The sequence below is a fragment of the Hyperolius riggenbachi genome, chromosome 6, assembly GCF_040937935.1.
Source record: "Hyperolius riggenbachi isolate aHypRig1 chromosome 6, aHypRig1.pri, whole genome shotgun sequence".
Classification (NCBI taxonomy): Eukaryota; Metazoa; Chordata; class Amphibia; order Anura; family Hyperoliidae; genus Hyperolius; species Hyperolius riggenbachi.
Window position 1 is genome coordinate 321,660,839 of NC_090651.1, and position 144,179 is coordinate 321,805,017.

The following is a 144,179-nucleotide window of genomic DNA, read 5'->3' on the forward strand; positions in this document are numbered from 1 at the left end:
GGGGTCGCCACTACTTGCCGGAGAGTCGCAGAAGGACGGTGTGGGCATAGGATGACTGTGGGGGGCTGCAAGAAGCCCCAAGTAAGTAACTGGGTTTTTTTTTCTCTCTTCCTTATCTCAAAAAGATGAGAATAATTTCTATGTACCTATTCTTTGCTTTCAAAGATGTTATTGAGGCAATGAAAAAAAACCAATTCGGAACAGTGGAACAAAACTTGAAAATTACATCAAGGCATGAAACAGAATTTCTTGATAATTCCATATCTATCTATCTATCTATCTATCTATCTATCTATCTATCTATCTATCTATCTATCTATCTATCTATCTATCTATCTATCTATCTATCTATCTATCTATCTATCTATCTATCTATCTATCTATCTCTATCTATCTATCTATCTATCTATCCTCTAACATCTATTACTCTAGTCTGGAATTAGTCCCTCTGCACTGCACTTACCAGACCTGACTACACCACTGATTGGTCGGCCACATGGAGGCTTGAGGCGCAACAGTCTCCTCCCCTTTTTGACGACACACCGTCCGTCAGTCCCACTTTATGTTCCTTGTACAATGTCTGTACTCCGTTCAGAGGTGTAAAGAATAGAGAATGGCAGTGATTAGATATCAGTAAGCTGCGACGCACGGCGGGGTTATCAGAGGACTGCAGGAAAATACTAGAGAGAAAAGTGAACGCACCTCTCCCCCCCCCCCCCCCCCTTTGGTTGGGTACTTCCGGGTCAGCGCTGCGCATGCGTACGGTGACGCCTGCTGGCTCGGACTGTCATGGCGGCCAGTATGGTGGATCTGGAGGGGTTTGGGTTGCGGAATGTGTCCCGTGTACGGTGGTCTGTGTTATGCCGGTGGACGGGACAGTGCTGGGCGCTGCTCCTCATTCTGGCCTTGCTGTTACCCGCAGGGACTCGGGCAAATGTGTGCAGAGTAAAGGTGAGAGGCCAGCACCTCCCTACAGCCATTCAGAATGCCCATCTGTGTTGTTTCGGCCTCTGTCCTTCATCACATCTGTCCTTCAGCAATAACATTATTATTTTATTCTGAAATTTCAATGAAAAACAGACGGCAGGCTTTATATATTCCCTGCATCAAAAAGAACTGAGGCGCCAGGTTAATTTGCATGAATTAAAGAACGTGAATAACAGAGAAGGTGCCTGGTTTTCATCCATATAAAACATGATCTTCCCCTACAGAAAACGAAAAGCTCCCCCATCCCTATCCCACCCATTTGGGCAATCCCTTCTAAAAATATTGTCGCTAGGATGCGGTTTAGCTGAAGTCCCAAATTTCGCAGAGTTTATTCTGGTATGGAGAATAGGAAGTACTTTTAGTTGGTGATTTCCAGTCTGCCCAGAGTACCTTGTAGTTGAGCAGTACAGTACCAGCCGTATACTTGAAGTGCTCCATGAGTTTATTTTTTTTGGCTGTTGTGAAAGTAGCCAGAATGAAAGGTTTCCAGGTTTTAAAGAGATGTTTAGTTTGCTTTTCCTTATGAGCCAGGGCATCCAGTCTGTCCAAATTAAACAGGTGTGTTAATGCTTTAAAGCCAATGTGTACCGATTTAAAAAAAAGAAAAGTCAGATACTCACCTAAGGAGAGGGAAGGCTCAGTCCTAATGAGACTTCCCTCTCCTCTCCCGGTCCCGCTCTCGATCCCCCGTTGCAGTATTCGACCAGTTTGGTCAAATACTGCCGCTTCGGAAGTCTTCGGGAGCACTCGGGCTCCCGAAGATGGGCCACTCTATACTGCGCATGCGCGAATGCCCACTCTGACGCACTCGCGTGGGCCTATGACGCACTCGTGCGTGCGCAGTAAGGAGCGGCCCGTCTTCGGGAGCCCGAGTGCTCCCGAAGACTTCTGAAGTCCCCCGTGGCAGGGGAATTTGAACGGAGGATCCACCGGGCACCGGTAGAGGAGATGGAAGGCTCATTAGGACCGAGCCTTCCCTCTCTCCTTAGGTATCTGACTTTTCTTTTTTTTAATCGGTAACCATTCACTTTAACATCCCAAATGGTGGGGTGTGCTGCATGAATCCATTTGTTAAAGATTACTTTTCTGGAAGCAATAATGACAATATGTGAAAATGGACCCACACCCTTAAAAACCCTTAAAAGCATTGTTTTCTTCCCCATCGCGTACCTGAAGAGAACAATAACATTATTATACTAATTATTATATCCTCTGGTGCCTGTGCATAGCTCCCAACTGTCCCTCTTTCAGGACTTTGCATATATATATATATATATATATATATATATATATATATATATATATATATATATATATATATATATATATATATATATATACACACACATATATATATACAAAAAAAAATTCTCTACTAAAAGATGTTTGACTAAACTGTATTGCAATCCTTTAAATTGATATATTACTAATTTTAAAATGTTAATCTGAAGGAAAATGAAATATGAGAGAAAGGACCAGTGTGGTTTGGGTTCTAAAACACATTTTTCTTATGAAATCTTTATGGTATGTGTGACTAGGGATGTGATGGGGGTGTGGCATAAGTGTCCCTCTTTCTCACCTCAAAAAGTTGGGAGGTAGCCCTGTGGGTGTTCCATAATTTCAGCATACCCTTCCAAATAGCACACGGATGCTACGGAGCATGTGCAAAGTCATGCAGCATGTAAATTAACACCATAATACCGACCAGTAGCACAAAAGTCGTTTACGTATTTCCAACTGATGTCGCCTGTCAGGGATCAGTACGAGTGGTGCATGCATGATGTCACGCGAGGAGCAGCACAAACAATATGATCGGCGGGGGATCGTTGTCGCTGGGGTTGGGTAGATCCGTTTGGCGGATCGCTCATGGGTTGGGGGTTTCCAACTGCCGTACACGCGCTTGATTATCGGCTGAGGCAATAGTTACGGCTGACTTAAAGGAACACTATCGATCTACATATTTTTTTTTCAATTGAGATAGGAATTGTTTGTGCTGCTAAGTACTGGTGTATACATTTCACTGGCAACCTCTTTGTTTACTGTTATCACAATACTTTAAAACTTTACTGACGCCAAAACTGAAGGCAGAATGAGCCATGAGGAAAGGGGAAATTCCCCTCACACTTGATCAGTTAAAGGGAACCAGAGAGGAACGCTGGTTAAAAATAGAAAAAGGCTTTTATACATACCTGGGGCTTCTTCCAGCCCCATAAGCCTGGATCGCTCCCACGCCGCCATCCTCTGCTTCCTGGAACCGCCGGTACCGGGCCCATCACTTCCGGCGGCTGCGGCCAATTGTCCGCATCACAGGGGCTCCCTCCATACCTGTACGCATGCGGCTGCGCAGTAGGCAGCCTCATGCGTACTTGTATAGAGGGAGCGCCGTGTGATGCGGAGAATCGGCCGCGTCCGCTGGCCGACTCACGGCAATGACGGGACCCGGTACCGGCGGATCCAGGCAGCAGAGGACGGCAGCGTGGGAGCGATCTGTGCGTATGGGGCTGGAGGAAGCCCCAGGTATGTATAAAAGCTTTTTTTTAATCATCTCTGTTTCTCTTTAACTCTGTGTGTAACTGTATGTGTGAGAGAGAAAGCTCCCAACAGCTGCAGCTTCTGTGTGCAGTGTTTCTGACTGAAGTGTGTGAAGAGAGCAGAGGAAATGTAACTTGTTAACATTTGTAATTGTCACAGCTTTTGATACTGTCTTTGCTTTCAGAGAAAAATACTCTGTAGTCTGATGTGCAACACTGGCTGTGCATTCAAGCAGACACCCCTTCTGCAATTGATTTGTCCCAATATACAGTGGTGTGAAAAACTATTTGCCCCCTTCCTGATTTCTTATTATTTTGCATGTTTGTCACACTTAAATGTTTCTGCTCATCAAAAACCATTAACTATTAGTCAAAGATAACATAATTGAACACAAAATGCAGTTTTAAATTATGGTTTTTATTATTTAGTGAGAAAAAAACTCCAAATCTACATGGCCCTGTGTGAAAAAGTGATTGCCCCCCTTCTGTTTAAAAAAAATACCTTAACTGTGGTTTATCACACCTGAGTTCAATTTCTGTAGTCACCCCCAGGCCTGATTACTGCCACACCTGTTTCAATCAAGAAATCACTTAAATAGGAGCTATCTGACACAGAGAAGTAGACCAAAAGCACCTCAAAAGCTAGACATCATGCCAAGATCCAAAGAAATTCAGGAACAAATGAGAACAAAAGTACTGTAATTGAGATCTATCAGTCTGGTAAAGGTTATAAAGCCATTTCTTAAGCTTTGGGACTCCAGCGAACCACAGTGAGAGCCATTATCCACAAATGGCAAAAATATGGAACAGTGATGAACCTTCCCAGGAGTGGCCGGCCGACCAAAATTACCCCAAGAGCGCAGAGAAAACTCATCCGAGAGGTCACAAAAGACCCCAGGACAACATCTAAAGAACTGCAGGCCTCACTTGCCTCAATTAAGGTCAATGTTCACGACTCCACCATAAGAAAGAGACTGGGCAAAAGCGGCCTGCATGGCAGATATCCAAGGCGCAAACCACTTTTAAGCAAAAAGAACATTAAGGCTCGTCTCAATTTTGCTAAAAAAACATCTCAATGATTGCCAAGACTTTTGGGAAAATACCTTGTGGACCGACGAGACAAAAGTTGAACTTTTTGGAAGGTGCGTGTCCCGTTACATCTGGCGTAGAAGTAACACAGCATTTCAGCAAAAGAACATCATACCAACAGTAAAATATGGTGGTGGTAGTGTGATGGTCTAGGGTTGTTTTGCTGCTTCAGGACCTGGAAGGCTTGCTGTGATAGATGGAACCATGAATTCTACTGTCTACCAAAAAATCCTGAAGGAGAATGTCCGGTCATCTGTTCGTCAACTCAAGCTGAAGCGATCTTGGGTGCTGCAGCAGGACAATGACCCAAAACACACCAGCAAATCCACCTCTGAATGGCTGAAGAAAAACAAAATGAAGACTTTGGAGTGGCCTAGTCAAATTCCTGACCTGAATCCTATTGAGATGTTGTGGCATGACCTTAAAAAGGCGGTTCATGCTAGAAAACCCTTAAATAAGGCTGAATTACAACAATTCTGCAAAGATGAGGGCCAAAAATCCTCCAGAGCGCTGTAAAAGACTCGTTGCAAGTTATCGCAAACGCTTGATTGCTGCTAAGGATGGCCCAACCAGTTATTAGGTTCAGGGGGCAATTTCTTTTTCACACAGGGCCATGTAGGTTTTGAGGGGTTTTTTTCTCACTAAATAATAAAAACCATCATTTAAAACTGCATTTTGTGTTCAATTATGTTATGTTCAATTATGTTATCTTTGACTAATAGTTAACGGTTTTTGATGAACAGAAATATTTAAAGTGAATGTTTACCATTTAAAAAATCAAAAAGTCAGATACTCACCTAAGGAGAGGGAAGGCTCGGTCCTAATGAGCCTTCCCTCTCCTCTCCCAGTGCCCGGTCCCGCGCAGGATCCCCCGTGGCAGTATTCGACCAGTTCGGTCAAATACTGCCACTTCCGCAGCCGAAGGGAGCTTTCGGAAGCCTTCGGGAGCACTCGGGCTCCCGAAAACGGGCCGCTCCATACTACGCATGTGCGAGCGCCCTCTATGACGCATTCGCGCGTGCGTAGTATGGAGCGGCCCGTCTTCGGAAGCTCCCGAAGACCTCCGAAGTCCCTGCGGCGGCGGACGCGTACGGGGGAGCCAGCGCAGCACCGAGGGCACCGGGAGAGGAGAGGGAAGGCTCATTAGGACCGAGCCTTCCCTCTACTTAAGTGAGTATCTGACTTTTTGATTTTTAAACTGGTACTCACTGGCTTTAAGTGTGACAAACATGCAAAAGATCAAACACAGGGTCACTAATGACCAGCCCTTTGAGTATCAATATAGGAGTATTTGGCTCCACATTATTGGACCTAATGGTCAGTAAAAGAAACACAACTTTAATCGTGCCTAACAAGATTCACAAATTAATGTATAAAACCTCTAGTGTGGAGGTCTTGGCTTATCCCCCACAATAAGACATCTAATGTGGTGTAGCTATTCCACATAAAGGTTTAGAACCCTGCTGGTATAGGAGATGGTTGTAGCCACTAGCATTCAATCAGCTGTCATGTAGACTGCTAGCAGATGCTGCCTGTAGTCAGTACAGACCATCACCTACATATACATATCAGGAGGACATATAGAGGAGTGATAGTGCTATTTACACAGTGATTGTACAATGATCTTTAACATGTTTCACCCTACGGCTTTTTCAAAAAGTGCTATACATATATACAATGAGCATAGTGCACCCCCCACCAGCAAAATGTCCCCCAGCAAATAGCCCAAGTCAGAGCTGAGGCACTGTTTGCAGTGCAGGTTTAAATAGACTGAGAGAGAGTGTGCTTGTCCTCTCTGTTTATTTAAACCTGCACTGCAAACAGTGCCTCAGCTCTGACTTGGGCTATTTGCTGGGGGACATTTTGCTGGTGGGGGGTGCACTATGCTCATTGTATATATGTATAGCACTTTTTGAAAAAGCCGTAGGGTGAAACATGTTAAAGATCATTGTACAATCACTGTGTAAATAGCACTATCACTCCTCTATATGTCCTCCTGATATGCATATGTAGGTGATGGTCTGTACTGACTACAGGCAGCATCTGCTAGCAGTCTACATGACAGCTGATTGAATGCTAGTGGCTACAACCATCTCCTATACCAGCAGGGTTCTAAACCTTTATGTGGAATAGCTACACCACATTAGATGTCTTATTGTGGGGGATAAGCCAAGACCTCCACACTAGAGGTTTTATACATTAATTTGTGAATCTTGTTAGGCACGATTAAAGTTGTGTTTCTTTTACTGACCATTAGGTCCAATAATGTGGAGCCAAATACTCCTATATTGATACTCAAAGGGCTGGTCATTAGTGACCCTGTGTTTGATTATTTTTCCCTGGTATATTTTCTCGGTTGTGTGCATAAACATGCAAAAGAATAAGAAATCAGGAACGGGGCAAATGGTTTTTCACACCACTGTAGCTAAATCCTACTCTCAATAAATTAAACCTTTTGCCTCTATTTAACATGAAAAGTAGGAACATGTTTACACAGCTACTTAGACATTATTTGTACATTGTAATTTTAGAACACTTGGGCATTGATAGTAATAGGCATGTGTACAGGCTTTATTTTTGCGACCTGAGTTTACAGCCCAAAGCCCAGCGATTGTAGAGAGTCCTGGTGTGCAGTGTGCACTGTCCATGTGGGCTTGCCCCCTTTCATGCCTCCCATTACCCTTTGCTTTGAAAAGGCCTACATGTATCTTGGTCATGCCAATGAAGCTAGTTTTGATTTGATTGTTTTGGATAGAACAAAAAGTTGTCCGAGTGAACCAAGGCCGAGCCCCTAGCTCAGCGAGCAGGCAATGGAGGAATTGATTTCATTGATATCACTTTAAATGTATGCTATTTTGGCAGTGTATGGAAGTTTGTTGGAGCACACGCAAGGGGGGAAAAGTCAGGGAGTTTTTGCTGTTGTGGAAATCAGTGGTGTTGGAGCTGTGGGCACTGTGGTGATAATTTTGATAACGTTACTCTCAGATTTTGCAAATGTCAGTTAAAAGCTCCAATTAAATTTGCAACCTGGTTAATTAGGGGAGGTTGTGAAAACGTAAAGGCAGTAATTTATGTAAACTGCAGGGCTGTGGAGTTGAGGAATCAGAGCAATTTTGGGTACCTGGAGTCTGTGGTTTCATAAACTGAGGAGTCGGCGTTGGATGGTTTTTGTACTGACTCCACAGCCCTGTTGAATTGTCAGAATTTGCAACTCCGCTCTATAAACACTCTTTGGGTATATAAGTACAATAATTCGTGCAAAGAGCATTGCAAACATTATATATGATATACTGCCATTTATTTACATTTTTTTGAGTCTTTATATATGTGACAACTTTGTATGCCTTACCCCAGATCATGCACAGCCATGTAATTTGCTTTGTTTAAATTTTTTTAATCGTAGAGGCATGCACCAGTAATACAATTAACATTTTCCGTTACTTATGTTGTATTTGTGGTAGATCTTTAGCCACCGCGAACAGGTTGCTAAAAATTGCTACCTGGGTTTATAAAGGAAGCCGCCCATGTGCAGTACACAAAGTTGCAAAATCTTTATTCAATGCAGCCCCATTGCAAGTTTTACATTGGGCCCCCTCAAGCATTCTATGCAGAACAGTTGTGGTGCACCAAAACAAGAGAGGCGGGACCTTTAAAAACAGTCATTAGCTATTAATAAAGTTTCATTTTGTTCATGTTGTTTAGGCAGGAGATGGAAGAGAATCAGAAAACTGTGGAACAAACATTGATCTGGAGCATTCATTTGAGCTTGGTAAGTTGGTGAGCCTGATGAGTGTAGTACTGTATTTTATTTATGGAATATTGTACATTTGCTATCAAGTAACTGCCATGTTGAGCAGTAGACAATCTCATTATATAAACATTCATTGTTCTATGCATTGCTAAAACCTAGCACACACCAGTTAAGGTGCCCATTGACTACTCTTTGGGCCTGAAAAGTCAACCTTTAGATAGAGCCTTGTCTTCTCAAATCTGATCAGACAGGGATCTGTAGCTGCCAGTGTAGTGCTAACAGATTTTCTGAAATCTGTGCAGTTGCCTCCACCTGAAGGCCCCACCGGGTCTCCCCCATGTAATGTGTAATCCTCTTCCCCAGGCTTGTGGTTGGTGTTGAAGCAGTGCTTAGCTTACCTGTATGCTGATGTGACTCCTCTAGTGTCTTCTCTCCATCGCCCTCGTGCGCCTCTCTATGTGACCAGATGGCACATGCGAGACCTCGTACAGGTGCCTGGTCACATGGTACAGGTGCCTGGCGGTGATGTAGAGAAGGCTTGGGGCACATTACATTTGGGGAGGGACCGACCAGGGTCCACTGGAAAAGCAATTGCAGCTAATGCTTTGCATTTTAGGCTTGATTCACTAAACCATGATAACTCAAATATCACACCTTTTCAAAGATATCACACCTTATCAGAGTAGCATAGTGAGCGCTACGAACCCGCAGGGGCTCAGGGCAGGACAAGTGCCATTGCCAATTAGCAGACATAAGTTCGTAGCGCTAGCTATGCTACTCTGATAAGGTGTTAAATCTTTGATAAGGTGTGATATTTGAGTTATCACGGTTTAGTGAATCAAGCCCTTTGAGTGATATCTTTTCAGCATGTTGGATTGTTTCGATCGATTTTGCCTCGACATCAAACCAAATGATGAATGGGGACCCATGTTGCAGCATCAATCTGATGATCATAATGATCAGCTCTGCCGGGGCTATCAAGTGAAAATGGACTAATGTATGGACGCATTTGTTCCATTCCACACTATCACTGGTAGCACTGCAAGCTTTGTTCTGCTCATTGCTGATCAGAGCTGTGGAGCCTCTCGTGCCACTTCTGCCCACACTCCTAGCACATTCACCTCACATACAAAAGCCCTCCTGCACATTTCCTACTGGCTTTTTAAGTGGTTAGGCTTGCTACTGAATTCCATACTTTTTTCCAATCCTGGCATGCTCTCTACACAGCAATGATGGGATACATGTGATTCTAGCACTGGGGGGTTTGGCATTAGAATGTGATCATCAGAACACTGCAGTAATGCAGTCAATGATGCTCTATTTCCTGTTTGAAGTCCTTTTTTTCATGTGATTGCAGAGCTTCTTACCCATCAATGATCTAATCCTAACCAGTGGCAATAACAAAAAGCCCCTTTCCACCACCTAATCCTAACTGATCCACGTAAAGGATGACTGAAGTGAGAAGAATATGGAGGGTGCCATATTTATTTCATTTTAAACAATACTAGTTGCCTGACAGCCCCGCTGATCTATTTGGCTCCAGTAGTGTCTGAATAACACCAAAAACAAGCATGCAGCTAATATTATCAGACCTGACAATGTCACAAACCTCTGATCTGCTGCATGCTTGTTCAGGGTCTGTGGCTAGAAGTATTAGAGGCAGAAGATCAGCAGAATAGCCAGGTAACTGGTATTGCTTAAAAGGAAATGCACATGGCAGCTTCCATATCCCTCTCGCTTTAGTTGTCCTTTAATTTTGTTGCCAGAAATTCCACAATTGTACAACCAAAATGCCTCAAAAGGACAACTGAATGTTGGTCAGAGAGAGACCTGGCAAGGAAGAAGCGCGCGCCGGGGGGGGGGGGGGGGGGGTGTATTTGGAGGCTGCCATATGCCTTATAAGCAATACCAGTTGCCTCGCTACCCTGCTGGTCCTCTGGCTTGTTTCTGGCAGGGCTGCCAGGCAACTAGTATTGTTTAAAAGGAAATACATTTGGCCACCTCCATATTCTTCTCACTACATTTGTCCTTTAACCTTATGTGCCCAAGCAACAATTGTGTTAGTAATTTTGTCTATGTACTAGCCACTCATCATTTTCTTACCGATTTTCTGTATAACAGCATGGCTGAGCAGATAGGAAATGCCTTTTCCCTTCCAGCAATGCTTGCTTTACTTCATGTGATGCTCAATACTGCTCAATACCTCTTCATTGAAAACACTGGATATGTTTGAAAATGTGTATCATGTGTGGCATTGCTGCATTGATTTGCTTCTTGCGGGCTTGTGCCCACAGTTATGAATGACCAGTCCAGTATATAACCATAATCTTCCTGTTTTCCCACAGATAACAGTATCCACTTCAGGAAAAGAGGATCGATAATCTTAAGCCCCTCACTTGACCAGAGTGTCTCCATTTTACAGAAGCAGCTGACAGAAGATGAGAGGAACAAGCTAAGAGTAGGGATTCCAGTGACAGTGGGTTACATATGTGTGGTGTTTCCTCAAAGTAAAAATAGTACCGCCCTTGGCAAGCTGTCTGTACAGCTTAAAATGTTAGATACTCACCTTAGATGAGACAAGACTCTGGATAGTCCTCAGGCTTCCTCCCTCCTCCTTTAAATGACACTGAAGTGAAAATAAACTTAGGAGATAATGAAGTGTATGTGTAGTGCAGATAATTAATAAAACATAAGTAGCAAATAAGTGTTCCATATTTTTATTTTCAGTTATATAGCTTTATTTATAATCATTCTCATATTTTCCGTTTAGAAACCACACTCTGTATTTTAAGCAGTTGAGCAGAACCTTTCTGTAGTAAAACCTTATCTCAAGCTGTCTCTTGGCTGTTCAGAAAAAAGGACTGTTCGACCAAGTTGGTTGAATAGCTCAGAAAAAGCTCTTTTGCATAGATCACAACTGAAGGTTTTTAACTCTTCCTGTACTGGAAAACTACACAACTTTTTTTTTCATTGCTACTAATGTTCGATTTATTATCTGTAGTACACATACAATTTACTATCTCATAAGTTTATTTTCCCATTTAATGCATAAAAAACTAAATTGTTCTAGGGTAAAAAATGCTGCCCAATGAAAGTTTACAGTTTGAAAACAAGATGTACAGGTGGTGCCAGACTTACAAACTACCCGCAGATACGAAAAGCCTGATCCCATTGCAATGACGTCATTTCCGCGTGGGGGAAGTCTTGAAGAAGCTGCTTCAATCTTCCCCCGAGTGCCGGCACGTCCCCTGCAGGAGCTGCAGTGCTGAACTCGCCTCTGAACCGAGTCCAACGCTGTCCGTCCTCTCTCCACCACCTTATGGCTCTTGTGCTCAGCATTGCTTCCTGTATGTCACATGACATACACTAGAGGCTTCAGGAGGCGGAGTAGTTAGACAGACGACAGTGCTGGACTCGAGCAGAGGGACACATAGGGAAGGCTCAGAGGGAGGCAGAGAGGCACAGAGGGGGACACTGGAGGCAAAGGGGGGCACATAGGAGACAAAGGGGACAGAGATGGAACAGCAAACCCACATTCCCTATCTTGTTTGTTAACCGGGGACTACCTGTATTTCATTTAGGTGTCATAAGCAGGGATAAAGTTATTGCTGATTAAATAGGGACATAGCTAAAACATCAAAACTGCTCTGGTCCATAAGGGGGTAACAATGTCTAGATACGAAGTGGTTCAAATGCTACATTGTATGTAAAACAAGCAGACTCCTCCTGTTTGTTCTTCATAGCAGAATGTAGGCAGCTTGAATGCTGTTTCCTGTGTGGTTGCTCCGAGATTGACCTTTAGGGATTTGCAGCGAGTGCAAAAATAGTAACTATTCATTGCCTCTTCTGGTTTGTCATGCAATTCCTGCAGAGCCTTGGTTAATACATAGGAATGACACTTACTGTTTTGCAAGTTGTCATGCCAATAGTCGGGAGGTTGATGTGGTCAGCAGGGATGACCAAAAAGCGAGAAAGACCTGCAGAGTGCGGGAAGTGAGAGCGGAATATGCGGGGTTAACTCGCTTGGCTTCCACCTGCATTGCGGGGCGTTCCATCAGATGTACACACTGGAACTTCCAACTGAATGCAGACGTGTGCGCCGATGGAACTTACCGGAATGCTGGTGGTAGCCAGGTGAGTTAACCCCGCATATCCCACTCTCACCTCCTGCACTCTGCAGGTCGTTTTTGCTTTTTCACTCATTCCTGGTGGACAGAGCTGGCCAGGTCATCTCAGTCTATTTACAGCTGTAGTTATCACCATGTCATTCATCATTGGCTTCTTGTATTTCATAAGAAGCCACAAAACAACCCATGCATAGTGTTCATTCAAATTATTATTATGCATTACAAAGTACATCAATCTATTCTATTTACAAACTCTCAATCTAATCCCTACTACTGTAAAGTCCCAGTCATCTGGAACTCGGGCAACTGGAAGTCTCAAGTAACCGGCATGCCTGAGGAGATAACAGACTGTTTTTTGGGGTTTTTGCTGTGATTAAAATACTGAAGTACCCAGTGCTATCTTTTAACCTTCCTGTTGCTCCTAAGGCTAGAAGACAGGGCTGGACACTTGCTGAGTATTTTATTTAGCATTGGAGGGGGGGGGGGGGGGCTAGTGTTTTTTTTTTGGGACAGTTGGTCAAGCAACAGGCAAGGACATTTATCCAGCACCAAGCGATCTCCGCTGCTGCTGGATACCTGGGGACTTTGCTGTATATTCCTATGTCCCTTTGATGGTCTAAGGACAGTTTTTGGAGTGAACCAGTTAATTTACCAATGTATTTTGGTGGAAGCCACAGTGCCTGGAGGAAATCCATACGGATAGTATACTGCCCGAGGCCTAAACTTGCAATCCCAGTGCTTCGAAGGCAAGAATGCTATTTGCCCCCATATGAAATGTGTATTTGTCAAAGTAAAATGTGTCGCAGCTGAATTTTTGCCTTCTTTCCAGGATATTGCAAATCTGAATGGACTGTATAGAATACGGATCCCTCGTAAGGTGGGAATTGCTGAAGAATTCAATGAATACGTTACATCCTTTGTCCGTGCGGTAAGTGCACAGTCTCCTCTGTACACAATTCAAGGATCAAGTATTGCTTTATTTCATTCACTTTTACAAACCAACAGGCCAACATAGTGAACTGTGCTGTTCCACCCCCGAGGATCCTATAGGCTGATGGCAGTACTGCATACACCAATTTATCATGGATAGAAGAAAGTTGGGACAAAAAGATGTTGTTTTTACAAATTTAGGTGCGGGCTTACAAGTTCCATGCAGTTAGTTTATGAATGGCAAATCCACCAGAGAACTTTGTTCCATGTCTCATGTCTACCCAATCCTCATTCAGTAAAGAGTTTGTCCATGACGTTTTGAGTCCTTTTTTTTTTTAATATATTGAAATAACGTCCTCTAGCAATCTCTATTCAGGAATTGTAAGCAATGCATGTTTGATTTCACCTTTATTCAATACAGGATGTTAGTTTAACTGCACTCAAAGTGGAAGTTTCAGAACAAGAATTGTGCAAAGCAGGTATTTTTTAAAACTGTTTAAAGTAAACTGAGCACCTGGGTGCTCCAAAGTTCATCAAATGTATCAAACAAACCTAATATTTTTTTCCCCTCTGACATGAATAAATGTCTGAGAACCTTTAAAAAAAATCACACACAAGCTTTGCAATTGGGGTGCTCATATTTAATTTGTTTATGTGTGCTTGAGCAACTAAAAGTCTTGCCTAAATAATGTTCACCACATTCCTGAAAACATCAGTTGAGGAAATTGTTTTTGGGCTATAAAGGGAGAGGCTGCCACTGTTGCTTGGATTACATCATTCTAACACTGAAGACTGCAGGGGAAAGGCACAGTCTGAATCTCTTTATGAAGATTGCAGCCTGTAGTAGGCAAGTCAGGCAAGTAAAAACGAGCTCTGCTTCTGAGCGCCCCCACAGACCTAGGAAAGCATTTGTGGGGGGATATTTGCCCCCCACTTGTGAGAACTCATCAGTGAGATGTTCGCTAAAATTCAAGTATGAAAGAAGCATTATTTGATGCCGTCAGTCCATTTCATCTATTATACACTTCCATCACTGTGTTCATTTTTCCTTTCAGTGCTCCATGGTTGAATCTCACCTCTCCGATCAAATCACTGTTCATACGGACATTTCGGGGAATATTGTGGGCGTTTCCATAGTCACCCTTCCTGGCTCATGCAATGGAGCTGAAGTAGAGGACGTGGATCTGGAACAGTTTAACACAACTGTCTACATCCAGCAGCCTGTCCCAGCAGCAGTGTGAGTCCGCCAGATACATTATATATTTGTATACCGTATATCTCTTTAGCACTGCTAGGTAGATAGTTTTTTATTTGTTTGCTCATTGCAGACCGGAAACAGCTGCTTTCATAGAGCGACTGGAGATGGAACAGGCCCAAAAGGCAAAGAACCCGCAAGAACAGAAATCCTTTTTTGCCAAATATGTAAGTTAGTCTGCTTCAAAGCTTTCTTCATAGTCTATACATTAGTGTGCTATAACACAATGTCATGATCTGCTATAATGCACAGAATTCACCCTTCGCTGATCTACTACAGCAAACTGGAATCCCATTGGCTGTTTGTCATTTCCTGTTTTACCCACAGTGCAATAGGCTGTGGTTTCAGGAGGTGATGCGTAGTAAGACTCATGGAATAATATATCACAAAAGGAAATTTGTGATTTATCCATGCGACTGATGCCAAATCTTATTCTAACGATAATTTTTCAAGAGTTAAATTAGACGAAAGAAAAAAAGCTGGCGCTTTTACTCCGTGCAGCTATGTAACTCAATGCCAATAACGCGCAAAGTATAGATGCTGCAGGGATGCCGAAGGCTGGTTGCCATGGCAATGGTACACACATGCACACTGAGCTCTGTTGACAGTGCTGCTGTCCTGCACCTGTCGGCACCAATGTGCTGGGTCCTCTCTAAAAGAATCGTGGCACATCTAACTTGCGGCAGTTAGAAAATCATCAGTGGTAATGGACAATTTACAGTGTAGGGAAAACCATCCTGCAGAGGTAGGAAGAGGTTTTTCATGGGGATGGGAGGTTATTTCAGTCTCACCTATCCCTTTGGTCTAGCCAATCCTCCATGAGATGTCAATGTTACCATACATTTATTGACATGTTAATGGTATTTAATTCAAACTTTTTTCTAATTACAGATTCCTTTATAACTTTTAATTGTGGACTATTTTATCTGCATTTGATTTTTTAAATTGTGACTGATGTCCTTTAAAGGGAACCTGAGGTGAGAGGGACATGGAGGCCAACATATTTAGGGGGTGGAAGCCATGTAATGTTGACATATAGGGGAAAGTTGTGCCCAAAAGTTGGGGTAACAGTGCCGTGCCAAAAATGGGTGTGGACATGGACCAGGATGTGGGTGTGGTCACCTCCGACACGGGTGCCCCCAGTTTAGGTGGTGACAGGGACCCCCATGTTAAGTGACAGGTACACCCCCAGTTTTGGTAGTGACAGGAACACCCCATGTTTAGCGACAGAGACCTCCCCCCCCCACCCCCTCAGTTTAGGTAGTGACAGGTGCCTCCCAGTTTAGGTAGACAGGTGCCCCTTATGTTTAGTGATGGGGACCCCCACTCCCCATCGCCACAGCTGCCAGCCCAGAGTGAGAGCTCAGAATCAGTGTTGAGAGCAGGCGCACGGTACCCCCGTGGACACCGCGCTGCAAATGAAGATATGGCACTTCCGCATACCAGTGCGGTGTCCGAGGTCCTAGCGCCTGCACTCACTGGTCGCCGGCTGATACGAGGTCTGACGCTGGGCTGGCTGCTGGCACTTAAGACACTTGCTTCTTTAGAGAGGACTATAGTTTTCAAGAAAAATACTATAGCACAATCTTGCAGTACAAAATGTTGATAACATTTTATTGGCACAATACAAAATTCAAAAATAGTCATAAAAACTATTTTTCATTCATGTAAATAATGTTCATGAACAACATAGAGGGAAACGTTCATGAAACCCATACATATCATGGTCTGGCTTGACGTGATGAGCAATAAATATTTAGGTTAGGCAACGACACACGTTCGTTTCGGGCTTTTTTTATGCCCTTCATCAGGCCACCGTATAAGTATAGATAATCCTAGTGGGCCCAGTCTGTAGCATAAGCCAATAGTACACAAAATAACAGGGAGGCATCTGCACCAACCAGACGCACACCACACAATTCCACTGGCCAGCAAAAGGGAAACGGCCATGCAATAAGGGGAATGCTGGCGCTTTGGCAGCGGGGGGGGGGGGAGGCGGTTTTAGACGGCCAGCGAGTGGTGTCTGGCGGGGGGCTCCGCCACATTTTGCCCCTATGTGCAGACGCCCGTGCCTGCGAGATGGGGATGCCTCTGGATCCTAAAGAGGCATCCCCTGTCTGCCTCCAGGCCCGTTCCAGAATTGGTGCATGCACACTAGCACGGACCTACTTGTCTTTCTTCTTAAAATGTCGGTCCGGATTGTGCTACTGCGCATGTGCAAGCTGCTTTTGTAATAGCATGGACCTGATCGGGCTCAGCTTTTTCTGCCAGAGCGGGACGCTGTTACTGCGCAGGTGCAGGCAAGCCACTCTTCGGGGGTCCAAGCACTGCAGTGCCCTGGAACTAGGACAGGGGAAACCTCTTTAGGATGCAGAGACTTTCCTCTCTAGAGGTAAGTATCAAAAACACTACATTGCAAACCTCCCAAGTGTGACAAGCTCCTAGTCCTTCATCGATGTTCTTATCAATACCTAATCTAAAATGTCCCAGAAAGGTATGGTAGTCTTACAGGAGGTGATGGAAGCTGAGGCAGCATTACCATGGTTAGCTTGTAATCAATCTCCTAAGTGGTGAATGACAAAGTAATTTATACTCTCTGTATAATTGATTGAGGCCCCTGTAAATAGCTGTCTATAGCACAAGTTGGGGGGGGGGGGGGGGGGGAGGATACATTTATTAGAACATAGTTTTAAACGAAGCATGCTTTAAAAAAATGTATAAAACATTGCAACTTTCTAAAATGAATTGGGGAATGCATTGCCTGATGCATGAATTCTCAGCTTCTCAGAAATGTTCTCTGTCTGCAGATGCTGCTTCCCTCTCCATCCAATCCAGTTAGTGTGAAGCTGTGATAGGCTATAAACGTGGTTACTCCCAGAGTGCACCTCAAAAAATCTGGAGACAGAGCCTTCTGTCATGCTGCCCCTACTCTTTGGAACTCCCTGCCACGCCCAGTAAAGACAGCACCATCCCTGGAGCTATTCAAATCCAGACTGAAAAGCCACTTGTTTAGCCTGGCATTTCCGGACTTATAAAATTCTTTCTCTGTACCACGATGGTCTGAGCCATGCTTATGTGCTTTGAGTCCTACGGGAGGAAAGCGCTTTACAAATGTTATTTGTTGTTGTTCAGTATGAAGGCGTGGCTTCAGCTGGCAGAGCAGTTACATGCTCCCTTTTATGCCCATGTGACTTAAAGAGAGTCTGAAGCGAGAATAAATCTCGCTTCAGACCTCATAGCTAGCAGGGGCATGCGTGCCCCTGCTAAAACGCCGCTATAGCGCGGCTTAACGGCGGTCCCTGTCCCCCCAAACCCCCTCCGTGCAGCGGGGGAGCGCTTCCTGGTTGGGGCAGGGCTAACCGCCGCAGCCCTGCCCCATGCGCGTCTGTTAGACGCGTATCTCCGCCTCTCCCCCGCCCCTCTCAGTCTTCCTTCACTGAGAGGGGCGGGGGAGAGGCGGCGATGTGCGTCTGATAGACGGCGCTGGGAGGCAGGGCTGCAGCCGTTAGCCCTGCCTCCAGGAAGAGACAGCCAGCGACCATTTTACGACCAAGTATTGCGGGGGGTGGGTTGGGGGTGAAGGGACCCCCGTTAAGCCGCGGGATAGCGGCGTTTTAGCAGGGGCACACGTGCCCCTGCTATATATGAGAGCTGAAGCGAGATTAAGTCTCGCTTCAGTGTCTCTTTAAGAGGACGTGTTGCAGGCTGCTGTCAGTCCATACATGGGAATTGCTGAATTCGTCCAGCCAATCCCTTCCTTTTTTTAATATTACATAAACGGCAGTATTTTTATGCTAATTTTTAAAGAATGAGGGGGGTAAGGGCACACCTCTAGACAATTTTTTTAGTTAAAATACAAGTATATAAAAACTCTAAGGCCTGAGACATACTGAAGAGCGCTTTTTGATTTGTCAGCGCTGTGTTCACGTTTTTAAAAAAATTCTCCCATTAACTTGCAGCAAAATCATGGCAATTTAGATTTTTTTTTTCCGCACGATCGCAGCGATTTTACAGTGAATTTTATGAAAGTTCTTTTAAAAATGCAAACGCAGCACTCATGGTTCAAAAAGCGTTCTGCAGTGTGTCTCAGGCTTGGTGTCTTTCCTCTTGTGCCAGTATCCGTCACCGTGACGGACATCGGTGCTTGGTCTGATGTGAGTATGCCCCCATGGGGGTTCAAACGCCGTATGAAAAAAATGCAGCTGACCATCCATTTTCAACCCCAACCCTCGCGAATTCGGAGGCAGTCTATTGATTCCAGTAGGCTGCGATTTCCCTGTCCAAATTTGCGTGTGGGTAACCGCTCCAAACCGCCCCTTAGTGGAAACGAGCCCTAAAGAATGGAAATGGGAGGAATTTTGTGTAGCAGCCAATCAGAAGTCATTGTGTAGACTGTAGGTGTAGTGAGCAGAACAGACCATTTGCTCTCCCTCAGGCTGTAGCCATTTGCTGTGTACACACGTGGAGCACTCAGCATTCATGTTAGGAAAGGCAAGTGTTTCTGGGTACTCAGTGGTCTCCTGGTCAGAAGGCATCTCTATAGGGGAAGCCTTTGATCATGTGACCTGGTACTGCAGTGTAGTGACTTCCTACCATTCAGCCAGTTGGCTCAGTACCCCCACTGCCACCGAGTGCCTTAAGAATCCTCTCACATAGTAGTTTGTATGAGGCGTGTGATTGTTCCCTCCTGCACATATGTCCAGGGCTATTTGTGACTCCTGTCTTATTTCTCCCTCCTCACAGTGGCATGTAATTCTAGGAGGGGCAATGTTGCTAATGCTAACCAATTCGGCGAAAGGTCCGAGGGAGGCGGCACAACAGTCCTGAGGAATGGAAGTAATTCACGTCACCTAAACTTCCCTCTCTTTTTCTTTCTTCTGCTACTTCTTTACTTGCGCTTTTACTTTCTCTGAGCTCTGAGACCAAACTGATGCTAACATACTGACAGATTAATGTATAAAAGCAGCAATTGCTCAGATATAATGAAACCTGTTCCCTCAGCCTGTTATTGGCAGAAATTAGATTTATGTTACAACTGAAGCCGAATTGTATATGACGCATGAAGTTTCATAGAAAAATCACTTGACTTGGCTGTGCTTAGATGTTCAGTTGCACTGTGGCAGCCACAGATGTCGTGGAGCAGCGTGATAGCTACAGATGTGGTGGAGCAGTGTGGCAGCCACAGAGGTGGTGGAGAAGCGTGGTAGCTACAGATGTGTAGGAGCAGTGTGGCAGCCACAGAGGTAGTGGAGCAGCGTGATAGCTACAGGCGTGGTGGAGCAGTGTGGCAGCCACAGAGGTGGTGGAGCAGCGTGGTAGCTACAGACGTGGAGGAGCAGTGTGGCAGCCACAGAGGTAGTGGAGCAGCGTGATAGCTACAGACGTGGTGGAGGAGTGTGGCAGCCACAGAGGTGGTGGAGCAGCGTGGTAGCTACAGACGTGGTGGAGCACTGTGGCAGCCACAGAGGTGGTGGAGCAGCGTGATTGCTACAGACGTGGTGCAGTGTGGCAGCCACAGAGGTGGTGGAGCAGCGTGGTAGCTACAGACGTGGTGGAGCACTGTGGCAGCCACAGAGGTGGTGGAGCAGCGTGATTGCTACAGACGTGGTGCAGTGTGGCAGCCACAGAGGTGGTGGAGCAGCGTGGGAGCAACATCTTTGGGTGGGGTTTGAATTCGGGGTAGAATCTGGTAGTGAATCAGTAATAAATATTACATAAAACTAAAGTTAAAGCTTGGTACACCATGAGGTAGCTACCTCAAGAGTGTGGGAAGCCTCAGAATCCTATTAAGGTTTCCCTCAGAGATCTGCTGTACTCCCTCACTGAAAGCGCCCCCGCCCCCCCGGTAGATTGGCAACAAGGCATTGTCGTCAAATATCAGTGCCATGCACCTCCTATTCTATCAGCGGTGCCACACACGCGGGTGCAGTAAGCTGGTGGCGCTCCTACACGAGCGGCACCATGCTATTCTGCATACACAGCCATGCTCGTGTGGCTAGGCCGTGCTCGTATCAGGAGAGAAGTGTGGCCCCAATGTGGAGAAGGGCTGCACTGACTAAGGGAAGACATCGGAGCACAGAGAAAAGCATCAATAGAATCCTGAGGCTTGCCTCTGTTTAGATAAATATCTTTTTGAACCCGAGCTTAGCTCGGGCACACTTTTAAGTGAACCATGGGTCAAAAAAAACCCAGATCCTCAAGAAGAGGGAAGACTCTGGATCCTTTATAGGTTTCCCATGTTGCCCCTACCACTGCATGCTGGGACACACCAGAAGATCTAGACCTTGTTCCTCTTCATGCAAGAGAGTGGCCATTCTGCACCTGCTTGAGTACAGCCGTGCTTGAAGAGGAGAACGTTCGCGATTCGTTTAGGGGTCTGTGAGTGACAACCAAGGACTGGGAAGCCTCTACAGGATCCAGAGTCTTCCTTTATAGATAAGTATCTATTTTTTGGACCATGGCTCGTCTTGGGTTCATTTGAATGTAGGAGACTTATCAGCAAGCTCCTTGTGGGTTTGTTTAGTTAACCTCCTTCGTGGTAATCACGAGTTTAGCTCAGGGTGGAAAAAACAAGCCAGGAGCGGTAACCCCGAGCTGAACTCATGGTAGCCGCCGGGAGGTCTATGCAGAGCAATGCAGGCAGCGGGCGTTTTAACTCTCCTCCCGTTGGCTGCCATACTTCTTTCTCTCCTCTGAGACTCTGCTTCCCCCTGGTGAGATCGTTGTCTGTCATCATGACGACAGCCGGCACTCACTAAAGGGTTACAGCGCCACCCAGAGGACAGAGGGAAAACTGCAGAGCTGGATCCCAGGAAGGTGAGCGAGTGCTGGGGTGCTGCAAAACTCCCTAGCACCATGATTTTTTTTCCAGGTTTTAGGATCTAAAAGCATGCAAAAAAATGGCACCACTTTTAGACCCTAAAATCTGGAAAGAAACAACGCCAAGGGGGTTAAACAGTACTAAGATTGTTTTAGATATGCTTTAGCTGTGTGTAAAAAATAAATAAATAAAAAATAAAATAAAAGACTTAATGTGCCCCTGAGATGGGCGGGAGGGGAGGAATATACATACCTGGGGCTTCCTCCACTCCCCTCCAGGCTGATCGCTCCCTCAACGTCCTCCTTTGCCTCCTGGATCCTCCGGTTGATGCCCCATTATCTTTGCCAGTTGAAGCCAGTCTGCACAGGCGCAGTACAAACACACGCACTCTTCCGCCATGAGTCGGCAGGTGCAGAATGCTCTGAGTGACGGCTACGCATGCATAGTACACCCTGATTGGCGAAGGTAAGGGGACATCTACCAGAGGATCCAGGAGGCAAAGGAGGATGGCGAGGGAACGGTCGGCCTAAAGGAGACTGGAGGAAGCCACAGGTATGTATAAACTTTTCTTTCATCTCAGGTTTACTTCAAATGAAGTCCTAAATCACACTCCTTTTTATAATATACAGTATCTGCAAGAGGCTGCAGGTTTCCTGTGACTGCAGATTACCAGTAGGTGGCACTATCAACCTGATACTGAATGCTGTGCTCCAGCAGATGTCTATTGATCTTTCTTATCAATGATTGAACTTCTACTCAAACAGCTTCCTGGGAAAATCAAAGCTGAAAGTTTTTCTTCAGTAACTAAACTCCAGACTTTAAAAGAATTATCAGCAGAGCAGTAACAATCAAAACATTCAAACCTATTAGCAGCACTTGCAGAATGGTCAGCAAGCTTTTTTTTTTTTTTTAAACCATGAAATTATTACTTTCTACATTCTGCGCAGACTAGTGCAGCCTGCCCGGGAGCTTCCCTACCACTGTACGAATAAGCTGCACAGAGCAGGAAGCATTGCAATTGCTGTAATGAGCAGATTTGCCTATAGTGCAAGGTTGTATAAAAAGTTATGTACTGTATTTACCAAAGCAAAGGTAAACTTCTTGATAGAACTAGTCCATGACCACCACCCTTGTGCTACAGCACAGATGCAGTCATTGTTGCGCTTGCACAGTACAACCAGGCTCGTACACTGAGGGAAGCGTGGCCATGTGCAAGAATGAGTTCTTAGCCAGCAGCGGTGGGGGCGAGGAGGATGTGGGAAGCCTCTAGATCATCCAAAGTATCCCAACTTTTATTTTTCTTTTTGGCATGTTACAGGTTTGCTTTAAGTAGTTTGCCAAGCCAGTGAATTGTATGCTATTTAGCCTTGCTATAGTGTTCATAACATACATCCAAAGGACAAGAGGGATTTTATATTGTATAAGTACTGGCTTCCAACAGTATTTGTACCTTCGCCTGCCACCCTCAGCCCTGTTTAACTAAACAGTGCATATCTGCAAAATAATGTTGTCCAAGTGCCACTTTTATGCCCCCCCCCCAAAAAAAAAGTCATTCTGCTGAGTCCAGCAAGTTCCTGTAGTGGTCTGAGCTCCTGAATATTCACCTTCCCACCTGGCAACTGTCTGCACTCTTCATTGGAGCAAACACCGGGGTATGATGTGACCATGGGTTGGAAAAGGGCATGGTTTGTGCAGACCGAGTATTCATGAGCAGAAGGAGATGTGGCTAAAAGTGTAAAGCGGGAAGAGTAGCCAAATACTCAACAGATCTCCACTAATCACAGTAGACTGCTGTTGAGCTGGTGCGCCGTATACAGAGTCACCACCTCTTTTCAGTTATCCAATCCTCGACAGTGATGATTCTCAACCTTTTCAGGGAAAAACACACACACACACACACACACACACACACACACACACACACACACACACACACACACACACACACACACACACACACACACACACACACACACACACACACACACACACACACACACACACACACACACACACACACACACACACACACACACACACGTTTTTCATAAGCTGAAACATAATTAGACAGGTTGACCCAGAATTGCACATAATTGGTAGCATCTCCCTCACAAAGAAATACATCATTAGGTAGTGGTTGCCCCCCGACATGTATACATAATTGGCCATTTCTCCCATTAAAGAGACTGTATTTTAAAAAAAAAATGCCCCTGGGGATTACTCACCTCAGGAGGGGGAAGCCTCTGGATCCAATCGAGTCTTCCCACGGCGGTCTCGCTGCAGCCCACGGAATGCACAGCCGACAATTATGTCAGGCTGTGCAATATTTACCTTTCCCTGTTCCTGCAGGGGCGCTGTTGCAGCTTTCCGCTCGGAAATAGGCGGAAATAGCATATCTCAGTTGGGTCTTCTGTACTGCGCAGTTGCAGGAGACTTGCGCCTGCGCAGTAGAGTGGACCCGACTGGGATCGGCTATTTCCGCCTATTTCCCAGCCGAGTGCCGCTACTGCGCCTGCGCTGGAGCCAGGAAGGTAAATGTTTACATCCCCGCCGTTCGGGGAGCTTTATTGCTGCCGCCATGAGATGGAGGAGGATGGGGGAAGCCTTGATAAGATCCACAGGCTCCTCCCTCCCTCCCGAGGTGAGTACTCCCCAGGGGCATTTTTTTCCAATATACTGTAGATCCTCTTTAAAAAAAAACACATTAGGCAACGTTTCCCCATAAAATATATTGGGCAGCGTTCCTCTTTAAACTTTTGTTTCTCCTAATATGCCTTAGGGTCTCCTAACATGCCTAGCGTCAGTGGTGGCACCTAAAACTAAAACTAAAATACTCCCCTAGCAGGTGACTCGTGCTCCAACCCTACTCTCTGACCACCATTGCTGCAGCTCTGGCTGCAAATCTCCTGCTCTATGCTGATAGGCAGAGCAGGACTTCATGTCTCTAGAGACACAAATAGACTCCAGTGCTGGGCTTTGGACACCATTTTCCCATAGCCCTTCTGCCGGACTTCCGCCCAGAGTCATGAAGCCTTGCCGAACGCTGCACCTACAAACCTGGGGTTGAGAATCCACCATTTGGTCTGCAGCCCCTGGGGGATCCCCTGACAGGTTCCAATGTACCCACAGCGGTCTGCAGACCCTAGCTTGAAGAACAGTGATCTACAGGATTGCTTTAAGAAATTTGACCTACTGCTGGGGAGTGTCCATACTGCAGTTCCAGTTACTTGTGCTGCCAGCCGCCACATCTAGGTTTGGAGCTGTTCAGTGGTTCTCCAGCTCTACGTGGCATATATGGAGCCTGCCATGCTGACCTGCCTGGCTGTCATGCTGATCTTTTGATGTCAGTACTTTAAGCTACTGATGTAGAACAAGCATGCAGCCAGTGAAACTTGCACACGTGATCTGCATATTCATGAGATATTAGCCAAAGCCAGAAGATATGCCTGGCTGCCTCCACACTTGTCTTGTTAAAAAAGTTTTTATTTTTCTACCCAGACGTCCATTTTCATATGCTTTTTGGCAACTGCTGTCATTTCTTATCTGTTATAAAGTGGAAGTGAAGCCAAACTTGTTCACCCAGCTAGCTTTGAGGTAGAGCTATGCTGTATCAATGCCTCAACTCAGAGGACCCCATCTTCCTCAGAGCTATGTTATATCAATGCCTCAACTCAGAGGACTCCATCTTCCTCAGAGCTATGTTATATCAATGCCTCAACTCAGAGGACTCCATCTTCCCCAGAGCTATTTTATGTCAATGCCTCAGAGCTCCGAGGACTCCATCTTCCTCAGAGCTATGCTGTATCAATGCCTCAACTCAGAGGACTCCATCTTCCTCAGAGCTATGTTATATCAATGCCTCAACTCAGAGGACTCCATCTTCCCCAGAGCTATTTTATGTCAATGCCTCAGAGCTCCGAGGACTCCATCTTCCTCAGAGCTATTTTATGTCAATGCCTCAGAGCTCCGAGGACTCCATCTTCCTCAGAGCTATGCTGTATCAATGCCTCAACTCAGAGGACTCCATCTTCCTCAGAGCTATGCTATATCAATGCCACAACTCAGAGGACTCCATCTTCCTCAGAGCTATGCTGTATCAATGCCTCAACTCAGAGGACCTTCCTCAGAGCTATGTTATATCAATGCCTCAACTCAGAGGACTCCATCTTCCTCAGAGCTATGTTATGTCAATGCCTCAGAGCTCCGAGGACTCCATCTTTCTCAGGAGTCTATCTTCCTCAGAGCTATGCTGTATCAATGCCTCAGAACTCAGAGGACACCATCTTCCTCCAGTTTAATGATTCGCTTTCTTGCTTTATAGGACAGAGGCCAATTGGGTCTTAATGCTTCTGCTCTATTCACCTGTGCTTAGCTGAATCCCTCAGACCTTCGCATGCTCCCAGTTCCTGGCTATACATACAAGGTTTTTCTGACTCTCTGGCTTCTCTTGCATATTGGTGATAGGGTCTTTCCACACTTTCCTCTTTCCTGAGCACTGTGGTAGTTTAGTTGATAATAACCAAAGGTGATGGTGTTATTGAACTAACTTATCAAGGGCAAACGTACGGCCTTCATCTGAAGCTGTATCCCGGCATTAGAAAAGCATGTTGACAAATAAGAGTAAAGTTTTATTTTTACATGTAAGGCTTAGTGCACTCTGATGGATATGAGGGCTGCCCGTCCAAGACCAAGGGAAGCAAGTCCAGTTTTGGCCTGTAACTACTACTTAATGATGTTGTTAATTATGTCCCACATTTTTGGCACTACTTAAATTCATTAAATAGAACTAATTTCTCAGTCCATCATAAACTGGTATGGATACGGCACTTGAGGACTGGAGTTCAACAACTGTGACTTAAAGCAAACCTGAAGCAAGGAAACTTGCTTCAGTTTAGATACTCACCTATGCAGAGGGAAGAATCTGATCTCATAGAGCCTTCCTGGTCCTCTCTCTCTCTCTCCGTACTCTTGTTCTACAGCTGTGCCCCAGGCAGGCTTCGGAAGTGCTCGGGTTGCTTCAGAAGATGAGCGGCCCCGTATTGCGCACGCGTGAGCCCGCAGTCACGCATGCGCAGAATGGAGCCGCTCTTCTTCGGAACTGCTTCCGAAGCCTGACCTAGGAGGGCTGAAGATGTATTTGACCTGCAGGTCGAATAAATTTACCAGAGGTACAGTGATGGAATGAGAAGAAAGAGAGAGGACCGTGAAGGCTCTTTGGGAACCAGAGCTGACCCTCTCCATAGGTAAGTATCTATTTTTTTTAAACCATTGTAGAACATCAATATCAATCTCTCTACCCCTTCTTTGTGTGAACACCTGTGTCTTGTGCTGTGATAACACCTTTTGGTCTTGTCGTTGCAGTGGATGTACATAATCCCTGTTGTTCTGTTTTTGATGATGTCTGGAGCGTCGGATGCTGGCAACCAGGGAGGAAACGGAGGAGGAGGTGGCGGCGGTGGTGGAAGGTGATTGGCTCCTCTCTCAAACTAAACACAGGAAGTAGGAAACTGCTGCACAACACTGGTTCCTTACCGCACCACTGCTTACACAGGAGGACTGAGTTATCCTGGTGGAGCTCAGGATAACGCTAGATTTTTGTTTTTAAGCCTGCCTTTTTATTTTCTGTGAACAAATTTGATCAAATTGCAGATTATGTACTATAGAACCAATTTAATTTATTAAGTTGTGAACCTGTATGCAAACTGTTTGAAAAATATAATTGTAGATTCGGTAAGTGTTTGTCTTTCCTTACACAATAGTAGACTGTGATAGAGAAATGTTAACTTGAATATCATGTGGGTATTAGTATTTGCTTTTCCTGCCCTGAAAATCCACCAGGCCACTTGGCTGTTTTCTAGCAAGCTTTAAAGTACAATGCAAGAAGACACTGCTGCATCTAGAGGGGTTTTAGGCATGCCTTCCTTACTACAGGCTGCATTCAGAGGGATTCTAGGGATGCCTTTTTTCACAATAGACCATCTAGAACCCTTTGTGGCCCACAATTCAAAAAGTATGCTCACTCCTAGTGTAAAACAAAGTAAACCTGCCACCGGGGATCAAAATCAATTTTCTTTACCTGGGGCTTCTTCCAGCCTCCCAAAGTCTGACAACTCCATTGGTTCTCTTCCGGTACAGTCCGTTGATCAACTGTGACACCCCCCTCCTCTCCCAAAAGATTGCCTGGACAAAGGAAGCTGGGACCACGCACACAAACGGTAACCGACTGAGTTTCCATTTGGACGGGCTCAGGTGCTCAAAGGAGTGAGCTGTCAGGCTTTGGGGGGCTCAGAGAAGTCCCAAGTAAGAAAAATAGAACTTTCCCCCTGAGACAGATACACTTCAAGCACAACATAAAATTAATAGCTAAAACATTTCACTGGTTTCCAAGGACATGGAACAGTACATAGGAAGTGTTATGTTTATCTGTTTTACTTTCTCTTTGATAATGAACATGGGCAACCCGCTGATGTCAGCTTTCATTTGTTACAAGCACTTTGATCGGCTTTGGGAACAGTTGTTCCCATTCACGAATTGGTGGGATTGCAATGAATGTGAACGGGAACGTGATCAGGAAGATAAATAGGTATGCATATCTATGCCCATGGTTAAGTGAAGTTTTCAGGGGCATAGATAGGCGTAGCAGCAGTTGGGAACTGGTTAAAGGATACTCGAACTGACATGTGACATGAGATAGACATGTGTATGTACAGTGCCTAGCACACAAATAACTATGCTGTGCTCCTTTTTTCCCTTTCTCTGCCTGAAAGAGTTAAATATCACGTATGTAAGTGGCTGACTCAGACAGGAAGTGACTACAGTGTGACCCTTACTGATAAGAAAGTCAAACTATAAAACACTTTCCTAGCAGAAAATGGCTTCTGAGAGCAAATTAGCGTTTTATTCCTGTGTGTGTCCAGAGGACATGACTTACACATGGAAGAAAGGAGATTTTACCACTTGTTGAAATGGTTTATTTAAAGTAAGATTAGTTAAAATGTGAAATGTTGCCACAAGTAGTTACAGCAAATTCTATACTTTCGTTAGGATGCTTTCTTAACTTTAAAGGGACACTATCGATTAACGTGTTTTTTAACCTGAGTTTGAGAGAGTTGCTCAAGTGCTGGTAAATAATGTATACATTTCATTTGCTTATCTCTTGTTTACTGTAACAAATTCCTTTCACTCTGAACTGGCAGTCTGCTCATTTCTGAGTTAACAATGAAGGGAGAGGGGTTTCCCTCACAGTGTATCAGTTAACTGTGTGTGAGAGAGAGCGCTCTCAGAAGCTGCATGTTTCTGAGCTGTCTGCAAGAGATCAGAGAAAATGTAACTTGTTTTAAACATGTAATTGGCTGTGACAGCACAGCTTTTCATACTTTTTTTTTGTGCTTCCAGGGAAAAATACTCTGTAGTCTGATATGCAAAAAACACTGGCTGTTCATTCAAACAGGCACCCCTTTGCAAATGATTTGTCCCAATAGAGCTAAATCCTACACACTATGAATTAAAGCTTTTGTCTCTGATATTTAACATGAAAAGTAGGAAAAATGTTTACACAGCTACTTAGACATTATTTGTACATTGTCATTTTATAACACTTGGGTATTATTATTATTTATTGTATTTATAAAGCGCCAACATATTACGCAGCGCTGCACAATAGATAAAAGGGTTAAAGAGAACCCGAGGTGGGTTTGAAGAATATTATCTGCATACAGAGGCTGGATCTGCCTATACAGCCCAGCCTCTGTTGCTATCCCAAACCCCCCTAAGGTCCTCCTGCACTCTGCAATCCCTCATAAATCACAGCCACGCTGCTGACAAACAGCTTGTCAGAGCTGGCTGTGTTTATCTCTATAGTGTCAGTCTGCTGCTCTCCCCGCCTCCTGCAGAACTCCAGTCCCCGCCTGCATCCCTTCCCTCCCTGCTGATTGGAGGGAAGGGATGGGGGCAGGGGCCGGAGCTATGCAGGAGGTGGGGGAGCAGCTTAGACTGACACTACAGATGTAAACACAGCCTCACAGCACGGCTGTGATTTATGAGGGATTGCAGGGGGACCTTAGTGGGGTTTGGGATAGCAACAGAGGCTGGACTGTATAGGCAGATCCAGCCTCTGTATGAAGATAACATTCTTTAAACACACCTCGGGTTCTCTTTAACATACAAGGTAGACAAGACAAGACAAATAACATTTATATCGCGCTTTTCTCCTGGCATACTCAAAGCGCCAGAGCAGCAGCCACTAGGGCGCGCTCTATAGGCAGTAGCAGTGTTAGGGAGACTTGCCAAAGGTCTCCTACTGAATAGGTGCTGGCTTACTGAACAGGCAGAGCCGAGATTCGAACCCTGGTCTCCTGTGTCAGAGGCAGAGCCCTTAACCATTACACCATCCAGCCACCCTGGTAGGTAGGACATACAGGAAACTCACAACAAAACAAGATCATGCAAATGATTTGATAATACAGTGTCATAGGTCAAAATAGAGATTGTTCTAGTCCACAAAAGGGGTGATTGTCAGTAAGATTGCATAATCAAGCTGGAAACACTAAGGGAGAGGCTTACAATCTAAAGGGTGGGGGTGGAGACAATAGGTGTATCTGTTGAGAGGGTGTCTAACAGAACATATTATGGTGCTGGTGTAGGGGGGGTATGCGAGCATGAAAGGGTGAGTCTTGAGAGCTTGTATTGATGGTATTCCTTTAAGGGCATCCACAGCAATGGTTGCTAGATGTAAGAAGATGAAACCATGATATAATCAGTGAGAAGATTTGAGGGTTTTTTACACCTAGATAACTGTATACTTTTGTTTCCGTTTGGCTTCTGCCTTGGATATTACTTCTCCTTTGGGGCCATGTGTGCCTCGAAATGTGGTTCCCAGCAGAGATCCAGCCTCACAGAGAAAAGATGACATCTCACAGGATTTTTATATGAGTGTTTGCACTGTTTCCATAGCAACACGCAAACATTACGGCAGTTCATGTTCTTGCGTATTGCTGTAATGTTTGGGTGTTGCTATGGAAACATGCATGCTGAAAGATGGTTTGGATGAGAAGCGCAGGGTGCTTTCACAAAATTAGTCCGTAATGTCAGGAAAAGGTAAGCCAGTAAGAGTGTATGGGAAGGTTACTACCAGGACCGGTAGGAGGAGCAAGAATGTAAAGAATCTGGTAATTATTACAGCTGGCTGCAATCATGGGGGCTGCATTGTAAAGTGCACTCTTACATATCACTTCACAGCAGCCTGTACACGCGTGCTTTAAAGGCATTCTAAAGTGACAATAAGGTCCCCAGAGGAATGGGAAGGTTCTAAGGCAGGGGTCAGGAACCTTTTTGGCTGAGAGCCATAAACGCCACATTTTAAATTGTATTTTCCTGAGAGCCATACAATATGTTTCAAACTGGCACAGTGCGCATGCACAGCAGAGGGCTCACATCCCTGTTACCATGGTGATGTGTATACAGTTTATCCTCTGGGCAGCGGAAGTGTCAGACAAGTCTTCAGCTTCTCTTGGGTTTTAGCAACATCAGCAATTTCCCAGAGAGCCAGACAGGAGAAATACCGACTAACCGCTTGTACAATTAGCGAGCTGACTTGGGGGTTGATTCACTTTTGTAGGACGAGATCCCCATACTTTAGCCCAATATGCTGCATGTCAAGTGACGTGCAGCCTGCATGTCAAGTGACGTGCAGCCTATTGGGCCAATCAAAATGCGGGGCTCTTGTCCTACAAAGTCACTGGACCTGACAGGGTCCAGAGTGGGACTATTGGAGTAGCTGTTCGTTTTGGGGGGAGCATGAGTAAGTTAGTAGTGCATGCTTCAGCAGTAGTGTGCCTACTTTGAAAATGTTACTTGCGCTGCCACACTAATGCTGTTTAATCAGTGTAGCTTAGGGAATCAACCCCCACTGATTTGTATGTGAGCCAGATGCAGCCATCAAAATAACCACATCTGGCTCCCGAGCCATAGGTTCCTTTCCCCTGCTCTAAGGGATCCAGAGCCATGGCTCCCCTTGAGTATCTTTTTTTTTTTTTTTTTTTTGTTTGATTGAAGGACCACTATTGCAAAAAAAATGTAAAATTTAAAATACATGTAACATACAAATAAGTAGTACATTTTTCCCAAAGTCCAATAAACCAAAAAATTACTTTTCTCCTATGCTGCTGTCACAGTAGGTAGTAGAAATCTGACATTACTGACAGGTTTTGGCTAGTCCATGTCTTCATGGGCAATTCTCAGCATGGCCTTTATTCATGAAAAAGGATTTATACAAAGATGCTGGCCAGCTTCCTTGCTCGCTTCACACTTCTATACAAAATTGATCAGAAATACAATTGGATATCGGATAAGACCTGTCAGAAATTATCTATTTGACCTGTCTATCTGGCAAAAAATTGAATGATATGTACCAGGCATTACAGCTTGTAATTGTCCATCATTCCAGCTCTATTGCTGAGAACACACAATGCAATTTTCAGTCTGATCAACGGATAATTGGACAGGAAGTTGCACCATGTGTACATGTCCAAGCTGCTCCCGATTGATAAAGGGATCAATCTTCCAATGATAACTTTGCAAAATCGATCCCTTTCTTGATCGGAAACAAGGGGGAAATAATTGCCCAATTCCTGTCGATTGGATGGAAAATTGCATCCTGTGTTCCCAGCATTCCACACGCAAGTGGCGTGTGTGGTAAGGCCAGAGTTTTTCATAGATCAGCGAATTTGTTAGTGACACAAAAGCAGAAAAAAAACTTAGGATAATGAATTGTATGTGTAGTACAGTATTAACCTCCCTGGCGTTCTATTAAAGATCGCCAGGGGGCAGCGCAGCGCTATTTTAATATTTTATTTTTTTTTCAATCATGTAGCTAGCCTAGCGCTAGCTACATGATGCCCCCCTCCCTTCCGCATCCCTCCCACCCCTCCGATCGCCGCCGGCGCTGTTAGCCATAAGGAAATCCCGGTCTGAACGGGATTTTCTTTAGGACTTCCCCCGTCGCCATGGCGACGATCGTGATGACGTCATCTGGAGTCCCGATCCACCTCTCAGCGCTCCCTGGCACCGATTGGCCAGGCTGCGCAGGGGTCTCGGGAGGGGCAGAGGCCCTTACGCAGCGGGTAGCAGCGCATCGGCGGCGAGCGGCAGCGATCGTCTACAACACGTAGCAAGCAAAGTGCTTGCTGCATGTTTTAAAAAAAATTATGAAAAATCGGCCCAGCGGGGCCTGAGCGGAGTCCTCCGGCGGTAATGGACGTAATAACTCGTCCATACCACTAAGGAGGTTAATAGAACATTAGTTGCAAAGGAAAGAGTCTCATTTTTATTTTCAGTTGTATAGCTTTTTTATTTTTTATAACTTTGCATCATTTGCTAATATTTGCAATTTACATATTACACTTTGCATTTTAAATAATTAAACAGAACAGAGCTAATGACCCTCTGATTTTCCTGTCAGTAAAACCTTAAACAAGAAAGACTGTGAGAGTTTGAGATAAGTGCTTCAGAAAACAGGACTGTGGCTGACAAAGCTTTGTGTAAGAGCTCAGAGAAGCTCTTTTGCATAAATAACTGAAGTTTCTTAACTTTTCCTGTACTGGAAGCAACTCTTATGTGCTACTAATGTTCTATTTCTTAGCTGTATTACACATACAAATCAATATATCATACATTTATTTTCACTTCAGATTCCCTTTAAAGAGACTCTAATGCCTCTTAAAGGGAACCAGAGGCCCCAGAAAAAAGTTTTGATACATACCTGGGGCTTCCTCCAGCCCCATACGCACGGATCGCTCCCACGCCGCCGTCCTCTGCTGCCTGGATCCGCCGGTACCGGGTCCCGTCATGGCCGCCAGTCGGCCGCTTGACGCGGCCAATAGTCCGCATCACACCGAGCTCCCTCCATGTATGTACGCGTGAGGCTGCCTACTGCGCAGCTTCATGCGTACGGGTAAGGAGGGAGCCGCTGTGATGCGGACAATTGGCCCCGTCCGCCGGAAGTGGCGGGACCTGGTACCGCCGATCCAGGAAGTGGAGGATGGCGGCATGGGAGCGATCCAGGCTTATGGAGCTGGAAGAAGCCCCAGGTATGTATAAAAGCTTCTTCTTTTTTATCACGTTCCTCTCTGGTTCCTTTTAAAAATACTTTTAGTACACAATCCTGTTTAACACATTAGCCCTACCTAAACCGCCACATCCCTGTGGCTGTAATCTATCTAAATCCCCCCTAAATCCATGACTTTCTTGGTTGTGGATTTTGCTGCTGTTGGAGGCAGAGCTATGAGCCGCAGCTCTGCCTCCATGGGCCGTCCATCAGCAGTGGATCTCCGGGCTGACAGATGCGCTGAGGCAGAGCTGCGGCTCATAGCTCTGCTTCTCATGGAAGCGCTGCCCGGATTGCCCCCCCAGGGAGTTGGGGGGGATTTATATAGATTACAGCCACGGGGATGCATTGGTTTAGGTAGGGCTAATGTGTTAAACAGGATTGTGTAATTAAAAAAAAGGATTTTTAAGAGGCTTCAGAGTCTCTAACGGCATATCTGCTGAGCAGATGACACAATGGCCTCCATTCACTAAGCAGTTTAGACTGATGGTTTGGTCAGTTGCATCAAAGGGGAATTTACTATTACCAAATGTTTTAGACTTGGTCTAAGACATTTGGTAATTAGGTGGGTAAAGCAGGGGAAATGATCAAAAGATGCAATTCACAAACAAGTAGCTATGACTGACATCCTTCTCCTTTGATGAGCTCTCCTCTGCATACAAATAAACTCCTGCATAATTAATTCAAAATGTTCCATCCTCACATCTAAAATACCTCACAGAATTACTTTACCAACAAGATATCAGCTGGTCTAATCTCTGTCAGAAAAAGTGGGCGTGGTTACTCCTTGTTTGCCTTTGTGAATTGTGTAATTACTGCATGTTAGACCAGGTCTAAAACATTACACCAGACCATCAGTAGACTAAAAACCATCTGTAGCCTAGTCTAAACTGCTTAGTGAATTGAGGCCAATGTGTCTGGTTCGTATTTGTGTTGCTCATCTTGATCATCTAATGAGTGCTAAAATGAAGAGGCACCTTTACAAACATATCAGTGAATGTAAATTTGAATAAACAATCGTATAAAAAAAGAAAAACAACGGTATTATTTACAAATCTTGACGTGTGTTGCTAGAATTGCGCTGCAGTCTGTTGTGTGGCCGGATGTGCAACAGTAATGCCAATCACGTGCCGGAGTCCTCCATCCATCCGTGAGCTTTCTTCCCAAATTTGTATGTCAGCCTCCCGTCCACTCTCTCCAGAATGCCTGACTTGTAGTAGTGCCTGGAAGGACAGACACAGAATTACATATCCTTACTGTGGTTGAAATAAAAATATCATCTGTCCATCAAGTTCAACCAGAAAATACATAAATATTGGTACAACACCGTTCTGCACTATCCCGGTTGATCCAGAGGAAGGTGAAAACCCTTTTACAAGGCTTGGTCAATTTGCCTTAAAGGAAACCAGAGCTGAGCCAGCCCCATAAGCTCGGATCACTCGTACGCCGCCGTTCTCAGGTCTTTTCCCTATTCGGTATCGGGTCCCGTATCTTCAGCCAGTCGCGGGCAGTCTATGCAAAAAAGGTGTGCCTTCTACGTATTTCTCCGGTTGCTGCGCACTTATTTTGCGCAAACTGTCCGTGACTGGCTGAAGTTATGGGACTCGGTACCGAAGAGGAAGACGACTGAGGACGGCGGCGTGGGAGCGATCCGTGTGCATGAAGCTGGAGGAAGCCCCAGGTATGTATAAAACTTCTTTGCTCAGCTCTGGTACACTTTAAAGGACAACTGAAGTGAGAAGAATATGGAGGCTGTCATATTTATGTATTTACTTTCAAAACAATACCGGTTGCCTGGCAGCCCTGCTGATCTATTTGGCTGCAGTAGTGTCTGAATAACATTAAAAACAAGCATGCAGCTAATCTTGTCAGATCTAAGGCAGCGCTTTACTGGGGACAGCCAAGTGACATGGCTGTCCACCTGGGGGCACAGAAGCGATCGGCGGTGATAGGCTAAGGGGGAAACACTTGTGTGCTGAGTTGTGCGGCCCTGCAGTGAGCCCTTAAAGCAGCAGTGGCCCAAATTTTGAAAAATTGCCTGGTCTTTAGGGGGGTTTAACACCGCGGTCCTTTAAGAGGAACTGGATGAAGCAACTGCAATTTACTAAGTGCTTTTTAAAATAAAGAGAACACTGAGAACCCCCCCCCCCCTGTGAGAAGATGGGTTAGTCCAAAATCTGTCGGTAATGTCAGAATTCTACTGCTTGCTGTAAGTGACAGCAACATAGGAGAAAAGTAATTTATGGCTCATTTTATTCTGTGAGAAATGTACTTCTTATTTGTATGTGTTTTAAATTTTAAGATTTTCACGACAGTTCCACTTTAAATGGTTAATAGTTGCCAATTGCAGCCCTTCTTGCGACAGTAAAGCTGGCTATACAATGGCCCGATTTGCCGCCGTTTCGACAGCAGATTCGATCACTGGGATCGAATCTGCTGCCAATCGTTCGCGCTACACGCCGAATTTCGATCCATTTCGTCCGATCCCATCGATCGCTCCGTGCAGAAAATTACCGTCGATCGCCCACGGGTAGGGAGTGCGTCGCTAGCGGCGTTCGAGTACCCGACGACCGAAGCAATAGAGCCGCATACATTACCTGCTCCGCCGGCTCGACTACCCCCGGTCACCGCTGCTCCGTGTCCGCGCTGGTCTCCGCCATGTTTAAACTTCCTGCCGGGCAGGAAGAAGTAAAGCATGCTGGACCTGGAGACCAGAGCGGAGAAGACAGCGGAGACCTGGGGACTGGAGTCGCGCCGGCGGAGCAGGTAATGTATGCAGGTAATGTATGCAGGTAAGCGGGCGGGGGGAGCGGCGGCAGCACCACCACCACAACAGATTGTGAACGGTTTCAGGCTGAAATCGGTTCACAATCTGTTTGCAGTAAAGGTAGCCATACGATCCCTCTCTGATCAGATTCGATCAGAGAGGGATCTATCTGTTGGTCGACTGGGTTCTCCGTTGACTCCTTGTTGAGTTTTGAGTTATCCAGGCAGAATTATCTCAGGCTTTGACATTTTCCATGCAGTTAAGTTCCAGCCTGTTTTTGTGGCTGAATTAGCAAATAATGGAAGTGGTCCACTACTGGCTGTAAAACGTACATCAATCAGCAGATAGCAGGAACAAAGAGCTACCTGTTACCACCTGAGGAAGGACCATCAGGTCCAAAACATGTAGTGCATGGTGTACCTGAAAGCTACACTCTGGATCTCACAGAGTCAAAACTCTGTGGTATCCACTCAATGGAACAATAATTAGTAGTGGCTTCTAATTGAGACAGAAAAGCTTTGATTTCTTCACAATGATACGATACAGCTCTGCTAATTTTTATGTTCTTACCTTAGTGCCCTGCTCAGCTTCTCGTAATTCATACACTTGTTCTTCTTCTGCTCTCCCCATAGCCGAGCAAACATGTCAGACCTAATAACACGGAATGTTCCTTCCTTGCGGTTCTCCCATCGCACTGCTTCTTGGTTCCTGTGTGGACTCAGCAGAAGGTCACGTACAAACTCCCACAGGTGCACACTTTGGTCTGAAATACAGAGTCACAAATAATTGCACAGAGGGCCTGTTGTATTAAATTATAAATGCTCGGGGCGCATGCGCAGCACGACAGCGATGAGACTGACTTCCTGCTAGCTCCTCCATGTGCGGGAGGAAAGACAAGACTCCTGGAGGCTATTAAGTACTTATCCACTTTCTTTTTCTCAGCCACCTCTGGGCAGAACCCTTATGCACGTCTGGAAGCTACTGAAAACATTCCCGTTGATACAATTCAAGATTGGTTGACCTCTCTGCACTTGCCAAAGCTGTTTTCTGACAAAGGTTGAGACTCTTAGCAGACCCTTGTCAGAGGAAGAACTAAAATTAGCCATTCAATCCCCTAAAAATTCTAAATTCTGGGTTGCCTCTTATAATAGCATTCGGGGTGTGATGGCTGAGGTGGGGCGCACTTTGGTGTCTCAGCTTTGGGTGCTGGAGGACCTTGTCCCAGCTCTGCATAGGTTGTATAGAACAATTGGGTAATATATAGACCAGATCAGCATTTGAGCATGCAGTTTTGGCTTTGCTGGGTGATTCTGCTCATCTATATGCAGATTGAAAAAGGAGTGAAGCAGCAGATATCATGCTGAGGAATACAATTGCAATTAGCCAGGGAAATCTACTTAAGTGATTTGTCAATCCGTGTAGGTTTAGTCTCAGTAGATGGAGGAGCCTCATACAGTCAAGATACATTCCATAGGATTGTTTCCAGATCAGACTGTTTGGTAACAGTGATACACAAAGACATTCAGAAACTATTGCAAACAGTATTATTATAACTGATTTATATAGCATCATCATCTTCCATTGCACTGTACAGTATACAGGACAGGGAGTAGGACATGAATCATTTTATGTTTGCTGTAAATTGGGTGGCATGGTGGGTCAGTGAGTAACACTCTCGCTTTGCAGCCCTGAGCCCCAGGTTTGAATTTGAGCTAGCACTCGATCTGCATTGGGTGTGTGTCTATTTACCCTAAGTTTGCATGGGTTTCCTCCAGCCATTCCAGTTTCCTCCAACATCGCATTAAACGCACATAAGTTAATTACCTTCCCCCTAAAATTGTTTTTACTCTGAGATTAACATATGACTATGGTAGGGATTAGATTGTAAGCCCCTCCAAGGGACAGTCATTGATATGACTATGTCAGTGCTATACAGGCAGGGCCGGATTTGTACTTTTTACCGCCCAAGGCCAACTATACCGTCTGTATGGTTGTTGTCTCTGCGTGCCCCAATGAGAATTCTACTTACATCATTGGATGCCACAGACAATAACTATTTTAGTAATACGCATATAAATTATGTTTTCCTTAAGAACTTTTATGTTATGTTTGGCATCTCATTAATGATGCACCCATTGTGTAACCATGAGTTAGGCTGATGTGTACCTGCAAGATAGAGCTTACAGGTCTTGCAGGGACGACGCAAGTACAGGACAGAGAGTTCAAAGGTTAAAGCTGTCTTTGTAGATAGGGATGGCTGCATAGAACAGCTTTACTGCCCCTCACTCAGCCGCCCCTAAATTTCTGGTGCCCTAGGCCATGGCCTATGTGGCCTTGCCAGAAATCCGGCCCTGTATACAGGTATAAATCCATAATGATAATATGTTAGGTAATTAGACTATGACCATGGTAGGGATTGGATTGTGAGCTCAGAGGGACAGTTTAGTAACCTGACTATGTACTCTAAAGCAATGCAGATTATGTCCGTGCTATATAAATACATAACAATGATGATAATAATAATAATAATAATATGTTAGGAAATAGGACTATGACTATGGTAGGGATTAGATTGTGAGCCCCTAGGACAGTTGCATGATTTTGGACTCTTTAAAGTGCTGTGGAAGATGTCAGCTCTATATAAATAATAATAATAATTTGGTAGAACATTAGACTAGGACTATGGTAGAAAATATATTGTGAGCTCCCCTAAAGGAGAGTTAGTGGCATGACTGATCTCTATGAAGTGTTGCAGAAGTTAAGGGCTCTTTGAGCAGTTGAAAAGGAGCGGGGTGTCCCTGGTGGGGGATGGGTTTAAGATTAGGAACCACCATTTGGGAGGGAAAGGGTGGAGGTTAAGACATAGTAACGTTTCAGTAAATATTACCAATATTTTACTATATGAATGAGGTAGTGGAATATCGATACATCTACCGGCTATTTTTAGTGCCTTTTTCAACAGGCACCTTTATCAAATGCACACATCAGCGCAGGGCCGGGCAGAGGCAAGAGAGGCTCCAGCCTCAGGGCGCAGTGTAGGAGGGGCACACAACTCACTCTGCTATAATTCCCCTATTGTGTTTGAAGCAGAGAGAAATAAGAAAAAAGGATACATGGCAGTGACTGCAAGACAGATAACTAGAGACTTACGTGTTGGAGACCCTGGGGTGCCTCTTAGTCTAATAGCAATCAGTGTGTGATGGCTGGGGTGGGAAGGATGGCAGGGCGCACTTTGGTGTCTCAGCCTTGGGTGCCAAAGGACCTTGTCCCAGCTCTGAATCAGCGCTATATCATTACAGAATAATAATATCTCAGGGCAGTAGACTTGTGAGCCCTTCTGAGGGACAGTTAGTAAAATGACTATGGACGCTATAAAGTGCTGCAAAACATGTAAGCGCAATATACTGTAAATACAAAACAAATACATTTTGGAGGAATATGGGAAAGTGCTGTACACCCAAATAGTTATAAATAACAACAATTCAATTAGACAATGAGCAAAGTCTAAATGGCATAACATTCAATCAGAATTTATCTTGTTGCTAAGTTATGTCACTGAACAGAATAAATAGTCTGGCTCACTTTTTCTGCTTCTTTTGGTGCCTCTTCGAGTTTTCTCCTTTCGACTTTCTAGCAACGGTTTACGTTCTGAAATTCCTGTTTCTTATTAACGAAAGATTAATGAGTTAATAGTCAACAGCTTCATATTATCATCTTAAAACAACGCAGGCTGTGCTGATTTTGGGCAGCATAGCGTTATACAGGTGAAACACAAAAAAATTTAATAGTGCAAAAGTCCATTTATTTCAGTAATTCTACTTAAAAGGTGAAACTACTACTGTACAGTATTGTTACTGGACTGATAATTGCTTGAAATGAAATAACACAATAATTACACAAAAGGCTATTACGGTAACTAACGTTTTTGTAATTTGTTAAAAAAAAATGATATTTTCATATTAACTTGCAGACAGCTATGAACTATCCAAACTGACTAAGCTCAAAACTGCACTTCTTTTCAAGCCTGGAATCTCTACCCGCTCTGTGCAGTACACAATGCACAGAAATTCTTAACTTCCTGCACAAGCGATTTGTTGCACAGAGCCTTTGTTACTTATTTTTAACATCAAATTGTTCGGTTTATACATACCTGGGGCTTCCTCCAGCCCCATGCGCACGGATCGCTCCCACGCTGCTGTCATCCTCCGGTGCCTGCAGCTCCGGTACTGGGTCCCGTAACTTCCTCCAGTCACAGCCAGTCTGCTCTCTACGTATCTCTCCGGCAACCACTTGTGCACAGCTTTTCCCTCTGTGAAGCTTCAGTGTTCTACTGGGCATGCCCAGATCATACTTGTGCATGCCCAGTACAGATGCTCACATACATGGAAGGGTGCGCCCACACGAGAGCATATTTAACAAGTTCTTGTGAAATGTGTGGGGAGGAACCCAGCACTGGCACGGACGACGGAAGGAGGATTCAAGAAGCCTTTGGACTATCCAGAGGCCTCCTACTACTGAGGTATCTATTTTTACAATTAAAAATCACTTCAGGAATGCGTTAAACCATCCCATAAAGAAGTTTGTGTTAGGAAAACTGCAGAATGGCTGTGTTTTTGGAGCACACACAAAAACAGGTAAGCAAGCTGAAATTGATTTTATCAGTAATTGCCAATTCCCTGGAACATGGATTAACCAGCAACTCAACTTCCATCCCATAATGCCCAAGACCTCTAAAGTTAGCTGACCATTGACATTCACGGACCAGCATGTCCCAATGTGAACATGGGTTTGCAAAGGTTTTATCTAAAGTGTGTATGTGGCTTTAGTCTTAAGCCCAATCTACACGATACGATTCTTTGTGCGATTCGATTACGATTCTATTTACGATCCGATGAAATCCGACATGTTCGATCGGGATTCAATTCGTTTTGCCATTGCAAAACAATGGCAAATCGAATTGAATCGAATCCCGATCGGACATGTCAGATTTATCCGGATCGTAAATAGAATTGTAATCAAATCGCACAAAGAAGTTGTGTAGATGGAGCTTTAGCAGACACCAAGGCCTCATAAAGGACTGGGATTGTTTCCTGATCCATCTGTTTGTAGCAGTCATTAACCACCCTGGCGTTCTGATTAAATCGCCAGGGTGGCTGCGGGAGGGTTTTTTTTAAATTAAAAAAAAACTATTTCATGCAGCCAACTGAAAGTTGGCTGCATGAAAGCCCACTAGAGGGCGCTCCGGAGGCGATCTTCCGATCGCCTCCGGCGGCAAGGAATAACACGGAAGGCCGCAATGAGCGGCCCTCCGTGTTTCGCTTCCCTCGTCGCCATGGTGACGAGCGGAGTGACGTCATGGACGTCAGCCGACGTCCTGACGTCAGCCGCCTCCGATCCAGCCCTTAGCGCTGGCCGGAACTGTTTGTTCCGGCTACGCTGGGCTCGGGCGGCTGGGGGGACCCTCTTTCGCCGCTGCACGCGGCGGATCGCCGCGCTGCAGCGGCGATCAGGCAGCACACGCGGCTGGCAAAGTGCCGGCTGCGTGTGCTGCTTTTTATTTGGTGGAAATCGGCCCAGCAGGGCCTGAGCGGCAGCCTCTGGCGGTAATGGACGAGCTGAGCTCGTCCAGACCGATCAGCAGGTTAAATACCTGTCTGTGTCTCTGAGGGGATTTTACCACAGCGATATACAAGACAGGCAACAGATTCTGCATCTTTGATAAGCATCGTAAGACAGCACTATCCTATGTAATAAAACCCTAATGTCCCTGCGTCCGTGCTTTTTTGCAGTGCGCATGTGCAGGGACAGAGGCAGAGACACTGCGGAGAGCCAATGGAGGACGGGGCCAGAAGGGGCGGGCGTGCACGTGCAGCAGGTGCGTGTGCGATGGGCGCGCACATGTCCGCAGCGGTATTAGTCACAGACCTAGCCTGTTTTTAAACGGGCTAAGGAACTAGTGCGATAATAAAACAGGTATTTGTGTGTGCAGAATCTGGCAGAGATGGAATCAAGCAGAGGAAACATTAAGGACCTCTACCATGAAAAATTTTAAAATTCAAAATGCATGATCAGGCTTATATATACCGTAAAATGGGCATTTGTTCCAGAGTAAGGTACCATAAAGTTCTCCTTTCCTATGTCCCTGTTATTTACAGAAGGTAGTAAAAATCATACTAGTCCATCTCCTCATAGAGGATTTTCAAGGTTTTCTTTATTTTCAAAAAGCGCTAACTGCATGGTCTGAGGGACAGTCAAAGGACCTCTATCTCTTAAAATAATAAAATTTAAATTACAGGTAACACATACAAATAAGATGTATGCTTCTAACAGAGTAAAATGAGCTATAAATTACATTTCTCTCATGTTGCTGTCACTTACAGTAGGTAGTAGAAATCTGATGAAACAGACAGGTTTTGAACTAGTCCATCTCTTCATGGGGCATTTTCAGTATTTTATTTATTCTTTACAAAAGCACTCCCTGGACAGGATCTATACAAAAATACATGCCAATTTTTCAGGATAGTGGTCCTTTAACCTCCTCCCGACCGCCTTAGTCCGATGGGCGGTGGGAGGGTGGCGTCACCAGGACCGCCTAATGCCGATTGGCGTCAAGTCCTGCAGGCGGAGATTAGCAGGGAATGTGTACACGCATGCGCACCCGTTCCCTGCCGCAACGTGGGATCTGTGATCAGCCTGTCAGCCGTTATTGGAGCTGGCAGGCTGTAGGAAAAAAAAAAAGGCAATAATGATTTGTACAGCGCTGCACAGGGGACTCCAGTGTCACTTAACTGTCCCCAGGAATTGCTCACAATCAAATCCCTCTCATAAGGTGATGCCTAAGAGGGGCGATTGTAGTGCTGGGATCTTGATGGGTGGGAGGGAATTTAAAAAAATAGCTTTTTTTTTTTAAATTAAAAAAACAACAATAAAATTGATAAACGTTTGACATTGCAGCAGCAAATGAGATACCACCAACAGAAATCTCTGTTGGTGGGCAGAAAAGGAGGTAACATTCGTTTGGCTGCTAAGTTGTATGGCCGAGCAATAAACTGTTAAAGCTGCAGAGTGCTGGATTGTAAAAAGTAGCCTGGTCACTAGGGGGGTATAAACCTGTGGTCCTCCAGAGGTTAATTCAGGTTAGCTGTTAGCCCTTCAGACTTCATACACCTCTGCTATTCTACACCTTCATGAGTGTTACACAGAGGAATAAAATGCCCACAAAGTCAACGTGTGTACACATTGCTTATATCCAAACATACCCTTGCATTGAGGCAAGCCGTTGTTCTGGCCTCCGCCGCACACCGCAGTCTCAGGCTCTGCATCCTCTTGTAAAACCTGTTGGTCCAAATTCCTTCTGTATGTTGTCACTGTCTGCAGTAGGTCTGCAAGGTGGGGAAACATGAATGGTAAACAGGAGGAGGAGGGGTGGAGACAGACATTCTTCCTATAGATGGAGGCTGTGGTTGATGCTTTACCCGTTCTTTTTTTTTTTCCAGCACACGGGGAATTTCCTAAAAACTAAAAACTCCAGGCAAACCGCTACTGCAAATGCCCTGATAAAATACAGCATAGGTGTAATGACGTGTAAGATTTGTAATTCTGCTCAGCTACGACTGTCCAGCCATTTTTACATAAGTGGCTGCTTAGTAGGACAGCATATGCTCAAAGTGGCTGTAGATCTGCACTTGACCCTCACCTGTAACACACAGCAGGCATAGGGAGCCTTCAGTGATCTCCAAGCATCTCCAGTGAGGATATCATAAGTGAAGCAGCAAACCTGGACTGGAGGTTTGCCTTTATTGGTAAGTAAGCAGCATGTTTATAGGTAAAAGGCACAAAACCTGTGAGTGGTTAGCAATCACTGCCATATAGACTGGAGGCTGAGCGACCTCTGTCATAATACTGGAGGCTGCGTGACCATTGCCATAACACTCGAGACTGGGTGACGATTACCATAATACTAGAGGCTGAGTGGCCGCTGCTGCAATAAGGGAGGCCGAGTGACCATGCCACAATACTAGAGGCTTAGTGACCTCTGCCATAATACTGGAGGCTAGGTGACCACTGCCATAATACTGAAGGCTAGGTGACCACTGCCATTATACTGGAGGCTAGGTGACCACTGCCATAATACTAAAGGCTGAGTGACCACTGCCATAATACTGAAGGCTGAGTGACCACTGCCATTATACTGGAGGCTAGGTGACCACTGCCATAATACTACAGGCTGAGTGACCACTGCCATAATACTAAAGGCTGAGTGACCACTGCCATAATACTAAAGGCTGAGTGACCACTGCCATAATACTGGAGGCTAGGTGCCCAGTGCCCACTGCCATAATACTGGAAGCTGAGTAACCATGCCACAATACTGGAGGCTTAGTGACCACTGCCATTATACTGGAGGCTGAGTGACCATGCCACTGGAAGACTGCTGCACAATACTGGAGGCTGCCTACGACGCGCAATACATGCCAGAAGATGTAGTTCCCATTGATGTGATTACAGATGTAAGCTGAAGAAAATTTGCATCAGGAGATGTGGTGGAACAGGAGATTTGTGTCATGGATGTGCAGCCGACAAATGTGCAACAACTCTGTGATGCGATCATGTCAGTGTGGACCAACATCTCTGAAAAATGCTTCCAGTGCCTTGTTCAATCTATGCCACAAGGGATTAAACGACCACTATCGCGAAAAAAGTAGGCAGTTAAAATCTGACAGAACCGAAAGGTCCATCTCGTCATGGGGGATTCTCAGGGTTTTCTTTTTTCAGAAGAATTTCCTGAACAGCAGTTGCTAAGTCTAAGGGCCCGTTTCCATTACATGGGGTGCGATGTGGCTACATAGCCGTATCATATTGCGGGTGGCCTGAAACCAATGCAGGGCAATGGAACAGTTTCCATTGCGTGCACTGCATGCGGAGCGGTGCAGAGCGATCCGAGAAACTGCAGCTAGGTAGCCGCACTCGCATCACTTCATAGTGGAAACAGGCCATAACTGCTAAAATAGTGTGCAAGTGAGTAGGGAGGCTGGCTGGTATCTTACTATTTTGGCAGTTAAACTGCTGTTCAGGAAATGCACTTGAAAACAAAGAAAACCCCGAGAATCCCCCATGAGGAGACAGACTGGTCCAAAACATGTTGGTTCTGTCAGATTTTAACTGCCTACTTTTTTTTCGCCATAGTGGTCCCTTAATGATGACAGTTGATGACAGTTCTGAAGGCAAAAGTGGATTCAACCTGGTACTAGCAAGGTGTACCTAATAAAGTGGCCAGTGAGCGTATACAGCACAATCGCTCAGAGAGCATAGACTAATGTCACCTGCACACTCACCTGTGAAGCTAGGGAGGGTGTCATCACTGCTTGTGTTATCCGTCACATTGAAGATGTCGGGGTCTCCATGCCAACAGTCACCAGAGGTGAGGAAAGCCAACAGTGGTATCTCTGTGTCACCTGCTCCAAAGCTGTACTCTGATTGGCTCCAGGAGTTTGGGAAAGTGGAAAACTCTAAATGAAGAAAACATTATGATCACTGTGTGCAGCATGGTGGTACAGCAGTTATCCAGTCTGCCTTGCAGCTCTGTTGACTACGGCTTAGTACCCAGCGGAAAAATTAGGTCTGACTGCTCAAGTTGGCTGCCTGACTTAGTCCATGCGCTATCTGGCCTCCGTGTTCTTCTGTCTCCTCTGTTATTCAAAACCAAACAACTGTACACCTTCTCTGCACCTGCTCTATACCATCCCCAGGTCTGCTGTACGCCCTCTCTGCACCTGCTCTATGCCATCCCCAGGTCTGCTGTACGCCCTCTCTGCACCTGCTCTATGCCATCCCCAGGTCTGCTGTACGCCCTCTCTGTACACCTGCTCTATGCCATCCCCAGGTCTGCTGTACGCCCTCTCTGCACCTGCTCTATGCCATCACCAGGCCTGCTGTACGCCCTTTCTGCACCTGCTCTATGCCATCCCCAGGTCTGCTGTACACCTCTGCACCTGCTCTATGCCATCCCCAGGCCTGCTGTACACCCTCTCTGCACCTGCTCTATGCCATCCCCAGGTCTGCTGTACGCCCTTTCTGCACCTGCTCTATGCCATCCCCAGGTTTGCTGTACACCTCTGCACCTGCTCTATGCCATCCCCAGGTCTGCTGTATGCCCTTTCTGCACCTGCTCTATGCCATCCCCAGGCCTGCTGTACACCTTCTCTGCACCTGCACTATGCCATCCCCAGGTCTGCTGTACACCTCTGCACCTGCTCTATGCCATCCCCAGGCCTGCTGTACGCCCTCTCTGCACCTGCTCTATGCCATCCCCAGGTCTGCTGTACACCCTCTCTGCACCTGCTCTATGCCATCCCCAGGTCTGCTGTACACTTCTGCACCTGCTCTATGCCATCCCCAGGCCTGCTGTACGCCCTCTCTGCACCTGCTCTATGCCATCCCCAGGTCTGCTGTACACCCTCTCTGCACCTGCTCTATGCCATCCCCAGGTCTGCTGTACACCTCTGCACCTGCTCTATGCCATCCCCAGGTCTGCTGTACACCTCTGCACCTGCTCTATGCCATCCCCAGGCCTGCTGTACACTCTCTCTGCACCTGCTCTATGCCATCCCCAAGTCTGCTGTACGCCCTCTCTGCACCTGCTTTATGCCATCCCCAGGCCTGCCGTATGCCCTCTCTGCACCTGCACTATGCCATCCCCAGGTCTGCTGTACGCCCTCTCTGCACCTGCTCTATGCCATCCCCAAGTCTGCTGTACGCCCTCTCTGCACCTGCTCTATGCCATCCCCAAGTCTGCTGTACGCCCTCTCTGCACCTGCTCTATGCCATCCCCAAGTCTGCTGTACGCCCTCTCTGCACCTGCTCTATGCCATCCCCAGGCCTGCTGTACGCCCTCTCTGCACCTGCACTATGCCATCCCCAGGTCTGCTGTACACCTCTGCACCTGCTCTATGCCATCCCCAGGCCTGCTGTACGCCCTCTCTGCACCTGCTCTATGCCATCCCCAGGTCTGCTGTACACCCTCTCTGCACCTGCTCTATGCCATCCCCAGGTCTGCTGTACACTTCTGCACCTGCTCTATGCCATCCCCAGGCCTGCTGTACGCCCTCTCTGCACCTGCTCTATGCCATCCCCAGGTCTGCTGTACACCCTCTCTGCACCTGCTCTATGCCATCCCCAGGTCTGCTGTACACCTCTGCACCTGCTCTATGCCATCCCCAGGTCTGCTGTACACCTCTGCACCTGCTCTATGCCATCCCCAGGCCTGCTGTACACTCTCTCTGCACCTGCTCTATGCCATCCCCAAGTCTGCTGTACGCCCTCTCTGCACCTGCTTTATGCCATCCCCAGGCCTGCCGTATGCCCTCTCTGCACCTGCACTATGCCATCCCCAGGTCTGCTGTACGCCCTCTCTGCACCTGCTCTATGCCATCCCCAAGTCTGCTGTACGCCCTTTCTGCACCTGCTCTATGCCATCCCCAAGTCTGCTGTACGCCCTCTCTGCACCTGCTCTATGCCATCCCCAAGTCTGCTGTACGCCCTCTCTGCACCTGCTCTACGCCATCCCCAGGCCTGCTGTACGCCCTCTCTGCACCTGCTCTATGCCATCCCCAGGTCTGCACCTGCTCTATGCCATCCCCAGGTCTGCACCTGCTCTATGCCATCCCCAGGCCTGCTGTACACCCTCTCTGCACCTGCTCTATGCCATCCCCAGGCCTGCTGTACACCCTCTCTGCACCTGCTCTATGCCATCCCCAGGTCTGCTGTACGCCCTCTCTGCACCTGCTCTATGCCATCCCAAGGCCTGCTGTACGCCCTCTCTGCACCTGCTCTATGCCATCCCCAGGCCTGCTGTACACCCTCTCTGCACCTGCTCTATGCCATCCCCAGGTCTGCTGTACACCCTCTCTGTACCTGCTCTATGCCATCCCCAGGCCTGCTGTACACCTTCTCTGCACCTGCTCTATGCCATCCCCAGGTCTGCTGTACACCCTCTCTGCACCTGCTCTATGCCATCCCCAGGTCTGCACCTGCTCTATGCCATCCCCAGGTCTGCACCTGCTCTATGCCATCCCCAGGCCTGCTGTACACCCTCTCTGCACCTGCTCTATGCCATCCCTAGGTCTGCTGTACGCCCTCTCTGCACCTGCTCTATGCCATCCCCAGGTCTGCTGTACGCCCTCTCTGCACCTGCTCTATGCCATCCCCAGGCCTGCTGTACGCCCTCTCTGCACCCGCTCTATGCCATCCCCAGGCCTGCTGTATACCCTCTGCACCTGCTCTATGCCATCCCCAGGCCTGCTGTACGCCCTCTCTGCACCTGCTCTATGCCATTCCCAGGTCTGCTGTACACCCTCTCTGCACCTGCTCTATGCCATCCCCAGGTCTGCACCTGCTCTATGCCATCCCCAGGTCTGCACCTGCTCTATGCCATCCCCAGGCCTGCTGTACACCCTCTCTGCACCTGCTCTATGCCATCCCCAGGTCTGCTGTACGCCCTCTCTGCACCTGCTCTATGCCATCCCCAGGCCTGCTGTACGTCCTCTCTGCACCTGCTCTATGCCATCCCCAGGTCTGCTGTACACCCTCTCTGCACCTGCTCTATGCTATCCCCAGGCCTGCTGTACGCCCTCTCTGCACCTGCTCTATGCCATCCCCAGGTCTGCTGTACGCCCTCTCTGCACCTGCTCTATGCCATCCCCAGGTCTGCTGTACGCCCTCTCTGCACCTGCTCTATGCCATCCCCAGGCCTGCCGTACGCCCTCTCTGCACCCGCTCTATGCCATCACCAGGCCTGCTGTACGCCCTCTCTGCACCTGCTCTATGCTATCCCCATGTCTGCTGTACACCCTCTCTGCACCTGCTCTATGCCATCCCCAGGTCTGCTGTACACCTCTGCACCTGCTCTATGCCATCCCCAGGCCTGCTGTACACCCTCTCTGCACCTGCTCTATGCCATCCCCAGGTCTGCTGTTCACCCTCTCTGCACCTGCTCTATGCCACTCCCAGGTCTGCTGTACACCCTCTCTGCACCTGCTCTATGCCATCCCCAGGCCTGCTGTACACCCTCTCTGCACCAGCTCTATGCCATCCCCAGGTCTGCTGTACACCCCCTCTGCACCTGCTCTATGCCATCCCCAGGTCTGCTGTACGCCCTCTCTGCACCTGCTCTATGCCATCCCCAAGTCTGCTGTACGCCCTCTCTGCACCTGCTCTATGCCATCCCCAGGCCTGCTGTTCACCCTCTCTGCACCTGCTATATGCCATCCCCAGGTCTGCTGTACGCCCTCTCTGCACCTGCTCTATGTCATCCCCAGGCTTGCTGTACGCCCTCTCTGCACCTGCTCTATGCCATCCCCAGGTCTGCTGTACGCCCTCTCTGCACCTGCTCTATGCTATCCCCAGGTCTGCTGTACACCTTCTCTGCACCTGCTCTATGCCATCCCCAGGCCTGCTGTACACCCTCTCTGCACCCGCTCTATGCCATCCCCAGGCCTGCTGTTCGCCCTCTCTGCACCCGCTCTATGCCACCCCCAGGTCTGCTGTACGCCCTTCCTGCACCCGTTCTATGCCATCCCCAGGTCTGCTGTACACCCTCTCTGCACCTGCTCTATGCCATCCCCAGGTCTGCTGTATGCCCTCTCTGCACCAGGGGAGGACTGGGACCTTTTGGCCTGGGGGGACAACACAAACTAGAGGCCCGTTTCACGGCATCCCCAGCCCAAAGTCATATCTTTCGCAGTACACTCCGGTCCACGTGGCGGTGATTGACAGTGCTGCTCGCACAGGCGCAGTCCAGGCCGGACTGGTGCCATTGCCGGGGACTAGGAGGCAGCGGCAGCGAATGGCTGACTGCAGAGCTGCGGTGAGGGACATGCTGGGAGCGTGGGGCTGGAGGAAGCCCTGGGTAAGTAGCACTTATTTCATTAAAAATGCCTGATAACTCCTTTGAACAACCCCCCCCCCCCCCCACACACACACACACAAACCTACCTACCTGGTGATGCCTAACCCCACTCCTGCCCACCCACCATACAAACTACTTGTCTGACACCTACCCCCCCCCCCCCCCGCCCTCCAACTACCTGTTTGACAATGCCTAACTGCCTGCCTCCCCCCTCCCCTGCCGCCAATCACACCACAAGAAGAAAAAAACGTTCCCCCTCAGGCCAGGGTCAGAATGGGGAGGATTATCACACACAAAAAAAACTCAGAAGGCACTGGCCTGGGCAGATAATTGAATTTGACAGCAGTAGCAGGCAGGCAGCAAAGTGTGAGTAACTCAGTGACAAGAAGGGAGAAGAAGTACAGAAACAAAATTTATAAAAACCACCTTCTCCTCTGGCGACCTGGACCCGACCTCCTCTATCCTCCTGTCTCCTCAGTCCTACACCTCCTCCTCCTCCACAGCAGCAAGCAGCTATTGGTGGCATCTCTGACTCCCAGCCCCCAGAGTGTCCGACTCCTCCAGCCAGGACAGCCAGCCAGCCACTCGTAGCCACAGCTCCAGGCCCCCAGCCCCCCCAGCACAGAAAGCTGAAGAGTGAGACAGCTCACTCTGACGACACCTCAGGCACAGCAGCACAGAGGAGGACTGTGTCCGACTCCTCCAGCCAGCCACTCGTAGCCACAGCTCCAGGCCCCCAGCCCCCCCAGCACAGAAAGCTGAAGAGTGAGACAGCTCACTCCGATGACACCGCAGGCACAGCAGCACGTTGCGGGCGGCAATGGCTCCAGGCGGGGGGCGGAGTCAAGCAGGGTCAACCCACCAGGCCGGAGAGGACCTAAGCTATTTGTGTCCACCGCAGGCGCAGCCACGCACAAGGGCACACCACGGCCGGCCGCCTCAGCCCCTTCTCTGATTGGATACTTCAACTTGCCGGGAAATATCGCACGAGGTTGCGATCCCCACTGCGAACCTGTCACCTGTGGTATGTCTGCGGCTGGCCCTAATTACTTAAGATTCGGGCAGCCCGGGGGGCAATTGCCCCCCGTCCCCCTGGGCCAGTCCTCCCCTGCTCTGCACCCGCTCTATGCCACCCCCAGGTCTGCTGTACGCCCTTCCTGCACCCGCTCTATGCCATCCCCAGGTCTGCTGTACACCCTCTCTGCACCTACTCTATGCCATCCCCAGGTCTGCTGCACACCCTCTGCACCTGCTCTATGCCATCCCCAGGTCTGCTGTACACCCTCTCTGCACCTGCTCTTTGCCACCCCCAGGTCTGCTGTACACCCTCTCTGCACCTGCTCTATGCCATCCCCAGGTCTGCACCTGCTCTATGCCATCCCCAGGTCTGTGGCACATCCTCTCTGCACCTGCTCTATGACATCCCTAGGTCTGCTGTACACCCTCTCTGCACCTGCTCTATGCCATCCCCAGGTCTGCACCTGCTCTATGCCATCCCCAGGTCTGCTGTACACCCTCTCTGCACCTGCTCTATGCCATCCCCAGGTCTGCTGTACACCCTCTCTGCACCTGCTCTATGCCATCCCCAGGCCTGCTGTACACCCTCTCTGCACCTGCACTATGACATCCCCAGGTCTGCTGTACACCCTCTCTGTACACCTGCTCTATGCCATCCCAAGGTCTGCTGTACACTTTCTTTGCACCTGCTCATTGGCATCCCCAGGTCTGCTGTACAACTCCTCTGCTCTTGCTGTATGCCATGTTTCCTCCTGCTGTACAAACTCCCTGCTCTTGCTATACACATCCGGTGCTTCTTCTGTACAACTCCTCTTCACCTGCTGTAAGCCTCCTCTGCACCTGCTGTACAATTCCTCTACACCTACGGTGCACCTCCTGTGCTCTTGCTGTACACCTCCTTTGCTCCTGCTGTACACCTCCTTTGCCCCTGCTGTACACCTCCTTTGATCCTGCTGTACAGCTCCTGTTCCGCCGCTGTACACCTCCTGCGCCCCTGCTGTACACCTCCTGTGCCCCCGCTGTACACCTCCTGTGCCCCTGCTGTACACCTCCTGTGCCCCTGCTGTACACCTCCTGTGACCCCGCTGCACACCTCCCGTGACCCCGCTGCACACCTCCCGTGACCCCGCTGTACACCCCCTGTGCCCCTGCTGTACACCTCCTGTGCCCCTGCTGTACACCTCCTGTGCCCCTGCTGTACACCTCCTGTGCCCCAGCTGTACACCTCCTGTGCCCCCGCTGTACACCTCCTGTGCCCCTGCTGTACACCTCCTGTGCCCCTGCTGTACACCTCCTGTGCCCCTGCTGTACACCTCCTGTGCCCCTGCTGTACAACTCCTTTGCTCCTGCTGTACATCTTCTCTGCACTTGCTGGTTTCTTTTACTGTCATTTTCTGCACCTGTAAGTGCCAGGTGGGGGACATGAGGCTAACTTATTAAGGCAGGTGGAAAGTCATTTGAAGCAAAAAAGCTGCAGTTGCCCAGTGAAACCAATCAAAAACCTTCCTGCATTTGCAACCCTGGGTAACTGCTCATCACCTTCACCAATTCTCTCTGTAGCTGTCTTGATAAAGAACAAACATAATTCCAGGTATGTGTAGGTCTCACCTGTTAGCAGGGGCTCACTGGTGCTGTTGCTAAGCTCAGCTGTCAGACTTGTCAGAAAGGGGAAGGGCACTGCTGCAGCCTGGTACATCCTGCCAGGTCATCCGCAGTGAATTGCGAGCTCTGCAGACAACCAGGACTGATCACCAGTAGCGAAAGCGGATGCCCGAGTTCAGCAGAGGATGGAGAATTTCCCTAGACTGCCGAGTGATGGGAAAGTAGGACAGGTTAGGGGATATTACCGCCAGTAGTGGCAGAACAAGACAAATCAGTTTCTAGTTCATCAGGAAAACAATAGCAGAGTTTCTTACCGGTAATATAGGCGGAATGTCTTCTCCACCCGATCCCTACTCAGCACAATGCACAATGCATGCCTTCCAAGAAGCGGCTGTCATTCAATAGGCTCCTAATCAGGGGTTCCCTTGCTCATTGTTTTTGGGGTAGCGCTGCTTTTCCCAGAGTTTCAGCATAACATAGCCGGATGGCAGGCTGCCAGATCTCACCTTGTCATTAGCTGCAGGGCACTCCCTGAAAGTTTATCTTACAAAACAGAGAGTTACTGTAAACTGACAGCAAGGCATGCATGACTGCTAATAGCACCAAGGCAGGTAAAAAACAAACTATTCTTACAATGGCTGCCTGATTCCACAAACTGAAATGACCATTTCAGATTTGGTGCATTCCTTTGTTTGGGTCATACTTGGGTCACTTGATGTACTGACATGTACTGACATCAGCTATGGCAGCAGCACAGCACCATCTAGTGGATAGTTTTGAGGCACACTCAGATTGACAAATAGAAGTAACTTTGATAAAGTAACCAGTGGCGTAGCAATAGGGCAGAGGTGCCCACACTTTTTTGGCTTGTGAGCTACTTAAAAAAATTAGCAAGTCAATATGATCTACCTATGTACAATTTTAGGAGCATACTTGTATATACAGAATGGAAAATGTAGTGAAGTCAGGATCTACCATGAAGTTCTTCGCGATCTACCGGTAGATCGCGATCTACCTAATCTACTTAATGGGCACCCCTGCAATAGGGGGTGCAGAGGTTGTGACCGCACTGGGGCCCTTGAGCCAGAAGGGGCCCTGAGAGGACCTCCCTCAACTGCAGTATTAGCTCTCTATTGGTCCTGTGCTGGTAATAATCACTTTGCTCGCTTGGCAGTTGGAAAAAGCCATTATTTCCCACAATGCAACGAGGTTCACAGGCAGCAAACGGTCAGGACCATGGTCATGGCATCACACTGTGGGAGGAGTTTCACCACAATATCAGCCATACAGACCCCCTGATGATGTATTTGTGAAAAGGCAAAGATTTCTTATGGGAAAGGAGGTATCGGCTACTGATTGGAATGAAGTTCAGTCCTTGGTTAAAGTTCCTCTTTAATCATTCCTGCTGTGAGTGATTTTACTATTGTGGCTGTTTGGTGTATGTGTCATAAAGATCAGGAATTCTTGCATTGGCCATATTAATTTTTTTTTACAAGAAGTAAAAAACTTTTTATAAAAATGTATCGCTGCTAAAAAAACGGTCCTTTTAAAAGTTTTGTATAACCTGTCCTTGAACTAGGGCTTAAAGTGTACCCGAGGCGACATGACATGATGAGACGTGTATGTACAGTGCATAACATATTAACCTCTTGAGGACCACAGTGCTAAACCCCCCTAAAGACCAGGCCATTTTTAGTAAAAAGGGCCACTGCAGCTTTAAGGCCAAGCTGCAGGGTCGCACGACACACAGCACAAGTGTTTATCCCCCCCGAGCTTTCTGTTGGTGGGGCTGATCGCCCCCCAGTTTATTTCATTTTTTTTTACAAATATTTATAGGTTTTTTTAAAAAAATAAACGTTTTTGCTTTTTATGGTCACCACCCTCCCTCCCTCCGCCAGCATATCACAGCGATCGGCTGTGATAGGCTTCAGCCTATCACTGCCGATCGTTCTTTTTGTGCCCCAGGGGGAGAGCTGTGTCACACGGCTGTCCCCAGTACTTAGTCAAAAGACGACGGTGTCGCTGTCTGTCTCCCGAGTGGCGATCGCCGCTCGGAGACTGAAGGTGGGGCAGAGCTCTGCCCCCCCCCCCCAAGCAGGAGATGCGCGATCTCCTGCAAACTGCAGCCCCTTGACGCCAATTGGCGTTAGGCGGTCCTGGGGCTGCCGCCGCGGCCACGCCCATTGGCATGGGGCAGTCGTTAGGTAGATAATAACCAGGCTGTATTACTTGTTTTATTTTGCTGCCCGAAAGACATAATTTCTAGGCATGGAAGTAACCGCTTCTGTCTAGTAGGTAATATAGTAAACAGCACTGATAAGCAGATTACAGCCATAAAAGTTTTCCTGGCAGAATACAACGTCAGAGCACAAGGTGATTAAAAAAAAACCCTCACTAGTTCATGTATTTTAACTCTGGGACACTTACTAGATTGCCATTGAGCAGAGGCAAAAAAAAATCATTTTATTTACTTTGTAAATGTTTAAATATAAAATAAAACCATGGGATGTCTAAAAAAAGTAATTTTTAGGATTAGGAGGATAAATACAATTGTTTATCTCATCGGTTTATTTTCACCTGTGCTTCACATTAATGAAATTCAGCATCTATTAATTTTAACGATGTGTTTGTGTGTACAGGTGGGCTGGGTCCCTCCAGATTGGTTGTTTGCGATTAGTTATGAAGACGGAAACCACAGCCTCATTGTTTCCTCGTTGTCATTTGGGTGGTTATATATAGTAAAACATTTAACTAAAATGATATAGTTTGGGCATTTTTCTCTCCTTGTGAGAGGATGTTTGGAAGGTGAAATGGCTTTATTTACTCTTTGGCAGAGTGGAGCGTTTTCTTGTAAACATCTATCATTTTGTATTGATTTTCCGGAACACACACCATGTTATTCCAGCCTGGCCATGGCTTGAAGGCTCCTGAACACAGAAATAATATTGCAGTGTCAGCTGGGCAGTATGGCTTGTCCTCTGTCTCCTGCCACTTGTCACAGGCTAGTGGGGATGGGCTGTCAAAATCCTCGAAAAAGGGTATTCAGTTCAAGAGGGTGGTTTTGATGAAGATTTGTAACTGGGGTCACTTAGACACATCTGTGGCATGGCATGACTGTGGTCACTCCGGACCCATGGAACCAGTGGCGGCTCCAGCTTCAAATGTTTTGGGGGGCACGGTGGTTGGCTGTTGGGGCCAGGGCCTGTTCTAGACTCTTTTGTGAGGATGCGCCCCCTCGAATTGGAATGACTGCACAGCAGCAGAAAATTTGCACAGCACGTTATAGCTGCGTTGAGCCCCCCCAAAACACCCTCAGTATAGGTAGGTAGCCATGTATAGGTGCCCCCAGTATTGGTAGCTAGGTACAGTTGCCCCAGTATAGGTTAGCTAGGTGCATTGCCCCCAGTATAGGTTGGCCAGGCATTCTCTTCCGGCTTGAAGGAGGAAGTGCGCGTAGAGAGGCTTGCAACGCGTCCAATGGGACGCGTGCAAGCTATTTGGAGCACAGGCAGAATTGTGGGTAAATAACCCCTTATCATTTAGCCACACAGCTGTGACAATTACGGCTCATTTTAATTACGAATTCAAGTCCTTACGGACTCGTGATTATTCATGAGCCCCATCCCTGGTCAGGAGCTGCAAACGGGGGCTGTAACGGGAGAACAGAGGGACAGATGGAGCAGTAAGTGAAGGCTGAACCCCTCCCACCACCACAACACGTTTTTTAATCATTAGAAGTTGGACTCTGATATCTAACTAGTTCAGCAATGATAGGAACCATATGTAAACATCACAAACAGAACTCAGAGGCTTTTGAGCAGAGCCGATTATCTCTAAATGATGGTGCTAAAAGTTACCTCCAGATGTACTTGGCTAGTTTGCTGGCATGCTTCAATCCTTATTTTCTAGCAAGATGCTCCTGTGTGGACAGATCACAGACAAATCATTTCAGCCTCAGCCTGTTTCCGACTACTGGTGCAAGCAAGGGGGGGGGGGAGGAAAAGGAAGGAGGGAGAGAAACATGGTGCGTGTTATTCCTAATCTTAGTAGCTAAGCCTTGCTGCAGACTAGACAGGGCCGGTTTTAGACTTTTTGCCGCCTGAGGCAAACTTGTGAGGATGCCCCCCCCATTTTGGAATGATTGCCAGGTATAGTTGCCCCAGTGTAGGTACCTAGTATAGTTGCCCCCAGTATATGTAGTATAGTTGCCCCAGTAGGTAAGTATAGTTGCCCCTGTAAAGCTAGTATAGTTGTCTCAGTAGGTAGTAGTTACCCCAGTATAGCTAGTGTATAGTTTCCCCAGTATAAACTGGCCCCAGTATAGCTATAGTTGCTCCAGTATAGCTAGTATAGTTGCTCCAGCATGTGCCCGCTCCCCTGCCCGTCCTCCCACGGCCACTGCTCCTATAGGTTTAAATAAATACACTGGTCTATTTGTCATCAGATCGACCAACAGATAGCCTCCTGTGGAAGGACTACGGTCACTCAGCTTCCTGTGGAAGGACTACGGTCACTCAGCTTCCTGTGGAAGGACTACGGCCACTCAGCTTCCTGTGGAAGGACTACGGTCACTCAGCTTCCTGTGGAAGGACTACGGTCACTCAGCTTCCTGTGGAAGGACTACGGTCACTCAGCTTCCTGTGGAAGGACTACGGCCACTCAGCTTCCTGTGGAAGGACTACGGCCACTCAGCTTCCTGTGGAAGGACTACGGCCACTCAGCCTCCTGTGGAAGGACTACGGTCACTCAGCCTCCTGTGGAAGGACTACGGTCACTCAGCCTCCTGTGGAAGGACTACGGTCACTCAGCCTCCTGTGGAAGGACTACGGTCACTCAGCCTCCTGTGGAAGGACTACGGTCACTCAGCCTCCTGTGGAAGGACTACGGTCACTCAGCCTCCTGTGGAAGGACTACGGCCACTCAGCTTCCTGTGGAAGGACTACGGTCACTCAGCCTCCTGTGGAAGGACTACGGCCACTCAGCCTCCTGTGGAAGGACTACGGTCACTCAGCTTCCTGTGGAAGGACTACGGCCACTCAGCTTCCTGTGGAAGGACTACGGCCACTCAGCTTCCTGTGGAAGGACTACGGCCACTCAGCTTCCTGAGGAAGGACTACGGCCACTCAGCTTCCTGTGGAAGGACTACGGCCACTCAGCTTCCTGTGGAAGGACTACGGTCACTCAGCCTCCTGTGGAAGGACTACGGTCACTCAGCCTCCTGTGGAAGGACTACGGTCACTCAGCCTCCTGTGGAAGGACTACGGTCACTCAGCCTCCTGTGGAAGGACTACGGTCACTCAGCCTCCTGTGGAAGGACTACGGTCACTCAGCCTCCTGTGGAAGGACTACGGTCACTCAGCCTCCTGTGGAAGGACTACGGTCACTCAGCCTCCTGTGGAAGGACTACGGTCACTCAGCCTCCTGTGGAAGGACTACGGTCACTCAGCCTCCTGTGGAAGGACTATGGTCACTCAGCCTCCTGTGGAAGGACTATCTTCACTCAGCCTCCTGTATAAGGACTATGGTCACTCAGCTTCCTGTGGAAGGACTATGGTCACTCAGCCTCCTGTGGAAAGACTATGGTCACTCAGCCTCCTGTGGAAGGACTATGGTCACTCAGCTTCCTGTGGAAGGACTATGGTCACTTAGCTTCCTGTGGAAGGACTATGGTCACTCAGCTTCCTGTGGAAGGACTATGGACACTCAGCCTTTTCATGAAGTGAGACTCAGTTCTGAGTCGCAAATTGTACCCTCCCTGTTCTCCTTCACTAAGATCTTCCCACTGGTCTGCCATCACAGTTTCTTGTCATGTGACAAGATTAATGTCCACCAGTCTAGTGATGGTTGAACAATGAGACCAGCTTAGGAATGGGCATAATTTATGACCTCCATCTCACTCAATAAACAGACACAGGTTCACTTTAAATCCCAACAACCTGGAAACACTTAAACAGAAACCAGCAGGTCACTTTAAATCCCAACAACCTGGAAACACTTGAACAGAAACCAGCAATGTAAAACTGTAGGACCTGTTTCATTTTGACTGGCTACATCCCTGGTTCCCTTGGCTCTCCAGTCCTTTGATGCTGATGATGGTCTTTCCACATATGACTTTTTGCAGGGGCAAGACAACATGAAAGCCACATCATCTATTGTATCTTCTGATTGGTTTGGCCCAAAAAGGAGAGACATACACATATTTTGCATAGGTCACCAGGAGCCTATGGCTGGCCCCACAGCGGTCATTATTCAATCACAGGGCATAAGGGTCCTTCAGCACATTGTTAAAGAGGAACTCCAGTGAAAATAACATAATGAACAAAATTACTTAAATGTTTACATTCAATAAACATTCAATAATTACTGTATGTGCAAATGATTTAGTCAGTGTTTGCCCATTGTAAAATCTTTCCCCTCCCTGATTTGCATTCTGACATTTATCACATGGTGACATTTTAACTGCTGGCAGGTGATGTCAGTGGAAGGAGATGCCGCTTCCTTTTTTGGCTGTTGGAAACAGCTGATATTTCCCACAATGCAACAAGGCTCCCACAGAGTGATGTCAGCACCACGGTCCTGACATCACACTGTGGGAGGGGTTTCACCACAATATCAGCCATACAGAGCCCCCTGATGATCCGTTTGAGAAAAGGAAGAGATTTCTGATGGGAAAGGAGGTATCGGCTACTGATTGGGATGAAGTTGAATCCTTGGTTACAGTTTCTCTTTAAGCAAATTGTACAATGAAAGCATGCTTCAATCACTGCCACTGTAAACCCGCATGTTGTCTGGTAAATGCACCGCGTGCTACATGCTGTGTGCAGCTTAATCCCTTGGATAAAGGGGTCCAGCCTTCAGATCAGGTGTTTTTGTGGCTATACTTGTTATGGGTGTGAAGATTACAATGTCCACACTTGTTTCATGACCCTTGTAAGATGGGCCCCGAGGCTGTGAGGGCCCCATGATCTGTAGTTATGCCCCTGGTTGTGCATTACTGCAATAGGACCCACCGCACCACTCCCAATGGGAACGTATCATAGAAATATCATTGCATCACACTGAAATGCAATAATATGGTCTATTGCAATGGAACACAACAAATTCAATGTGGAAGGACCCTTGGAGTCTGACATATTTATTTCCCTCTAAACAATACTAGTTGCCTGGCAGCCTTGCTGATCTATTTCAGTAGTGCCAACTGTCACGGTCTCGCCGTGGCAGTTCTGTTTTCACCCCTCCCTCACGGTTTTACTGGGCGGGGAGCCATCCTCACGGCGAGGAGAGACTAGAGCAGTGAGAAAAGATGGAGGTGCCAGCCAGGAATATAAGATGCAGAATGCCGGTAATCACCATGTATATTCATTCCTACCTCCCTCCCTCCCTCCGAATGTGCCCCCGTGTCCCCCTGTTTGCAGAGTATAAAGTGCGCAGCAGAGCGCCCTTCATCTTACCGTTCATCCTCGCCGGACCGGCATCAGCTTCATTCTGCTTCCTGTGACGTCACAGGAAGCAGGAATCAATAGAGCCAGATGCCGGCGAGGATAAACGGTAAGATGAACGTTGCTCCACTGCGCACTTTATACTCTGCAAACAGGGGGACACGGGGGCACATTCGGAGGGAGGGTGGGAGGGAGGTAGGAATGAATATACATGGTGATTACCGGCATTCTGCATCTTAAGCTCAACACACACCATACAATCTTGGTTGCACAGATTTACCAAATCTATGTAGTATAAGGGCCAACAGATTGAAAATACCTTGAATGATTGATTGAATAAGCTCTTATACTACATGAAAGTGGTAAGATTGAACAATCAAGATTGTATGGTGTGTGTTGAGCCTTATATTGCCGGCTGGCGCCTCGATAATTTTTTTTTTCTCATTAAACATTCGTTATGGAATGCGGGACTAGGGGTGTATTGGGGCGTGGTCCCGTTTTCCCTTTCCTAAATGTTGGGAGGTATGCTATTTGGCTGCAGTAGTGTCTGAATCACACCAGAAACAAGCATGCAGCTAATCTTGTCTTATCTGACAATAATGTCAGAAACACCTGATCTGCTGCATGCTTGTTCAGGGTCTATTGCCAGAAGTATTAGGGCCCATTCACACTAGAAGCGCTTTTCTGAGCATTTTGCGATTGATTAGCATTTCTAAAAATCGCAATTTTAATGAAAAGCGCTTCTGGTGTGAATGGGGCCTCAGAGGCAGGAGGATCAGTAGGATAGCCAGGCAACTGGTATCTTTTTTAAAGGAAATAAATATGGCAGCTTCCATACCCTTTAGTTTCAGTTGTCCTTTGTTCCTCAGAAAGGGGCTTACAATCTAATCCCTACCATAGTCATATGACTATGTATATATTGTGTAGTGTATTGTAGACTAGGGACAATTTAGGGGGAAGCCAATTAACTTATCTGTATGTTTTTGGGATGTGGGAGGAATCCGGAGTGCCCAGAGGAAACCCACACAGACACGGGGAGAACCTACAAACTCTGTGCAGAGAGTGCCCTGCTGGGATAAGTTTAGCTTATCCGTATAGGTGCACATTCATGTGTATGGAGTGTAGAGAGCAAAACTCTGCCGCTTAAAGGGGAACTGAAGTAAGAGGTATATGGAGGCTGCCATATTTATTTCCTTTTAATCAATACAAGTTGCCTGGCAGCCCTGCTGGTCTATTTCTCAGCAGTAGTATCTGAATAACACCAGAAACAAGCATGCAGCTAGTCTTGTCAGATCTGACTTTAAAGTCAGAAACACCTGATCTGCTGCATGCTTGTTCAGGGGCTAGGGCTAATAGTATTAGAGGCAGAGGATCAGCAGAGCTGCCAGGCAACTGGTATTGATTAAAAGGAAATAAACATGGCAGCCTCCATATACCTCTCTCTTCAGTTCCCCTTTAAGAATTCTCATCAATAAAGCAATCGTTGCATAATGACTGCTTTATATCTCTTGAAGCAAATTAGCCTTTTATTGGTCCTGGTAATGAATGAAGTGCAGCTGTGTCTGCCTGTGAGAGCACTACAGGAGGAATACTGAATACGAGATTTACGAGTGGGATAATAAGCAACATGAGCTGTGTGCAGTGCTTCACCAGGGATATCCATTTCTTTCACTTGGTGGTTTATTCTTATAAGGAGGGATACTGGGTTTGCCATTCACTCACCATCAATACATTCTATAAATGTATAAAATGACTGCCATCACTATTCAGTCATTCTCATCCCTCCAAATCAATGCTATCAGTATGGATAGTGGGGCTGCTAGGCGGTCATCCTTTAGGACCCTTTCCCATGAAGAGTTGACAGGCGGTGAAGACTCCTTGAACTCTCACAACTGCTTGCTGCTGCCTGGTCCCTGAGGCCGCAGGACAGCCACCTGTGGAAAAGGGCCCTAGGAAGTTGCCTTGGGACACACCAGAGACGACCACAGATTATAGACATAGGGAAGGTGGATTACCAAATCATCAGAAAGGTGCGTAGTTAGAAACAAGCCAGAACGAGTCAGTGGGAGACAAATCATATAATCAGTAGTAGAGAATACGTGGTATTTGGACCACAGCCAATGCTGACACAGGAAGACATGGGGGTTTAATTGGTCATTGGGGTAATTTCAGCTTATTGCTGCAAGGGCTTAATTTAGTTGCTGGTATTTGGCTGTAAGGCTGCATTTCCACTTGTGCGGTGCGAATCGCCGCGGTAAAAATTCACATGCGGATACGAATTTCGCATGTGGGTCTATGCGAATTTTCATGCAAATTCGCATGAAAATTCGCATGGATGACGATGTATGCGAATTTAACCATAGCAGTGCTGGTGTGCTTTTCCATTGTTGCTATGCGAATTCGCATGAAAATTCGCATACCCAAACCTCATGCGAATTTCCTATTAAATACATTGTATGTGATTCGCATAGCGGTATGCAATATGCAAATTCTGATGGCTCTGCCATGCAAATTTTTTCTGACAAGTGGAAACAGTCCCATTCACTTGTATTGCTACGTGAATTTGCATGTGAAAACCGCATGCAAATTAGTGATAGGGGAAATGGGCCCCAAACATTTCAATCCTTTGTTTTGGGATTAGGCATCATAGGAAAGGAATATGACATGTTAGCATGTTCAAACTGGTGTATGGAACGCTGCAATTTATCTGCGATTTAATGCAGGCGATTGGCAGCGTTTTAGGCCTCTTTTTCCACAGGCAGCTGAACTGTGTGCTCAGCAAGCAGTTGCCAAGCAGCAGTGAGCAGATACCAGGCAGTAGCAAGCAGTTGTGAGAGTTTGAGAGGCATTTCACTGCCTATCAACTGCCCGTGGAAAAGAGGCCTTAAAGAGAGCCTGAACTGAAAATAAAAAGTAAATATAACCATACACAGGTCATACTTACCTCCCGTGTAGTCTACTATTCAATCTCTTTCTCCTCTCCTGCGTCCCATTTGTCCACTGTGATCAATGGATTTCTCCATCCTCCATTTTAAAAATGGCCATTAACCCCTAACAGCTTCCTGGTGCGCACACTGTGAAACTGTGATATCACCCACTTGAGCCATAGGGAAACATGGACATTATATTGCACATTCAGTTGTAACTGACAGCTGCTGATATATAACTGACAGCAACTGGTATATTTCAGTTCTGACAAAATATTGTCAGAACTGGAAGGGATCACTGTAAGAAGAAAATGGTGAGCTTCTGAGAGGAACTGACGGTGAGGTTAGTATGTAATATTCATTTGCAGCTACACCATATGTTTATTTTAAATAATTGTCCTTGCTTCAGGTTCCCTTTAAACACCAGTTTTACAGGAAAAAGGAGCTTGGTGGCCAGCAGACAACAGGTTAAACTGCCCAATAAGCACTCACTTTTTCTGTCCATCTGAAAGAGCCCTAAAGCCTTGAACACACCTTTGAGGACTGCCTCTGGGCAGGGATACAGCCCTCAGGTGATAGTCCAGGGCCGAATGCTGATGCACAATGGAGCAGGTCCTGGTGGGTAGGAGAACAATGCTCTTAAGGTGCATACACATCCAATTTTGATTGGCCAATCATTGGCCAAATTTACCACCTTCACAAAGCATGAGGGCCAACAGACTTTAAATACTATGAACAGATTGTGCAGGTAAGTTTTCATACTACAGGGAAGTGGTAAAATTGGCCAATCATTAACCTCCTGAGCGGTATGGACGAGCTCAGCTCGTCCATCACCGCCGGAGACTGCCGCTCAGGCCCTGCTGGGCCGATTTGCTTCAAATAAAGTGCAGCACACGCAGCCGGCACTTTGCCAGCCGCGTGTGCTGCCTGATCGCCGCCGCTCTGCGGCGATCCGCCGCGAGCAGCGGCGAAAGAGGGTCCCCCCAGCCGCCTGAGCCCAGCGTAGCCGGAACAAAAAGTTCCGGCCAGCGCTAAGGGCTGGATCGGAGGCGGCTGACGTCAGGACGTCGGCTGACGTCCATGACGTCACTCCGCTCGTCGCTATGGCGACGATCTAAGCAAAACAAGGAAGGCCGCTCATTGCGGCCTTCCTTGTTTATTCTGGGCGCCGGAGGCGATCGGAAGAACGCCTCCGGAGCGCCCTCTAGTGGGCTTTCATGCAGCCAACTTTCAGTTGGCTGCATGAAATAGTTTTTTTTTTATTAAAAAAAAACCCTCCCGCAGCCTCCCTGGCGATCTCAATAGAACGCCGGGGAGGTTAATTGGGTTTACCAGGCTTTAGGGGTTGCTTGAAGGTCACTAAAGATCCACCATAATAGATCTTTAGGTGATGCCAGGGGGGCTCCCATACAGACAGATTCATGCTAGACTCTCGCCTGAGGTTGTCTCTCTTCACTTCTCCGGCCAAATTTAATCTAGGGCATACCTGTCAAACTCTGTGGTTTTCCTGCTTTGCATTAGGTTTAGCTCCTTCTAGACCAGGCATGGGCAAACTTGGCCCTCCAGCTGTTAAGGAACTACAAGTCCCACAATGCATTGCAGGAGTCTGACAGCCACAGTCAGGCAAATGCATTGTGGGACTTGTAGTTCCTTAACAGATGGAGGGCCAAGTTTGCCCATGCCTGTTCTAGACCACCAGGGAAGCTATATTGAAGATGAAGCCCTAGATAACCAGGGAAGCCATATGGTGGGGGGAGGAAGCACTAGCACCAGGGAACTGTATAGGGGATCACTATATACCAGGGAACTGTACAGAGGAGGGATTGGGCACACTAGACACCAGGGAAATGTATAGGGGAGATATTGGGGACACTAGGGAACTGTATAAGGTAGGGAAAGGGGAGGTCACCAAAGAACTGTATAGGGGTGGGAGGAGGGCCACTAGACACCAGGGAACTGTATAGGGAAGGGCGGGGAAGTCATAAGACACCAGGGAACTTTATGAAAGAGGGAGGTGGCCACTAGACATTGAGGCATGTTCAGTTTTGACCTACTTTGTATTTAAGTTTGACACTCCTGATCTAGAGTGTTACATAGCTTAAAGGAAACCAGAGAGGATTGAGGCACAAGCATGGATACTTAGGACATCCTCCAGCCCCCTGTAGGCTCTCTCGCCATCCTCCCCAGCCACATAGTTCTTCTTCTGGTAGATGCTGACTACTGCACATCCTTGGTCGCGCTCTTGTGGCTCGAGAACGCTCTGCACCTGCGCAGTGTACTAAGACTAGAACTGCGCAGGCGCATACTGCTCTCAAGCACAGAAGCGCTATCAGCAGGAGTGTGGTCAGGAGGACCATGCAAGTGCAGTGGAGCACAACTGGAGCGGAGCAGTGCTTTTCAGCGCTGCTAGATTTGGGCGCAGCCGGCGCCTCCATAGACTACAATAGGAATCACTCCTATTGCAGCGCTCAGTGAGTAACGTCGGCTCCGTCAGCAGACGGAGCCGAGGTTGCTTAAAAAACACAATAATTCGGCCTCCAGGCATCGCTGGAAGCTGAATTATTTCATTCCCCACTATCCATGGCGGCCTGGAGGGGGAATAGTAATTAAAACGGCCCGGACTTGTGCAGAAGCAGGATCAACCATATACCGGCTGTATCCTGTGCCCAAGTCTACTGGCGCCGATTTCAAATGCACTCCAACTGGAGAATTTAACAGAAAAGAAGAGAACAAAGCAGCCCGAGAGGAAAGTGAGGGAGCCTCCCTCCCCCATATGGCTTCCCTGGTGATCTAGAGCTTCACCCCAATGTAAATTTGTGGGGTGATCTAAAGTGAGCCAAACATAATGCAATGCAGGGAAACCACTTGCGGGATAATCCAGAAGCTTCCCCTGTCCTCCTCCACTGGGCCATTCCAGTGCTGCGTCCTCCGGAAAACCATCAACAAGCCTGCGCAGTACCATGGACTCAATCAGGCTCAGCTTTTTTTCAGTGAAGCCCGATCAGGTCCGTGCCAATGCGGAGATGCAGTGCAGCCACGCCCGTACCAGAACATCCCAGTGGTGGAATGGCCTGGTGCAGGAGGACGAAGGTAGCCTCTCGAGGATCCAGAGGCTTCCCTCTCTTGAGGTAAGTAACTTTTTTTTTTTTTCTTAAAAAGGATTTGCTTTTAGTACGACCCAACTAGTCCATATTTTGAGGTAATGATCGATTCTATCCGTTGAGCTAGTCTGAGCATCTGAGCTAATCTAACAACTCTTGTCCACCACTGTGAGATCTTCGGGAGAGGAGTCAGAATATTTCCAAAGAAATGGAAAGTTAGCTCTAGCTGCATTAACAGGTGGACCACAATAGATTTCTTGTATTTTCTTCAATGAGAATGAATTACAATAAGGCTGGTTTCACAGTGGGACGTTACAGGCGCACGTTAGAGCAGCCAGTAACGCAGCCCACCGCACAGTAATGAAAAATCAATGGGGCTGTTCACAGTGCGGACGTTGCGTTACATTGTAACGCTGCGTCACAAGACAACGTACTGCATGCAGTACTTTGGACGCGGCTGAGCCGCGTTAGACTGCTTGCACATGCTCAGTAATGTTTGGGAGGAGCGGAGAGCGGCCAGGCACATGGCTAATTAATATGCACTGCACGTTATGACGTGCAGTGTTTACTTCCTGGAGCAGCCGCTCTGTGCAGCGATTGGCCGGCGGGACCACGTGATGCCGCATGCGCACAAGAGTGCGCATCACGGCATCACTGACGCCAGAGTGAGCTGCACAACGCGGCTCACTCTGACGTCCAGATCCAGCACCACCAGGCGTTGAGTTAGGGGGACGTTATGCGACCTTAACGCCCCTTCTAACGCAACGTCCTGGTGTGAAATTAGCCTAAGTGTACGTTTTCACTAACTCGAATTCGCATGCGTTCCCCGTATGCAAATTCGCATAACCAATAAAAGTTCATGAGCCAGTGTCCACTTGTCAGGAAAACGGAGCGTTTTCTTGTCCAGGAAAAATCTGCACAGGAGAGGCTCTCGAATTCGGACACCGCATGTGATCCGCATACAATGTATTTAATAGGGAATTCGCATGGCTTTTTTTTAATGTGAATTTTCATGCAAATTCGCATGGAATCAATGAAAAAGCACACAGGCACTGCCATGGTTAAATTCGCACACAGCGTCATCCATGCGAAATCGTATGCGAATTTTGCGGTAAAATTCGCATACAACTGCATGCGATTTCGCTCCTGCATGCAAATTCGTCTGCGGGGAATCCGCAGCGATCCCACACTGCACTAGTGGAACCGTACCCTAAAAGGAGAAAAGGCTGATTGGAAAGGCACCTTTGTTGAAGAAATTTGGGGCACATGCTTCAAAGAAGAACATGCAGTCACAGCAGTGGCAGTAGTTGTTGGGTAACCGTATCCAGCTTCCAGTCTCCAAAGAACTCAGAAACAGCAGTTAGCAAGATTCTGCAGAGAAGCATCCAACCAATTATTATTATTTAGTATTTATATAGCTTGTTACTAACTGTCCATCAGAGGAGCTCACAATCTAATTTCTACCTTAGTAATATAGTCTAGGGTCAACTTAGGGGGAAGCCAATTAACGTATCTGTATGTTTTTGGAATGTAGGAGAAAACCAGAGTGTCCAGAGGAAACTAACACAGACATTGGTAGAACAAACAAACTATGAGGTTCGAACCAGGGACCCAGTGCTGCAAGGCAAGAGCGCTAACCACTATGCCGCTGTGCTGCCCACAACCAACGACACCCTCTACCAAGGAAGTACCATAACAATCCTGGTTGTCCCAGACACCAACCATTCTCCTTGATCTTTGCTTAGAAGACATTTTAGGAACAAATGCAGGCAAAGTAGTTTGTTGTAAGGGTTTTCCTGATGCCCAAAAATAACAGCAAAGGTTTGGGCAAGAATAAGGGTGCATACACACATCCAATTTTGGTTGGCCAATTTTACCAGTTCCTTGTAGTATGAGAGCTTACCTACGCAATCTATCCTTAGAATTCAGAGTTGGCCCTCATGCTACATGGAGGTGGTCAAATTGGTCAGTGATGGCCAATCAAAATTGGATGTGTGCACGCAGTTTATTTTTCATCTGGGGCTATACTTTTTATCTGAGGCATACGATGACAGAGACAGACCTTGGCTGCTATCACCATGTCATGAGGACAGAGGCAGTAATTATGATTTTCAGTTATTAGAACTAGCAAGGCAGCTGCACACTGGGCCAAGGAGAAGGAATGACACTAGGTGGAATGTACTATATACTGCAATGTGCATACAGTAGAGGAAGGCAGCAGCCAACATGCAACCAGATTGCAGCAGCAGTTGCCAGGGAAGCAGGAGCACTCATGCTAGTATGATTTTTTTTTTTTTTTATTGATTTTTTTAGCCGTCATCCTGAGGTGAATCCTAGGTTGGATATGGGCTGATTAGACAGTGGACCTGTACAGGGCCAACGGGGAGTCATTCAGACACTGGTGGTCTTATCTCCCTTACGAAACACCAACATAATTTGCAGTGGATGCAGTATTACAGCTGGGGCACACTAGGGCAACTTTGGCAACGTTTTTGGATCGCCAGCAATTCCAAAAAACGTGCAGACTAATAAGTGCTATGTGATAGTGTGATTTACAGAGAGCTCACAGTGCAAGAGGATCAGTGTGGCATACAGAGAGCTTACAGTGCAAGCTGGTTAGTGCTGCATACAGAGAGCTCACTGTACAGGCTGATCAGTGCTGCATACAGAGCTCACAGTGCAGGAGCATCAGTGCTGCATACAGAGAGCCCACAGTGCAGGAGGATCAGTGCTGCATACAGAGAGCTCACAGTGCAGGACGATCAGTGCTGCATACAGAGTGCTCATAGTGCAGGAGGATCAGTGCTGCATACAGAGTGCTCACAGTGCAGGAGGATCAGTGCTGCATACAGAGAGCTCACAGTGCAGGAGGATCAGCACTGCATACAGATAGCCCATAGTGCAGGAGGATCAGTGCTGCATACAGATAGCCCATAGTGCAGGAGGATCAGCGCTGCATACAGATAGCCCATAGTGCAGGAGGATCAGTGCTGCATACAGAGAACCTACAGTGCAGGAGGATCAGTGCGGCATACAGAGAGCTCACAGTGCAGACTGATCAGTGCGGCCTACAGAGAGCTCACAGTGCAGACTGATCAGTGCTGCCTACAGAGAGCTCACAGTGCAGACTGATCAGTGCTGCCTACAGAGAGCTCACAGTGCAGGCTGATAAGTGCTGCATACAGAGAGCTCACAGTGCAGACTGATCAGTGCTGCCTACAGAGAGCTCACAGTGCAGGCTGATCAGAGCTCACAGTGCAGGCTGATCAGAGCTCACAGTGCAGGCTGATCAGAGCTCACAGTGCAGGCTGATCAGAGCTCACAGTGCAGGCTGATCAGTGCTGCATACAGAGAGCTCACAGTGCAGGAGGATCAGTGCTGCATACAGAGAGCTCACAGTGCGGGAGCATCAGTGCTGTATACAGAGAGCTCACAGAGCACGCTTCTCAGTGCAGCATACAGAGAGCTTACAGTGCAGGAGGATCAGTGCGGCATACAGAGAGCCTACAGTGCAGGAGGATCAGGGCTGCATACAGAGAACCCCTAGTGCATGCTGATCAGGGCTGCATACAGAGAACCCCTAGTGCATGCTGATCAGTGCTGTATACAGAGAGCTCACAATGCAGGCTGCTCAGTGCTGTATACAAAGAGCTCACAGTGCAGGCTGATCAGTGCTGCCTAGAGAGCTCACAGTGCTGCCTAGAGAGCTCACAGTGCAGGCTGATCAGTGCTGCCTAGAGAGCTCACAGTGCAGGCTGATCAGTGCTGCCTAGAGAGCTCACAGTGCAGGCTGATCAGAGCTCAAAGTGCAGGCTGATCAGAGCTCACAGTGCAGGCTGATCAGAGCTCACAGTGCAGGCTGATCAGAGCTCACAGTGCAGGCTGATCAGAGCTGCATACAGAGAGCTCACAGTGCAGGAGAATCAGTGCTGCCTACAGAGAGCTCACAGTGCAGGAGGATCAGTGCTGCCTACAGAGACCTCACAGTGCAGGAGGATCAGTGCTGCCTACAGAGACCTCACAGTGCAGGAGGATCAGTGCTGCCTACAGAGACCTCACAGTGCAGGAGGATCAGTGCTGCCTACAGAGACCTCACAGTGCAGGAGGATCAGTGCTGCCTACAGAGACCTCACAGTGCAGGAGGATCAGTGCTGCCTACAGAGACCTCACAGTGCAGGAGGATCAGTGCTGCCTACAGAGACCTCACAGTGCAGGAGGATCAGTGCTGCCTACAGAGACCTCACAGTGCAGGAGGATCAGTGCTGCCTACAGAGACCTCACAGTGCAGGAGGATCAGTGCTGCCTACAGAGAGCTCACAGTTCAGGCTGATCAGTACTGCATACAGAGAGCTCACAGTGCAGGGTGATCATAGAGCTCACAGTGCAGGCTGATCAGTGCGGCCTACAGAGTGCTCACAGTGCAGACTGATCAGTGCTGCCTACAGAGCGCTCACAGTGCAGACTGATCAGTGCTGCCTACAGAGCGCTCACAGTGCAGACTGATCAGTGCTGCCTACAGAGCGCTCACAGTGCAGACGGATCAGAGCTCACAGTGCAGGCGGATCAGAGCTCACAGTGCAGGCGGATCAGTGCTGCATACAGAGAGCTCACAGTGCAGGAGGATCAGTGCTGCATACAGATAGCTCACAGTGCAGGAGGATCAGTGCTGCATACAGATAGCTCACAGTGCAGGAGGATCAGTGCTGCATACAGAGAGCTCACAGTGCAGGAGGATCAGTGCTGCATACAGAGAGCTCACAGTGCAGGAGGATCAGTGCTGCATACAGAGAGCTCACAGTGCAGGAGGATCAGTGCTGCATACAGAGAGCTCACAGCGCAGGAGAATCAGTGCTACATACAGAGAGCTCACGGCGCAGGCTGATCAGTGCTGCATACAGAGAGCTCACGGCGCAGGCTGATCAGTGCTGCATACAGAGAGCTCACAGTGCAGGCTGATCAGTACTGCATACAGAGACCTCACAGTGCAGGAGGATCAGTGCTGCATACAGAGAGCTTACAATTCAGGCTGATCAGTGCTGCATACAGAGAGCTCACAGTGCAGGAGAATTAGTGCTGTATACAGAGAGCTCACAGTGCAGGAGGATCAGTGCTGCATACAGAGAGCTCACAGTGCAGGCTGATCAGTGCTCCTTACAGAGAGCTCACAGTGCAGGCTGATCAGAGCTTACAGTGCAGGCTAAGCAGTGCTGCATACAGAGAGCTCACAGTGCAGGAGCATCAGTGCTGCATACAGAGTTCACAGAGCACGCTTCTCAGTGCGGCATACAGAGAGCTTACAGTGCAAGCTGGTCGGTGCTGCAAACAGAGAGCTCACAGTGCAGGAGGATCAGTGCTGCATACAGAGAGCTCACAGTGTGGGAGCATCAGTGCTGTATACAGAGAGCTCACAGAGCACGTTTCTCAGTGCTACATACAGAGAGCTCATAGTGCAGGCTGATCAGTGCTACATACAGAGAGCTCACACTGCAGGCTGATCAGTGCTGCATACAGAGAGCTCACAGTGCAGGCTGATCAGTGCTGCATACAGAGAGCTCACAGAGCACGCTTCTCAGTGCTGCATACAGAGAGCTTACAGTGCAGGCTGATCAGTGCTACATACAGAGAGCTCACAGAGCAGGCTGATCAGTGCTGCCTAGAGAGCTCACAGTGCAGGCTGATCAGAGCTCACTGTGCAGGCGGATCAGTGCTGCATACAGAGAGCTCACAGTGCAGGCTGATCAGTGCTGCATACAGAGAGCTTACAGTGCAGGAGGATCAGTGCTGTATACAGAGCGCTCACAGTGCAGGAGGATCAGTGCTGCATACAGAGAGCTCACAGTGCAGGAGAATCAGTGCTGTATACAGAGAGCTCACAGTGCACTAGGATCACTGCTGCATACAGAGAGCTTACAGTGCAAGCTGGTCCGTGCTGCATACAGAGAGCCCACAGTGCAGGAGCATCAGTGCTGTATACAGAGTTCACAGAGCAGGCTTCTCAGTGCTGCAAACAGAGAGCTCACAGTGCAGGAGGCTCAGTGCTGCATACAAAGAGCTCACAGTGTGGGAGCATCAGTGCTGTATACAGAGAGCTCACAAAGCAGGCTTCTCAGTGCTGCATACAGAGAGCTCACAGTCCAGGCAGATCAGTGCTGCATACAGAGAACCCCTAGTGCATGCTGATCAGCGCTGTATACAGAGAGCTCACAGTGCAGGCTGATCAGTGCTACATACAGAGAGCTCACAGTGCAGGCTGATCAGTGCTGCATACAGAAAGCTCACAGTGCAGGCTGATAAGTGCTGCATACAGAAAGCTCACAGTGCAGGCTGATCAGTGCTGCCTAGAGAGCTCACAGTGCAGGCTGATCAGAGCTCACAGTGCAGGCTGATCAGTGCTGCATACAGAGAGCTCACAGTACAGGCTGATCAGTGCTGCATACAGAGAGCTCACAGTGCAGGAGAATCAGTGCTGTATACAGAGAGCTCACAGTGCAGGAGGATCAGTACTGCATACAGAGAGCTCACAGTGCAGGAGGATCAGTGCTGTATACAGAGAGCTCACAGTGCAGGAGGATCAGTGCTGTATACAGAGAGCTCACAGTGCAGGAGGATCAGTGCTGTATACAGAGAGAGTTCACAGTGCTGGAGGATCAGTGCTGTATACAGAGAGAGTTCACAGTGCTGGAGGATCAGTGCTGTATACAGAGATAGCTCACAGTGCTGGAGGATCAGTGCTGTATACAGAGATAGCTCACAGTGCTGGAGGATCAGTGCTGTATACAGAGAGAGCTCACAGTGCAGGGGGATCAGTGCTGTATAGAGAGAGCTCACAGTGCAGGCTGATCAGTACTGCATACAGAGAGCTCACAGTGCAGGCTGATCAGTACTGCATACAGAGAGCTCACAGTGCAGGAGGATCAGTGCTGTATACAGAGAGCTTACAGTGCAGGCTGATCAGTACTGCATACAGAGAGCTCACAGTGCAGGAGGATCAGTGCTGTATACAGAGAGCTCACAGTGCAGGAGGATCAGTGCTGTATACAGAGAGAGCTCACAGTGCAGGAGGATCAGTGCTACATACAGAGAGCTCACAGTGCAGGAGGATCAGTACTGTATAAAGAGAGCTCACAGTGCAGGAGGATCAGTGCTGCATACAGAGAGCTCACAGTGCAGGAGGATCAGTGCTGCATACAGAGAGCTTACAATGCAGGCTGATCAGTGCTGCATACAGAGAGCTCACACTGCAGGAGAATCAGTGCTGTATACAGAGAGCTCACAGTGCAGGAGGATCAGTGCTGCATACAGAGAGAGCTCACAGTGCAGGAGGATCAGTACAGCATACAGAGAGCTCACAGTGCAGGAGGATCAGTGCTGCATACAGAGAGAGCTCACAGTGCAGGAGGATCAGTACAGCATACAGAGAGCTCACAGTGCAGGAGGATCAGTGCTGCATACAGAGAGAGCTCACAGTGCAGGAGGATCAGTGCTGCATACAGAAAGCTCACAGTGCAGGCTGATAAGTGCTGCATACAGAAAGCTCACAGTGCAGGCTGATCAGTGCTGCCTAGAGAGCTCACAGTGCAGGCTGATCAGAGCTCACAGTGCAGGCTGATCAGTGCTGCATACAGAGAGCTCACAGTACAGGCTGATCAGTGCTGCATACAGAGAGCTCACAGTGCAGGAGAATCAGTGCTGTATACAGAGAGCTCACAGTGCAGGAGGATCAGTACTGCATACAGAGAGCTCACAGTGCAGGAGGATCAGTGCTGTATACAGAGAGCTCACAGTGCAGGAGGATCAGTGCTGTATACAGAGAGCTCACAGTGCAGGAGGATCAGTGCTGTATACAGAGAGAGTTCACAGTGCTGGAGGATCAGTGCTGTATACAGAGAGAGTTCACGGTGCTGGAGGATCAGTGCTGTATACAGAGATAGCTCACAGTGCTGGAGGATCAGTGCTGTATACAGAGAGAGCTCACAGTGCAGGGGGATCAGTGCTGTATAGAGAGAGCTCACAGTGCAGGCTGATCAGTACTGCATACAGAGAGCTCACAGTGCAGGCTGATCAGTACTGCATACAGAGAGCTCACAGTGCAGGAGGATCAGTGCTGTATACAGAGAGCTTACAGTGCAGGCTGATCAGTACTGCATACAGAGAGCTCACAGTGCAGGAGGATCAGTGCTGTATACAGAGAGCTCACAGTGCAGGAGGATCAGTGCTGTATACAGAGAGAGCTCACAGTGCAGGAGGATCAGTGCTACATACAGAGAGCTCACAGTGCAGGAGGATCAGTACTGTATAAAGAGAGCTCACAGTGCAGGAGGATCAGTGCTGCATACAGAGAGCTCACAGTGCAGGAGGATCAGTGCTGCATACAGAGAGCTTACAATGCAGGCTGCTCAGTGCTGCATACAGAGAGCTCACACTGCAGGAGAATCAGTGCTGTATACAGAGAGCTCACAGTGCAGGAGGATCAGTGCTGCATACAGAGAGAGCTCACAGTGCAGGAGGATCAGTACAGCATACAGAGAGCTCACAGTGCAGGAGGATCAGTGCTGCATACAGAGAGAGCTCACAGTGCAGGAGGATCAGTACAGCATACAGAGAGCTCACAGTGCATGAGTATCAGTGCTGTATACAGAGAGCTCACAGTGCAGGCGGATCAGTACTGAATATAGTGCAGTCATTGATCTCCTAGAGTTAGCTGGGCTCCAGCACACACAAAGGCAGCAATGACCATCTAGCTGCGGTCACCTGTCTCCTGGGCTTCCATTGGTCAGCGTGGACATCAGTCAGTATGTAATAAGGGGAGGTGGGCCATTTATAGACGAGCTCTGATTGGCCGCTGGATATCCCCACTGGTATCCCTCCTTCTGCCCTTGTTAGTGGTCACTGCCCGGAGAGTCTGTCCACCAGGACCTCCTCCAGTGGGGCGTGCCAGCGACCCTGGCGAGCTTCCTGCTCCGATTGGTCAGCTTGCCGTCCTTCACCGCGACGGTGGGCGGTGCTCAAGCCAAGCCGGCGCTGCCATTGGCCGCCACTCACGTCCGTCACGACACGATTACCAATCGATATGTCCAATCGGTAAAGGCCGCGGGGGCGGGGCTTGGACCCGCGATTTCACATTGCCCTGTACGCTAGGAAAAAATCGAGATATCAAAGTAATTACATAATTTCCGGCCCTCTAGCGGCAGCGATCCCGATACTATCGGCCGATACGGCATCGATACGTGGAAAGATCCGGGGTGATCGGGCCATCTCCGAAGGGCAAATCGGCTCTGGAGCCGCATCCGGGGGACAATCGGGCCGATTATCGCCGATACTGGAGGTGAGGAGGGGCGGAATCGGGCAGCGGGTGGGGGAGGTGCGATGCGGAGGGCACTAATCGGAATATCGCAGCCGATGTGCACCTGTCATGGCGCCCGCTGCGGGGTAATGGCTGACCCTGGATGCTGCCCGATCACTGTGCATTGCTCTATATGTAATGTCATCATGTCCATCCATCCCTCTATCTATCTATCTATCTATCTATCTATCTATCTATCCATCCATCCATCCATCCATCCATCCCTGGCAGGTGCGTCTCATCAGCATCATCCCTCTGCCTCCTGATTGCTCACATCTCCAGCCAATCCATTATTTGCATGCTGCTTTGGGAAATACGCTAATGACGTGCACTATGAGCTGATGCCTTCTCTACATATAAATGATCTCTACATATATTACAGTACACAGTGTTTTGCATCTTTATCGTGTTGATCATTTTGCTCAGTGCTCGTTCACACTAAGGGCGCTTTCAGGTTTTTTTAAGCGTCAGCGATTTTCAAAATCGCCCTAAAAGCGCTTGTACCATGATTCCCTATGAGAAAGGTCAAATCTGAGCGGTGTTTCTGATCCGCTCAGATAAGCGGTGCATGGGCCATTTTTAGGCGATTCCGCCTCATTGGGAGGTATAGGAAAACGCAAAACGTCCACAAAATCGCTTTGTACACTGATTGCATTCACGTTTTAAAGAATTAATTCATTGTATTTATTCTTTTCCGGATCAAAGAGATCACTTCCTGACGTCAGGAAGTGAAAAATTGCAATCGATTTGCAAAAGTGCTTAACAAAAACGGCCAACGGCGCTTAACAGAAATCGGGGGGGAGGGGGAAACGCATAAAAAAATGGCCAACGCGGACGGCCATGTGAACGGAACGCATTGTGAACGAGCCCTCAGGGCTTGTTCACACTAAGGGCGCTTTCAGGTTCGCCCTAAAAGTGCTTGTGCAATGATTCCCTATGAGAGTGTGCACATAGAAGCTGTTCTATTCCGATCCGCTCACCAAAGCGCTGCCTGTACCATTTTGGGGTGATTTACATCAATGGAAGGTATAGGGCAATCGCAAAGCGCCTGAAAAAGTGCTTTGTATACATTGGGCTCTATTCACTAACAGACAAAAACACCGCAAAATGTTACCGCTATATTTCCGCCAGCGGTAAACTCCGCATTTTTTCCACATTCACTAATATTTTCCGCATGTTTTCCGCATGCGGGAAAAAAGATGCGGAAACAGCCATTATTCATGCGGGAATCATGCGGTAAAAAGGTTGCATGAAAAAGTGTTTAAAAAAAAAAATTAAAGTCCACCAAGCACAGCCCTTAGCCTCCACACTTCATTAAAGTCAATGGGATGCGGAATATATCATCTACTACTTGTAGGTACCGTCTTTCCCCTAAAGTAAGACCTACCCCGAAAGTAAGGCCTCCCTTATATTTCAAGCATGCTTGAAATATAAGGCCTACCCCGAAAATAAGGCCTAGCTGGGGGCGGGGCGCTGTGTGTATGGGGAGGTGCGTGGTCTCTTACCGCACCTCCCTTGTGGCTGCGTCCCCCTCCGTTCCTGGTAATTCCTCCGGTGGCGGCGGCATAGTAATCCATCTGTGAGGGCGCCCTGTGACCCTCACGCAGTACGCTAGGCCGGCTCTGCACTGGCGCCCTCTTCCTGTCATCATGTGCGCCCGGCAGATGCGTCCCAGGCGCACATTGATTAATCAGTGTGCGCCTGGGACGCATCTGCCGGGCGCACATGATGACAGGAAGAGAGCGCCAGCGCAGAGCCGGCCTAGCGTACTGCGTGAGGGTCACAGGGCGCCCTCACAGATGGATTACTATGCCGCCGCCACCGGAGGAATTACCAGGAACGGAGGGGGACGCAGCCACAAGGGAGGTGCGGTAAGAGACCACGCACCTCCCCATACACACAGCGTCTAGCCCCTCCCACCCCCGAAAATAAGCCCTAGCAGACATTTCCTCCCCAAAAAGAATATAAGACAGTGTCTTATATTCGGGGAAAGACGGTAATAAAAAATCGGTAATTAACGACGAAATGATGAGCCAGAACATTTTTGAGAATGTATCTTTTATTGCGGAAAATACCGACTTTTGCGGAAATGTTTCCGCATGAATCCCGCACTTTTACCACACTTTTTCCGCATGCGGGAAAAACCTGCGGAAAATTTAGAGAATGCAAACTTGACGGTATTTTGGGTGCAAACTTCCCACATGTACTTTACCGCATGCGGGAAGTCTTTGAGAATAGAGCCCATAGTATTTATTATTTCTGGGTGAAAGAGTTCACTTCCTGACTGATGTCAGGAAGTGAAAAAACGATTCGCTCGGAAAAAGCGCTTAGAGAAGCGCTTTACAAAAAAATCAATAACATGCAGGTAAGGGCCGGGAGGGGCTAAAAAAATCACACACAAAATCACAAAACGCTGGCATCAGCGATTGCGGTTTATGATATTAACAAGGCCTTACAGAGTATTCGGAATAATTCAGGTCACTAAATTGGCCTTCAGAGGAGCTCATTATCTAATTTCTGTAACTTAAGGTGGCCATACATCTAGGGATTTGGGGGCCGATCGCTCATCTTATTCAATAATTATCGAATCGGATGCAAATCGGTGCTGCCACAAGCACACCCGATGAACACATTGATCTTTTTTTGTCAGGCATCGATTGGACGTGCAGGGAAACCTGCGTGGTTAATTGGGTGTGCGCCAGTAATGGCGTGAGATATCTGGACGAGCGATGAATGCGGCGGAACACCCGGCGGTGTCCTACCAAATGTAAATTTGCCCCCTGCCCATGCATTTATACTGCCGACCGCTGCTGTGTCCATCCAGCTTCCATATTCGCACCTCACTCACTGCTGGTGTGGTGAAAGATATTGTGACTCATAAGATTTTGCAACTTGCTGTACGGCGCATGCTCGCTGTATGGGCTGTGCATAATTGCGCATGCGTGCCATCTTTCACTTATCCCGGCTGTAAGTATTTGCAACTGCCGCTGTTTACTTCCCTGCAGGGGTGTTATTAGTTGCCCAGCAGGGAAAGGGGGTGTTATTTGTTCCCTTCAGGGGGCATTATTAGTTACCCACCAAGGGGGTGGTTTCTTGGTTCTGCCGGGGGGGGGGGAGGGGGGGTTATTAGTTACCCGCCAAGGGGGGGGTTATTAGTTACCCGCCAAGGGGGGGATTATAACTTTCTTCCAGGAGGGGTTATATTAGTTACATGCCAGAGGAGGGTTCTGTGTGAGACTAGTGTTAGGTTGCATTTTCTGATACTAATACCTTTAACCCCCAGAAATCCGGTGTTGTAATATTACAACATCACATTTAAGCTAGAAAAGGCTACAAAAATAAACCCTCCACAATTTTCTTCTTTTTAAAACCTCACGTTCATTACTAATAGGTCCTCTTGTTCAGTTCTGCAACACTGATGGTTGAATGTGTAAATAGGCCTGTTTATCTAACCATGTAGTCATACAAGCCGGGTGCCTATTTGGGTCACTGGGGTTAAAGGAGTACAGTAGGAGAAAAAAAGAGTTGAACCTACCTGGGGCTTCTAATGGTCCCTCGCAGACGTCCTGCGCCCGCGCAGCTCCTGTTCACTTCCGGAATTTGCGACTTTAAAGTCGGAAAACCACTGCACGGCCGTGCCTTCGCTCCCGCTGACGTCACCAGGAGTGTATTGCGCCTGCACAGTACGTTCCTGGTGCAGTGGTTTTCCGACTAAATTTGGAAATTCCAGAAGTGAACCGGGGGCAGGAACCGGAGCATCGGTGAGTGGCTGCACGGGCACAGGATGTCTGCGGGGGACCAATAGAAGCCCTGGATAAGTTCAACTGTTTTTCCCCCTACAGTAGTCCTTTAAGTCAATGGTTAGGTTGCACTTTCTGATACTAATACCTATAAATTATTGTGACCACTTGCAAAATCTTATGAAGTTAAAAAAATGTCACCACACCGGCATATAGCACGTGACATCACACACTTGCTCCACATGCTATATGCCGTTAGCCTCGTGTGGCACCAATGCAGAACATGGATCGGCACACGGCACCTGACAGTAGACAGGTAAAGTATACATGCATGGGCAGGGGGGTACAGATACAGCAGGGGTGCAGCGATGGATGCAGCGTCACAAGGCCGATGCCCGAAAGTTTTCATGCTGAAATCGACGGGCAATCAGCCTGTGGTGTATGGGCAGCTAACAACTATCTCTCTGATCAGACTCGATCACAGAGAGATCTGTCTCTTGGTCGAATCTGCCCATTGTTGCCAGATGTATGGGCGCACCTTTAGTCTAGACTCTAGAGCATACACGTCAAACTCCGGCCCGCAGGCCAAATCTGGCCCTCGGAGCCATTAAATTTGGCCCTAAAGTGGGTTCCCCACTTTGCATTTGGCCCATCCTAGACCACCAGGGAAGCTATATTGAAGGTGAAGCTCTATAAAACCAAGGAAACAATATGGGCAAAGTGGGGGGAAGCGCTAAACAATTGTATAGGAGAGGGTGAAGGCCTCTAAACACCAGGTAACTGTATAGGGTAGAGAGAACCAGTAGACACCGGGGAACTGTATAAGGGTTGAAGGGGGGCCATTAGACACCAGGGAACTTTATAAGGGAGGAAGGTGGCCAGTACACATTGAGGATGGCCTGCGGCTAGGTCCCAGTATACAATTTCGGGCCCACTTTGTATTTGAGTTTGACACCCCTGGTCTAGAGCCAATTTGAGGGGAAGCCAGGTAACTCACTAGTATGTTTTAGGATGTAGGAGGAAACGGACATACAGACTCCATGCCAATAATGTCCTGGACACATTAAAGTGGGGGTTAGGTGTTAAATAAGGGTAAACTTTAGAGGTTTAGGAGCAGGCATCAATTGGGAACTAATGTTTAGGAAGTACCATAGGTTAGAGTACAGGAGGAAGTAAATATTGGAGTGTTGGAGCTAGTCTAGTTTAGGGTACCTAACAGGAAAACTCACAGGGAACAGTTCTGCAATCACAACTCCCTCTACAGCCTGAAGCGTTGTGATTGGCTGAATAGTGTGGGCGCAGTTAACTAAATTCTAGCAGTTCCAGAGGGTGCTGTCCACCCAATCACATCAGTGGAATTTACCTATGAGGTTTCCTGCTCTTTCCCCTAAACTAGTGTTAAAGAGACTCTGAGGCAGGGAACACACTTGACTGTTTTCGTGCACGTTTTCTGCACAGAAAAACTGAAAATGTTAATTAATGAGCTAGTACACACTTAATATGTTGTTCGCGCACAGAAAAAAAATTAATTCTGCATGACATTCTGCATGATAACTCTGCACATTTTGTCAGTTTTCTCTGTCAATTACATTAGCTGCTGCGAAAAAACGTGCGCGTTTTCCTGCATCAAAACACACTTGGTGTGCAGAAAAAGTATTCAGAAAAACGCGCGCAGAAAAGTGAAAGACAAGTGTGTTCCCTGCCTGAAGCCTCCTTGAGGGCCTATTCACACTTGAGCAGGAATCGCGCGATTCCCGCTCAAGACAAACCGCTAGTGGTTTTTTAACCTCCTTGGCGGTCTGATTCTTTCCAGATTTTAGGGTCTAAAAGCGGTGCAATTTTTTTTCACTCTTTCAGACCCTAAAACCTGAAAAAAATCATTCTGGCAGGGAGATCTGCAGCAAAATAAAACAAAAAATGTACCTTCCTGGGCTCCTGTGCTGCAGTTTTCTCTTTGCCCACAAGATGGCGCTAATATACATATAAACGAACTTCTCTATATTTCTCTAATATAGAGAAGTTCGTTTCCAATATTAGCCCCGCCCCCGATGACGTCACGCTGCCACCACCGCTCTGCTGCCACCACCACGGCTCCGCTGCTCCAACTGGCTGCCGGGTCCCCGGAAGAATAGCGGGGACATGGGGGATCCCGGTGGCCAGGGAAAGACCCCACGCTGCCGGGGAGAGAGGCTGGAGTCCCGCTGCGCAGCGAGATGGCGCGTGGGACTCCACAACTACAAGTAAAGCTCTGCAATGCCTACCCCGACCTGAGCTCGGGATCACCGCTAAAAGCTTATTTTTTCTACCCCGAGCTCAGGTCGGGAAAACCGGCAAGGAGGTTAAAAACCGCTGCAGCATGTAACATATGGCAGTGTTACCGCAAACGTGTTACAAGCAGCGGTTTGCCGGCGATTTGCGATTAGTTTAGCGATCGCGATTAGCATGCATAGCACCGCTAATCGCGATCACGTCAAAACCGCTGCGTGTCCAGTGATTGGGGGAAAATCACTCCCGCAAAACACTGCCGGCGTTTTGCGATTTTAGATGTGAACGGGGCCTAAAATCAAGTTTTTCTTTTAAAAAGCTCTTAAGTATGTTTGCCCTAACTAAAATGCCACATCCCCGCAGCTGAAAACTAAACAAATCCCCCCAAACGCCCCGGGGCACACTGCGGGGCTCCTTCCGTGAGAGGCAGAGCTTTAGGCTGCAGCTCGGCCTCTACACGCGTCCATCTGCGGCGGATCTCCGCCTCTCCCCCGCCCCTCTCAGTCTTCTTTCACTGAGAGGGGTGGGCGAGACGGAGATACGCGCTGATTGACGCGCAGGGAGGCAGAGCTGCAGCTTAAAGCTCCGCCTCCCGGGGCAGCAAAATCCATGACCAAGAAAGTCGTGGATTTTGCAGGGGGGGAGGGGGTGGAGTTAGGGGGGATTTAGTTAGATTTCAGCTGCGGGGATGCAGCGTTTTAGTTAGGGCAAACATACTTAGGTTTTTAAAATAAAAACTTGATTTAAAGGCCTTAGAGTCTCTTTAAATGGGGGAGAGACACTGTTGCAAACCAGAAATGCAAAGTATTAGTTGTTGCATTGCCTTGGAGGTCGGTGCTGAAACGTAGAACGTCTGATTTACATGTATCCTAACAGGGCAGCACGGTGGCGTAGTGGTTAGCTCTCTCGCCTTGCAGCGCTGGGTCCCTGGTTCGAATCCCAGCCAGGGCACTATCTGCAAAGAGTTTGTATGTTCTCTCCGTGTTTGCGTGGGTTTCCTCCGGGCACTCTGGTTTCCTCCCACATTCCAAAAACATACAGATAAGTTAATTGGCTCCCCCTAAAAAAAATTAGCCCTAGACTACATTACTTACACTACATAATATAGACATATGGCAATGGTAGGGATTAGATTGTGAGCTCCTTTGAGGGACAGTTAGTGACAAGACAATATATATATACACTGTACAGCGCTGCGTAATATGTTGGCGCTATATAAATACTAAATAATAATAACAGGCCAGGTTATCCCATGCACCATCTGCTTGTTCATAGCGGATGTGGACTGTATTGGAATGAGAGATCACAAGTCCTCGGTGGCCTCTGTCTTGTCATTTTGGAGATCGATGCATCCATTGTCTTGGACATCATGTTCTCTGCAGGACTTCTCAACATACTTCACTTCTACGGAACTGATCATGGTTATTCATACATGTAAAACACGACGTTGCACAATAAACCATCAGCACGGCAGAATGACATCCATCTGTTGGCTGTAATATAGTCACCAGCTGTACCCAATTTCCACAAAATGTTCAGTACCCTTCTCTGATTAGACTATAAACTTCTGCAATCTGTTTATTGACTTTAAAGGGAACCTGAGGTGAGAGCGATATGGAGGCTGACATGTTTATTTCCTTTTAAATAATACCGGACGGTGATTGAAATCTACGCCCTGCCAGCCAGGAGCCCACCAAAACACGGCGTGGATTTCCTACAGTAGTTAAGGACTTCAGGACCGACATATAAAGCCACCACCTGGGTCCTCCTAAGTTGAATAAATCTATAAAATGAAGCTCCACAAGGGAAGTTTGTTAATACTGTGGGCTTTTGGGGTGGGTATCAAACATTTACTTACCTATGGTGGGCTGCTCGAGGGTCCTCATCTAGTACATCTCCCAGCATGCACTGCGGCCGGTCAGGGACGCGCAATATCACCATGGGAATTTCATGCTCTGCTGCTGCGGCACAGGGACAGAAAGGATGGAAGCTTACATATAGATGGGGGGCATAAGGTAAGTTCTACCCCCCTGCCAAAGGTAAAGAATTCATGAGCTGTAGAAAATAGCGGTTTTACTTACCTGGGGCTTCCTCTAGCTCCTAGAAGCCTATGGCCTCAATTCACTAAGCTTATCTCCTGTCTTTAATAACGTTTCTATAGTTATCACCATAGTGATGAGACATGTAGTATTCAGGAAACATTTTACCTCAGGCAAACCTAAAGTTAACTCTTCTGTCTTTAAGTTAACTCTTCAATCCTTAAAATAACTCCAGAATTCTAAAGTTAAAGAAGTGACTTAACTACAGAGGAGGTAACTTAAGGAATGAAGAGATAAGATAACTCTCTCACTGTGCATGGCAAGTTTTCTCTTGCCTTATTATCTCCAGCATAATCTTAGTGAATTGAGGCCATATGTGTCCCCCACTACAGCTCCGCTCTCAGCCAGTCCCCTGGGATCCCCTACATAAGTGGCGGCAGCTTCTGTCCATGTACAAGCCTGCAGAAGGCTCCTTGGCATGGGAGCGCGACTGTGAGTGGCGGCCACTACAGAAGGGACCCCAGGAGACTGGCTGAAAGCAGAGCTGCAGTGAGAGACACGTAAGTAAATCTGCTATTATTTTCTTCACCTCATGTAGCCTTTAAAGAACAAGCGGCACCCATGGTAACCTAGTAATAAAAAACACATATATAAGTAGATAAATAATAGTTCTACTTACATAACAGATGTATTGCACTGTCCACATTAGGATTTCTGTGACTTTTTATAAAGGAGAAGCAGAGAATCCTATTCTAGACAGTTTCCATCTTGGTTACCTTTTGAATGAAGCTAATCCTGACATCATTTCCTCCCTCACTCTTTTTTTTTCTCCTTTTTTTTACCTGCTCTCCTCCCAAAGTCTTTAGACACTCCCACTGAGGTCTATACTAGGAAGTGCACTGTTTATGTAATTAGAAAGAGGGGGAAATAAAGGGAAGAGGAGGACTATATTAGGCTAGGTGCACACTTAGCAGAAACTGTAGCGTTGCGGAAAACGATGCGTTTTTGCCGCTAATGGAAGTCTATGGGCCGCAGGAAAAAACACATATCAAAAATGCATATGCGTTTTCTATGCGTACGTTTTCATAAACGCTGTTTTAATTTGCAAAAACGCATAAAAAACGCACATATTGAAAGACATAGATGTTGTGGTGTATTATCGCTTCCTGTTGTCTTTCTATTAAGTTGCATAAAACGCATATGTTTTGTATATGCGAACCGCAAACACATTACAACGCTTGAAAAACGCATCTGCTGTAAAAAAAAAATGCACAAACGCAGCAAAAACACACAAAACGTTCACAAAAAAAATGCACATGACATAAAACACAACCTTTCATGTTATGTTATGTGTGCACCTACCCTTATAGATAAAAGACCCCCCTGCATGCAACTGTTTTGCCAGCCAATGGCAATGGCAATTAAAGGGCCAGTGCTCCTAAGGTATGTGATCATTCCAAACCATAACAGCAGAAAAGTTTTGAAAGTTTTAAATGCAGGATTAGCATCTTCATCACATAATACACCAGTTGCTGTTGAAGTTTGATTTTTATTGTGACAATCTTGTTTTGACCCCCTTGCCGGTCCAATTCCCACGGCAAGGGGGCAGCACAGCACTTTTTTTAATTTTTTTTTTTTTAAAGCCAATGGGTACCGCTGTAAAAAAAAAAAGTCAGATACTCACCTAAGGAGAGGGAAGGCTCGGTCCTAATGAGCCTTCCCTCTCCTCTCCCGGTGCCCTCGGTGCTGCGCTGGCTCCCCCGTTCGCGTCCGCCGCCGCAGGGACTTCGGAGGTCTTCGGGAGCACTCGGGCTTCCGAAGACGGGCCGCTCCATACTACGTACACGCGAGCGCGTCATAGAGGGCGCATGCGTAGTGTGGAGCGGCCCCGTCTTCGGGAGCCCGAGTGCTCCCGAAGACTTCCGAAAGCTCCCTTCGGCATGCGGAAGTGGCAGTATTTGACTGAACTGGTCGAATACTGCCACGGGGGATCCTGCGCGGGACCGGGCAACGGGAGAGGAGAGGGAAGGCTCATTAGGACCGAGCCTTCCCTCTCCTTAGGTGAGTATCTGACTTTTTCTTTTTTTGAAATGGTAAACATTAACTTTAAATCATGTAGCGAGCCCAGTGCTCGCAACATGATAGCCGGCGATCAGAGTAAGCAGGAAATCCCGTTCAGAACGGGATTTCCTGCTGGGCCTCATCGGTCGCCATGGCGACGGGGCAGGATGACATCATGGACGTCTGGACGTCAGAGGGAATCCCGATCCACCCCTCAGCGCTGCCTGGCACTGATTGGCTAGGCTGCGCAACGGGTCTGAAGGGGGGGTGGCGGGTAGCGGCGAATCGGCGGCGAACGAAATATGCACGCAGCTAGCAAAGTGCTAGCTGCGTGCAATAAAAAAAATTATGCAAATCGGCCCAGCGGAGCCTGAGAAATCCTCCTGCGCAGGTTACCCCGAGCTGGGCTCAGGATAACCGACAAGGAGGAAGTTAAGTAATTTCATTCTATATATTTGTTATGTGTCCCTTTTGAGGACAAGAGCAGTGTTAGCTATGTCCATATTTAATCAGCAATTAAGCAATTACAGTACGTCATCCCTACTTAAGAGATATATATGTATTATGTATTGGATGGGGGGAGGGGGGATGTTCGGGAAAAATGTCTTTCTTTTTGGAATATAACATGCTCCGAACCATAAGAGAGAAAAAATATACCAAACCTGGTACGCCCGTGGTGCAGGGGTGTCTTGTGGATGTTCTCCCTCCAATAATCGTGCCTCCCTTGTACCTCTTGTGTACCCTTATGTCCAGGGCCGTGCAGAGGGTCCTTAAGTGGGGGGTGCTCAAATTTAAAAAAGGGGCCTGTCAATGCCTTCCCCCGCATGCCCCCCCCCTTCCTCGTTTCTGGCTAGGGGGGTATTGATTGTCATGCTGCTGAATGCAGATGCTGGTTGCCATGTAGGTTCTGGGTTGAGGTGCTGAGTGTCATGTGGGTTCTGGCTATGGTTGGATATCAAGTGTCATGCGGGTGTTGATTGCAGGTACTTAGTGCCATGTAAGATCTGGGTGCATGTACTGGATGTCATGTGGGTGCTGGGTGCAGGTACCGGGTGTGCCATGAGTGAGAATACTTGGTGACATGCCTGTACTGGATGCTGGCTATGTGTGGGCTTTGGGCATCACATTGGTTTTGAATGCAGGTACTTTGGGTGCGGGTACGGGTTAAGTGGATACTTGGTGCAGATAGTGGGTGCCGTGTGCAGGTGTGAGTACTGGGTGCAATTTTAGGCCTGGGTGCAGATACTTGGTGTCATGTGAATGTGAGTACTGGTTGCCAGCTATGAGGGGAAGGGGTGGCTGATGGGAAAAGTAGAGGTCAGTGTGGGTGCTGCTGGAAGGGGCAGGGCCATGCAGAAGATCCTCAAGGGTGTCGTGCTCAAATTTGAAATCGATAAATCGTGTTCAATTGTGTATGTAATACCCCCTCTCCAGAAAGCAATAAGGCAGTCTTACCCCCCCCCCCCCCCCACACACACACACACACACCTTTATAGCAGTATCAGGCAGACTTTGTGTCTCCTTCCAACTCTTTTGGTGCTACCACCCTCAAATCAGCAGTGATAGGTGCCCACTGTGGGTTAGAGTGGGCACAGTGGAGCCCACTGTGGAGGCACAGACTCACTTTTCATTACTGGGACCTCTGTCCCTCTTGATCAGCACCCAAGCCTCTTTTCAGGCAAACAAGTGTTTACCAATATGCAGTGGTTGCTAAGCATTAGTAGATGCAAAACTGCAGTAAGTGCCAAGGTGCAGTGGGTGCCAAGATGCAGTAGATGGTAAGACAAGTTGCAGTGGGTGCCGAGATACCAAAGTAAAGTCTGTGTCAAGCTGTTTTGGTTACCAAGGTCCAGTTTATATTGGGTGTTTATTTGCAGTGGGTGCTATGCAGTATTGGGTGCTGAATGAGTAGCAGATGGTGATAAACAATAGTGGGTGCCATGTGAGTGCTAATTGGTACAGGGAGCCATGTAAGTGTTGGGTTGGCTCTAGTAGTAGACAAAAGAGGCACAGGGATACAGATACACATCCACGGGCGCCTCCTAGCTCTTCCCAGTCCATGTAAGTGTTGGACATGAGTGAGTAGGGAGTGCCATGTGTGGTCTGGATGTGTGTCATGGGAGAGTACTGAGTCTCATATGGGTTCGGACCAAGGATGGGTACTGGGTGCTATTTGGGTCCTGGCCATGGACGGGTACTGGGTGCATATAATGGCTTTGGAACTTGGTGACGTGTGAGTACTGTGCCATGTGGGTGCTGATTATCGGGGTATGTGGGTCTTAGGTGCAAATACTGAGTGCCAAGTGAGTACTGGGAGTGAGTACATGGTGACATATGGGTGATGGGTGCTGGCTACTGGGGTATTTGTTTTCATGTGGGTGCTAAAGGAAGATGCTGGATGCCATGTGAGTTCTAGGTGCTGGCACAGGGTGTCATGTGGATCCTGGCTGTTTGGGTGTGTATCAACCATCATGTAGGTGTTGATTGCAGGTACTCAGTCCCTTTTGAGTTCTGGGTGCAAGTACTGGATGTCATATGTGAGTGCTTGGTGTGGGTGCTGGGCACAGAGTGGAGGCTTAGTGCAACTGGAACTACTGCAGATGAAACATGTGGGTGTTGGGTGCAGGTACTGGGTATCACATAGGTGCAAATACTTGGTGCCATGCCTGTATTGGGTGCTAGCTCTGGGTGGGTGTTGTGTGTCACATGGGTTCTGAGTGCAGGTACTTCGGGTGCTAGTACTGGTTATGTGAGTGGGTGCCATGTGGAGGCTGTGTGCAGGTGTGAGTAGTGAGTGACATGTCAGAGCTGGGTGCAAGTACTGTGCCATGTAGGTTTGAGTACTGGGTGCCAGCCATAGGGTAAAGGGGTGCAGGTATTGGGTGTCATGTGGCTGTTTGATGCAAGTACTAAGTGCCATATTGAGGCCGCATACAATACAATACAATACAATAACATTTGTAAAGCGCTTTTCTCCCATAGGACTCAAAGCGCATACGCATGTGAGTATTGGGTGCAGGGTGCTTGGTGCAAGTACTGGGTGCTTGCTATAGTGGGGGTTAATAGTTGTGTGTAATGTGGGTGCTGAATATTGGTGGGATTGCTGTGGGTGCAGGGAGTTGGAGGTCACTGTGGGTACTGCTATGAATGGCATAGTTGCTGCTAGGGGAGCTTGAGGTCAGTGTGGTTGATGGGGAAGGGTAGGTCACTGTGGGTGCTGGGGGGAGAAGTAACTGTGGGTGCTGTGGAAGGTAGAGGTCAGTATGGATGCTGGAGGAAAGGGAGGTCACTGTGGGTCCTTTGGGGGAGATCACTGTGGGTCTCGGGAGGTAGAGGTCATTGTGGGTGCAGGGGGTGGGAGGTCACTATAGTTGCTGCTATGAATGACATAGTTGCTGCTAAGGGAGGTAGAGGTCAATGTGGGTGCTGGGGCAAGGGTAGGCCACTGTGGGTGCTGGGAGAAGTCAGTGTGGTTACTGGAGGAGGGAGTGGATGCTGGGTGTTGGGAGAAGCCACTGTGGGCGCTGGTAATGGGAGAGGTCACTGTAGGTGCTGCTTTTGGGATGGGAGGTCCCTGTGGGTGCTGCAGGGGACAGGACGGTAGCCACTGGGGGAGGGAAAAATCACTGTGGCTGCTGGGGGAGTGATAGGTCAGTGTGGGTTCTGGGGTAGGCAGGATCACTGCTAGAGCTGGGGAGGGAGAGGTCACTGTGGGTGCTAGGTGGAGGGAGATGTCACTATGGGTCTTAGGTGGAGGTAGAGATCACTGTGGGTGCTAGGTGGAGGGAGAGGTCACTGTGGGTGCTGGGGGAGGGAGAGGTCACTGTGGGTGCTGGGGGAGGTCACTGTGGGTGCTGGGGAAGGGAGAGGTCACTGTGGGTGCTGGGGGAGGTCACTGTGGGTGCTGGGGAAGGGAGAGGTCACTGTGGGTGCTGGGGAGGGAGAGGTCACTGTGGGTGCTAGGTGGAGGGAGAGGTCACTGTGGGTGCTGGGTAAGAGAGAGGTCACTGTGGGTGCTAGGTGGAGGGAGAGGTCACTGTGGGTGCTGGGGATGGAGAGGTCACTATGGGTCCCAGGTGGAGGGAGAGGTCACTGTGGGTGCTGGGTAAGAGAGAGGTCACTGTGGGTGCTGGGGAGGGAGAGGTCACTATGGGTCCCAGGTGCAGGGAGAGATCACTGTGGGTGCTAGGTGGAGGGAGAGGTCACTGTGGGTGCTAGGTGGAGGGAGAGGTCACTGTGGGTGCTGGGTAAGAGAGAGAGGTCACTGTGGGTGCTAGGTGGAGGGAGAGGTCACTGTGGGTGCTAGGTGGAGGGAGAGGTCACTGTGGGTGCTAGGTGAAGGGAGATGCCACTGTGGGTACTGGGTAGGGAGTGGTCACGGAGTACTAGGTGGAGGGAGAGGTCACTATGGGTGCTGGGGGAGGTAGAGGTCAGTATGGGTCCTAGGTGGAGGGAGAGGTCAGTATGCCACACTAGGATTCCTGTCTGGGCCTCTTCACTTGAAAGTGTCCCAGGTGGGGGTGGAGCTTCCCGCAGGTGGGCGGGGCTTATCGGGGGCGGGGCTTATTTTGCGCAGCGAGAGGGGCCTTTTTTGAAGATTTTAAAAAGGGGGTGCCTGGGCACCCAGAGCACCCCCCTGTGCACGTGCCTGCTTATGTCCTTGTTTGTCCCTGTTTGTCCTCGCTTGTCCCTGTGTGTCCTCGCTTGTCCCCCTGTGCCCTCGTTTGTCCCCCTGTGCCCTCGTTTGTCCCCCTGTGCCCTCGTTTGTCCCCCTCTGCCCTCGTTTGTCCCCCTGTGCCCTCATTTTTCCCCGTGTCCTTGTTTGTCCCCATGTGTCCTCGTTTGTCCATGTGTCCTTGTTTTTGTCCCCTTGTGTCCTCCTTTTTGTCGGTGTCCCAGTGTCCTCTGTTCCTGTGAAGAGTAAATAGCAGCGGAAGCTAATCGCGTCTTTCACCTGGTCCGAGGGCGCCCGCAACAATCAGAGACCTTTCCTCTCCCTTGCTGTTCCCCTAGTGCCGGTTGCGTGTAATGATGCAATAAGGAAAAGCAGGCACTAGGGGAACAGTGAGGGAGATGAGAAGGCACAGATCACTGCGGGCATTTTCGGATTAGGTGAGATATGCGTCACTATCTGCTGGTTACGGTACTCTGTACAGAGCGGAGGAGGACGGGGGGGACAACGGAGGACAGAATACAGAGACTTTTTCTTCCCACTTTTGGGGAAGAAAAGGTGCTTCTTATGTTATGAAAAACACAGTACTCCCCTCCCCTAGTTCTAAGTTCAAGTGGATAGTGAAGCACCGCTCTTAATCCAATAGGTGATGTGCCGTGGCTAGGACCTGGCAGCACTCCTAGGTCAGCGTCATATAGAAGAGAAGATAGCCGGCACCATCCAGTATAAATGCTCTTTTATTCTTCAATTCCCATAACAGCCATAATTGCAACGTTTCAGAGTAACATCAACTCCTTTATCAAGCTAGGCTGTATGTCAAATGCATCAAAATACAACATCCTTGCCCTTTTATACCTAACATGGTGGGCTACTAGCCAATAGCGCTGCGCTATAGCTCTCTACCTATCACTGCAGTCCGTGCTCTTGCCGGACCTGATGGGTAACTGCGCTGCTAAGCACCCATTGGTCGCTGTCTGTAGGCTGCCGCCCTCTCCCATTTCAAAACTACTGGTCGGCGGCATGCGTCCAAATGGCCGCATATGTCACGCGTATATCCGCCGGTCCGCCCACTGCGGACCTGATGGGGAACTGCGCGGCATGACGCGTGCGGTGGGCGCGTTAGCCGCGTCCCATCCGCATGCGTTTGCTGGCCACCAATGGCAGGAAGGGTTGGCACTAAGCCACCCCCCCCAAAACCATCTAGATGTAAACAAAGGTTTGTGACACATGTCGCCGCGCTATAATAACATATCAACAATAATGACCACAATAGTAAACACAATGATAAACACATAACAGGAATTGCAGCGGACAAAAGGAGGGGGTTGGGGAGGAAACTATAGATATTCATGCTATCTCACATAATAATTCATCTCAATATAGTGCAGGTGTATGTGCACATGGACACGCGCAACAACTCGCGCACCCCCACATGCACACACCGGCCCACACCAACACATCAACAGTACAAATGGCTATCCGCCAGGGGGCGACACCGTCCAAACAGCAAGTACAGTATGCAAGAACGATATACATATTTCCTAATGCCACATCATCAAGCCTAGATGAAGGGAATAAGATCTAATTCCCGGTTAAGTCCACGGGGTTCCATGGTATCTAACCTTTTTATCCACACTGCCTCCCGCCAGAGTAGCTTTTTGATACGATCACCCCCTCTCCTAGGGACCGGGACCTGCTCAATTATCATAAATCTCAGCTGGCTGACATTATGTCTAGCCGCTGCGAAATGGTACGGTACGGCCTGATCGACCAAGTTCTCACGTATGGCATGTTTGTGCGATGATAGCCGCACTTTCATTTTCTGTGTCGTCTGTCCTATATATAATAGTCCACACGGACATTTCAAAGCATACACTACAAACATGGAGTCACAGGTGTGACATCCATGTATTTTAAATTTAGTACCCTTATGAGGGCTTATAACGTCATCACCTCTAATCACTGAACTGCAGTGAAAGCAGTTCATGCATGGAAAGGTGCCTCTACGTGAGAGCCTTGGTCCACCACCCGCACCCCCCTTATCAGCATGCACCAACCGATCTTTTAGATTGGGTGCCCGGCGGTATGAAAAAATCGGTAAATTGGCAAAATGCTGTACATAGGGAAAGCTATCTGAGAGGAGGTGCCAATGCTTCCTAATAATTTTATTAACTTGCTCACTAGCTGTACTGTAGGTAGAAACAAAGGGCAATCTATCCTGCCTTTGTCGGCTCTTCCTCTGTCACCCAATGGCCGATCACGTGCCATCTGGACCACTTCAGCTGGGTATCCCCGCTGTCTAAATTTCACCTGCATCTCATAAAGTCTCCTATTCTGTACTGCCTGATCCTCCACAATGGTCCGTACCCTCTGAAATTGGCTGATTGGCACCGACCTCTTCGTAGCCCTCGGATGGAAACTCCCATAATGGAGTAGGGAGTTCACATCCGTGGGCTTAACAAAGAGGTCGGTCACCAAGCGATCACCCTGTCTCACTACCACAGTATCGAGGAAACTAATTCGTTCGCCCGAACTGTGTAACGTTAGTTTGATCTCCTGGCACCGTCCCATGAGTTCCGACACAAATGCCTCGAGGGCCGAATGCGGCCCCACCCACACGCAAAAGACATCATCAATATATCTAAACTACTGTATGGCATGTTTCTGGAACAACCTATTGGTATATACGTACATTTCTTCATACATGCCCATGTAGATGTTTGCGTAGGATGGGGCCACATTCGACCCCATAGCTGCACATAGAAAGTATCCTCAAACAAAAAATAATTATATGTAAGTACAATCTCCAGAAGTGCATACACAAACGTGATCTGAGCCTGGGTATAGTCAGATGCCACCTCCAACACATGACGGACCGCCTCCACACCCCCATCATGTGGGATGGAGGTGTAGAGGCTCTCCACATCCATAGTCACCAACAAACATTCGCCCTCTATGGGCTGCATGTTGCGCAGCGCTTCGAGAAACATCGGGGTATCTCGTAGATACGATTTCTGTGATATCACATAATGTCTGAGGATCTTATCTAGGTATTTAGCAATAGGGGCAAAAATTGAGTCCACCCTGGCCACTATTGGCCTGCCGGGGGGGTTCTCAAGTCTCTTGTGGATTTTGGGGCATATGTATATCACTGGTGTGATGGGATTAGTCTGTATCAAATAATTTGCCAATTTGTCATCAATGATCTCCTGCGACAGAGCCTGGGCAATCACTTGTGAGATTTTGCTTTGTATCTCTCTCAGGGGGTCTCCTGACAAAGTTCGGTATGTATTATTGTCCGCCAACTGCCTTAATATCTCTCCACGATATGTCTCAGTGTCCATTACTACAATGGCGCCGCCCTTATCGGCAGGTTTGATCGTTATGGTTGGATTCTCTGCCAGCTCCCTGATGGCCATATTTTCCACACGTGAGATGTTGTTTTTAATATTCAAGTCCCATGTATTTCCCCTCATGAGTGAGTCGACCTCATTTTGCACCTTCTTCACAAAAAGATCGATAACCTGGCAAGATGGCGGTTGAAAATTACTCTTCGTGCGGAGACCCGCTTCACTCAGTAACAACCTATCATCATCACCAGCCAGATGTCTCATCGAGGCCGGGAAGTCTCTATGAGATGCAGGTGAAATTTAGACAGCGGGGATACCCAGCTGAAGTGGTCCAGATGGCACGTGATCGGCCATTGGGTGACAGAGGAAGAGCCGACAAAGGCAGGATAGATTGCCCTTTGTTTCTACCTACAGTACAGCTAGTGAGCAAGTTAATAAAATTATTAGGAAGCATTGGCACCTCCTCTCAGATAGCTTTCCCTATGTACAGCATTTTGCCAATTTACCGATTTTTTTCATACCGCCGGGCACCCAATCTAAAAGATCGGTTGGTGCATGCTGATAAGGGGGGTGCGGGTGGTGGACCAAGGCTCTCACGTAGAGGCACCTTTCCATGCATGAACTGCTTTTACTGCAGTTCAGTGATTAGAGGTGATGAAGTTATACACCCTCATAAGGGTACTAAATTTAAAATACATGGATGTCACCCCTGGCGGATAGCCATTTGTACTGTTGATGTGTTGGTGTGGGCCGGTGTGTGCATGTGGGGGTGCACGAGTTGTTGCGCGTGTCCATGTGCACATACACCTGCACTATATTGAGATGAATTATTATGTGAGATAGCATGAATATCTATAGTTTCCTCCCCAACCCCCTCCTTTTGTCCGCTGCAATTCCTGTTATGTGTTTATCATTGTGTTTACTATTGTGGTCATTATTGTTGATATGCTATTATAGCGCGGCGACATGTGTCACAAACCTTTGTTTACATCTAGATGGTTTTGGGGGGGTGGCTTAGTGCCAACCCTTCCTGCCATTGGTGGCCAGCAAACGCATGCGGATGGGACGCGGCTAACGCGCCCACCGCACGCGTCATGCCGCGCAGTTCCCCATCAGGTCCGCAGTGGGCGGGCCGGCGGATATACGCGTGACATATGCGGCCGTTTGGACGCATGCCGCCGACCAGTAGTTTTGAAATGGGAGAGGGCGGCAGCCTACAGACAGCGACCAATGGGTGCTTAGCAGCGCAGTTCCCCATCAGGTCCGGCAAGAGCACGGACTGCAGTGATAGGTAGAGAGCTATAGCGCAGCGCTATTGGCTAGTAGCCCACCATGTTAGGTATAAAAGGGCAAGGATGTTGTATTTTGATGCATTTGACATACAGCCTAGCTTGATAAAGGAGTTGATGTTACTCTGAAACGTTGCAATTATGGCTGTTATGGGAATTGAAGAATAAAAGAGCATTTATACTGGATGGTGCCGGCTACTTCCCCTAGTTCTAGTGACAAGCAGCTCTCCTCTGTTCAGTACCACATCCAGCCCTCGTACTGCCGAAAGTGCCGATTCCCAAGGCTGGATGCAGTGCTGAGTGGAGGGGAGCATGGAAAGGTTAGAGCCATAAAACAAAATTATAAGGCTGAAAAGAAATATCAAAACATCAAGTTTTTATCAACAAGAGTAAGATTTCCTTTCAGTTGGCTGAAAGAAAAGAGGTGGTCATAGATCATGTAGCCAACACCATCACTAGACTGTCATTGTCACTTACCAACGAATGTTGTCTCCTGCGGCCACCATTCGTGACTGTAATATTCAGATACCAGAAAGCTGAGCTTTCCAAAAATTTTCTTTGCACATATTCCCAATCATGCATTGCGGTATAGCTTGCTGCACGGAATGAGAAAGTAGCTTGGCAGGCTACAGTAGTGACTTTGTCCGGGGACATTGCTACATTAATCTTGTTAAGTTGTGAGCATGCTTTTTTTTTTTACTTTTTAATGTTAAAGCCTACCTTAAAGAAGAACTGTAATGAAAATAACGTAACACAAAGGGGGCTGAGGAGGACAAACGGGACAGAGGAGATCACAGGGGACAGACAGGACACAAAGGGGAATGGAGCAGGACACAGGGACAAACAGGACACAATGAAGGACAGAGGAGGGCATCGGGGACACAAAGGGGGTTGAAGGAGGACACAAGTAGGACAATAGACCACACGGGCACAGAGAAAGACACAAGGGGGCAGTTGAGGACACAGGACTACACAAAGGGGGACAGAGGTGGACACAAGGGGGATAGAGACACACATGAGGGACAAAGGGGTGATACAAGAGGGACAGAAGAGATACAAGGAAGACATAATAATTGGGGGAGAAGATCCAAACTGCACCATGGATGTACCAGGTTTAGTACATTTTTTCCCCTGTTTTTTGTCCTCTAAACCTATTTGCATCTTCTGGTCAGGAGCGTCTTATAGTCCGAAAAATACGATACATGCCATGATTGGCTATTGGATTCCAACCAGGCTGCACCAAGACCTCTATTGGCCCATATCTGTGACTGGAGTTACACTGTAATAAAAGGGAACAACTTTTTTTTTTACCATTGAACATCTGCAAAAAAGTTGCCATTCCCAAAATATTCCCCCCTCTGAACATGTCATTACTATCACCACTATTACAATAAGTCTTCTGCATCTCCGGCCCATTGTTCGGCAGAGCTGCTGCACATTGTGGTTTTGTGTATTGTTGGAGAGGAGACAAAGCGGATGTGATTGCTCGGCTGTTTTGATTCATGTCCTTGGTATGATTAGCATTTGTTTGGCACAATGTAGACCGCAGTTTAGCGCGAGTAATGCATTGAGTCCTATCGCTGAGCCGTGTTTTTCCTCCGCAGGTGCCTGGACATTAGTCAAGTCATGCAGGCTGCAGAAGACGCCTGTGCCCAGCTGGAGGATGAGTTACTGTGTAAGTTGATGAGCTCTGTCATTTCCTCCTGTCGCTGTCTTGTAGAGATAAAGGAGGAGAGCAGGAGGTGAGCTGCGGCCAGGCCACACGAGGCCAGTGGGTTTTTTCCAGGACGAAAGGAAAGCATTGTTTTACTGCTCTCGGTGGCCAGCCAAGTTCTCCTTTCTAGAGTTTCAGATTGTAAATAGGAATGGCTGCTGAGACAAGACAGCTCATGCCTAGCATGCTATACACTGGCTAGCCAAACCATTAAAACAGACTGGTTAAAGAGGACCTCAACTCAGAACTTCCTCTCTGCTCTAAAAGATAAGCAACAGCTGAATAGCCTTTAAAGAAAAACATTTATTTGTTACAGCTGAGACAAATCCTGCCATAAATCTGCAGTGCATCTACTTTCTGCTTTCATGGAAGCAGATACAGGGTTAACATCCTGTGTCTAGAAATTGGCTCTCTGCAGTGGCAGATGAGATTCCTGAGCTGGAAAAAGCTGAAGAGATAAAATTACACTGGTGATTAGTCACAGATGAGGGGGGATTAGGCTAAACTCTCTAAATACATACAGAGTGCATTTCTCTGTGTTTTCCTTCTGCCCTGTGCAAGAGTTCAGGTGCACTTAAGTATTTTTGTTAGTTAGTAGATCAAACAGCTTTGAGACATAATAATAATGGCAGTATTTGTATAGCGCCTTTCTCCTGTCGGACTCAAAGCGCATGCGAGGCAGCCACTAGAGCGCACTCAGTAGGCAGTAGCAGTGTTAAGGAGACTTGCCCAAGAAACATCTTACTGAATTGGTGCTGGCTTACTGAACAGGCAGAGCCGAGATTTGAACCCAGGTTTCCTGTGTCAGAGGCAGAGCCCTTAACCATTACACTATCCATCCTTCTATCCCAGCCACTAACTAGACATATAGAGGTATGGACTCCATAACACCTCTGAAGGTGTCCTGTGGTATTTGGCACCAAGACGTTAGCAGTAGATCATTTACAATGCCTTGCGAAAGTATTCACCCGTCTTGGCAATTTTCATGTTTTCTTTCCTCAAGACCTGGTATTATAATGCATTGGTTGAGAGTTTGCACCATTTCATTGACAGAACATGCCTACCACTTTGAAAGTGCATTATTTGTTTAAAGCAAATAAAAAATAGGCCAAAATAACTTTAAACTTCAGCATGTCGTGCATAACTGTTCACTCCCCCTAAAGTCAGTACTTTGTGTGGCCACCTTTTGCAGCAATTACAGCTGCAAGTCACTTTGACCTTGCCACTCAGTCACTTTGACTTGCCCATCCCTCAAGAGAAAACTGCTCTAGCTCCTTCATGTTTGATGTTTTTTTTCTTTTAGGCTGCTTTCACAGTGGGACGTTAAAGTCCCACGTTACAGCAGCCTGTAATGCAGCCCAACTCACTGAACTGAAAAATCAATGTGCTGTTCACAGTGCACACGTTGCGTTCAGAGCCGGCTCTACCATAGAGGCAAAGGAGGCAGCTGCCCCAGGGCCTCAGAGCTTGTAGGGGCCCCCAGTGGCTACAAGAGGAAAAAAAATGTTTTCAAATTGACCTTATAGGTTTTGAGAAAATCGATTTTAAAGTTTCAAAGGAAAAAATACACATTTAAAAACCAGCCGACTTTAATGGTTAATAGCAAATCCACCTTAAATTCTAAAAACCCTAAATTTGCAGGATATGTTAAGGAGATCATTGGGAATAAGAGGAAAAAACAATTTTTCAAAAAGACCTTATAGTTTTTGAGAAAACCGATTTTAAAGTTTCGAAGAAAAAAAGTATACTTTTAAATGCGGTAAATGTCACTTTTAGTACCTAACGGTAGTGTCGTTTTACATGTATCAAAAGAAAGAGCAATAACTTTCCTGACGGGGTTTCCAGGGGGTCCATACGCAGCCGCAGCGCTTTGGCCAGGGATCGCTATACAGCCGCAATATGGCTGTATGAAGATCCCTGGCATTTTTTTTTCCTATTTTCCCACATTTTTTTTTATGTTTAGAGTGTGGAATTTTTTTTTTTTAAATTATGTGGGGTCCCCCCTCCTGAAACTTTTTAACCCCTTGTCCCCCATGCAGGCTGGGGTAGCCAAAATGTGGAGCTTCGACCGATTGGGGCTTCAAACCCTGTCCCTGACTATACCAGCTGCAAAAAAGGTCCCTTAATGCTAATTTTTGCTCCGGGTTATCTGTTGGGGGGGCCCCCAGGTTTATTTTGCCCTGGGGCCCCATTGTTGCTTAAACCGGCCCTGGTTGTGTTAGAGTATAACGCTGCACGTTTAATGAAAGTGCAGCATGCTGTGCGTTATACTCGTACTTTGCTGCGTTACACTGCTTGCACATGCTCAGTAATGTGTGTTTTTTTTAAGCTGATGTGACCAGTGCCACCACCATGTTTCATTGTGGCGATGGTGTTCTGTGGGTGATGGGATGTGTTGGGTTTGCGACAGCCATTGCATTTTCCTAGGTGGCCGAAAAGTTAAATTTTAGTCTCTACAGCACTTCATGCTTCCCTCTGCTAACAAGCATTAGGAGATTTTGATTTAATCTTCCAGCAGGACTTGGCAGATGGCACCTGCCCACACTGCCAAAAGCACCAATGCCTGGTTTAACCACTTAAGGACCACAGTCTTTTCGCCCCTTAAAGGACTTATGAGGCCAGATTTGCAAAAAAAACCATAAAAAAAGTTAGATACCTGTGCGTGTTTGCAAGGCACGGAGGACGCCGTCCGCGCCCTCCGTGCCGTTCCGCCTGGTCCCCGCTGCTTAATATGCCCCCGAACGACCCCCGACCGCACGGCCCGGGTCGGGCTCTCTAGCCTTCACAAAGATGGCGGCCGGTGCTGGCCGCGGCTGCGCAGTCCGCATAGCCGCGAGTGCGGCTGCGCAGCTCTAAGGCCACCTCCCCGATCCACGCTACTGTTACGTGGATCGGGGGGTTGGCCTTAGAGCTGCGCAGCCGCACTCGCGGCTATGCGGACTGCGCAGCCGCGGCCAGCTCCGGCGGCCATCTTGGTACAGGCTGGGGAGCACGACCCGGGCCGCGCGGTCGGGGACCGTTCGGGGGCATATTAAGCAGCGGGGACCAGGCGGAACGGCACGGAGGGCGCGGACGGCGTCCTCCGTGCCATGCAAACACGCACAGGTATCTAACTTTTTTTATGGTTTTTTTTGCAAATCTGGCCTCGTAAGTCCTTTAAGGACCAGAGCCTTTTTCTCCATTCAGACCACTGCAGCTTTCACGGTTTATTGCTCGGTCATACAACCTACCACCTAAAGGAATTTTACCTCCTTTTCTTGTCACTAATACAGCTTTCTTTTGCTGCTATTTGATTGCTGCTGCGAGTTTTAGTTTTTATTATATTCATCAAAAAAGACATGAATTTTGGCAAAAAAATGACTTTTTTAACTTGCTGTGCTGACATTTTTCAAATAAAGTAAAATTTCCTATACATTTGAGCGCGAAAGTTATTCTGCTACATGTCTTTGATAAAAAAAAAAAAACATTCAGTGTATATTTATTGGATTGGGTAAAAGTTATAGCGTTTACAAACTATGGTGCCAAAAGTGAAGTTTCCCATTTTCAAGCATCTCTGACTTTTCTGCGCACCTGTCAGGTTTCATGAGGGGCTAAAATTCCAGGATAGTACAAATACCCCCCAAATGACCCCATTTTGGAAAGAAGACATCCCAAAGTATTCAGTGAGAGGCATGGTGAGTTCATAGAAGATTTTATTTTTTGTCACAAGTTAGCGGAAAATGACACTTTCTGACAAAAAAAAGAAAAAAAAAAGTTTCCATTTCTTCTAACTTGCGACAAAAAAAAAATGAAATCTGCCACGGACTCACTATGCTCCTCTCTGAATACCTTGAAGTGTCTACTTTCCAAAATGGGGTCATTTGTGGGGTGTGTTCACTGTCCTGGCATTTTGGGGGGTGCCTAATTGTAAGCACCCCTGTAAAGCCTAAAGATGCTCATTGGACTTTTGGCCCCTTAGCGCAGTTAGGCTGCAAAAAAGTGCCACACATGTGGTATTGCCGTACTCAGGAGAAGTAGTATAATGTGTTTTGGGGTGTATTTTTACACATACCCATGCTGGGTGGGAGAAATATCTCCGTAAATGACAATTGTTTTATTTTTTTTACACACAATTGTCTATTTATAGAGATATTTCTCCCACTCAGCATGGGTATGTGGAAAAATACACCCCAAAACACATTATACTACTTCTCCTGAGTACGGCGATACCACATGTGTGGCACTTTTTTGCACCCTAACTGCGCTAAGGGGCCCAAAGTTCAATGAGTACCTTTAGGATTTCACAGGTCATTTTGAGAAATTTCGTTTCAAGACTACTCCTCGCGGTTTAGGGCCCCTAAAATGCCAGGACAGTATAGGAACCCCACAAATTACCACATTTTAGAAAGAAGACACCCCAAGGTATTCCGTTAGGAGGATGGTGAGTTCATAGAAGATTTTTTTTTTTTTGTCACAAGTTAGCGGAAATTGATTTTAATTGTTTTATTTTCACAAAGTGTCATTTTCCGCTAACTTGTGACAAAAAATACAATCTTCTATGAACTCACCGTACTCCTAACGGAATACCTTGGGGTGTCTTCTTTCTAAAATGGGGTCATTTGTGGGGTTCCTATACTGCCCTGGCATTTTAGGGGCCCTAAACCGTGAGGAGTAGTCTTGAAACCAAATGTCGCAAAATGACCTGTGAAATCCTAAAGGTACTCATTGGACTTTGGGCCTCTTAGCGCACTTAGGGTGCAAAAAAGTGCCACACATGTGGTACCGCCGTACTCAGGAGAAGTAGTATAATGTGTTTTGGGGTGTATTTTTACACATACCCATGCTGGGTAGGAGAAATATCTCTGTAAATGACAATTGTTTGATTTTTTTTACACACAATTGTCCATTTACAGAGAGATTTCTCCCACCCAGCATGGGTATGTGTAAAAATACACCCCAAAACACAATATACTACTTCTTCTGAGTACGGCGATACCACATGTGTGACACTTTTTTGCAACCTAGGTGCGCTAAGGGGCCTAACGTCCTATTCACAGGTCATTTTGAGGCATTTGGATTCTAGACTACTGCTCACGGTTTAGGGCCCCTAAAATGCCAGGGCAGTATAGGAACCCCACAAGTGACCCCATTTTAGAAAGAAGACACCCCAAGGTATTCTGTTAGGAGTATGGTGAGTTCATAGAAGATTTTTTTTTTGTCACAAGTTAGCGGAAAATGACACTTTGTGAAAAAAAAAAACTATACATATCAATTTCCGCTAACTTGTGACAAAAAATAAAATCTTCTATGAACTCATCATACACCTAACAGAATACCTTGGGGTGTCTTCTTTCTAAAATGGGGTCACTTGTGGGGTTCCTATACTGCCCTGGCATTTTAGGGGCCCTAAACCGTGAGGAGTAGTCTTGAACCCAAATGTCTCAAAATGACCTGTGAAATCCTAAAGGTACTCATTGGACTTTGGGCCCCTTAGCACAGTTGGGCTGCAAAAAAGTGTCACACATGTGGTATCGCCGTACTCAGAAGAAGTAGTATAATGTGTTTTGTGGTGTATTTTTACATATAACCATGCTGGGTGGGAGAAATATCTCTGTAAATGACACATTTTTGATTTTTTTTACACACAATTGTCCATTTACAGAGAGATTTCTCCTACCCAGCATGGGTATGTGTAAAAATACACCACAAAACACATTATACTACTTCTCCTGAGTATGGCGATACCACATGTGTGACACTTTTTTGCAGCCTAGGTGCGCTAAGGGGCCCAACGTCCTATTCACAGGTCATTTTGAGGCATTTGTTTTCTAGACTACTCCTCACGGTTTAGGGCCCCTAAAATGCCAGGGCAGTATAGGAACCCCACAAGTGACCCCATTTTAGAAAGAAGACACCCCAAGGTATTCCGTTAGGGGTATGGTGAGTTCATAGAAGATTTTATTTTTTGTCACGAGTTAGTGAAAAATGGCACTTTGTGAAAAAAACAATAAAAATCCAATTTCCGCTAACTTTTGACAAAAAATAAAATCTTCTATGAACTCATCATACACCTAACAGAATACCTTGGGGTGTCTTCTTTCTAAAATGGGGTCACTTGTGGGGTTCCTATACTGCCCTGGCATTTTACGGGCCCAAAACTGTGAGTAGTCTGGAAACCAAATTTCTCAAAATGACTGTTCAGGGGTATAAGCATCTGCAAATTTTGATGACAGGTGGTCTATGAGGGGGCAAATTTTGTGGAACCGGACATAAGCAGGGTGGCCTCTTAGATGACAGGATGTTTTGGGCCTGATCTGATGGATAGGAGTGCTAGGGGGGTGACAGGAGGTGATTGATGGGTGTCTCAGGGGGCGGTTAGAGGGGAAAATAGATGCAATCAATGCACTGGGGAGGTAATCGGAAGGGGGTCTGAGGGGGATCTGAGGGTTTGGCCGAGTGATCAGGAGCCCACACAGGGCAAATTAGGGCCTGATCTGATGGGTAGGTGTGCTAGGGGGTGACAGGAGGTGATTGATGGGTGTCTCAAGGTGTGATTAGAGGGGGGAAATAGATGCAAGCAATGCACTAGCGAGGTGATCAGGGCTGGGGTCTGAGGACGTTCTGAGGTGTGAGCAGGTGATTGGGTGCCCTCAAGGGGCAGATTAGGGTCTAATCTGATGGGTAACCGTGACAGGTGGTGATAGGGGGTGATTGATGGGTAATTAGTGGGTGTTTAGAGGAGAGAAGAGATGTAAACACTGCACTTAGGAGGTGATCTGATGTCGGATCTGCGGGTGATCTATTGATGTGGGTGGGTGATCAGATTGCCCGCAAGGGGCAGGTTAGGGGCTGATTGATGGGTGGCAGTGACAGGGGGTGATTGATGGGTGGCAGTGACAGGGGGTGATTGATAGGTGATTGACAGGTGATCAGTGGGTTATTACAGGGAATAACAGATGTAAATATTGCACTGGCGAATTGATAAGGGGGGGTCTGAGGGCAATCTGAGCGTGTGGGCGGGTGATTGGGTGCCCGCAAGGGGTAGATTAGGGTCTAATCTGATGGGTAACAGTGACAGGTGGTGATAGGGGGTGATTGATGGGTGATTGATGGGTAATTAGTGGGTGTTTAGAGGAGAGAAGAGATGTAAACACTGCACTTGGGAGGTGATCTGATGTCGGATCTGCGGGCGATCTATTGGTGTGGGTGGGTGATCAGATTGCCCGCAAGGGGCAGGTTAGGGGCTGATTGATGGGTAGCAGTGACAGGGGGTGATTGACGGGTGATTGACGGGTGATTGACAGGTGATTGACAGGTGATCAGGGGGGATAGATGCATACAGTACACGGGGGGGGGGGGGGTCTGGGGAGAATCTGAGGGGTGGGGGGGTGATCAGGAGAGGGCAGTGGGCAGGGGGGGGGATAAAAAAAAAATAGCGTTGACAGATAGTGACAGGGAGTGATTGATGGGTGATTAGGGGGGTGACTGGGTGCAAACAGTGGTCTGGGGGGTGGGCAGGGGGGGGTCTGAGGGGTGCTCTGGGCGATCAGGGGGCAGGGGGGGGAAATCAGTGTGCTTGGGTGCAGACTAGGGTGGCTGCAGCCTGCCCTGGTGGTCCCTCGGACACTGGGACCACCAGGGCAGGAGGCAGCCAGTATAATAGGCTTTGTATACATTACAAAGCCTATTATACATATGTGCAGCGGCGATCCGGGTGCTAGTAACCCGCCGGCGCTTCCGAACGGCCGGCGGGTTACTACGAGCGGTGGGCGGAGCGAGTCTCCGGCGGCTGATCGCGTCACGAATGACGCGATCGCCGCATAGCCACTCCCGCAGCCGCCCCCGCCGATGGGCGTATTGCGGTCGTTTGGGCCCGGACTTTGCCGCCGCCCATCGGCTGGGGGCGGTCCTCAAGTGGTTAATGACCATGGTATCACTGTGCTGGATTGACCAGACCTAAGTGCCATAAAGCAGTGCTGTCCAACTTCACAGGTATGGAGGGTCAATTTTTTTCAGACTACTTGGTGGAGGTCTGACTTCAAAAAATTGGGTTCCCACTAGCATATCCCCAAGATGCTGGCATTTTCCCTCATAATACACCTAATCTCCCCGCATTTCCCCCAAGTAAACATGATCTGGCAGTGTTTTTCCCCATAATACATATAATCTCACAGTATTTCCCCAAAATACAATTAGATTGGCAGCATTAACCGCTTCAAAAAAACATACCAGGCAGCATTTTCACCCCAAAAAACATTAGGCAGAGTTCCCCTTTAATAAAATGAGCAATGTAATGTAAGGTGATAATGTACTCACCTGTGTGGTGACTCCTCCAGCGCCAATCTCCAGTCAATGCCCCTCCATCGTTGATTTCCAGTCTTTACTGTCCCCCTGAGTACAGCAGCTCCGGCTGCAAATCTCCCGCCTCACACTGAGCCAGCTAGTAATGAGTTCCGGGTGATGCGGTTATATTGTGTAGCACTCAGCATCATCTCAGCACCCATTGCAGCCAAACCCCTCTGCTGCTACTCTGCCTTCTGGGCACAGAGCCAGAGGCTGGCGGGCCGATTACGGAAGCTGGAAAGCAGTGCCATAGATGTTAGCACTGGTTGTTGCCTGGTGTGCCGCAGGACTGTCCTCTCCCCCCCGTCCCCGCCGCTGTTATTACCTTAGCAGCGGCTGCTCTCCCCTCTCCGGCGCGTGTACTTTCCAGCAGCGTATCTCCTGGCTGCTGTGTGTGATACGACAGGAAGCAGGGCTCGGTTCCCATAGTAACGGCGATACACATTGCCTCTACAGGAAGCCGATGCCCTGCTTCCTGTCGCATCACACACACAGCAGCCGGGAAATACGCTGCTGGAAAGTACACGCGCCGGAGAGGGGAGAGCGGCCGCTGCTATGGTAATAACATCGGCGGGGGGGGGGAGAGGGGGGGAAGAGGACAGTCCTGCGGCACACCAGGCAGCGGCGGGACGGGCGGGGGGCACCACCTACCTATACTGGACACTATACTAGCCACTATACTAGCTATACTGGGGCACTATACTGGCTATACTGGGGCACTATACTGGGTATACTGGGGCACTATACTGGCTGTACTGGGGCACTATACTGGCTGTACTGGGGCACTATACTGGCTATACTGGGCACTATACTAGCTATACTGGGCACTAAACTGGAGCACTATACTGGGGAACTATACTGGGGCACTATACTAGCTATACTGGGCACTACCTACCTATACTGAGCACTATTCTAGCTATACTGGGCACTATACTGGGCACTATACACCTATACTGGGCACTATTCTAGCCATACTGGGGCACTATACTAGCTATACTGGGCACTATACTAGCTATACTGAGCACTATTCTAGCCATACTGGGCACTATTCTAGCCATATTGGGCACTATACTAGCTATACTGGGCACTATACTGGAGCACTATACTGGGGAACTATACTGGGGCACTATACTAGCTATACTGGGCACTACCTACCTATACTGAGCACTATTCTAGCTATACTGGGCACTATACTGGGCACTATACACCTATACTGGGCACTATTCTAGCCATACTGGGGCACTATACTAGCTATACTGGGCACTATACTAGCTATACTGAGCACTATTCTAGCCATACTGGGCACTATTCTAGCCATATTGGGCACTATACTAGCTATACTGGGCACTATACTGGCTATACTGGGGCACTATACTTGCTATACTCGGCACTATACTGGAGCACTATACTGGCTATACTGGGGAACTATACCGGCTATACTGGGGCACTATACTGGGCACTATACTAGCTATACTGGGCACTACCTACCTATACTGAGCACTATTCTAGCTATACTGGGGCACTATACTGGGATAACTATACTAGCCATACTGGGGCAACTAAACTCCCTATACTGGGGCAACTATGCTAGCTATGCAGCCGCACCTCAGCCCCCCCCCCCCCCCCCATAGCCTGCTGCGCACGGCACTGTCCACTAGGTCGCGCAAATACCTGCGACAACCCCTGCAAACCCCCGCCCCCCCCCCCTCGCCGTTCCCCGGAGAAAAATTTGGTCAGAAGTGTTCCCCGGGCCGGAAAAGGTTGGGAACCACTGCCATAGAGCATCTATGGGGTTTTGTAAAGAGGGAAAAATAAGAAAACCAGACCCAAGAATATAGACGAGCTGAGAGCTGTTATCAAAGCATCCTGGGCTTCTGTAACCCATCAGCAGTGCCACGGGCTGATCTCCTCCATGCCACGCCGCACTGAAGCGGTCATTTTTGCACAAGGAGCCCCAACCAAATATTAAGTACACAGAGCAGGATCATCCACCAGGCATCCTAGGCAGGTGGTTGGGGCGTAGTCAGTGTCAAGTGTCTCTTACCACAAAGACCACAAGAGGGGCCCAAATCTACTACCTTGCCTAGGGCTCCATTACATCTTGATCCATCTACATGTCTACATGGACACGTTTTTAGTAAGTTAACATTTCTGTATTAAAAATCTTTTATTGGTCTTCTGTAATAGTCTAATTTTCTGAGATCCTGAATTTGGGGTTTTCATCGCCTGTGGGCCATAATCGGCAAAATGAAAAGAAATAAACTTGAAACCTATCATTCTGTGTGAAATGAATCTATATTATACAATGTACGAGTTTCACTTCTTGAATTGAATTACTGAAATAAATTAACTTTTTGATGATATTGCAATTGTAATTCAGAAACTGACTGCGCTATGTGACTGCTGGCAGGCAGTGGCAGGCTCAGAAGCTGTAACCACACTGATCACGGACGGGCAGAGACTATCAGAGATGTATTAAGATGTAATGTGGCCCCCTTGGGAAGGTAGTTTGGTAAACTGAAGTGGAGAGAGGTCAAAGAAGGTGTCAAGTGGCCCCTTGACACCCACTAGGTGCCACGCACCAGCCTAGGCTGCCTGGTGGATGATCCTGCTCTGGAGACTATGACCGATGCCAGATCGTGATCATGGGCAATCAAAAACTATAACCGGACCGTGACCACTTTCAAGCAGAGAATGTGACTGTAGTGTAAATACTGACAGGCTTCCAGCAGACTTACCTTAAAGAACAACTGAAGTGAGAAGAATGTGGAGGATGCCATATTTATTTCCTTCTAAACAATACCAGTTGCCTGGCAGCCCTGCTGGTCCATTTGGCTGTAGTAGTGTCTGAATCACACCAGAAACAAGCAGGCAGCCAATCTTGTCAGATCTGACAATAAGGTCAGGAACACCTGATCTGCTGCATGCTTGTTTAGGGTCTATGGCTAAAAGTATTCGAGGCATGGGATCAGCAGGACAGCCAGGCAACTGGTATTGCTTATAAGGCAGCCTCCATATCCCTCTCACTACAGTTGTCCTTTAAAAATAAATATAAAAAACCCCAGATACTTGCCTATGGAGAGGGAGGGCTCTAGGTCCTATAGAGTCTTCCTGTTTCTCTCCTGGTCCCCTCGTTACAGCACCACCACCCCCAGTCCTTCGACCGATGGGAGGCTTTGGAACTCTTCGGGAGACCGAGCGCTCCTGAAGTGGAGATGGACGGCTCCATACTGCACCAGCCTCAGTGTGCTCTCTTGCAAGTGTGTATGCGCAGTATGGAGTTGCCCATTTTCAGGAGCACTTAGGGCTCCTGAAGATTTCCAAAGCTTCCCGCGGCAGGAGCTATGACCGGAGGTGAAGGATCTGGAACGAGGGGACGAGGAGAGGAATGGAAAGGCTCTATAGGACTCGAGAGCCTTTCCTTTCCATAGGTAAGTATGCTTTTTTAATTTAAATTTAGCTTCAGGTTTGCTCAAGATCTTTTGAACTTGATCGTTCATCGACTGTTTAACACGATTCCACCTTTTGGTGTGTATGTCGCCTAAGGTTGAGTTTTGCTTTATTGTGAGAAACCTGCATATAAAGCGGGGTTTGCTATCAAAGTATCCTCTTCTTATCTCTTTTGTTACCTTGCTAGTGATATTGAAGGATGTGTCTGTTTCTCAATGCCTGTTCACCCTCTCTCTTGCCTTTTGCAGTTTGTGAAGACTGTCGCTTGTACTTCCGAGACTCCTGTCCGCAGCACGGAACCCCGACATTCATCTTGGACACCCCGGTTCCAGAAAACGTCCCCTCCCGGGCCTTGCTTTCCCTGCCAGAAGGCCTGGTGGTCAAGGAGAGGCCGCAGGGAGGGTTTGGTGTCTGGTGTACGATTCCGGTCATCCCGCGCGGCTGCATTTTCGGCCCTTATGAGGGGGATATATTGGTGGACCGGAATGATTGCACAGTTTACTCTTGGGCGGTATGGATTTTCCTATATCTTTTATTATGTGTGTTTGTGGGTGAGGCTATAGCCAGGCAGTATTGTGAAGGTCTAAAGCACAGATATGACTTCCAATTTCCAATATCTATAAGGGGTTGTGTTAACCCCTACCGCCAACACCAACATACACCCTTTATTCCATATCTGCCATCCCAGATTTATACCCCGAAGCCATCTGTTTAAAACAGTCCGGAAGTCAGCACTTCCTTTCTGCTCTAAAAGATAAGCAACAGCATAATAACCTTTAAAGAAAAACATTTGTTTGTTACAGCTGATGCAAATCCTGTAACACATCTGTAGTGTGTCAACGTCCTGCTTTCATGGAAGCAGACATAGGGTTAACATCCTATGTTTACAAATTAGCTGCTCTTGCGAAACAGTTGCGAGATCAAATTACAGTTGTGATTAATCACAGATGAAGGGGAAATAGATGGAGTAAAATCTCTAAATGCATACAGGGTGCATATCTCTGTTTTCCTTTGGTCCTGTGCAAGAGTTCAGGTCCACTTTAAAGCAAAGGGTATTCTGTGGCTGGGTGCAGTGCAGACTGCATGCTTGATTGGCCATTGTTTCCAGCAGTGGTGTAGCAATAGAGGATGCCACGGAATAGACCATACCAGAGCCCTAAACCATAGGGGCCCGGTAGGGACCCTACTTCAGTCGCTTTATTAGCTCTTTAACTGCTTGCCGATCAGCGTGGACATGGCGGCAGCCCCAGAACCGCTCCACGCTGATTGGCATATACGGCCTTCTATGGGGCTAGCAGGAATTTCGCACTCACTGATGCACGCGCAACTCCGCCTTCAGTCTCATAGCGGTGATCGCCGCTCAGAGACTGTTAGACAGCCAAACAGCCAGTCTTAGGCAGCGCTGTACTGGGGACACTGCCGTGTGACACGGCTGTCCCCTCCAAAGGCTGAGGAGTGATCGGCTGTCATAGACTGAAACCTACCTATGACAGCCGATCACACTAATTGACTGGCAGGGGGAGGAAAGGGACAATATATAATAAATAAAAAATAGGCAAATTTATTAAAATAAATAAATATCTATAAAAAAATTTTTGCAACTGGGGAGCGATCAGACCCCATCAACAGAGAGCTGTGTTGGTGGGGAGAAAAGGAGGGGGGGGGGGGGGGGGGGGGGGGAATCACTTGTGTGCTGAGTTGTGCGGCCCTGCAGCTAAGCCTTAAAGGGAACCTAAACGGAGAGGGATATGGATGTTTCCTTTTAAACAATGCCAGTTGCCTGGCTGTCATGCTGATCTCTTTGGCTGCAGTAGTGGCTGAATCACAGACCTGAAACAAGCATACAGGTAATCCAGTCTGACTTCAGTCAGAGCACCTGATCTGCATGCTTGTTGAGGGGCTGTGGCTAAAAGTATTAGAGACACAGGATCAGCAGGAGAGTCGGGCAACTGGTATTACTTTAAAAGGAAAAATCCATATCCTTCTCAGTTTAGGTTCCCTTTAAAGCTGCAGTGGCCATTTTTAGTAAAAAAAAATGTCCTAGTCACTAGAGGGGTTTAACACCGCAGTCCTCAAGAGGTTAATAGTGCTCAGTTGGGAGTGATCACCTGTTTATGTGCTTTGATTAGGTGTAACCATTAATAGACTTAAGCTGAGTACACACGTACGATAACGATCGTTCAAAAACGAACGATAACGACAATTGGACCGATAATCGTGCGCTCCAAATTTTCCAACGATCGTTTTTTGGGACGATAACGACCGTTATCGTTCAATCCGACCGATCCAACCCGGCGGATTTTTTCGAAAGATAATCGTTCAATCGTTGCAGTGTGTACAAAGATCGTCCGATAACGCATGTTCTTATTGCCTGTCATTACGTCACTTCCGTTTGCGCACGCATTTTTTAATCGTTCGTCGTTCAGTACTTTATACTTATATCGTTCACGTGTGTACACAATCGTTCATTACGAACGATCTTTTCCGTCTAATTTGAATATCGTGTAAACGTCACGAATCGTTCGTAACGAACGATCTTTATCGGACGTGTATACGAACCTTTACACCTCTCTTGGCACTGCAGCTGCTCTCGGGAGGTTTTGGTGCTACATATCTACTGTTTTTTATATAGAGTTTTATCGGGGCCCAATGTAAAAGTCGCATTGGGGCCCAGAGCTCCGAAACTAGGCTACTGGTTTCCAGAATTGTTGTCTAAATGTAGTTTTTAGCTTTTAAAGCCATCAACCACATTAAAGGGGACCTGAGGTGAGAGGGATATGGAGGCTGTCATAGTTATTACCTTTTAAACAATACAAGTTGCCTGACTGCCCCCCTGATCCTGTGTCTCTAATGCTTTTAGTCATAGACCATGCATGCAGATCAGTGGGCTGTGCCCGCGAAACGCGTTGCATCCTTGGGGTATCTTCAATAAATGTGCATTTATTTATTTAATCACAGTCCTTGGTGTCTGCTTCCTCCCACCACTTCCTCCCAGCAATTTTTTAAAAATTTTATGTACTTTTATTCTACTGGCGTCCCTGTTCACCTACCAGTATATGCAGATCAGGTTCTCTGACTCAAGTCTGACTGGATTATCCACATGCTTGTTTCAGGGTGGTGATTCAGACATTACTGAGGCCAAAATGATCAGCAGGACTACCAGGCAAGTGGTATTATTTAAAAGGAAATAAATATGGCAGCCTCCATATCACTTGCACCTCGGGTTCCCTTTAACCACTTCAGGATTCTGCATACGCTTAAGTACGCCCCTGAATCCTGAAGTGGATTCCATGGAAACGGCCGCTCGTATGAGCGGCCGTTCCATGTCAGTTCACGGAGGGTGTCTCCGTGAACACCCTGCGAGCCGATCTGCGGCTCGCAGGGTAAATGTAAACACGCGGGGAAGATCTTCCCCGGTGTTTACATATATACGGCGCTGCTGCGCAGCAGTGCCGTAGAGGAGATCGGCGATCCCCGGCCTCTGATTGGCCGGGGATCGCCGGCATCTGATAGGCTAAAGCCTATCCCATCAGGCGCAGATCGTAAATCCGTCCTGCGCCGCTCACAGGGGGAGGGAGAGGGAGGGAAGGGGAAGGAGGCCAGGAAGCGCTGCGGAGAGGGGGGCTTTGAAGAGCCCCCCCGCGCAAGCGCAAGCAGCCGGCGGCGATCAGACCCCCCAGCAGGACATCCCCCTAGTGGGGAAAAAAGGGGGGAAGTCTGATCGCCCTGGCTGCTAGCTGATCGGTGCTGCGGGCTGGAGAGCCCACGCAGCACCGATCAGAAAAATACCCCCCTGGCACAGAAGTGGTTAAAGCAGTATGTTGTAGGTGAATGGGGAGGGCCTATGTCTGTTTCTGAGAAAATGCTAAGATTGAGAATAATGCAGCAATACGTTAAGATCAGCTTATTACTGACCAGGTCAAGGTCTCTTCCTTGTCCTCAGCCAGTCCTTCTGCAAATACCAGTGTGTACTCTAGTCCTGGTATTCAGGCAGGATATTGAGGCATATAAGTGTAATGTGTAGGGTTGGCTGCACCTGGACTGCCGTCTACCTCTGGTCCTCTCTGAGAACTTGGCAGGCTGTATTTCACAAGGCCTTGCTGATGCTGAACAGGAAGGGGAGTGACTGACCTGGCCATTGCCCCTCCCATAGAGCAGTGTAAGAGTGAAGAGGGGTGCTGCGTGACAAAGCGCCATCCTCCAGAGTGGTGGAAGGAAGACAAACTGTAAGCTCAGTGTTAAAATGACTTGTATTTGGTAATCTTAGAACTGTACGGGAGGCCTTTTTCTCAATGTTTTAATGTTTTTTTTTTGTTTTTTTTTAATAAATGAGATCACTTCATTCCACAATTACCAAATCTCTGCATGTGTTTTTTTTTACGCAGGTGCGAGACAACGGGTCATATTTTTATATTGATGCCACTGATGATTCCAAAAGCAGCTGGATGAGGTAAATGTTTAATCCCGTATTATTACCTAAATTTTCAAATAATATTTGATGAGAGAGAAAGCAAGGCACTGCTTCCTAAAAAGGCTAAACCTGCTTTTCAGAGGAAAAACATGTTTTGTGCCTCTGAAGAAGTAGGTTTAGCCTGCGAAACAGCTGTCAGGCTCTGACACCCCCACTGTTCTGTACCACTGTGATCACCAAGCTGGATTAAAGGGTTCTGGGAAGAAGTGCCTCACTTTCTCTCTCTTCAAATGTGATTGCAGCTTCACTGTTGTCTGGGCATGGCTTCTCCCTCCCACCACTAGAGGTCGGTATTTGGTGTATACAAGACTGGCTTTCTATCATAGTGAATAAACAACCTACCTACTTTACATCATACATGACCTTTTATGGTAGGCGATGTGGGCTCGACCTAGCATCACTGATGGCAGTTTCATGTTCCAGTGGTATAATATCTTTTATAGTATTTATAGATTAATGTGATTTCGTATTAGTACACGGAGCAGTCGTATGCTATTATTACAAAAATATAACATTTTGTTCTGTTAAAGCCTTGTACATTCACTCAGTGTCACCCTTCACAGTCACTGATCAATCATTGGTACTGTGGCGAGTCTCATAGAGACTAATGGCCACTGCAACATGGGAACGGCAGGGGAGAGTACCACAGCGTGATGCTCCGTAGTGTGAAAGGGGCCTTTAAGTGGATCTGAATATTAGCTTAAAGCAAGCAGTTTCCTGCAGTGGACAGTAACGTGAAGAAGATTACGCATGGCCCGGGGCGCGCAGGTAATGAAACTAGCTGGCGGCGGGAGATCGGAGGATCGTGCAGGACCGGCACGGGACAGGACGGCTGCTGGGGGCTTGGGGAAGCTCCAGGTAAGTGAAACTGTTTGTTTTAAAGAGTAACTGTCGGGCATAAAATAAAAAATCAATTCTTTATTTTTATCTAGTAAACAAGTAATAAGGATGCTAATCAGGCAATCCAAAAGTTAAAATCACTATTACTTTTCTTGTTGATGAATTATCATTCCCCAGTTTACATGACTCTTATTTGGTACACAGAAAATTTGGTACACAAAAGAGAAGTTGCAGGGCATGCTGGGTTGTCTTTTTTTGCTTCTCTACTTCCCCTCAGACTTAACTAATGCAGCCTGATTGGCTGAAGCCTCCTTCCCTCCTGTTTTCCCCTCCCCACCTCTGTTCCTCACTGATTGGCCAATATTTTTCATGCTGAAACAATGCACTTTCTATAGTGAAAAGGGGGGGGGGGATGGGGGAATCAGGCAGAGGAGACTAAGGGCAGATATTACATCACGACTGGCTTGAAAATAGCCACAGTAAATATGGAAACTGTCTAGAATAGGATTCTCTACTTCTCCTTTATAAAATTTACAGGAATCATAACATGGACAGTACAAAACGGGCTTGATTCACAAAGCGGTGCTAACCTACTTAGCACGTCTAAAGTCTTTAGACACGCTAACCAGGGTGCTAAGTAGGTTAGCATTGGATTTCTCAATCAGATCGCGCGCTAACTTTGCGCGCGCAAAGTTTTACGCGCGCTAAGTCCCATAGGCTTTAATGGGCACTTTGCGCGGTGCGCCCTGCGCTCTGTGCAGTACGCGCGTAAAGTTTTACGCGCATAAAGTTTTGCGCGCGTAAAGTTTTATGCGCGAAAAGCTTGTTTAGACGTGCTAAGGGGGTTTTCACAGGCGTGCTAACAGTTAGCACTGCTTTGTGAATCAAGCCCAACATGTGTTATGTAAGTAGAGCAAGTATTTATCTACTTGTATATTTGGTTTTTTTTTCCCTGAGATAGTATGGCTGACCGCTCCTCTTTAAGCTAATCTTCAGTTCCATTTTAAGTGTCCCTGAGACAAAACTAAAGCCAGCATTCATACTCTTAGCCCACTGAAGAAAGAGACTGGGCCGGCCAGCGGTCAATCGCAGTGGCCTAGGTAAGAGTTCACAGGGTAGGAAGCCCCAGGTAAGAATGAATGCTGGCTTTAAGTTTGTCTCAGGTTTCCTTTAATGTCTCAATCGAGAGGTGTCCTCACTTTTGTGAGATGATGTACATTGACCATTTTATATCGCTATCCTTCAGAGGAGATCCCCATCTAATCCCAACTGTTACCACAGTCTTAATGTCCCAGTTTTTTGGGACAAATGATTAGGTGGTTTGGTGATGTTGGAAGAAACCTGGGCAAATATGGAGAACATACAAACTCCATGCAGAGAGATTCCAGGCTAAGAAGGGAATGTGGACCCTTAGTGCTGCTAGGTGGAAGTGTTTTCCACTAGGCTCCCCTGATCACTTAAATCTACATGCAGGTGGAAGATTCTTGTTGTTTGAGACAATCGTTCACGATTCTTTTGAGGAAAACTCAGCACAGGTGCCCCTGATGTGTAGCAGTCTGCCATGCTGGGTCACTAAACGACCAGCACAGACATGACTCTGCTGCTCATCATCCCCCCTCCCCTCTCCATAGAATGAAACTGACTGAGAGCTAAGCAGTATGTCTGTACAGTGACTAGTCCTAAACAATTCCTGATGATCATTCTGGGTGACAGTAATGGTGTGTGTCTGCCTTTACCACTGTGCCACCCTTTAAATCTACATTCTAGCCAGTTCTTTTGCATCCTGGTATGCAGATGATTAAATATTGATGTTTGATTTATTCTGTCAGGTACGTGGCTTGTGCATCAACAGAGGAAGAGCACAATCTGACGGTATTCCAGTATCGAGGGAAAATCTACTATCGTTCGTGTCAGCCTATCCCATCAGGAACAGAACTCATGGTGTGGATTGGGGAAGAGTATGCCAGAACGCTGGGTCTTAAGCTAGGTAATAATAGCATGGACATCTGCTGAAATACTGCTACACTTATGCTGGGAACACACAATGCAGCGCCCTGTCCGATCGACAAGATTATTTCCAACCTGTCCGATCTGTTTCTGCAGCAGTATTTCTTCCCAATACACATAAAGCGCAGCATTTCTCCTAAAATACACATAATGCAAAAGCATTTGTCTTAAAATACACATAATGCGCAGCGCTTCTCATAAAATACACATAATGCACAGCGCTTCTCATAAAATACACATGATGCGCAGCGCTTCTCATAAAATACACATGATGCGCAGCGCTTCTCATAAAATACACATAATGCACAGCGCTTCTCATAAAATACACAATGCACAGCATTTCCACAGAAAATACACATATATGTAGTATTTCCACAGGAAATACACATAATGTGCATTGTATCCCCCAGAAAATACACAACGCGTTTCCCCCTTTATAAAACATATTAGGCAGCATTTCCCTCATAAATGATGAGGCAGAATTCCCCTTTTATGTCTGCCTTTTTCCCCCCATGCCTCCCCCTGATAGTGCCCCCTAATAGCCCTGTTGCTAGTGGTGCTCCTGAAAAAGAAAAACAATTTACTCACCTGGCAGAAGACTCCTCTCTTGGCCTCCAGCGTTGCTCCCCGATAGATCTTCATTGCAACAAGTCCAGCTACAAAACTCTCACACCGACAGGCAGAGCAGGGCTATGGGAAAATGGCGCCTGAAGCCCAACACCAGGGACATAAATAGTCTCTACTGCTAGGCTTTCTACGCTATTTTCCCATAGCCCTTTTTTTTTTTTACTGCATCCACAGCATGAAGCCTGAATCAGGTTAGCTGCGGCCAGTTCACCTCTTGGAGGGAAACACCATCTGGCCTTGCGTCGGTGGGCTAGATGAAATGGCCAAGCGGGCTGTGTCCGGCCTGTAGGCCGTAGTTTGCCCACATATGCTTTAGAGGGTCAATTCGCAAATGTGATATTTTATCTATTAAGCTCCAGAGATCTTATTAAAACTCCCTACAGATATTTGTAATTGTTAGGAAGATTCCCCCACAACCCCCTTACTGACCAATATAAAAATAAAAGTTTTGGGTGGATTATTCTTTAAAGACAATTGTCTTAAAAAGTACTATTATGTAAACCAAGATATGATTACCACTTGTTTTTAAGCCTTTGCTGACGATACTTACATTTTTGTTCTCTAGGAGAGCATTTTAAATATGAATTTGGTGAAAAGGAACTACTGATGAAACTCTTCCAAGACTTACAACTGAAGCCACTGGAACACTTGTCAAGCCAAAATCAATACCACTGCAATGATATGGTCAGCCCCCTTATGCCGTCCCACAAACCGAGCTATCCGCTGAGCAACGTTGGACACTCATCTGGGTTCCAGCTTCTTGAAGGAACTCAGAACCTCGTAAGTTTAGGTCGGGCCCAAAGCCGTTACTGGACGTTTTTTGGTTTTCAAGGTGACGCCTATGGACGGATAATTGATAAAACTAAGATTATTTGCAAAATTTGTGGAGTCAGACTTTCCTATAGTGGCAATACAACTAACCTGAGACAACATCTTATATATAAACATAGACGGGAGTACAATGAACTGGTGGGAACCCAAGGGGCAGTAGTTGACCCACAGAAAAATGTAGAAGTTGTTCCACCCCGTGAAGTGGCTTCTAGGGCAGTGGTGGCTCCAACTGTAGGGAGAACAACCAAAGCTGTGGCCGATTTCATTGTCCGTGACCTGATGCCAGTGGAAATAATTGAAGGGGAGGGTTTTACTCAAATGCTGTCTGTCCTGGACCCCAATTATAAACTACCAGCAGCTTCTTTCCTCGCCCATACAATCCTACAGGAAATGCATGTCCAAGCCAAGCTAAAAGTTGCAGAACTGGTTAAGAATTTGCAGGACTGTTCTGTCAGCCTGGACATATGGAAGCACAGTGGCTCTTTGTCCTACCTCACTCTCATTATCCATTACGTTGATGAAGGATTTGAATCTAAGAACATGGTGCTATCCAGTAGGGTTGTTTCAGAAGACCTTTCTGAAGACAGCCTTAAATCAGTTCTCCTTGATGTAGCAGAGGAATGGGGGATACGAAACAATACATTCTACGCAGTAGGTATTAATGGTCCCACAGTAAAAGCAGCAGCATCAAAGGTAGGTTGGAAGTCACTGCCGTGTGTAGGACAGGTGCTCAGGGGCTGTATTGAAGCTATTCTTCAGCACCACACCATACAAACCACACTGGATAGGTTCAGAAGACTAATAGCCACTATTTTCTCATCTACAACTCAAAATGAAGAGTTGACAACTCATGGTCCTGTATTGAAGGTTCATTTAAAAATGTTCCTTCGTGATGGAACAAAGTGGTATAGTATTTACACTTTGTTGCAGAGCATTGTTGACCATTCCAAATTCTTCAAGGGTCTCATTGAGACACTGAAAGAAGATGGGATTACATTGGAACCTCAGGATTGGTCAATTCTACAAGATGTCGTAGACATCCTTAAACCATTATCTATTGCTACCTCAACATTTACCAAAGATCAGTTTGCAGGGTTATGCCTGGTCAAACCTGTGATTACCAGCTTATTGTATAAACACTTGGCTCCTAATGAGTGGGACTCAGACTTTTGCAAGAACATTAAAAAGGCCATACATGAAGAGTTGAGTTTTAAGTATTCCGATGGTGAAGTCAATCAGGTTCTCAATTTGGCATGTGCCTTGGACCCTCGTTTTCGTGGCCTTGACTTCCTCAGCCAACCAGACCGGGTGGAGGCTCTTCATCTACTGAAGCTCCAAGCATCAAGTCTGGCAAAAACACCGTCCACAGAAGCTTTTTGTGTCACACCTGAACCCCAAAACACAAGGCCACCAACGAAAAAGCCCAAGCAGGACTCCGGCATTGAGTTTCTCTTGGGAGACTTGTGCAGCGTCAGAAATTCTTCAGGTAGTACTGCTAACCAGCAGGCAGAGCAAGAAATTAGCAGCTTCCAGACCAGTGAAGCCTCTTCCCTATGCCAGGACCCATTGCAGTGGTGGAAAATGCATTACACCCAATACCCAATACTCGCTCGGGCAGCTCGCAAACTCTTGGCCATTCCCGCCACTTCTGTACCCACAAGCTGGCTATTTACAGATGCTGGCATGACGGTTTATAGAAAACGGTCTGCTCTGACTGCTGAGCACGTAGATATGCTAGTGTTTCTAAATGGCAATCGGTTCCTTCTCTAATCTGCTACTAGTTGGTCTTTCACGTCTGTGCCTCTCCTGTACTCTTCTTGGCCACTAGTTGGCGGTGGCTCTCTGTTACTCCTACAGTTACAATCTTGTGCTTCCAGTGCTATCCTATCCTTGTAAGAACAAATTAATAGTCTTTGGGTCAGAACCAGTATATAGATAATTTCCGCAGTATATTACTGGGGTTTCAGAAAAAATAATTACATGTTCCCTTACTGGTCGGACAATAAACTTTGCTTGCAGGATTCTCAGATATAATGGTAGAGTGATATGCTGTGAGTCATGCCAAGTACTCTGCAAAATCCAAAATATTGTACATATATAAATTGGCAAGATCCAATACTTTCCTGTAGTCATTTTTACGCTGAATCGGATAGTATTTTTGAGGCTGAAATCTGACCCCCATTCCCACCCAGTGCTGCACAGTGTATTCATAAACCGCATCTCTAAATGCATCCATATAATAAAGGCACCTATAAATATCATTATTTTTACAGGTGCCTTTATTATATGGATGCATTTAGGGATTGCCGCTAGTAGAATATCTGTAAAATTACCGATATTCTACTACTTAACTTCGGTAGTAAAAATCATTTATGCTCCTCTACCTTTGCCTAACCCTTAATACGTTTAAAAAAGAGAGAGAGACATTGCACCTTTGCTCATTTTTCATCTCTCTGCCTGCTATTGTGATTTGCAAATTGCAGAGTTTGGGGATTCTGAGCAAATCGAAGCTAGTGGAAAAGGGCCCTTAGCCCTGTGTCCTTCACTGGCAGTTTGTGCAGAAGGCAGGTTCATCCCCTCATTATTAGCCTTCATGCTAGTATAGTGGAATGACAATGATTTCATCAAGTTGTGAAATACTATTAGAAGGTATCTGCAAAAATCTTTATAGGGAGGTTAAGGGCTGTTTCACACGACAGAATTTGTCTGCGATTTGCGGTTTTGCAAATTCACGTTTGGTGCACATCAGTGGCATTGCATTGTAGTGCAAAATTTTGCATCTGAAATTAGTACAGAAAAAAATGGCCTAACTGTATGCTTTTTTTCGCAATTCACAAGTCAATGGGAATGCAATTTTTTGCATCCAAATGTAAAAATTTGTATTTGCGTATAAAGTTAATTAAATGTAAGTTAACATCATTGATTGAAAATCAAAATCTAAAAAAATAGAAGAATTAGGTGCGAAAATTTTCAAAATGTCGAATCGAAATTATGAAAAATTGTGGAAAAATGCAACCGCAAATCAATGGGATACACGTGAAGTCCCCCTTAAAGCGGACATAAACTCAGAACTTCCTCTCTGCACTAAAAGATAAGCAACCGTATAATAACCTTTAAAGAAAAACATCTCTTTGTTACAGCCCACAGAACTCCTGCAATAAATCTGCAGTTTGTCTACTTCCTGCTTTAACCACTTAATGACCACGGTCAGCCGATCGGCGGACCTAGGTGTTAAGTGGTTTTAAATCTTTCCATGTCAGTTCACGGAGGGTGATCGCGGCTCGCAGGCAAAATGTAAACATGCGGGGAAGAAATCCCCGCTGTTTACATCAATACGCCGTCCTGTGCCGCCCATAGCTTGAACGAGAGGGAGCGAAGGAGAGGGAGGGAGGAAAATCGCTACGGAGGGGGGCTTTGAGGAGCCCCCCCACTCGGCCCCACAGAGCGACGGCGATCAGACCCCCCTAGCAGAACATCCCCCTAGTGGGGGAAAAAGGGGGGGGGGAAGTCTGATCGCCCTGCAGCAATTCTGATCTGTGCTGTGGGCTGGAGAGCCCACACAGCACAGATCATCCAAAAATCCCCTGGTCCTTAAGTGGTTAATGGAAGCAGACAGAGGGTTAACCTCTTGTGTTTACAAATTAGCTACGGCTGCTCCGAGATCAAATTACAATTGTGATTACTTGCAGCTGAGGGGGAATTAGTAAGGCTCTTCACTCTACACACAAACAGGGTTGATTAATCTGTGTTTTCCCATGCATGAGTTCAGGTCCACTTTAAAGCGAACGTAAAGAAAACCTGTAATGAAAGAAATCTTCCCTGGGGGGTACTCACCTTGGGTGGGCGGATCCTATTGAGGCTTCCCCCATCCTCCTCGGTCCCGCGGCGACGGAGATAAAGCTCCCCGAACAGCGGGGATGTAAATATTTACCTTCCCGGCTCCAGCGCAGGCTCGGCTCTCCGCTCAGATATATGCGGAAATAGCTGATCGCTGTCGGGCTGCTCTACTGCGCAGGCGCAAGTGTCCCCGACGGAGATCGGCTATTTTCGCCTATCTCCATGCGGAGAGCCGCAACAGCGCCCCCGCTGGAGCCAGGAAAGGTAAATAGATCAGCGCTTGTCAGCCTTTTCGAGGGAGGATTCCGGGACACTTCGGGGGAGCCAGCGCTGGACTGCCTGCAGCTACAGGGAGGGGGGCTCATTGGGACCCTGAGGCTTCCCACTCCCAAGGTGAGTAACCCCCAGGGGAATGTTTTTTTGTTACAGGCTCTCTTTAAAGTGGAACTTCCTCTCTGCTCCTAAAGATAAGCCACCGCATGATAACCTTTGGAGGCAAAAAATTCTTCATTACAATTTATGGAAATCCTAAAAAAAAAAACAACTTAAATGTTAACTTCCCGCACACTCCTGGGAGCACAGAAAGGGTTAAGCTGCAGTGTTTACTTATCACAGAGCCAATGCACAGCTCACAGCCCCTGATTCACACTTGCTAATAACAGCTAGTTAGACAGGCTGATCTCTCTAAACACACACAGAACAGCAGCAGTGATTTTTTTTTTTTTTTTAGCAACTATGAAGACTTTTCATTGTGTGTTGTGAAAGAGTCTGGTTCTGCTTAAAGCAGAAGAAGATAGAAATGTGATTGGGAGCTCTGAGAGTCTGGAGTCCCCCTTTAACTTAGAAAACCTCTTTATTTTCCTTTGTAATCTGCATAAAAGACATTCTGTTCTGGTTCTTGTCAACGCTAGGTGGCTTTAAAATATAATCTTGGGCTCAAATTACTGAAGCAGCAGTGTTCTCATCGGTTCTTTTATACAGTATAGTAAACATAATGTCATTTCCTATTTCAATATAACACTGAGCAGCAATGGACGGGATAGGAGAGAATCAGAATTCATTTTAACTCAGCTGGAGTTTAGTGCTAAAAATGAAAACCCCAGTTGCTATCATAAAGCATAAAGTAACCTACACAAAATGTACAAACACAACAGTAAGTCTGCAAGCGCTCATGAGCAGCGCAGGAAAAAATCTCACAGTGCAGATTATAGATGACTCACAACTGCTATAAAAACAACAGTGAGAAACTGGAATATTAATGTTCTGCTCAACTCTATATAAACTTCCCTTCGGTACTGATATGCAGGGTCCAGTTCTGATCTCAGTCCCAGTTCCATGCCAACCGGGAGGGAAAATGACTGGCTGTCATTAAGCTTTTCTTTTGGTTTCTTTGGCTTTTTTTTTTTTTTACCTTACAGTATTTTAAGCCCTTCTCATGCAGAAAGTATTTTTATGAGTGGTGTTGTGGAAATTTTTTTTTTTGTTCCTTGCCCAGTGCAAGATGTTCTCTGACACGTCTCTGTATTAAGTCTAGCCGGGTGTTAATGGAATGGTCCCACAATGCCAGGCACTGCATGCCTTCCTTGCAAAGACCTGGCGCACCCAATCAGTTAGTTTGGATGTGGGTGGCATCTGGTGTGTTGAGTCACCCATTTATTTCTCATGTCTTTAGTTAACTGAGATCATCCAGGCAGTTCAGGTTAGTGTTTTTGGTTTACTTGTCTGTCGAGCTTTCTGTAATTGAAAGTATAACAGGTTGGTGGAATCCTAAATGGTGAAAAAGTTTTGTGAATCTCACTGCTGGAGCCCCCACAATGTCTGGGTGACTCAACTCTCAAGTGTCGACTGAGAATTGAAAATCTATAAAAGCAAACCTGAAGCTACCTTGAAAAAGCTCTCGTACTCCTCTACGGAGCAGGAAGACTTTAGATTCTATAGGGCCTCCCTGATCCTCTCACCATGCCCTTGGTCCACCGCTGTCCACTGTAGGGAGTTCTCAGAAGGCTTCAAAAACACTTGGATGCAGTATAGACCCGACTGTCTTCAGAAGTACTCAGGGACTTGAGTAATTCCGAAACCTTCATTAGGACTCCCGAAAGGCATATTTGACCAGTTGGTGGGGGGGAGCGAGGGCACAGAGAGAGACGACCAAGAGTGCTTTTTGGGGTCCTGGGCTTTTACTAGCAAAAAGAGGTTCTTACCTTTATTATTTATTTATTTATTTTACAACTGTTTTTTTTATCCAAATAAAACAAACCTGAAGTGAAAATAAACTTATGAGATAATAAATTGTTATGTCTAGAACAGCTAAGAAATTGACCATAAGTAGCAAAGAAAAGAGTCTTATATTGTTTTTTTAATACAGGAAGTGTTAAAAAACTGCAGTTGTTATGCATGCTAAAGGGATTCTCTAAGCTATTCCGCCCACCTGGGTTCAGTACAGTCCTGTTTTTTGAAGCACTTAAACAGCCAAGAAACAGTGAGGGACAGCTTGAGATAAGATTTTACTGCACGAAAGTTCAAAGGGTCATTATTTCTGCTTTGTTTTATAGCTTAAAAGACAGAGTGTGGTTTGCAAACTTGGACTGTGATAGAGTGATGCAATGTTATTAAAAAAAGCTAGAAAATAGAACTGAAAATAGAAATATTAGACTTTTCTTTGCTACTAATGTTCTATTCTTTATCTGTACTACACATACAATTCATTATAAGATTTTTTTTTTTTTTGTACTTCTGGTTACCTTTAAGGTATGTCGGATGGAAAAAATAATACAAGAAAAAAGAAAAAGCTATACATGCATGCAGTGATATTTGTGTGATGTCAGTCCTGATCCATATTCTTCTGGGGGAATGGCGATTGCTGCACCAAACATGCAAAACATGCCAATCAGATTCCTAGCAGGAGTGTGAAGGGGACCTGTTAGTGCCACCACAATGCAGTGTGGTTGTGTTGGCTTATACAGTACAAAACTAAAACTCCAATCCCAATGCCATTAGCCTAAGTTGGGGCTCCCTTGTTTTCCACTGATGTACCCCAAAACAATTCTCGTATGCACAGCAGTGGATGAATTTGCTTGCAGAATTGCCTGGAGGCTGCTTGATGCCTCCTGCCTTGTGCAGTGTATAGGTGGACAACATCCATGCCAACACAGACACTGTGAAGTCCATCTATCATTGTGCAGGTAGCAGAAGAGCTTAGGCATATGCGGTGGCAGATTACAGGCAGAGCAAATTGTGCAGTTCAGGTAAATCTGTCTGTACACCTGATGATGCTCACAATAACAGACATAATCATTCACTATTCACTCTACACCCATCTCCCTACCAGACAAAAAGCTGGATATACCAAAGTGAACGACCATGAAAGTAATCAAACCATTATGTTACAGGATTAGTAACCTTTTTACAGGCTATGTTCCCTCAGACCTGATATTTTGCTTTTAGTCTGAGGTCGGAAGAGTAACTGCGGCTAAACATTTGTATGTCCAACGGCATGCAGTAGAATCGCCTCTGGGGGGCGCAGTCCTGTATTACTGTCTGTTTTTTCCATTATACTTCACTACTGGCGGTGCTGCCCCTTTGATAGACAATAAAAAGCTAATGGGACATTACAGCTGTAAGTGATCGCTCGCCCCATGCATTAGGACCTTAAAGAGATCTAAGCAGCTTTTTTGTTGTTTACCCTGGTTTCTAATAGCTGTAGGAGCTGCCATTTCCCCCCTCCCCTTCCCTCTGCCCTTATTTATTCAGGGGGTGGTGTGAATGTAATCAAGTGTAACTTCTCTAGATTGTTTGAAGTACAGTGACCAATCTCCTCCCTCCCCCTGCTGATGAAAGGTTTTGTTTGCTCATTGCTACTGATAATTACAGCAGTCCTTATCTGTCTTCTCTTTCTGTGGACAGCAGGCTGCAGAAGTAGGGCAAAAAAAAAAACAGCCTATAACAAACATGTAAATGTAAAAAATGAGCCACATTGTTAGCATGCATTTTTAATATGCCATTGAGATGCCCTGGGGGCTAAAAATGCTGTTTGGTTCACTATAAAGGGAACCCGAGGTGAGACATATGGAGAATGACCTTTTTATTTTATTTTAAACAATGCACATCGCCTGGCTGTCCTGCTGAGCCTCTGTCCTAATCGTTTTAGCCATCGACCCTTAACAAGCATGCTGATCAGATGTTTCTGACAAACATCTGACAAAGTTAGCTGCATGCTTATTTCAAGTGTGTGATTCAGACACTAACGATGCCAGAAAGATCAGCAGGACTGCCAGGCAACTGGTATTGTGTAAAAGGAAATGTATATGGCAGCTTCCATATCACTTGAGGATCCCTTTAACAGAGGAACTGCATAAAGAAGTACCATTGGAAATGTAGGATGCCAGTGAGTGATTCTACTTCGTAGTGCAATTTTAACTAGAATCTTAATTTATGCTGAACTGACGGAAAATTAAAATGATGGAAGAAGCGGTTTTTAAAATGTCATTTGAAACTCCTTTTTGAAAGTAGCAGCTCTGAGCATTTGATCTGTAGGAATGTCGAGCAGAGTTCTGCAAGTTGTGAGACTAGATTTTTAAATTGAAAGCAGCTGACACAGATGGGACTTTGTAATTCATCTAAACTGTGACGTCTTACTTGCTGAGGATATCTGTTTGTCTGTCTTGAGCTCCTACTTGGCTTGCTCCTATATAAGGCCCCATTCACACTTGAAAAACGTTAGCACTTTTGCTAGCGTTTTGTTTTGCTCAGGCGATTTTTGGCGTTTAATGTGAAAAAAATCGGCATTCACACTTGGCGATTTTTTTTCCGCGGTCACGTTTAGAGCTTCTATAGCACTGAAACGCGATCACCGGAAAATCGCCTGAATATGGTAGAGGCTACAAGTGTGTGTTTGGCGATTTGCGTTAATTGCCGGCGATTAACGCAAATCGCCCAAGTGAGAACGGGACCATAGAGTATTATTGCACTAGAGCTTTAAAAAGCGCTAGCGCTTGAGCGTTTTGCCGAAATCGCCGGCAAAAGGCTCAAGTGTGAATGGGGCCTTACTGAAGATCTCCAGCCTCGGATTATAGCTGGTACAAACTTGTACAATTGCTATAGCTCTAGTTCACCCTCTCAGACAGGGGCGTAACTAGAGGGGAGCAGCCACTGCAAACACAGGAGGTCCGGAGCTGTAAGGGGCTCCCAACTACTACTTCACTCCCTCTAATAAAGGGGTTCATCCTTCAGATCAGGTGTTTTTGTGGCTACACTTGTTATGGATATGAAGATTATGATGTCCACCCTTTTTTTTTGACCCTTGTGAGATGGGCTCCAGGCTGTGAGGGTCACAAGGGGTTAGCAAGGGAAGGGTGTGACCATTGAGCATCCCATCAAAATTTTGCAAGGGGGAGGGGCATGCTTTGTAGTTACACCGCTGCTCTCAGATGTTTGAGTGTTAATTAAGCTGAGTAGTGGACTATGCCATTACTAACATCATTTTTAAATGTAATGGAGGCACACCAGAGAAATTCCTAGTCCTCATAGTCACATGACCCAGAAATCTCTCCAGGAAGCTGGCAGCAGGGTGAGAGTTCCCAGCTAGAGAGCATATCTTAAGCCTCATACACATGAGGCACCATTGTTGCTGTTGCTAGCACACAGGAGACGTGTGCACAACAGCTCGGCGACCGCTCCGCCTGAGCGACAGCTGTCTACACGTCCCAGCCCAACAGGCCGAGACGCGACGGAAGCTGTCGCCGAAAGTTTCGTCCCCCCGCCGGAAGTTCCCTTCTGGCTGTGGGTAGCTGTCGCTAGTCCGCACATACACACGCAGTACGCGTGGCGGACTAGCGACAGTTGCGGAGACAGAAGTTGCCGGCAATTGAACTTTTCAATCGCACGGCAACTGCTGTCTTTGGCGACAGTTCGGGGTGCGCGCCTCATACACACGGGGCAACTCGCTTAGACATGCGCATGCCACGTGTTTGTTGTGACAGTTGTAACCCGTATGTATGAGCCATTACTCTCAGCTCCTCCTTGTGCCGCTAAGGGATGGAAGCTAAGTACACAACTGTGATTTCTGTTGCCTGACAGGGATCAGGGCTCGATTAATCTAGTGTGTGTACATAGCTTTACTCTTGGTGGCCAGCTCTGCAGCTCTTCAAGATCAAGTGTATCTGCCCGCCTCTGGGAATAACATATATCACGGGGAGTCCAATCTGGGTAAAAGGTCCATCAATCTTCTAAAAAGGTCCAAAGCAAGAGTAATCCCAGTGAGGACTCAACCCTTCACGGATTTATATCCAATCAATATTTATTGCACATTAATGAGCAGTAGTATGAAGCATAGCAAACAGCTTGACGTTTCGGGCGGAAGCCCTTTCTCAAATGCATTTGAGAAAGGGCTTCCGCCCGAAACGTCATGCTGTTTGCTATGCTTCATACTACTGCTCATTAATGTGCAATAAATATTGATTGGATATAAATCCGTGAAGGGTTGAGTCCTCACTGGGATTACTCTTGCTTCAGCTCTGCAGCTCAGCATTTATTTATTTTTGAGATACTGCTGAGCTACAGTGTTGGCCACAAAGAGTTAATCTTTTACCAGCACAGAAAAGAGGTGGGCTGGGTCAGATGGCGTAGGCTGAAACTCCTCCCTGACTTATTCATGTAAATAATGATGGGATAGGGGAGGAATTAATTTGCAGTCCTTAGCAATGCTGGGTGTTTTGTGCAGTATTCATCTGTACTTAGCTGGCTAGCTGACTCCTATAGGCTCATTTGCTATTAATATGACTGTGCAATTTTACTGGACAGAAATACAAATACATGAGCTAGCTAACAACTAGAATATTTATTGAAAATAAAGTACAGATTTGCTATGGATTGTGCATTCCTAATTTATGCAAATGTAATATTGCAAGTGAACATTCACAAGCGCCTATAGACGTCTGTTGCAATCTAAGGGTTAAAGACGCTTGCTATTGCTAGTTTTCTGCCTTCGGCATTACTGTACTTCAATTGCTTCAGAACTTCATACATTTAGTGCTTACTAACTTTAGTTTTGGAAGAAAAAATTAACTTGTACATTTGAACAGACTAGTGTAAATATTGGGGAGAAGTTAATTAAGTCATTAACCCGTATAGATGTGTGAATTATTTAAAGGAATACTATTGATTCACATATTTTTTTTCAATTGACACAGGAATTGTTTGGGAAGTGCTGCTAAGTACTGGTGTATACATTTTAGTAGCAACTTCTTCGTTTTCTGTTAGCAAAATACTTTCAAAGTTTACTGATGCCAAAACTGACGGCTGACTGAGCCATGAGGAGAGGGGAAATTCCCCTCACACTTGATCAGTTAACTCTGTGTAGCTCTGTGTATGACAGAGAAGAGAGAGCTCCCAACAGCTGCAGCTCCTGTGTCCTGTGTTTCTGACTGAAGTGTCTGAAGAGAGCAGAGGAAATGTAACTAATTGTCACCGCATTTTTTACTGTTTTTGCTTTCAGAGTTTGATATGTTTGATATTTGCTTTCTGTAGTCTGATATGCAACTCTGGCTGTGCATTGAAGCAGACACCCCTTCTGCAATTGATTTGTCCCAATATAGCTAAATCCTACCCTCAATAAATTACAGCTTTTGCCTCTGATATTTAACATGAAAAGTAGGAAAATGTTTACACAGCTACTTAGACATTATTTGCACACTGTCATTTTAGAACACTTGGGTATCGATAGTATTCCTTTAGGTGGCGGAAGTAAGGGGAGATGAGCTTTAACCACAGGCAACATAGAGGGCGGCCTTACTGGGGGCCTCCAGCCTGACATGGCAGATGTTTGGAAAGATGAGATAAATAAAAGGACAAATAGCCAAGCCTGGCAGGTAATTTTTGTTTATGATAATGGTTTTGTTTATGGTAATTTGGAGATTCAGTCCTTTCTTTTACGAATGCCTATTTGTAATTGTTTCTTTTAAAGTCCTCTTATGTCTCCTACCGATACCTCAGGACTATTGATGGCTAACTGGACGACGTTGCTGTGACAAGCGCAGAAATGTTATGTCTGCTGCTATTTTCCATTGAATATTTTTTGTTTTTAAGATTGATTTAATAATTTTTGCACTGTGCTTTATTGGTCAATGTCTACATTCTATGTTCAGAGGCACCAGTGGGTGGGGCATTAAAGTTTACTAGTCAGTGACTGTTTTATTCATGTTGCTTAAAGGACGCCTGAACTGAGAGGGACATGAAGGCTGCCATATGTATTTCTTTTTACACAATACCAGTTGCCTGGTGTCCTGCTGATCTTGCATCAGTAGTGTAGAAATCGCACCCCTGAAACAACCATGCAGCTAATTGTAACGATTGCGGAATTATTTCCGTGGTCAGCACACAAGATGCGCGCTGACACTGCGGAAATCCTCCACAAGCGTATAAAATAACAACCCAGCTATGGTGCTATGCACCTGTAGAGAGAAATTCCCACCGGCAGATGGAGCTGTGGAGTGCAGAGGAGCAACCCCTCTGCACTGCCACAGATGTCAGATGGGAATTGTACGAGGTGAAGCAATGCAGGGCAAGATAGCCCTTAGAGAGAGAGCGTGAGCACAGAGACAGAATGTATGTGTGTCCACCAATCTAGTCGCCACCCGGCGACAGTGAACACACAACAGCGAAGACCAAGTGGGAACGCAATCGCAGAATGGCGATTGCTAATAGCGACACCAGACTGAGTAAGACAGAGCAAAGGAAGAATAACGACAGAACTGATAACAAACTGAATCCAACACACAGGAGCAGACAGGACTAACTACACGCGGTCACCACACGTTAGGCGCAATAGCGACAAAGCGCGTGCACGGCACGGTCGCCACACGAGAAGCGCAATAGCGACAAAGCGTACCAACCCTGACTAACCAAAGAAACATGAAAACAAAAGAGAACGCGAACGCTTGCTAAATGGTTACCTCACCGAGACGACAGCAAGCGTTCCAGACAGACAGACAGATGGAGCAGCCAGTAGCAACCGCTGCTCTGGCTACACTCCTAAAGGCAGAATACAGAAGGAACCACCGCCTCTACCGCTAGGGCGATTGCGATCCCAACAGACAGAATGATTTCCTGGCGACAAGACAATCGCAACAGATAGACAGTACAAAGCAATACAGGTAACAAACAACCTGACTATGCTAGCAGGAATGCTAGGGCACTCCCAAGGAACTACTCTAAGATAACAATATTAGCAAACAGTAAGCAAAGGGCTGAGACTCCAGGTAAGTTAGCAGGAACAAACCATCATGACCAGCAAGGAATTCTGGGAGGACATGGTATTTATACTGCAAGCCATCAGAGGAAGCAGCTAAGCAATTTGCATGACAAGTGGATGCAAATTCCTCACCAGAACAGCAACTCTGCAGCTTGCAGAGTGGAGATAGGTCTCTTTTCCAGGGACCTGCAGCACTCAGACCTAACAAATGGTCAAAAAGCTGTCTGCCTGTGCAGACAGCAGAGCAGATCATTACACTAATCTAGTCAAACTTCAGTCTGAAACATCTGATCGGCATGCTCATGCTTGTTCAGGGTCTATGGCTAAAAGTATTAGAGGCAGAGGATCAGCAGGGCAGCCAGGCAGTGTGTATTGTGTTAAAAGCTAATACATAAGTCATCCTCTATGTCTATACATTCAGGTGTCCTTTAAACTCTTTTCAGAATGGAAAGCATAAACTATATTTATTTATTTTGTAAATATTTATACAGTGATAAAGTATTACACAGCAGTGTATAGAGAATACTGTAGCGTTGTTTCAGTTTGATGTAGCTTAGACACGCCAACTCCTTCCTCACGATCACAGACTGTCTGAAGTTACATACACACTTTAGATTTTCATTGCCAAGCGATTGCTTGTGATTGCATCAGGTGACAGTCTTGTGTGGGTAGGAGTGTCTCCTGATTTCGGCAGCCTCCCTTTCAGTGATCAGCCAAGATCGTTATCCTTGAAGGTTTGCTATTGAAGTCCCTGAGAGTCAAGCAGCACATGTTCACTGATTGTAGGTAAACTGTCAGTGCTCATGAAAGATTTTTGTCAACATTTATCATAACTCTAGCCCTCTGTAGATGGTTATTAAATGTGATGTTTTTTTTAGATGATGAAGGGAAAGCATAACCTTTAGAAATGTATTGTGATTTGTGACAGCCACAGAGAGGTCCGGAACCAGGTAGTCCAGGTCCATGTGGCGTAACCGGATAATACCTGTTCTGAGCATGCTCTGTTGCTGTCAGAGGAAGGACATGTTCCCTTGTGCTTGAGCCTAATTGGACAGAGTATTTCTTGCACTGTACATGAATATTTCCGCTAGAATAAAGAATAGGATAATCTGCACACATTCTCCGTGAACAGAATTTCTGTAGAACTGACCATCTCTATTCAGAGTCCAAACAACCAGAACCATGTGACTGCTTTGGTCAGGTGTTATATTTGTAAGTCTGTGATTAGATGGTTATGATTTATCATATATCGCTGTGCAGTGCTCTCCGCAGGATTTTTTTACCAGCCAGGTGGCATGGAAAAGTAGCCGGGTGGGGCGAGGTGATAGAATGCAGGGCCGGTGCTTCTCTGCACAACTGCATATAGCAGAGGAGGAGGTGAGCCGATGACAGCTGGGTGCTCACAAAAACTAGCCGGGTGGAGCACCCAGCTAAAAGAGCCTGGGGAGAACACTGCTGTGAATGGACACACTTTTGACACCGATATTTTGGCGGTCGGCCTATCCACGGGGTGATATACCATGGGCGATGTGCGTGGGGACCCCCATATGCAGAGTGTGCTGCAGTACCGTTCCTCCATCTGACTTGTATCCTCTGACCTGGCCACTAGATCTCCAGGCTCACTGTCATGTGACCGCAGTTCAGAAGCTGTGCGGGACACTAGAGGCTACAAGCTTGAGCGAGGATGGGTAGCTTTTACATACTGCTGTGGATTAGTGGTTAGCACTCTCACCTCACAGCGATGGGTCCCTGGTTTGAATCCCAGCCAGAGCACTATCTGCACGGAGTTTGTATGTTCTTCCCGTTTCTGCGTGTGTTTCCTCCAGGCACTCCGGTTTCTTCCCACATCCCAAACAAAAACATACAGATCATTTATTTGGCTTTCCCTAATTTGGTCCTAGACTACGATACATACACTACACAATACATACATAGACATATGACTATGGTAGGGATTACATTGTGAGCCCCTCTGAGGGACAGTTAGTGACAAGACAATATACTCTGTACAACGCCGCGGAAGATGTCTGCTCTATATAAATATTAAATAATAATGCTGCAGGGCGCTTTGCTGTGTAAAAGTTATTTTACACAAAAGATGAAAAATTATCTTCTAGGAGAAAACTTAGGAGAAAAAGTGAATTTAATATGGACCGTCTTTCTTAATGCTACAGGGCCAGCCATACTATCCCAGGGGGAAAAAACATATATAGGTAGATAAATACTTTTTCTACTTACATAACATATGTATTCTAATGTCCAGTGAATTGTATGTAGTAAATAAAGAAAAAAAACAGTTTCAGGCAATTTACATCTTTACTGCCTCTGACTGAACCCAATCCTGATGTAATTTCCTCCCTTACTTTTTTTTTTCTCCTAGAAACTGCACTGACTTATCTAGCTTGCTTTGTAAACACATGCGAGCACAGCATAGATCTTATTTTAGCAGCTTCACACTGAACTGCCCCCAGCCAATCAGTGAGGAGCAGAAATGTGGGTGGGGAGATAACAAGCTTCCCTCTCCTCGGCAATGTAACATATAAAGCCAGGCTAACTGAAATAAGATTTATTACAGCAGAAAAATGTATGATTACATTGGAATGCTTGCAAGGCGGGGCCAAGTTGTAGACTGCATAATAAACACTGAGCAGTGGGTAAATGGAATTTTATTTTATGGATGACAATTCCCCTTTAAAGGGGTATATTTTTTTGTTGAGAAGCACAATCCCCTTAAAGAGTAACTGTCAGGCTGCAGAAGCTAATTTAAACCTTTATTCTCCTGTGTTAAACAGTTTAGAAGGAAGCCATAAAGGCATTATTGAAGATAAAAATCTCTTTTACCTTTGATGTGTTCTTATCAGAAAAGCTGTTAGACCTAAGAGGACGCAAGCCGCATACTATACTGCAAAGCATTCTGGGGCCCTCCCCTCGGCTGCTAATGAGACGTTTCAGCAGCTTGTAACTCAGTCCAGCCCGTAGCACTGATAAATCTCTGGGGCAGAGTACACTGCAGGAGTCAGCTATTGTTCCTAGCCACATGGCTCATTAATATTCACTGCACACTGTGTTGTTCAAGTAGGAGCTTATCTGTGATCAGGAAGCAGGCAGGACATGACGACACATTTGACAGAAAAACATGGAGCCTGCCATGAGCTGTCAGGAGCATCTATCTCTGCATATACTATATACAAATTCTGTGAAGTACAAACGTGGACAGTGAAATGCATATGTAATGTAAGTACAGCCAATCTTTAGCTACTGATATATGTGTTTATTTTCTCTGAGACCTTATACCTAACAGCTCCTCTTTAAATATATTGCTGTAGCTACTTATGGACCCTAAAGAGTTCCTGTTTCCTTGATAATCACGTCAGGGTGTGTTGGTCACTACCTAACTTATGTTTGCATAAGTTTTTACGCTTCACTACATTGTGAAGACTGGGTATGGCCAGGGAGCTAGCCGTGACATTGTATTTATCTGATCCAGTTGACCTAGACGGCAGGACATTATTGCCTAGAACCCATTCAAGCAGAAGAACAAGCCTCTTGATAAGAGGATTTAGATCTTTTGATAGGCAGAATATGATTTTTAATTGCTTCCATCTTCCATGACCTCAAGCTACGGTTGTTCTTCTTGGCTGTCTGCTGCCATTCAGTTGATCTATATTGAGATGATCGTGTTTAAAGCATGTGGAATAAATATTTTACGTGTTGCTAAATCAGTATTCGTGCTTCTCGCATTGTATCTCCCAGTGACCCACTTAGTGTGTTGAAAGGCCTTTCTTGGTTGGTTTAACACAAATGCTGGATATCAACCAAAACATCTTAAATTATGAAACACTGTGTTTTATGGAAGGAGAATTTTAGATGATGTTAAGTTTATGGATGCTGTCTTCAGGGGAAACTAGAAAGGAAATGATACCCGTATGTTTCGAGAGGGGCCTGGGGAGCGAAGTGTGTGACAGCATCTGCTTCATATCTTCAATCCTTTATTTACTTCTATGTAGTCTGTTGAATTCCACACTGAGTTTAGATCATTTTTCATTGAGTAAAACCAACTTTGGAAGCTTACCTTATTTAACACTTAATTGAACAGATCACGCTCAGGTTGGTTGACCTGGCTGAGAGCAAGGGGGATTGCTTGAGTTACTTTAGTCGCAATCATGGTTTTACAAAATGGTGATCTCAGAACTACAAGCGTAAAAGAGAGGCTAGAAAATTTAAAGCAGCAATATAGAAAAAAATACAGAAAAAAAAAATCTTCCCTTTTACACTTATAGTGGAACTCCAGTGAAAATAATGTAATAAAAAAGTGCTTCATTTTTACAATACATATGTATAAATGATTTAGTCAGTGTTTGCCCATTGTAAAATCTTTCCTCTCCCTGATTTACGTTCTGACATTTATCACATGGCTACATTTTTTCTGCTGGCAGGTGATGTCAGTGGAAGGAGATGCTTTCTTTTTTGGCAGTTGGAAACCACTGTTATTTCCCACAATGCAACGAGGCTCCCACAGTGTGATGTCAGCACCATGGTCCTGACATCACAATGTGGGAGGGGTTTCATCACAATATCAGCCATACAGAGCCCGCTGATGATCCGTTTGTGAAAAGGAAAAGATTTCTCATGGGAAAGGGGGTATCGGCTACTAATTGGGATGAAGTTCAATTCTTGGTTTACGGTTTATCTTTAATGCATTGGTATGCGGTAGTGTGTGTTGGTACGTGTTTTTTCCATAGCAGTGCATTGTGAAAAAGATTTAAGTTAAACAGGGTATAGTGGGAACTGTGCCATAGAAAAACATGGGCATTACTTTTAAAACCAGTTTTTATTTCAGTTATAACTGAGAGCAACTGATTAAGTATAAAAGGACCCTTAGGCTTTAAAGTAAAAATGTAGTGGACCTCATAGAGGATTCTCTGTCCTCTCTTGTGGTCCATGTTCTAGCGCTGTCCCCGATTCAAGTCCGATACCTCTGGAAGCCCCTGGAAGGCTTTCCAAAGCACTTGTGTCCCTGAGTGTTTCCAAGGACAGGTGTCTGTACTGTACATGCAAGCATGCGCAGTATGGAGAGGCCCATCTCTGGGACCACTTGGGGATGCGATTGCTTCCGAGGATACCCAAATACGTATTTGACTAGTTGGTTGGATATGTGCAATTAGGGTGACAGTGATGGCCCAAAGAGACCGTAAGAGATAGGATCTAGAGCCTTTCCTCTCTGTAAGTATTTGAATTTTTTTTTTGTTTCACTTTAGTTTAACTTAAATAGATTTGCCACACAATTCTAAAAAGACGCTAAGGTGTCTGAAAGGGTTGATAGATTTAGTTTCATTTTCACTAAGCTGTGGAGCACTGAGACTTATCACAAGAGTTTTCAGGGCTGCTCAGAAGTACTTCCTGGGTCGCGGCTTGGTTTCCTATTGGCAGAAGCTAGAAGAGGCGGAGAGACGCGGGGAGCGTATTATCGAGGGTGAGATGCTAAGAGGCTGATTGACAAGCCTCACATAAAAAGCAGGCTAGCGACAAGCAGATTGTTGCTAGCCTGGCAAACTTTTAAGGGGGCGCGGGGGGGGGGGGGGGGCTGGCAGCAGCGATACAATGACCCAGAGGCTTGTCATTGTGCATATAACATGCCTCTGGGTCCTATTAGGATTCCAGTATGCCACTTCGGGGTCTCTTTAAAGAGACTCTGTAACAACAAAAACCTCCCCTGAGGGGTACTCACCTCGGGTGGGGGAAGCGTCCGGATCCTAATGAGGCTTCCCACGCCGTCCTCTGTCCCACGGGGGTCTCGCTGCAGCCCTCTGAACAGCCAGCGACAGAGCCGACTGTAGCTTCAATATTTACCTTTGCTGGCTCCAGCGGGGGCGCTGTGGCGACTTTTGGCACGGAAATAGACGGAAATACCCGATCTCCGTCGGGTCCGCGCTACTGCGCAGGTGCCGGAAACTTGCGCCTGCGCAGTAGAGCAGACCCGACGGCGATCCGGTATTTCCGCCTACTTCGGAGCCGACAGCCGTCAGAGCGCCTGCGCAGGAGCCAGGAAGGTAAATATTACGTCACCGCTGCACGGAGGGCTGCAGCGAGACCCTTGACGGATGGAGGACGGCGTGGGAAGCCTCATTAGGATCCGGAGGCTTCCCCCACCCGAGGCGAGTACCCCCCAGGGGACGTTTTGTCGTTACAGTTCCTCTTTAACGTGCCCCTTTTAACTCTGAAGACACTCTGGAGTCAGAATGCGCCTTATACTAGTGTTGCTATTACTTTTATAAACCCACACAGCAGGTTGTGGAAACAATGCTGTGCATTATAATTTACATAATATGTAAATTATGTTTGCATACATTTTAAAGTAAGGGGTAAGGCTTTTTTGTCCCCGATTATCGCTGTAAAAACATTCAGGCACAAAAGGCAGATTCATGAAACCGGAAACTTTGTGTGCACACAGTGAATTTTACGGGTGTTCATGCAACCTACCCAACGGGCATTGTGCAGTTCGAGTCATTTACACAATGCGCATGTTAGCATTACATAGCTCATATTACACAAGTAATACGCGTGTTGTGTACAGAGCTTGAGTTGTGCTGTATGCGCAACCGCTATTATTTTTGTAGAAACCTTTATGCACATGGTTTGATCAGGCCCTATAATGAAATCAAGAAGATTATGTACCTTCAACTGTGAAAGGATATTTATAGGAAAGGACTGGTGAAATGTGATTGGCTAACTAGATGACCTGCAGCTTCCTAGTAGTAGTTAACAACCGTACATCAGTCACTTCTGGACACCGCTAGAGGCTGCTTGGGAACACAGAAACTTTATTTAATTGGTTCCAATGGGTTCTGGGAACCAGCAGCACAGGCAGCAGCATCCCAAGTATTATTGTATCTTGGCAATAGTACAATTATTTGCAAATGCCCCACCACTTCTGGCAATAGTGCTAGTTACGATACTCCACAAAGGAAATGTTTCCAGGAGTGGAGGATGCCATGGTCTGCAGATTACAAGTGCTTGTTTGCAACATGTGCTTTCTGTATAGCAGCCAGTTCTGGCTGTCAATAAAAGGTGCTTTTGAAAACAGAAGTGGGTCTTTTTTTTGGGGGGGGGGGGTGGGGGATGTTGACATAAGATAGCGAATACAATTCCTGAAACAACACTTTTAGGGCTTGTTCACACCTAGGGCGTTTTTGCCTTTTTTTAAGCGCCAGTGATTTTCAAAATCGCTCCCTAAAAGCGCATGTGCAATGATTCCCTATGAGAGAGTTCACATCTGAGCGGTTTGATTCCGATCCACTTACCAAGGCGCTGCCTGCACCATTTTTGGGGCGATTTGTCTCAATGGAAGGTATAGGGAATTGGCAAAACTCTTGAAAAAGCGCTTTGTATAGCGATTTCCCCAGCACATTTAAGAATAAAGTTAAGCGCTAGGAGAGGAAAAAAAGTCGAAAATCGCTGGCGGCAGCAATTTCGATTTTAGATGTGAACAAGGCCTTATTCTTTGGCTGGTAAAATAATACATGGACAGACTCTCATTTTAACATATTTGTGTAGCAGATGTCTATGCAGATGCCCCTACAGCTGTAGAAGGTTTGAATTTCTTAGCCCCTGACCTGCAGCTTCCCAGAGCTGAACAACCAACTCTTATTTTTCTGCCTACAATACAATATACATAATTTATGCTTAAAAGAAAACACAGTTGTTCTACTGTCTCCTTTATATGTCAATACGTTGTTGTATTTATTATTATTTATTTACAAATATATATATATATATATATATATATATATATATGTATATGTATTTTATATATATATATATATATATATATATATATATATATATATATATATATATATATATATATATATATATATATATATATATATATATACAGTGGTGTGAAAAACTATTTGTCCCCTTCCTGATTTCTTATTCTTTTGCATGTTTGTCACACTTAAATGTTTCTGCTCATCAAAATCCGTTAACTATTAGTCAAAGATAACATAATTGAACACAAAATGCAGTTTTAAATGATGGTTTTTATTATTTAGTGAGAAAAAAAACTCCAAATCTACATGGCCCTGTGTGAAAAAGTGATTGCCCCCCTTGTTAGAAAATAACTTAACTGTGGTTTATCACACCTGAGTTCAATTTCTGTCACCCCCAGGCCTGATTACTGCCACACCTATTTCAATCAAGAAATCACTTAAATAGGAGCTATTTGACACAGAGAAGTGGACCAAAAGCACCTCAAAAGCTAGACATCATGCCAAGATCCAAAGAAATTCAGGAACAAATGAGAACAAAAGTACTGTAATTGAGATCTATCAGTCTGGTAAAGGCTATAAAGCCATTTCTAAAACTTTGGGACTCCAGCGAACCACAGTGAGAGCCATTATCCACAAATGGCAAAAACATGGAACAGTGATGAACCTTCCCAGGAGTGGCCGGCCGACCAAAATTACCCCAAGAGCGCAGAGAAAACTCATCCGAGAGGCCACAAAAGACCCCAGGACAACATCTAAAGAACTGCAGGCCTCACTTGCCTCAATTAAGGTCAGTGTTCACGACTCCACCATAAGAAAGAGACTGGGCAAAACGGCCTGCATGGCAGATATCCAAGGCGCAAACCACTTTTAAGCAAAAAGAACATTAAAGGGATACTGTAGGGGGGTCGGGGGAAAATAAGCTGAACTTACCCGGGGCTTCTAATGGTCCCCCGCAGACATCCTGTGCCCGCGCAGCCGCTCACTGATGCTCCGGCCCCGCCTCCGGTTCACTTCTGGAATTTCTGACTTTAAAGTCAGAAAACCACTGCGCCTGCGTTGCAGTGTCCTCGATCCCGCTGATGTCATCAAGAGCGCACAGCGCAGGCCCAGTATGGTCTGTGTCTGCGCAGTACACTCCTGGTGACATCATCAGGAGCGAGGACACGGCAACACAGGCGCAGTGGTTTTCTGACTTTAAAGTCAGAAATTCCAGAAGTGAACCAGAGGCGGGGCCGGAACATTGGGGAGTGGCTGCGCCAACACAGGATGTCTGCGGGGGACCATTAGAAGCCCCGGGTAAGTTCAGCTCATTTCCCCCTGACCCCCCTACAGTATCCCTTTAAGGCTCGTCTCAATTTTGCTAAAAAACATCTTAATGATTGCCAAGACTTTCGGGGAAATACCTTGTGGACCGACGAGACAAAAGTTGATCTTTTTGCAAGGTGCGTGTCCCGTTACATCTGGCGTACAAGTAACACAGCATTTCAGCAGAAGAACATCATACCAACAGTAAAATGTGGTGGTAGTGTGATGGTCTGGGGTTGTTTTGTTGCTTCAGGACCTGGAAGGCATGCTGTGATAGATGGAACCATGAATTCTACTGTCTGCCAAAACATCCTGAAGGAGAATGTCCGGCCATCTGTTCGTCAACTCAAGCTGAAGTGATCTTGGGTGCTGCAGCAGGACAATAACCCAAAACACACCAGCAAATTCACCTCTGAATGGCTGAAGAAAAACAAAATGAAGACTTTGGAGAGGCCTAGTCAAAGTCCTGACCTGAATCCTATTGAGATGTTGTGGCATGACCTTAAAAAGGCGGTTCATGCTAGAAAACCCTCAAATAAAGCTGAATTACAACAATTCTGCAAAGATGAGTGGGCCAAAATTCCTCCAGAGCGCTGTAAAAGACTCGTTGCAAGTTATCGCAAATGCTTGATTGCAGTTATTGCTGCTAAGGGTGGCCCAACCAGTTATTAGGTTCAGGGGGCAATTTCTTTTTCACACAGGGCCATGTAGGTTTGGAGTTTTTTTTCTCACTAAATAATAAAAACCATCATTTAAAACTGCATTTTGTGTTCAATGATGTTATCTTTGACTAATAGTTAACGGTTTTTGATGAGAAGAAACATTTGAGGGCTCGTTTCCACTGTTGCGGTGCGGAATCGCCTGGATTCCACCGCAGAAGAAATCGCATGTGGCTGCGTTTCCACATGCGGATTTAGCCGCGATTTCGCATGGCAAGGAGCCAGGCGATTTTAACCATGTCACTGCCTGTGTGAATTTACATCGGTACCTATGCGAATTCGCGGCAAAAAACGCATGAGGAAAACGCATGCGATTTCCCTATTAAATACATTGCATGCGATTCGCATGCATTCCACTCTCAGGCGAATTCGTTGGCTCTTTTGTGCGTTTTTTCACCGCTCAAAAAAACGCACATCACCAACGCAACAGTGGAAACAGGCCCATTCACTTGTATACCATGTGTGAATCATTCGCGATAGTGAAAAACGAGCCCTTAGTGTGACAAACATGCAAAAGAATAAGAAATCAGGAAGGGGGCAAATAGTTTTTCACACCACTGCGTGTGTGTGTGTGTATATATATATATATATATATATATATATATATATATATATATATATATATATATATATATATATATATATATATATATATATATATATATATATATATATAGTTTTTTGGGTTTTTTTTTTTTAAGGCATTTGTGTGGGGGGTTTTTGGTCAATGGTTGGACATCATTTACAGTGGGTTGCAAAAGTATTCGGCCCCCTTGAAGTTCTCCACATTTTGTCATATTACTGCCACAAACATGAATCAATTTTATTGGAATTCCACATGAAAGACCAACACAAAGTAGTGTACACATGAGAAGTGGAACGAAAATCATACATGATTCCAAACATTTTTTACAAATAAATAACTGCAAAATGGTGTGTGCATAATTATTCGGCCCCCTTTGATCTGAGTGCAGTCAGTTGCCCATAGACATTGCCTGATGAGTGCTAATGACTAAATAGAGTGCACCTGTGTGTAATCTAATGTCAGTACAAATACAGCTGCTCTGTGAAGGCCTCAGAGGTTGTCTAAGAGAATATTGGGAGAAACAACACCGTGAAGTCCAAAGAACACAAGACAGGTCAGGGATCAAGTTATTGAGAAATTTAAAGCAGGCTTAGGCTACAAAAAGATTTCCAAAGCCTTGAACATCCCACGGAGCACTGTTCAAGCGATCAATCAGAAATGGAAGGAGTATGGCACAACTGTAAACCTACCAAGACAAGGCCATACACCTAAACTCACAGGCGGAACAAGGAGAGCGCTGATCAGAAATGCAGTCAAGAGGCCCATTGTGACTCTGGACGAGCTGCAGAGATCTACAGCTCAGGTGGGAGACTCTGTCCATAGGACAACTATTAGTCATGCACTGTACAAAGTTGGCCTTTATGGAAGTGTGGCAAGAAGAAAGGCATTGTTAACAGAAAGCATAAGAAGTCCCGTTTGCATTTTGCCACAAGCCATGTGGGGGACACAGCAACCATGTGGAAGAAGGTGCTCTGGTCAGATGAGACCAAAATGGAACTTTTTAGCCAAAATGCAAAACGCTATGTGTGGCAGAAAACTAATACTGCACATCACTCTGAACACACCATCCCCACTGTCAAATATGGTGGTGGCAGCATCATGCTCGGGCGGTGCATCTCTTCAGCAGGGACAACGAAGCTGGTCAGAGTTGATGGGAAGATGGATGGAGCCAAATACAGGGCAAACTTGGAAGAAAACCTCTTGGAGACTGCAAAAGACTTGAGACTGGGGCGGAGGTTCACCTTCCAGCAGAACAATGACCCTAAACATAAAGCCAGGGCAACAATGGAATGGTTTAAAACAAAACATATCTATGTGTTAGAACGACCCAGTCAAAGTCCAGATCTAAATCCAATCGAGAATCTGTGGCAATATCTGAAAACTGCTGTTCACAAACGCTGTCCATCTAATCTGACAGAGCTGGAGCTGTTTTGCAAAGAAGAATGGGCAAGGATTTCAGTCTCTAGATGTGCAAAGCTGGTAGAGAGACATACCCTAAAAGACTGGCAGCTGTAATTACAGAAAAAGGTGGTTCTACAAAGTAGTGACTCAGGGGGCCGAATATTTACGCACACCCCACTTTGCAGTTATTTATTTGTAAAAAATGTTTGTTTGGAATGATGTATGAATTTCGATCGACTTCTCACATGTACACAACTTTGTATTGGTCTTTCATGTGGAATTCCAATAAAATTGATGCATGTTTGTAGCAGTAATGCGACAAAACGTGGAAAACTTCAAGGGGGCTGAATACTTTTGCAACCCACTGTATATCTTAGGTTAAAGTTTATTAACTCCTGCTATTTGAAGTTGTAGAATTGTAAAATGTGCTGTGATTTCTTGCATCGGTTCTTTGCTTCATGCTCTAAAGCAACGGCATGCGAATTATGGGGGTTCATCCGGGATTAGATCCGGTGGATTCCTCTTTGTGATATTGTTCCACTAGGCTGTTAAGTACTCTACTTAGAGAAGAAAAAGACCAAATGTGTGGTCCACTTACAAAATGATAGTGGTCCATTCAGGATTCACGTGAGAGTCCAGACACATTCTAATAGTAAAGCAGCCCCAGCACAGTATTCAAGCAAGTGCTTCCATTAAACTTTTAAGCAACATTTTGACACATACATGATTTTCAAAATAGATATATCTGTGGAAAACGTTGCTATTTGGTGTTGCATTTGTGTATCTCTGGTGTAAAATATCCAAACATATTATTCTTATGACAAGTGGCGCTTTTCTGTTGATATTAGTATGTTTTCTGAGCTCTGTTACTAAAGAAAAAAGTTAGCGGTTTATAATCTATAATTGTAAAATACAGGGTGTGTCAAAAAGAATGACCTGATTTCATTACATTTAATAAGATAATTCCAAAACAAATGTCAGGCTATCAAGTTAGACCCTTTCCTACTTGTGCCTTTCTGGTCACGTTTTCAGTAATGCACAGTGTGTGCAAGACATCGGAAGTGCAGAGGCTGGTCTGTCTGATGTTTCCAACCATGCATCATGATTCAGTGTGGCAACGCATTGTTGCAAATAGGTTTTTGTTTACAAAATAACTTTATTGAAATTTAACTGACAGACAGCCAGGGTTAATGAAATGATAACAGTAACTCATAGATGTTATAATGGTTACTACAAGTATTATGTCCATTAGACAATCCATACGGCCCCTTGGAAGGGGTTAACAAGTACCTACACTGCTTCTGCTGACTTTAATTTTTTGGCAAGTTAACGGTGCACAAAACTTGGGAAGAAAGCACATTTGCCTAATAAATCAATTTTTCAGCTGTTGCATCACTTCCGGGTCCAAGAGTGTTAGTACCATAGAACTGGGCGATCTGAAGTACTGTGCCAGTCTCAGTGCCTTCCTTTCACAAGACCCCACTTCTTGTCAATTTCTCAAACCACCACATGATTCCAGACCCACCATCTGGAATGGTTTGTGCATGGCTGCCCAACACATGGCAGTATGAGCACAAGCAGGGACAGATGGGGTCCCGGGAGGGGAAAGCAATACTGGCAAATTCTGGGAGAGGTTAGTAAGGATGCTCTGATGCAGCCTCACTATACTGTGGGATGGGGCTGGGTCCACCGGGTATAAATTCTGGACAAGACGGGGAAAAATGCAGCAAGATACACCTGTGCAGTACTTATTTTCCCTTCTTTTAATTTTGCAGTGAAAATGCCATAAATGAGAAAATAGTTACTCTAACTTTTCACAAGTAACCGCCGTAAATGTACAACCTCCATAGTCGCCCTGCAGCCAGCAGGACGTTGCATTTGGGTCACGTCAAAGTCACAGGATTGCCACTGGGACTCAGGGTTGATCACATGTTCTGCT

At 46.7% G+C, this 144,179-nt stretch overlaps 3 protein-coding genes across 5 annotated transcripts; 2 read left to right on the plus strand and 1 right to left on the minus strand.

The window, feature by feature from the left end:
* The first annotated feature begins 747 nt into the window (after positions 1–747).
* EMC10 (ER membrane protein complex subunit 10) lies at positions 748–27,224 on the plus strand. Of its 2 annotated transcripts, XM_068241400.1 has the most exons (8): positions 748–951; positions 8,310–8,376; positions 10,704–10,816; positions 13,315–13,413; positions 14,471–14,652; positions 14,744–14,837; positions 19,414–19,506; positions 26,852–26,937. In XM_068241400.1, the coding sequence occupies exons 1-7, from the start codon at positions 790–792 to the stop codon at positions 19,495–19,497; spliced, it is 801 nt and encodes a 266-aa protein (XP_068097501.1). In that variant the 5' UTR covers positions 748–789; the 3' UTR covers positions 19,498–19,506; positions 26,852–26,937. The 2 variants fall into 2 exon arrangements, with proteins under 2 accessions (XP_068097501.1, XP_068097500.1); XM_068241399.1 differs by lacking the exon at positions 19,414–19,506 and having other exon boundaries at positions 749–951; positions 26,852–27,224.
* A 6,751-nt stretch (positions 27,225–33,975) lies between these two features.
* On the minus strand, positions 33,976–75,121 carry LOC137521738 (ETS homologous factor-like). Of its 2 annotated transcripts, none has more exons than XM_068241406.1 (9): positions 75,104–75,121; positions 56,743–56,804; positions 53,200–53,428; positions 52,892–53,088; positions 45,696–45,869; positions 43,620–43,742; positions 39,943–40,017; positions 36,931–37,123; positions 33,976–34,816 (listed from the first exon to the last, which is right to left on the minus strand). In XM_068241406.1, exons 4-9 carry the CDS (start codon positions 52,977–52,979, stop codon positions 34,717–34,719), a joined length of 753 nt encoding a protein of 250 aa, XP_068097507.1. In that variant the 5' UTR covers positions 52,980–53,088; positions 53,200–53,428; positions 56,743–56,804; positions 75,104–75,121; the 3' UTR covers positions 33,976–34,716. The 2 variants fall into 2 exon arrangements, with proteins under 2 accessions (XP_068097507.1, XP_068097506.1); XM_068241405.1 differs by having other exon boundaries at positions 39,943–40,023.
* Positions 75,122–75,267: 146 nt separating this feature from the next.
* Positions 75,268–119,257, plus strand: LOC137521737 (E3 SUMO-protein ligase ZBED1-like). Its single transcript, XM_068241404.1, has 6 exons — positions 75,268–75,677; positions 96,716–96,786; positions 108,846–109,108; positions 112,983–113,047; positions 115,738–115,895; positions 117,108–119,257. Exons 2-6 carry the CDS (start codon positions 96,738–96,740, stop codon positions 119,141–119,143), a joined length of 2,571 nt encoding a protein of 856 aa, XP_068097505.1. The 5' UTR covers positions 75,268–75,677; positions 96,716–96,737; the 3' UTR covers positions 119,144–119,257.
* Positions 119,258–144,179: the final 24,922 nt, after the last annotated feature.

What these genes read in the sequence shown, in the direction of transcription:
- EMC10 (XM_068241399.1), top strand. Translation starts at nt 790, where the DNA reads ATGGCGGCCAGTATGGTGGATCTGGAGGGGTTTGGGTTGCGGAATGTG. An exon ending in CAGCCTGTCCCAGCAGCAGT is followed by an intron (nt 14,653 to 14,743) that starts GTGAGTCCGCCA and finishes TGCTCATTGCAG; the next exon opens with ACCGGAAACAGCTGCTTTCA. An exon ending in AATCCTTTTTTGCCAAATAT is followed by an intron (nt 14,838 to 26,851) that starts GTAAGTTAGTCT and finishes TTGTCGTTGCAG; the next exon opens with TGGATGTACATAATCCCTGT.
- LOC137521738 (XM_068241405.1), bottom strand. Translation starts at nt 52,979, where the DNA reads ATGTACCAGGCTGCAGCAGTGCCCTTCCCCTTTCTGACAAGTCTGACA. An exon ending in CACCCTCCCTAGCTTCACAG is followed by an intron (nt 43,743 to 45,695) that starts GTGAGTGTGCAG and finishes CCCACCTTGCAG; the next exon opens with ACCTACTGCAGACAGTGACA. An exon ending in CACCAAAAGAAGCAGAAAAA is followed by an intron (nt 37,124 to 39,942) that starts GTGAGCCAGACT and finishes TCTGTATTTCAG; the next exon opens with ACCAAAGTGTGCACCTGTGG.
- LOC137521737 (XM_068241404.1), top strand. Translation starts at nt 96,738, where the DNA reads ATGCAGGCTGCAGAAGACGCCTGTGCCCAGCTGGAGGATGAGTTACTG. An exon ending in GCACAGTTTACTCTTGGGCG is followed by an intron (nt 109,109 to 112,982) that starts GTATGGATTTTC and finishes TTTTTTACGCAG; the next exon opens with GTGCGAGACAACGGGTCATA. An exon ending in TCCAAAAGCAGCTGGATGAG is followed by an intron (nt 113,048 to 115,737) that starts GTAAATGTTTAA and finishes TTATTCTGTCAG; the next exon opens with GTACGTGGCTTGTGCATCAA.